At 43.7% G+C, this 143,606-nt stretch overlaps 4 protein-coding genes and 1 long non-coding RNA gene across 10 annotated transcripts; 2 read left to right on the top strand and 3 right to left on the bottom strand.

Annotated features, from left to right (window-relative positions):
• Positions 1–60,360: 60,360 nt before the first annotated feature.
• CHMP4B (charged multivesicular body protein 4B) lies at positions 60,361–70,877 on the bottom strand. Its single transcript, XM_053393940.1, has 5 exons — positions 70,286–70,877; positions 63,548–63,725; positions 62,806–62,920; positions 62,335–62,461; positions 60,361–61,166 (listed from the first exon to the last, which is right to left on the bottom strand). Exons 1-5 carry the CDS (start codon positions 70,473–70,475, stop codon positions 61,099–61,101), a joined length of 678 nt encoding a protein of 225 aa, XP_053249915.1. The 5' UTR covers positions 70,476–70,877; the 3' UTR covers positions 60,361–61,098.
• Positions 70,878–72,396: 1,519 nt separating this feature from the next.
• Positions 72,397–96,028, bottom strand: ZNF341 (zinc finger protein 341). Of its 4 annotated transcripts, XM_053393935.1 has the most exons (16): positions 95,883–96,028; positions 90,286–90,396; positions 87,101–87,288; positions 85,658–85,807; positions 84,719–84,952; positions 82,824–83,019; positions 81,667–81,751; positions 80,606–80,796; positions 79,001–79,194; positions 77,774–77,982; positions 76,528–76,624; positions 75,879–76,011; positions 74,882–74,993; positions 73,864–73,934; positions 73,681–73,746; positions 72,997–73,101 (listed from the first exon to the last, which is right to left on the bottom strand). In XM_053393935.1, the coding sequence occupies exons 1-15, from the start codon at positions 95,911–95,913 to the stop codon at positions 73,703–73,705; spliced, it is 2,046 nt and encodes a 681-aa protein (XP_053249910.1). In that variant the 5' UTR covers positions 95,914–96,028; the 3' UTR covers positions 72,997–73,101; positions 73,681–73,702. The 4 variants fall into 4 exon arrangements, with proteins under 4 accessions (XP_053249909.1, XP_053249913.1, XP_053249910.1 ...); XM_053393934.1 differs by lacking the exon at positions 73,681–73,746 and having other exon boundaries at positions 72,397–73,101; positions 95,883–96,027; XM_053393937.1 differs by lacking the exons at positions 72,997–73,101; positions 73,681–73,746 and adding an exon at positions 73,216–73,266.
• Positions 96,029–99,144: 3,116 nt separating this feature from the next.
• PXMP4 (peroxisomal membrane protein 4) lies at positions 99,145–110,482 on the top strand. 3 transcript variants are annotated; one of them, XR_008331182.1, is made up of 6 exons: positions 99,145–99,305; positions 101,127–101,189; positions 101,914–102,112; positions 102,908–103,098; positions 108,100–108,218; positions 109,929–110,482. XR_008331182.1 is itself a non-coding variant. In XM_053393942.1 (5 exons), the coding sequence occupies exons 1-5, from the start codon at positions 99,193–99,195 to the stop codon at positions 108,119–108,121; spliced, it is 588 nt and encodes a 195-aa protein (XP_053249917.1). In that variant the 5' UTR covers positions 99,145–99,192; the 3' UTR covers positions 108,122–108,413. The 3 variants fall into 3 exon arrangements, 2 of the variants coding, with proteins under 2 accessions (XP_053249917.1, XP_053249916.1); XM_053393942.1 differs by lacking the exon at positions 109,929–110,482 and having other exon boundaries at positions 108,100–108,413; XM_053393941.1 differs by lacking the exons at positions 108,100–108,218; positions 109,929–110,482 and having other exon boundaries at positions 102,908–105,884.
• Positions 103,212–117,279, bottom strand: LOC128416322 (uncharacterized). The gene is made up of 3 exons (XR_008331183.1): positions 117,047–117,279; positions 116,473–116,575; positions 103,212–103,413 (listed from the first exon to the last, which is right to left on the bottom strand). It is a non-coding gene; the product is annotated as an uncharacterized LOC128416322 (long non-coding RNA).
• Positions 117,280–117,551: 272 nt separating this feature from the next.
• On the top strand, positions 117,552–138,274 carry E2F1 (E2F transcription factor 1). The gene is made up of 7 exons (XM_053393939.1): positions 117,552–118,503; positions 127,208–127,298; positions 129,152–129,371; positions 130,879–131,031; positions 132,186–132,300; positions 133,378–133,585; positions 136,708–138,274. The coding sequence occupies exons 1-7, from the start codon at positions 118,276–118,278 to the stop codon at positions 136,950–136,952; spliced, it is 1,260 nt and encodes a 419-aa protein (XP_053249914.1). The 5' UTR covers positions 117,552–118,275; the 3' UTR covers positions 136,953–138,274.
• The last annotated feature ends 5,332 nt before the right edge of the window (positions 138,275–143,606 follow it).

Genomic DNA, 143,606 nt, shown 5'->3' with positions numbered 1-143,606 from the left:
ACTCGGTGCTCCTGAACCTTATTATTATTATTATATACAAGCATGGAAGAACCACCTGGGTAGTGTCAGTATGCAGGTTTACAGTACAATTTACCTATGCTTCCACAGCCAAAAGAGAATTAGAGCCATCCCCAGAATTGCCAGATTCCAAACAAAACAATGCAGGAAGAAAAGGGAAATTGACCTAACAGCACTTGCCACCAGGCCTGCCATTTTCCACTCAGTAGATACTAATTTTATGATCCCTGGATGCTTCTTGAATAGCAGGTGACACCCTGCTCCCACCGCCACCATGAAACCTATTATTTACAAGTGTTCAGGTTGAGAGGATATTACCATGGCAGAAAAGCAAAACCACACAGCCATTCTGTTGGCCATTCTGTCCCAATATGAAGGATGGATCCTATTTAAGCTTTGGTATTCCATCATTGTGTCATTTTTCATGGGACATAGTGGACACTAATGGCCAGTTGGCTGCAGCAAAAAACCAAAACCCTTTGCTCTAAGCAAGTGGATGAATGTACCTTGAAGGCCAAACAGCACATTAAGCAAGAGATCTCTAATGATTGATATCTTGCCTTTTCTCTCCCCCCCCCTTCTTACTCCAGACAAATTTTCTAACAGCTTGGTAGCTCCCTATATCTACATGACAGGAAGGAAGTGAAACCACTATTACCTGCTTGGTGGGGTGGGTGCAGGAACAATGTTTGGGTTCCACAACTGTTTCTTTGGGGCTAAAACGACCAAAAGAAGCTGCCTTATACTGAGTCAGAGTCGACATTAGTATTGTCAACACTGGCTGGTAGCAGCCCTCCAGGGATTCAGACAGGAGTCTTTTTCTAGGCTGCAGATGCTGGTCTGGGATTTGAACCTGAGATCACCTGCATGCAATGTAGTCAGAGCCGTCTTTCCCAATGGTGTTAGTGGTTCATTGTGCTAGGGCGCCCGACTCTCAGGGGCGCCCTAGTGAGTGGGGGAGCTGCACGGCTTAGCTGGCAGCCTCCCCTTTCCCTGCACGCCCACCAGCGGCACCCCACCAACTATATGGCTGGTGGGCGTGCAGCTTCCTTTCCAAGCCTTCGCAGGAGGAGAGCGATCCCCACAGAGGCTTAGGTTGGAAGCTGCACACAGCTTTCCTCCCAAGCCTCTGCATCTGCTAAAGATGGCCCTGCTTCTGGTCGTTGTCCTCCTCCTGCTTCCTGGTGAAAGGCGGTGCACAGCCTTCCCGGGCTGCCTTCTTGGGCGCCCTGACACCAGAAAGCATGTCCGCCAGCACGTTTTCCTGCTTGATCGCCGCCACCACCACGCCGGGGATCAGGGTGGTGGGGAAGGCAGAGGACATTTTCTACCACCCCTCCCTTGTTTTGGAGTTGCCAGGAGGGGGCGCCAGAGAGATCTTTGCACCACGGTGCTGGATATGCTTAAGACGGCCCTGGATGTAGTTGCTCTACTACTGCAAATTCTCTGAAATCTTTGAGGGTGAGGATCAGGGCTGCATTAACCATTAAGCAAAATACGCATGTGCTTAGGGTAGTGGTTTTCAACCAGTGTGCCATGACACCCTGGGGTGCCTTGAATGGTGGCCTGGGGTGCTGCAGGCAACACTGGCATCTGTCTCTCTTTCTTCCCTCTCTCCTCTGATGCCCTCTTGCGTCTCTGCCTCCCCAAGGCTTGTGTGGCTGTTTGTTGCAGCAGCCCTGGCTACAAGCTTCGCAGGTGAATGGTGCCTCTGAGGCGGGCCAGGGGGTGCTGGGTGCCAAGAGCTGAGGCGGCATCATAACAAGCAAGCAAGCAAGTGGGCGGGTGGGCAAGCAGGCGGTTGAGGGAGCCCAGCCAGTCAGTCCACCAGTCCTTGCTGTTGGGAATGGACAGACAAGTGAGAGGCCAGGGAGGCAGGTGCTGTGCTGGCCTTTCTTGTGCTTGCTGTGTGCATTGTCTGCCTGGGAACTGAGTGTCTGGTGCTGAAGGGGAGGCTCTCCAGCATGCAGCAGCACCCGCTGCTGCCACTGCTGCCTCCCAAGGTCATGTTCACCTTTGGCCAGTCTCCATTGTGCCACTAAGGCTGGGGTATCCTCTTCCAAGGCCCCTGTGGGGCAGTGTGAGGAGGCACCTCTCATTGGAGTGGGTGGGGACCGCTCAGAGACCAGGGGTGGCAGCAGCGGCTCCCAAAGGAGAGGGGAACGGAGGCTGAGGGAACACTCCACAAGGGAGGGTGTTCAAAAAAGGGTTAGAGGCTGCCAGCTCTGCAGGCAAGGGGTGACATAATTGGGCTCCTGAGTCCCACAGGGGTGCCACAGAAAGAATGTAGTTGGTCAAGGGAGCCATGGACTCAAAAAAGGTTGAAAACCTATGGCTCAGGGAATCAAGGGAAGCAGGGCACTACAGAAATTTTGCATTGCTGGATTTTTAACATTAACGGTCGCACAACTTGCTCAGCTGAGCATTCATTTCTCTCAGTTGAAGTATATTAAAATCCCAGCAAAACAACTCTGCCACTACTACGTATAGAAGCAGATGTGTTATGTAAGATCCATTTTGAGGATCTGATCAAAGACTTTGCCATTAGAAAAAGTAGGTGAAAATTGTTCAAATATAAATTAAGTGGATGTATACAAAAATAAACATTATTTTCCATCTTACTATAGGTTTTGTTTCATTTAAAAAACTTTTTTTTACAATTTATTGTTGTTTATATTTTGAATCAGATATATATGAGGGCACCAAAATCTTTTTAGTCACTAGGGCCTCTAACGGTCTTAATCTGGCCCTGGTGAGAGTGAAACAAGATGGTCATAGAATGTCAGTCCTTTGGTAATCAAAAGCAACCCACAACCTGATGTCAATTTTATAGAGAATGAAATTAAATCTCAGAGCAGCAAAAGGTAAAAAAAGGTAAAGGACCCCTGGACAGTTAAGTCCAGTCAAAGGTGACTATGGTGTTGCAGCGCTCATATTGCTTTCAGGCCAAGGGAGCCAGCGCTTGTCCACAGACGGCTTTCTGGGTCATGTGGCCAGCATAACTAAACCGCTTCTGGTACAATGGAACACCATGACTGAAGCCAGAGCGCATGGAAACACCTATTTATCTACTTGCACTGGTGTGCTTTTGAACTGCTAGGTTGGCAGAAGCTGGGACAGAGCAACAGGAGCTCACTCCATCGCAGGGATTTGAACCACCAACCTTCCAATCGGCAAGCCCAAGAGGCTCAGTGGTTTAGACCATAGCACCACCTGCATCCCCTCACAGCAGCAAAACCTCTAAATAGATACATGGACATCAATGTCAGAAAGGAATGACTGGCAAACAGTGATTGGGAACCAGATGTTGTTGGGCTTCAACTCCCATCCTCCCTGACCACTGGCCCTGCTGGGTCTGATGGAAGCCAGAGTTCAACAATTCCTGGAGAGCCATTCATTCTCCATTCTTGGTTTGGAGACACGAAACAGCAGATTTAACAAAGGCAACTCAGCCTTGACTGTTATATGATGTATACATTTCTCTGCATAAATGACCCTCTTATGAAACTGAATATGGAGTCGAGGCACAGCTAAATTGTTTTTCCAGTGATCACAATTAAGTTGTTTGAAATAAAAAGTGGCTGAAAAGCCAATCCATAATATTGCTGGCACTGCAAGGCAACTGCTATTAACAGGAAGAAAATGTATCAGGGAAATTTGTTGTTGTTTTCTTCATTGAAACTGTAATTAATGTGCATCCTATGTACTAAGCAAAAGGGGAAATACAGTCCTTGCAGCAGTTAGCATGCATCTCATTAGCACTGAAACTCCTGTGTCGTCAAAATACATTATGTTCTGCTTTTTTTAAAAAAATTGTAATTGAATTCCCATCAAAGCATAGTTCATCTAAATCAAATCAGACTACACTCAGGCTGCAGCTCATTTGAGCTATGGATGGAAATTAGGATTCATTAAGATACCTTCTAGTAATTTGAACAAATACAAAGGCAGGTTTGAAGCTGAAGGGGGGGAAGAGGAGTAGAAGGAGGGGTTGGAGACCCTACCACTGGATCCTATGCATATGGTTGCAACTACAGCTGTGGTAATGAACAGTACTTGGGAGAGAAAGTAAGATGGGAACCACTGGGGAGACAGTAAGTTCTGTAGGAGGGCTCCAGTATGAAAACTTACTGACAGCAAGTGGCAGGTATGTGCACAGCACAGCCCATGAGTGAAGGTTTCAAATGGGGCCTGTGGGAGCATTTCTCATTTTCTCGACTCCGGTTTGTCCAAATCTATCAATCTGTCTCCTTAATTCACTGCACATCTATTGTGCACAGTATTGTGTCGTGAGAACAGCAGGAAGCAATTGAAGACTCGTCAGTGTTTAACTGGGAATGATCTGACACAATCTAAAACAACCATACACTTAGTTTGGCTTTCCTGAGTTCATCAGATGATGATGATATATACAGCCCAAAAGAAGTGTGTGCATGTTATGGAATCAAAGTATGGCAAAACTACAGCAGAATTGTTTGAACACAGCAGTTCTGCCCTAACACATTCTCCCATAAAGTACCACAACTGAAGAATGCTGTAAAATATAATTCATACTGCACTTCATTATGGAATGAGCTTTTTGCTTTGTGTCAATCATTTAGCAAAGCATCTCAGATCCATAGGGCTGTGTTCAACTAAGTTCTTCTCAGACCATTCCCACTGAAATGAATGGACTTAAAACATGTCAATTCATTTAAATGGGTCTACTTTGATTAGGACTAACACTGGATACAACCCCTAATGTGGTGTAGCAGATAGAATATTGGGTTTCAGTTGGTGAGACTGTGGTTTAAATCAGATCATTGTTATTTTTTTTTATGCAGGAGAAGTAGAGCTGTGTGTCATCAGCATATTGCTGACAAAGTACTCCAAAACTCTGAACAACCCCACTTAGTGATTTCATGTCAATGTTAAACAGCATAAGGGATAAAATTGAACCCTTAGGAACACCACATTGAAGGCTCCATGGGGCTGAAGACCACTTCCCAAGCATCACCCTCTAGAAACAACCATCCAAGAAGCATCAGAACTACTTCAAAGCAATGTTTACCACCACACCCGCTCCAGAAGGATACCATGGTCAATGGTATCGAAAGCCACTGAGAGGTCAAGAAAATTTTCAGGGACACATTTTCCCCATCTCTCTCCAGACAAAAGTCATCATGAGGGGCAAACAAAGCAGTTTCCGTGCCAAAACCAGGCCTAAACCCTGAATGAAATGGATATAAAACAATAAGTTTCCCCCTAGAACGAACTAGGAATCTGTTTTCATTATTTTCATTATTTTGTTATAAGTTTTGTGGGAGCAAGACTCCCCTAAATTCCTGAAACCAGGAAAGGGGTAGAGGGTTGCCATATGTCCTCATTTTCCAGAACACATCCTCTGTTTCATGGGTAGAGTGGTCATAGCGATCCATAGTTAAAAGTTGGTCAGCAAATTTGTCCTCTATTTTGCTCTTCAAAATATGGCAACCCTACCATGAATCCTCAGTGATTAAATTGCTAAGAGTGGCCGAGTTGCTAAGCAAACAAAGGCAGGGATACACGCCATTAGCAGAGACTCTGTCCCAGGCAGCAGAGGGGTGGAGCCTCTCCTCCAGCTCTGTGTTAGTTTGCAGAGTTGTGTTTAGGATTTCAGTTTGTCTGATGCAAACTGGGGAGGGGGGGAGGTCTCAGTATGCAAATTGCAGTAGGCTGGGATGGGTCAGAGCACCATGTTTGAATCCAGGACTGTGGCGATGGAGAAGAAGGGCTCTCTTGGGAGTGTAATGCTGGAAGCCCCTCCATTGTAGGCTCAGGTTGTATAAATGTGCAAGTAAACCATATATCATAAAGACACTACAGCCTCCACTGTGCCTCATTTCCAAAGTAAATTTGAACCCTTGCCTGGAACCCTGGAATCTCGCATTGCTGTGGAGACTGGGGTGGCATGTAACAGTATCGTTAAAACTATAATACATATCCAGTGAAAAACAGCATTAACGAAGTTAAAGCTACATAAAAACAGTGCTAAAATGTCTCAACTAATTCCAAAAAATGCTCGAAAATATATATTCACCTGCTTCTAAAAAGAGCCCAGGTGTTTCCCGGGGAAGCATGTTCCATAGGTTCAAAAGCAACACAGAAATAGACATACAGAAAGCTGGCTTCTACCACCTAGCCCACGGGTGTCAAACACAAGGCCCACGGGCCGATTCCGGCCCGCCAGACCTCGTCATGTGGCCCGTGTAGCATTTCCAGGATCGTGGGACGAAACTGGCCAGGCAGCCGCGGCCCCGCTCCCCCGGGGAACGTGCCCCGTCATCCTCCGCTTCTGCCTTGCTCCCTGTGACAGGAATTCCCCAAAGTGCATCAGCATCTGCCGCTTGCCCAGCAGCCCCGGCGCCGCCTTGCGCCCGGCGCCCCCGCCATCCTCGGTGCAGGGAGCGAGGGGCGCGCAGGCAGGCGCTGCCCGGCGGAGCGACGGCTCCTTCCGAGCGGCTGGCAGCGTCTGGGCATGACTGGCCTCCCGCCTGGTCCCGCGGTGGCTGCAGACGCGGCCGAAGCAGCGCAGGGAAGGAGACGCCCGGCCGCCCGGCCGCCATGTTTCTGCTTTCAGAGCTAGTTATTACTTACATTATTACAAAAAACAGTAATAATTAAATGCAGTGACAATAATTTATGATAATAAAGAGCGGACACATAGTCCTACAGATACAACCGGCCCTTTGAGGGTGACCAAACTGCTGATGCGGCCCCCGATGATTTTGAGTTTGACACCCCTGACCTAGCCCAATGCTGGTCCTTATAGCTCAATACAAGCAGCAGCTGTCTAGGTTTTCAGGCAAGAGTCTTTGCCAGCCTTGACTGGAGACTGCAGAGACTAAAGCTGGAACCTTTGCAATGCAGAGCATGTCCGCCATCGCTGAGCTATCGCTCGTAATGAACGACAGACTTACTCACTTGAGGATGGAACCTTGAGTGGATATTAAAAACTTGTTATTGTACTTAGCACGCTACATTATCTACGCTGACCTTACGAGGGGGGTAATAATTTTCGTGGGATCAGTTTCTTTTAGAAAAGAAAGCCCCGGAGACTTTGTAACAACCTCCTTACAAGTGTACAGGTTAAGTATATATTTTAGAAATGCAGCGCAACCATTAAGTGATGGCCTTTCCTTGCAGTTGCAGTGCAATGTCACTTTGGAGATCTGGCTACATAGCCACAGTTGCCATGCAAAAAAGTTAGTGGCGAGGGGCAGTGGCACATACACAGCCTCCCAGCTGTGGTGTCACTACCAGGGGTATCAACTTGAATAAAATATGGGGGAGTCGAGGCAGGTAAACCCTGACCCACATAATCGATCACATGCTGCAGCAAATGTGCACTACTTGAATGGCAATGTCCATCAACGGTGGGGGGGGGAGTCCCTTCAAATATTTTAGGGGGGGACAAAAGGACCTTGGCTCCTTTGTTCACTACTACTTACAAAGAGTGAGCAGTGGAGGCCAGACACATCAGCAGAACCACTCCAGCCCTCCCACTGTTAGGGCCACCCTGTACCACCCTGTCTCCCCAGCATCTTGCCAGTCCCCCTTTCCTTCTCAGAAAGTGGCAGCAATGTCACTGCCACAGGAACAGGTGTGTGCTGCCACATCACCCCACTCCACCCCTGTGCCATGCTTACAAAAATATATGTGAGATGGCAATCTCTCCTTACAGGCAAGGTGTCTTTCTAATTTGGCCGGGGACTTGCAGTACAGAATCCTTAGCATAACGTCATGCATAATAACCCTGGGTGGACAAACAAAGGCTGGAGTAGCCAAGTGACAGGAACCTGCTGCAGAAGACCAGCAAACGAAGGAGGAGGAGCACATGAATGGATGGGAAACCTTCAAGAAGGAGTGAGACAGGGCCCATTTACCCATAGATTTATGACATCTGTGGGAGTTAAGTTCTCTACCGTGTGGCAATAATTTGGAATGCTTGACCTTTCCAAGGAGTGATGCGTTCATTGAAGCCCCTTCGTGAGCAATTTTGCATTCAGCCGGCATATCCGTCATCTGCCTGGAGGCGCTGGCCTGTTCCCTCAACAACTGGCGGGGAGACAACAATATCACCTTATTAAATGGTGATTAGACAAGGAGCGTCCATCACCCTCTGATATGCGCGAGAGAGGATTTCATTACACTGACAGGAAGCCTTCAGCAAGCCCTGAAACATGATCTTAATTGGCAGTGCATCGGAATGGCAGAGTAGGGACACTGTGTCAAAGGAGGCCTTAACCAGGGGTTTGGAAGGGGAGGAGATTTCTCATAACAGTTACTGACTGAATAAATCAAAGAAGTAAGAGGTAGATTGGGTAGGACAGAGATTGGCAAACACTATTTCCATGACAGCTTCTGGTCTTTAACAATAGGGTTATTATTTGTCTCACCGATGTGCAAAACGCCTGGGGAATTTCACTAATTTTATTGAGAATCTTTCTTCCCTACATCCCTCCTGCTCTTGTCTATCTCTGTTGTATTTACCTGTCCCCATCCTAACTTATCTACCTATCCCCTCTTTGATTTATTCAGCATTGTTGTTGTTGTTTAGTCGTGTCCGACTCTTCGTGACCCCATGGACCAGAGCACGCCAGGCACTCCTGTCTTCCACTGCCTCCCGCAATTGGTCAAACTCATGCTGGTAGCTTCGAGAACACTGTCCAACCATCTCGTCCTCTGTCGTCCCCTTCTCCTTGTGCCCTCCATCTTTCCCAACATCAGCGTCTTTTCCAGGGAGTCTTCTCTCCTCATGAGGTGGCCAAAGTATTAGAGACTCAGCTTCAGGATCTGTCCTTCCAGTGAGCACTCAGGGCTGATTTCCTTAAGAATGGATACGTTTGATCTTCTTGCAGTCCATGGGACTCTCAAGAGTCTCCTCCAGCACCATAATTCAAAAGCATCAATTCTTCGGCGATCAGCCTTCTTTATGGTCCAGCTCTCACTTCCATACATCACAAATTCAGCATTATAGAATCATAGAATTGTAGAGTTGGAAGGGTCATCGAATCCAACCCCTTGCAATGCAAGAATCTTTCACCCAATGTGGGGTTCGAACCAACAACCCTGAGATTTAGATTACCAACTGAGCTATCAAAAGGTGTTATGAGTCCTCCCCACCCACCCCACACTAGTTTCCTTCTAATTCAGCTTCTGTCCTTTGTATTCCATTGAAATGTCTCTCTTTAAGTTGATCCTCTCACTGCCAAATCTCAAGAACATTACTTGGTCCTTATCATCCTCAATGCAAAGGATACAGCTGGACATCCACCTCTCCCTGGTTCCCTCCAAGTCTTTGTGCAACTCTGTTCGTAGCTCGTTCTCCAGCCGTTGGCCAGAGTTTAATCTTTTCACTGTGGAAAGCTATGCCGTGACTCTCTATTTGGGGTGTTCAAGGTTCTGTTCTTTGATCCCTTTCTTCCCCTCTCCCTCCCTCCCTTTCTGCAGCTCTCCCTCTCTCCTCTTCTTGGGTGTCTCCAAATATCACCAGCATGCTAATGACACAGGCTTTCCATGTCCCACTGTAGTCAATGCTAACTCAGTGTCCTTGCTTTGAAAGCTCTCTACAGCCTTGCTGCATCCCAACTCCACCCATTCCCTCTTTCCACTACCTGTTCATGGAACTCCCTCCTTGAAGAGATACAGTGTTCCTCCTACTCTCTCTTCCTTCAAGTCTCACCTTGAACGCCCCACTTTTCCCTGTGGCTGTATCACCTTAATCCCAACTGTTGCCAAGTTCCAGGTATCTGTAACTGCAGCTGCCCACATTCATTGCTCCCTCTCTTCCCCTCTCCCTCTGTGGATGGTTCCTTGATAATGTAACAGTAGTAGAGATGCATGATTTCCCTAGGGATGATTATGGGCAGCTACTTGTGCTCATTCATGTTTGCTGTAAGACATTTGCCACCAGTGCTTCAGTCATAAGCATGGCTGCTTTACCAGCTGGAGCTCCCCAGAAATCCAGGGAGCCTCCAGGCTCCATAATCCCAGAGAAGGTGCTTAGGAGCAATTGTTTCATCTCACCATTCCACAGCAAGACCAAGGTCTTGACAGAAACAACCATCGTATGAGAGAAGAACATACACGTCATGTTTTTTGCCTTTGACTCATGAGAGCTTGTTGAATTCATTCATCATGTGTGGAATGATAATGGAAGTTCAGATGTTCCGGTTGCACATGCACCAAACAACTGAGGTTCTTTTCCACTACATTATTGAAGGCCGTTTCTCCCAAGTCCTTAGTAAATTTGCAACCTGATCCTGTGCATACACACTCAGAAATGAGCCCATTGATTTCAGCAAGGCCTATGTCTAGCTAAGTGTCTTTAGACATGCAGCCTTGAACTGGAAAATGAGCTTCTCTGCGGTTGAACTCTTCTTTTGCTGACACAGCTTTGGGAAGATTTTTGAAATAGTAACCAACACCTTTCAGATGTTCTTTCAATAATACAGCTTTATAAATAAAAAAAATACAATATCCTGTACTAAATCTTGGGGGGGGGGAGAGAAAAACAAGTCAATAAGGAAACAAAAAATAATTGGTGGGGGGAGAGAGACTTGCAAGGTGAACAAGTAACCCACAGCTGTTCAAGCAGCTCCAGTTAAGTCCAGGATGAAGAATGACTTTCTCAGCATGTGAAATTCACAGTAGCAGCAAGGGCTGGTCATCAAAGAGTTAATTAAGCTCTCGGCAGAATGCCATGACATGGCAACTGAGCTTGATGGAAATGTGGGATAAAAGAATCACCATTTAGCAAGAAGCATAGAAACCTAGAAGCTAGTCAAATAATGGCTTCTGCTTTATTTTACTTGCAATAGTAGCAGCAGTGTATTCATTTATACCATCTTATCTGGGGTTGTTGTTTTTTGAAAAGGTAAGTCATAAGACAAACCCTGCCTTCAGGTTTACCATCTACAAGACACAGTGCCAAGGGAAAGGGTAGTGGGAGTGAAGAAGAAAAAAGCAAACTCAACGACTATAATAATATAATAATAGTAACAGTAATAATACCCCGCCCATCTGGCATGGTTTCCCCAGCCACTCTGGGTGGCTTCCAACAGAATATATTAAAAACACCAAACATTAAAACCTTCCCTAAACAGGGCTGCCTTCAGGTGTCTTCTAAGAGTCAGATAGTTGTTTATTTCCTTGACATCTGATGGGAGGGCATTCCACAGGATGGGCGCCATTACCGAGAAGCTTCCCTGTAGTTTCACTTCTCACAGTGAGAGAACCGCCAGAAGGCCATTGGAGCTGGACCTCAGTGTCCAGGCTGAACGATGGGGGTAGAAATGCTCCTTCAGGTATACTGGGCTGAGGCTGTATACCTAGTTCTTAGGGGCATTCTAAATCCAAATCAGAACTTCACCCTTCTGCTGAAGGCAAGTGGGGTGAGCCAACAGTCTTCTCAAAAAAGTGCAATGGGTCATGGCAAACACATAGCATTGGCCTGATCCACCAGTCTCTTATGTTCTCATGTTCTTATCTGATGATGCTAGGATGATACTTACCAGCTCTTAAATGATGTGACCATTTAAGGACACGAATACTTCGGTAATAATTGATGAATGAATAATTGTCGTGGTTGTGCAATTATTTTAAGCTATGTGGCAACATGTTGATAAGACCTACATTAACTCAATTGATGTTCTGCGCTGAACAAGTGCTCTGTAATATACACAAATCTACCAGCTAATAAATATTAGAAAAATAACATGCACAGGGGTTTCTGCAGCACATTCAGTAATAATTAATGGAATCCAGGACACTCCTCTGAGGAACATAACTTTCCTGCACCATTTACAGCATTAGCAAAAGTTTTGGGTCAGATCAAGAAGTAGATACATCCAGCGCCTATCAAAGACACTTTGGTGTCTGTGAAGGAGCAGTAAATGGTGCCTCCCATCTCCAAGTCGAAGTGTATCATAGTCAAGACTGACCAACTTATTTTAGCACTTGAGACAAAAAAAGGTCCTCCTATCAGGCAGGAAAAAATACAACAGTAATAAACTAATAATTTGCTGACCTGTCATGACACTCTCCTGGAGGTGACCACTTCCATTTGCCTAATAGTAGAGGCAGCCTAGCCCAGACTAATGCAAGGACTTTCATGTTCTCCCTTCCCTTACTGCTGTTAGGAAAGAGTGCCTTTACCTGATGTTTTGAGCACTAGTAGATGTCATGGTGGGACCTTCAGTCGGTCACATTGCTGCTGCTTCTTGGGAGGTAGAGGCGGAGGGCCAAAGCAGTGGGGAGGTCAGTGCAGTGCAAACACACAAGTGGGAACACTGGGTTGAAGTGCAGCCCTGTAGCAAGACGTTTTCCGTGGTTGATGTTTTTATATGTGTTGGAAGCTGCCTAGAGTGGCTGGGGTATCCCAGCCAGATGGGCAGAGTATAAATGATAACATTGTTATTGTTATGTGTATCTGAAGAAGTGTGCATGCACAGGAAAGCTCATACCAAGAACTAACTTAGTTGGTCTTTAAGGTGCTACTGGAAGGGGGGGGGGGATTTTGTTTTGACTGTGGCAGACCAACACGGCTACCTATCTGTAATTGTTATTACTATTTTTACTGGGTTGACATTTGCACTGCGGCTATCACTGCTATGCCTCTGGAAATCTCCCACTGAGTACATGCAATCCTCCCCACATCTGAAGCCAGCTTTAAGCCCCAGAACCTCTCATTTGAGATAATGAATTTTAGCCATTGGTGTCTTTCCCAAGTAGGAAGTTTCTAGAAATGTGCTCTGTTATGGAAGAGGTGAAATAATGGCAATAGGGAGCCTCTAGTCAATGGGCCTAGTTAAGTCCATCAGGTTTCCCCATTTGACCTGCCAGGCCATTTGGGCCAAGTCATGCCCACCTGCCCTATACCTAATGTCAGGTGTGGGGTGGCTGGTCAGTGGTGCCTGCCAAGCCCCAAGGAGGCAAAGGATCGGCCCTTTGAAAGCACCAAAAATCAGCTAAAGGACCTAAAGTATATCAAAAGTTATGGGGAATCTCACTGAGCAGCATAGGCCCAACACATTCCGCCAGTTTTCATCTTCTAGCGTTGGACATGTTTACTTATTTATTCCTCTCCTCTGGTATGACGTCAGTGCTCCCCACACACCCAACCACCATCCATCATTGCTAGAACTCAAATCCCATTATTCGGTTCTGGTGAGAAAACAATTTTAATTAACTCAATTAAAAATTTATTGGAATCAGAATTTTAAATACAGATTAATTTGAAGTCACTGGAAGGAGCCCTCTGGCTCTATCAAGATTCATTTGTCTCTGCAAGGCAAGAGAAGGATGAGAAAGCAAACTACCTGGGAAACACACGCCCGGGGGTGAAATGGAAGCCAGCCTCGGTCGGCATTAATGGACATGCCATGGACATCAGTGTGTCAGGCAGAACCACAGGAGGCTTCTTCTTGAATGAAGAGGTAGACACTTTCATTATTGGGGTCAGCAAAGCATCGCTCCATCCATTCTTTCTGCCATAGCAGCAGCGCATGACTGATCCTCATGGCATTGTGAGAAAACTATGCCATCTACTTATATCCCAAAGTCACAATAAATCTATTCATTCATTCATTCATTCATTTGTATTGCACCTATCTTCCAAGTACCTTAAGCTAGCATATTTTATCCACACATCAACCTTGTGAGGTAGGTTTGGTTGAGAGACATTGACTTGTCCAAGGTCACACAGTGAGTTTCATAGTCCTAGTCCAACGCTCTTAACATTTATACAGTGGTACCTTGGGTTAAGTACTTAATTCGTTCCGGAGGTCTGTTCTTAACCTGAAACTGTTCTTAACCTGAAGCACCACTTTAGCTAATGGGGCCTCCTGCTGCTGCCGCTGTGCCGCAGGAGCACGATTTCTGTTCTCATCCTGAAGCAAAGTTCTTAACCCGAGGTACTATTTCTGGGTTAGTGGAGTCTGTAACCTGAAGCGTATGTAACCTGAAGCGTATGTAACCCGAGGTACCACTGTACCACACTGGCTCTAATACAATTTCTTTTTCTTCTTCCCCCATTCCCCCTGCCACCTCAAATCATAAAACTCATCAATGAGTTGCCCCTTTCAGAGATAGAGATGAATTCTCCAAGCTGCTTTTCTGGTTTTTAAAATCTCTAAGCATTTGGTGAGATGGATTATTTCATTCTAGAGTAGGTGGAACCAGAGGTGAATTTGGCCGGTAGCACCTTCTAAGTATTTCATTTAGGACTGCAATAGGTTCTAAAGACATAGATATTCACATCCTGAAGGTAAGAATGCAACATTGAGTGGTGACTTGCTTGTGTGAATGTGCCATCCCAGTCCAGGAGAACTTTGATACCATTTGATGTCACCTGAAAACATAATCAGTTGTCTCCAACTATGTTCTACTCAGAGTAGATCCATTGAAATTAATGGGACCAAGCCTGTCACATCCATTAATTTCAATGGGTCTGCTCTGAGTAGGATTCACAATGGTTACAGCCCAATGCTTTTCAGTGCAGTTCATATACTCAGCCACCATGCTGGTCAGCAACGTCCTTTTTTAAGACATCAATCAATATACAGAGAATAAATGTTCATGAAGGGACAGACTCAAGCCCCCCCCCCCTTTTTAATCTATGTGCATTCTTTCAAACATTTGAATAGAACCTCATATAGACAACTGTCTGGCCAAGGGGTCAGGTCAGGCATTCTAGTAATAAAAATGCTTCAATCCAAAGATGAACCCTGAAACCATGATGCCACAAGCTTCATCCATGTTCTTCCTAGGTATGGTTTGCATTTGCCTTAGAATCAAAGGATTGTAGTGTAGGAAGGGACCACAAAGGGTCTCTGGTCCAACCACTTGCAATGCAGGAATCTTTTTTGCCCAACATGGGGCTCAAACCTTGAGATTAAGAGTCCAATTCTCTACCGACTGAGCTATCCTTGTCTCATATTTTGAGTGATAAGAAATCAGGCCACAGGTAGTGTTTTGTGGGGTTCTTTGGTTAAAAAAAATGAGTTGCCGGTATTTGTTACGTTGTTAAAAATGCTGTGGGTGCCAGCACACAATGGCTGCTATAAGCAACAACAAAAAAGAGGTGACAGGTGTCTGGAGATCACCGTAACGAAAAAGCATATGCCAACCAGTCTGTAACCTGCCATCAGACAAGTTGCCAGGAATGGATAAGACAAGGAAAAGTCCTTACCATCTGCTTTTTATTCAATATTTACAGAAAGAAGCTTGAGAAGGCCACCTCTTGGAATAATGGCATTGTCCCGAGTAAATCTCCACCCCTCCCCCCTTTTCTCCCACTTCCTCATTTGTCAACAGCACCACCCCTTCTAAGTTTGCCGCTTAGAGTCATCTGTCTCCAAACTCTTTGCTCTCCTGCTTTTAAGGCTTGCCAGGTTCTGGGAGATGGCAAGTCTGGAATGCTTTCTAGTGATAACGTGTCAACCAGCTGCTCTGGCTCTGCCTCCTCCTCTCCCATTATTTCCCAACTTTCCCCCTCATCTTCCTCTGAGCTGCGACCCCCCGCAAACTCCTGTGGTATTTCTGAACTGTCTTCTTCTTCTCTTGGAGGGTCAGGCTGGGGAGGCCATTATGCCGTTAACATATGAGAGTGCTGGAGGTGAAATAGTTAAACAGGTAACCCAATCAGGACCCAGGGGGTGGAGTCAGAGGGACTATAAAACCAGCTCTGGGAGGGGCAAAGGGAGGAGTTTGTTGGGAATTGGATGGTTAGTTGGAGTGGGAGTGAATTGGGATAGAGTTTGTGGGTAGGTTGAATTAGTGTAGCAAAATAAGCTGAGTCAGGAATAGTTAGGGGCTAGGAAGACAAGTAAATATCTGAGAGGTGGTTTAGTGAGTGAGAGCAGGTAGCGGAGGTTATAGGTCTGGATAGGCACCCCATGTTTGTAACTGACCGATACTGTTGATGAAACCACACGCTTGTTAAACTGCAATAAACAAACGTTTATGTTCCAATTTAACCCTGACTGGACTCAGTATTGTACCAGGTAGGGCCTGGGTGGTGGCAGCGAAAAATAAAGTGGTGGCGCAGGGATCTAACATCCAGGGACCCTGTGTGATCGCCACAGCAGTCTCCACCATTCCTCCTCTGCCCAGTCCCTGACACCTGCCATTCAAACATCTCCTGCACTGATCAATGTACTAGTTTATATAACATTTATTCAACAATCAGTTTCATTGTGCATGGGTTTTCCTCACCATTGCTGGGTACCATTCCCTAGTGACAGAAGGCTCATGCAATCAGCTTCCCATTTGCAGTAGTGGCTTTTCCATGGCACTCATGTTAAGCTGATGGCAAACCCAAGTTATTAGCCTCTGGATAATTTCCACTGCCTTCCTGCTTTCGAATGCAGGACTGCCGTCCAATGCACCCTTGTTTGACACAGGCTTCTTCAAAATGTGCCGCATTATTAGATTCTCGTTATTCAGTAATCTTTCTAGGCGGCCAGCAAACATGATTCTGGATCACATAAACCCCAAAGTAAACACATCGTTTAATGAAGCCTCTCTATAAAATCCCAGTCCGTGTTGGCGTCCTTGCAGATGGGTATTGAAAAGTCCACCCTGATATCTGGGAAGATTTATTTTGTAAAACTCAATGAGGCAGGGTGAAAAGGTTCCATTATAAATCTTGGGATTCAATCCTATAATTAAGCAGTGTGTATGGTAGACCAGCAGGGGGCAAAGCAAGGACGGAGTTCTCCTCAAATTACTGTTACAAATAGCTACAGAACAGTTTGATCAGCTAACCGCAGGCAGCAATGCTGAAAAACAGAACTGTTGAGTGCAAGCTAAAAGCAAAAATTAGGAATCATAAAGGTTCAAACTGAGACAGATGCAGCTGCGAAGTCAATGTGCCCAATGGAAAACGGAGAGAAGGACGTATTTCATAATCTAATATCTGAACTACAAAGAAAGGAAAGGAAAAAATAAATCTCCTTTTAGACTACCTGGAAACATGAAAGGCATATAACAAAGAAATTGACGAGGCAAAACGTTGCTTGTCCTAGGGGGAGAGGCAGGTGGTGGTGGTGGTAGGGAAAACTGAAGAGACTGTCTCCTTTGCAGTAAATATTTGAGTTGGCACAAGCCTTGCCGGTGTGGTGTGGTGGTGTTTATTTTTATTTATTATTATTATTATTTTATACCCCAGCTTTTCCCTTGATTGGACTCTAGGTGGTTTACAGATAAAAACCAGAATCGCTAGAAACATAGAAAAAACAGCCATTACAAAAATGGATACAATTAAAACTATATAAATATATAAGATCTGTTTAAAACATACAAATAATTACAATAAAAACAGCATTTCATTAAAAGCAGCCATTTCTCAAAAGCCTGTTTGAACAAGGTCTTCACATGCTGACAGAAGGACAAGGAGGGAGCCAGGCTAGCTTCTCCAGGGAAGAAGTTCCAGAGTCTGGGAGCAGCCACCAAGGAGGCCCTTTCCTGCATGCCTGTGAGGGTGGCATGACCAACTTCTGCTGCCAGGTAAGCCAACCAGGGCTCAGATATCAGAGGAAGAGAGGGCCCCACCAGAGACTCTTTTATCAGGGTCCCTAAAACCTGAAGCTCCCCTTGACATGGAGTTTGGGGCAGAGACAGTGGTGTCCCCCTCCCCACCTCCACAGAGTCATCTGTGCAAAAAATCCTGAACAGAGCTATACTGTTAACGCTGGCAAAGAAAACCTTGTGGCGCCAGTATTATTATACCTCCTACCAAGGTTGAAGATCAGGCTAGCCGAAATGCATTTTGGGCAAAGAATTTCATCTCCCTTTATCCTTTCTAGTGGAAGGTCAGGAAAGAGGAGACGAAATGGGGTAAAGTTAATTGTACACGCTGCAGTTGAATCACGGCCTCCTTTAAAACTGTAGCTAATTAGTTGAGTAATATCCAAATGTTATTAATTCTGCAGTTCCTTAAGTAGCAATCGCCCATTTATTTATAATAGCATTTCCACTGTAATTACAAGCATCATAATGAATTTATGGGGGGATTAATGGGGATGGGATATTTATATCCCTTAGGAATTCCATTTGACAACCACCCTACTTAATGTGAAGATTTTATTGTTTAAATTTGTAATGTCTCGTTCATTAATCTGGCTTTCTACCATTCCATGCGGCATATCTTTTGGCAACTGAAAACCACAAAAATTGTAATTACATTTCCTCTATCGGCAAGTGTCTCAAGAACAAGCATTTAGCAGGAACCACAGAAGTCCCTTCAGGAGATGGCTCATTTGGGGCCAAGCACTTCTCCTCTCTGGAGCAGTTGTTTCAAACCAAATCACTGTTGCATATGAGTTTTATTATGAGTTTCCGTGCGCTCTGATTTCCGTCACAGTGTTCTGTTGCGCCAGAAGCGGTTTAGTCATGCAGGTCACATGACCTGGAAAGCAGTCTGTGGACAAACACCGGCTCCCTCAGCGAGATGAGTGCCACAACCCCATAGTCGCCTTTGACTGGGCTTAACCGTCCAGGGGTCCTTTACCTTTACCTTTTTATTATAATATTATTCTCATAATATTATTGTACATGATGTCTCACAGCACATCTTCTCTTGATTTAAAAGGAATTTTCACTTCAGCTTAAAAACAAAAAAGCTGAGTTTTTGTGACTGTGTGGAACCCAGTTCAGCTACTGATTCATTGATTGATTGTGTGACTGCAGTACATTGTTTATTGCTTTCATTTTCAATGGTCTTGATAGATAGTAAAATTCACATTAAATTGCTGTTTTAGGGGTTGTTTTTAAAAGTCTGGAACAGATTAATCCATTTTGCAATACTTTCTATGGGAAAGTGTACCTTGGTTTTGGAACGCTTTGGTTTCAGAACGGACCTCCGGAACAGATTAAGTTTGAGAACTTTACTATACTTTACTCACATCACCTGCGAGGATAATGAAACCTCAACAACTGCTTGTATTAGTGCAAAGCAATGTCAGAAAGAGGTCATTTGAAGTAGAGGCCTGGCAAGAGGAAACAGATACTTACCCTCCCACCACCACCATCACTTTCCCCATCACTGGTTTCCAGATGCAACTTGCTGAAGGGGTGAGTTTTTCTCCCATTGCAAATACAAAGCTTGTTGTGCATGGGGCGCATGACACTTCTGATCAGGATCATAGCCGTCGCAAACCCTCTTCCCCCCGTGTCATAGGCATGCAGTAGGATGGGAAACAAAATTAAATAACTTTGGTTGTAGGCCCAGTGTCATAACAAAGGATTTGTCTCCTCTTTATTCCATTTCTGGAATGTGGAAAAAAGGTATCACCTCCATAACACTGGAAATAGCCTTGATATCCCAGGGTATAGTTTTGGCAAGGGCATGGAGACCAGCAGATCTTTGCTGTTTTGAAGTTTCTGGAATGAACCAAGGTTCTTGTAAGAATATGCAAAGCCCTGGACAACTTCAGTCCAGCGTACCTTGAATACCACCTGAGCCCTTATATCCTAGCTTGGTCACTGGGATAATCTGAGCATTGTTCATTGTTCCGTGTTCCTGACTGGCTTCAACTAGATGTTGGGCATTGAGTGTCACCAGTCCCATCCTGTGGAATACCCTTCCAGCAGAGATTCGGAAGGCATCCTCCCCACTAATTTTCAGTTGTCTCTAGAAGAAGCAGCTTGTGATAGACATTTGACTCCCCTTGGTCAGTACAGCAGAACTTTGGATTCTTATTTAATTCTCAGAAGATTTCAATTATTTAGAAGCTAGCAGCTTCTATATGTGAACATTCTGTTTGTAGACATATTTTTTAAAGAATCACACTGATTTTCACGACGATGTACATTTTTATTACAGTACTTGCATTTAACTTTAATTTTATATTTTTAAATGGGCAAAATAGGTATAGTAATATATCTGAAGGAAGATTTTGTGTAGTTTTATGCTGCAGTTCCAATTATTTTATGTCCGTACCATCTATGAATACACAATAAATTAAATTTATCTACTAATACTACATGAACTGAGACCTATTTCCTTATTTGGCTGTACGAGACATGGGCTTTGGTGAATGAGTTTTAGGGAAGGATTAATTCCCTTGTACAGATAATTTCCTTCACAATTGATGTTGTGCATTAATGTTTTATTAGGGGCTTCCTTTCTGAAGCCAATTTTATAAAACTGATTTATTGCCAGTTCCAGTGATATTCAAGTCAAGGCTTTATGGAGAGGTCAGCATTATCTGATTTAGTTTATGGAAGTTCATAAAAACAATGAGAATCCTTAATGTGGTCTGTGTTAAAACCAAGATGTACTTTATCAAGAGTACAATAATGCTGCGCGCTTATCCTGGGGGCCTGTGTTAGCCCCTGGCATCCTTGGGCAACTGCCAGGTCCTCATCATCTGGAATGGTTCACTGCTAACACCTGGCCTGGACCCTTTTATTTTAAAAGATGAATATGCCCTGGTCCTATGAGACCACCTGGTGGCTGGGTCTCACTTCGTTCTAATTTCCCAATATGCATTCAATATTAGGACATTAGGGATGCGGGTGGCCCTGTGGGTTAAACCACAGAGCCTAGGACTTGCCTATCAGAAGGTTGGCGGTTCGAATCCCCGCAACGGGGTGAGCTCCCATAGCTCGGTCCCTGTTCCTGCCAACCTAGTAGTTCGAAAGCACGTCAAAGTGCAAGTAGATAAATAGGTACCACTCCGGTGGGAAAGTAAACAGCGTTTCCGTGCGCTGCTCTGGTTCGCCAGAAGTGGCTTAGTCATGCTGGCCACATGACCCAGAAGCTGTACGCCGGCTCCCTCAGCCAATAAAGCGAGATGAGCACTGCAACCCCAGAGTCGGTCACGACTGGACCTAATGGTCAGGTTTCCCTTTACCTTTACTTATTAGGGCATTGTGGATAATTTAAATAGTGGTACTCAGCAATGCTTGGAGTTCTGCTGCCACCAGGGTTCATGAAATAGATGCAGGAGGTCACCATGTGGCATTTTGTCCTGGTCCAAGAGCAAGAGAAATGTTAGTGGTCTAAGAAAGCCATTCATTAATTTATTTAGAGGCTAGGCCCACCTCCTTAATTACTCTGCAATTATACAAGGAATGGCCCGTTTTCATCAGCTGAAGTATTGTGGATGAGGCATTTACCTAAAAATGCGTAGTTAAAAACAAAACACAGGATATCTGACAGTAGAGGACACCCAAAGGAGTATTCTGATCATAGATGATTGAGGGGGTTGCTCTGTTCAGAATACAGAATTCATCACCGGGAGCTAGACCAAATATATATATATATATATATATTGCTTCTCTCCAATCAGGATAGTACCAGGAAAAGCCTCACTCCATCTAAATACAGCTAAGTCTGGTGCCACCTAATGTGTAGCCATGTAATGACACTATCCACAAACCACAGAAGGCACTGATAACCACTCCACTACTTATCTGATTGCATAAAACCCTCTATAATAGCCCTTTAAGATTTTAGGCTATCCATTTATTTTTTTTGTGCAGTTTTAAGGATTGGGGGTTTAGGAGATATCTCCAATCAGGCCCAACTTCAACACTTGGCTAATGAACTAATCCAAGAGCATGGAGTCGTTTTGTTGTCGCATATCCCTGACTTCACTCCTACAGTCCATGTTCCGTTGGTGCTCTGCTTCCCTCTCCCCCTCTCTGTCTCACAGCACAGTGTGTCTTTACTTCTAATTTGCAAAGCAGGAGTCATAGCCTGGATAATTAAATCTGTCTTAATTAGTATGTGCTGCCACACGCCATTGTATTGCCAGAGACGGTTTTCTACACTGCCACAGAATGCTTGCCACGTACCTAATGCCTCATTTCCATCACTGCAAGCACAATCTGTTGAAAGAAACATTGTAACCCATCTCAATTGGGCTCCTTTCAGTGAGCCGATTAAATACAGGGGATTTTTATGCAAACATGCATCAATAAATTATCAAGGTAATGTAGCACAACGCATGGTGGAGCTGAGCATGAAATTAACTGTGGGATCGATTTACACTGTAGCCTTAGAGTTATTGGTGAGTCTGGGAGGTGGTGTGGAAAAGAAAGAGAAAGAGAGAGCAGGGGCCAGTGAAAAAAATAATCCAGAGGGTTAAGCATGCATAAATAAATAAATAAATAAATAAATAAATAAATAAATTAATGCTTTTTTAAAAAAACAACACCTAACATGCACATACTTTGGGCCACACTCTTCTTCAGCAATAGTTAGGTCAACGAACCTCAAAGAAACGGAATTATTTATATACTTCTTGATATGTAAGCAATATATATATATATAATATTTGTCTCCTTCAGGCTGCAAAAACCACACTTTATCAACCTTGGGTTCCCAAATGCTCTTGAACAACAGCTTCCATCATAACTGACCACTGTCCATGCCAGCTAGGAATGATGGGATTTGGGAGCTGTGGTACAAGAACATCTGCGGACCCAAGGTTGAGAAAGACTGGGCTACATATTTACCTAGAAGGATGTGCCATTGTCAAGAGCTGCTGGTTCTGTATGCAGATGCCCCATGTGGTGAATCACAGAACTGCAGGTGGCATCTTTTCTGTGGAGAAACTTCTGGACATGGGCTGCCCATCCAGACTGGCCATGGGACCTTTCTGGACAGGAAGGGCTACTGAGTTTTGCTTGGACAATATAGTATTCCTGTGCTCTGATGTGTTCCTGGATTTTTGGATAATCTTTAGTCCTGACATGCTCTTCAGACCTGCCTCCTGGTTTGACTGTTGGCTCCCAGGGCACTTGTCGCTCATTCCAAAGTCCGCCACCAGGAACTTTGGGAGAAAAATATTTTTTTCAAAATTCAAATATATACATGATCCAAGCAAAATACATTAAAATCACGCACAAGGTTGCCCTTCTGAGTTGTGTATCAAATAACACAACCAATTGCTAGTTAGTATATCAAATACAATTTTTAAAGCAAAGTCCAATGCAAACACAGCTGACTTAAGCTATTGTGATTTTTATTTTTTTTGTACTTTGCTTTTTGGATAATACTTTTAACAACCGAATGCTTCACTGCCTCTTTGGTCTCTTCTTTCAGAAAATTAGGGTGCTTCAATAATCTGCAAAGAAAACCATGCCTTCTCTCATTACACCATTAAAAGGACTGCTTAGGACTACTTAGAAAGTAATTTCTGTTGTAGTTTTGGGTCAGGGGACACGATTCAACAACATTTTTGTATTTCTGGCAATGCATCAATATACTTTCTTCTCAGTTTTTCAGTAGCCTTATCAAATATACCCATGGTTGAAAATGGCAGCTCCTACTTCAACGATCATCTTCACCAAAACCCCAGATTGTCATGGAATAATGCAATGGTTGGGGCATTCTGTGACAATAAAATGATGGCCTCCAGAAATGGCCACAGAAGTTAGCTCCATTGACCAGTGCTTGAATAGACATGAATAGACATGAAAAAGAAGAAGAAGAGTTTGGATTTGATATCCCGCTTTATCACTACCCTTGGGAGTCTCAAAGCAGCTAACATTCTCCTTTCCCTTCCTCCCCCACAACAAATACTCTGTGAGGTGAGTGGGGCTGAGAGACTTCAGAGAAGTGTGACTAGCCCAAGGTCACCCAGCAGCTGCATGTGGAGGAGCAGGGAAGCGAACCCTGTTCACCAGATTACAAGTCCACCGCTCTTAACCACTGCACCACACTGGCTCAGACCATTTGTTTCTCTGGATGTTAATTGTGGGCTACACGGCAATTAAGCTGAACGGGCTAATTCAATTTAGTGTTTTCATTCATTACAAAACAAATGAATACAAAACTAGGAATGACTACAACAGGGTAAGGAAATATTATTTCTTTTTCTTCTGCTCTCATTATGAAGAGCTGTTGGCACATCCACGTGTCTATTCCTTGTGGCATCTTGGAGATAGTTTATGTTTTAGAAAAGAAAATTTAACATTCAGACTCCAGGTCAGCAGCCAATCCCAAACTTAATATGCTGCTAAGAGGCAAGGAATGGATTTCAGCTGCTCTCTAAATATTTGAGACCTGACAGCCTGGAATCCTAATGACAGGATAAGCCTTCTTGGAGGGAAATAATAATGAGATAAAATCTAAATGAAGCCCATAGTGTTTCATTACAGTAAAAAAAAGCCTGCCTGCCTGCCTGTAGCACACAGAGCTATGACTTGAGCTATACACAGTGTTAATTCCACATCCATCCATTAGGGCCAAAACACACCTGATGCAGAAGATCCATGATCAGATCTGACTTTTTTTAACCAAGGAGCCACAGACATCTCCAAATTTGATAGGAGCAGTAACATTGGTAGTTAGTGTTCAAATCTTTCATCCAAGGCTGTGTTCCTAATTATATCCCCGTTCTCAGAAGCTGCTATTATTCACAGAGGGTAAAAAATGCAAAGAAACAGTTTTGAGCCTGTATTTTACCTCCTGGTCACAGCTCCAATCATGCACTCTTGTAGCTATTTTAAAGGCTTGTTGTTGTTGCTGTGTGAGAGGGGGTCAATGGGCTGAGTCAAACGTAACCCTAAACCATGGCTTAGTGTTATGTGAACAAGACTCAGGCTTATGCAGCCCCCCCCCCGCCCCTGTCTCTCTGTCTCTCTCTCTCTCTCGGTCAAAAGGCCACATTCACCCTTGGCCAGCCTTCAATAGGTTGCACACCAGAGGTAGAAGCACGGGTGGCAGAGCATCTACTTTGCATACAGAAGGTCCCAGATCCAATCTCTATCATCTCCAGGTGGGCCAAGGAGAGACTCCTGTCTGAAACAATACTGAACTAGATGGGACCAATGGTCTGACTTGGTAGAAGGAAGCATTGTTAGAATTCCTGATCTATGATTGCAGTCATAGGATTGTTGTCTTCTTTCACATGACGGTATATGTTTTGACTCCACAGAGTGGGAAGTGATGGAAACAGGATGTTTGTGTTATGTGTTCCATGAACTCCCATTGGGGCTAACTTCTAATTAGACAGGTTTAGGGTTGTACTGCTAGTTGGTTTCTGCATTTTTTATTTTTTATTTTGCAGCTGGAAGTTTGATATGATTGATGTGGTTTTGTCCTTGCCTTTGTTTTTCTTGTTTTGGTTTCGATACTGTTTTTAAACTGTACGCTCTGCTAGCTGCTTTGAGTTATTTTACAAAGAAAAGTGGGAAAGGATCTTGTCAAATATTTATTATTATAAGAATGTTCCGAGAGCCACTCATTATTCTACCTTATGATGAACTAAAGTGGAGCCAACCTCAAATAAACAATTTGGTGTTAGGGAGCTCTAGGCTGTAAGGACCCGTCACACCTTTTTGTAGGACAAGTGTACACAGGAAGGCAATGCCAATTCAGCAGCCACTAAGGCTATTTTACCTGCTATTTACACCTCAGGCTCCCAAAGCCATTAACACATTACCCAGCAGATGCCAGCTTCATTCTTAGTGCATTCAAGTTAATGGAACTGTGCACTGAAGTGCCATTGTGGTTATTTGTTTAACTGACAGGAGATGGGGATATTGCTTGAGACAACCTTATAAGAAGCACTCTAATTAAATTAGTGGCAAGGGAGCAGCAGCACAGGTAGAGAGTCCTCAAAGCAGGGTGGGAGAAGACTGTCCCCTTTCACAGGTTCACATGAAAATGTTGCATCACATGGTCCTTTGAGCTGATCCGGCGGGGCTACTTTCATGTTCTTATCTTCCATTTATGTAAGAGCAGCATATCCTAATTGTCCTTGCTCCCACCCAAGACTGAATCTCAAAGCAAAGAAGTAAACTCTAATGGTACAAACTCGGTGCCTAGGAAAGTGCAGAATGTAGTTCAGGTACTCTTACAAGGCAGCAATAAATCTGGTCTGAGAACAAGGCCAAGGTGCCTGAGTTCAATATTAGTAGCAAGAGTTCCAGGACTGTATGGAAGCTGCAAAGCTGTCTCAACAATTGCCCCACCCAGTGGCGTAGCATGGGGGGTGCAGGGGGGGCCGGCCGCACCGGGCGCAACATCTGGGGTTAGGGCAAATCCACGGGTTAGGGGGCGCAAATCCACGGGTTAGGGGGCTCAAATTACTTGCCTTGCCCCGGGTGCTGACAACCCACGCTACGCCACTGGCCCCACCTACCAGCCAAGCTTTTAAGCAGAGAGTCTTTTCCCTGCGGGAATTCCTGCTCTGAAGATGGGTACTCTTCCTGATGATGGGAGTCTCTTTGCTTGGCGACACCTTTCCCTGGGAGACACCAGCAGGAGTGCTTCTGTCAGGTGTACATGCAGGAGCCAGGCCCTGTGACCAATAGGACTTTGCAGAACTGGGGCCTTCCTAAGTTTGTTCTGAAGAGGCAAGGCGTGGTTTCACAGGTGAGGCGATTGGTAACTCACAGCACCTGGTGGCAAGAGCTGGGAAGGGATATAAGGTCAGCATTTCCTGTCGGCTCTTTGCCATAGCAACACGTTCCCTGCCCTGCTTTATTTGGCTCCTTGACTCCTTGCTTCTTGATCCTCGGACCCCTGACTTCCTGACTCCTGGCTCTCTGACCCTCATACTCTTGGCTTCCTGACTCCTGGCTTTTGGACTCCGTTCCTGCTCCCACCCCGCCATCTTGCCCCCGGTCCCAACGTCCCCAGCTGGGACTTCGATCACCCGTGAACGGGACCATGACAGCTTCCTCTTCTGAACTCTCCTACTCTTCCCCAGCTAGCTGGGCCCATGAGTGCCCCTCATTCTCCACAGGCTGGGAAGGGGCACCCCCTGGGACTCCCATCTCATGTCTGGAGGCAGAAGGGGGCCTTAGCAAGAGGGCTCTGCAGCATAGTCTTCCCTCCCCTTCCTACTACTAATTGCCCTCATCCTTAGGTGCCTCCCACACTGGGTCTGAATCAGAAAGACCAGGGGGAAAGGGAACCATGACGCTATTACAGGGTTACAGGACTGGGGGGAAATTGCACCTGTGCAATGTTGCCCCTCTTCAGAGAAGAAGTCCTGTTGTAAAAGAAATGCGATGCTCTTACTATCAACCACAAAAATCTGCAAATTCTGTACAGTGCACAACTTCTTCCCCACTCTAAAAACAATTACGCACAGATCAGTGTATTCATAGTCCTTCCATATATATATATATATATATATATATATATATATATATATATATATATTTCTCCCTCTCAGTTGTGGGAAACATTCTTGGTTGCTACCCATGTCAGAGCCTTGCAGGCTGTAAAATCCAATGAGGGTGCTTTTTAAAAAGAGTGTGAGAGACAATCATTGTTAATGTCTCAAGGAGCAGACTAAGGCACTGCCATTTTATTCACAAGCCAGTTAGAGGCAGAGGCAGTGAAACTGATGGAGCTTGTTCAAGCTTTATGGGTTTGACAGGCACTGCAGTCGTGGCTTTAGACTCAGCGGGAGTCCAGAGTGAGAATACCTGCCAAAACAAACTTTTGTGGCTGTTTAAAGCCATTTCAAATAGCAGTACCAACCAGCCTATTAAACCTTCAACTTAAAGCAGACTGTTACTTTCATCTTCAAGGCTGTTTGTTACTCGAAGCAACCCAAAAATATGCTCTTCACTCAAGAAATCATTTTTCTCACAAGAGAACTCCACACATTCAAAAAACCCCAGATACTACTGTGATACATCCGAAACTGCCCCTAGACCTAGCTACAAGCTGCTTGTGTAGCAAAAATGTCTTCCATAACAGCCACTGATTGTTCACTTTGACATGAATGAGGATCTGAGCTTTATCTGAACCCAGCAACTTTCCACTTGATTCCTCTACTCTCTTACCTGACAAAGTGGCCAAGTCAGTCATTCCATGCTATGCTATGCATAAGCGTGTGGTTGTGACCTCGTAATGACCTCTGGGAATGAACCTGACGGAGTGTCTGAAAAAGACTTGCCTCACCGACTCACATGTTGTTTCCACAGAAGGCAAAGGGATGAGCACATGTTTTGAATAAAGAATGTTCCAGTTCAGTTCTTAGACTCTCCGTGTAAAGGGTCTCAGGTAGCAAGGCCTTGGTGAGTCGTGTTCAAAGTCAAAGATGGCTCAATCATCTTACTCACTATAAAGACAACTTTCCAGGGGGTGAGAGGTCATTGCAATGTGTGGTTGGGAGAATATCCCTTCTGTGGAGCCTGTTTCAGACAGCTGAGCAGCCACACTTGAACTACTTCCACATCCATACTTCCTCAGAGCAAATCTAAAGCTATACAGAGGATGTTAACACATACCATTTTATTGTGCAGAATATGATTTGATGTGTCACGCTTTTATGGAAGCTTTCCATACAGCATGGCCATCACTTTGAACTGCTTTGTATACCTTAAAACATGTGGTGTGTGTTTTATTACTCATATGAGGTTTACCTAAATAATCTAAAAAATGCAGAACTCTCCTGTTCCACAAAAAGATCTGTTTTTCAAACCAAGCTTCACATTTCAAGGCCCTTGAGAAATCATACAATAATGGGCAAACATAAAAAAATACACTCAGCTTATGATCTCTTTAGAAAAGGAAGAACCTTCCAATACATTCTTCCCAGAGTTTTTTCCGGGATAGATAGGTAGCAAAAGTACCATACTGCCATTATAGTAGAATTGCCACACACAAAAAGATGGCATTACTGGAACGATTGTCCTATTTCCTTCCTGTTCCCATGTTTTATTTCTTCTTGGTAAGTTGTCTGTGGGCTGGTGAGGTGAAAACAATCTGTAGAAATCTAATCAATCAAGGATTTTTTTTAAAAAAACAACAACAACCTAGAGGTACTTTAAAACTATCATACCCGGCAAGCACAATATTCAAAAACGGAGCTAGCAGAATGATACGCACATCTTCTGCTATCTAACATCTTGGATTCCAGGTTTAGCTGGCCATGTTTTCTTCACCCTTGTCCTTATTTCTGCAGAAAGCTTCACTTGCCTTGATCTTTCTGTTGCTCTGCAGGATCCACAGATAAAGGGGATGACATTCCAATAATCACTGAAAAGGTGCAGTCCATGGATGCACAACTCTCCTTTTACCTTGAGTGGCAGGCAGCTCAGTCTTGAGTGAGGGTTCAGCCATCTACTGTTCCATCAGAAAGATGCATATAAGATATACCAGATCTGACTTTTATGCTCTGAAAATACAGAATGGTCTCCACTACCACCACCACCCCAGAAAAGAGAGCCCTGCATAAGACACCCATCATTTGAGCCCCTTATCACTGGTCACTGTACAAAACCTTAGCCTCCGGATGTTTGGAGGTTCCTGTCATTATCTTTCTATTAAGCATCTTTTTTATAAAAAAACAACAACACACAAAACACTTTTGTTATTGCGTTTTACTCAAATGTCATTTCTTGGAAATGTCAAACATCTTGTTTATTGGTGACATTTCAGAGGTGTCTGTCACAGCTGCTTCAGTGGGTGTCCTGAGGCAATATTTATTACTCTCATATCTATGTAGTTAGGGAATTTCATCCGTAATGCCAGGATTCTCACACCTGCTGCTCCTTTTCATAGTACATCCTTGCAAATGCTATGCATTCTCCTGGGCCTCAGCCTCTCTGTTCTGGGTGAAGGAGACATTTGCCCGTCAGATTATTGAAGGGGTTCTTCATTCTGTTTTGCTTTGATGTGGCTGTTTCTACTCATAGTTCCTCTGGATTTCTCAGGCTGAATGAAGCTCCATCTCTGGGCTCTGGGTGGCGCTGTGGTCTAAACCACTGAGCCTCTTGGACTTACCAAACAGAAGGCTGGCAGTTAAAATCCTCACCATGGGGCTCCCGTTGCTCTGTCCCAGCTCCTGCCAACCTAGCAGTTCAAAAGCATGCCAGTGCAAGTAGATAAAGAGGTACTACTGCAGCAGGAACTTAAACGGCATTTCCGTGCACTCTGGTTTCTGTCATGGTGTCCCATTGTGCCAAAAGCGGTTTAGTCATGTTGGCCACATGACCCAGAAAGCTGTCTGTGGACAAACGCCAGCTCCCTTAGCCTAAAAGCAAGATGAGTGCCACACAGGGCCAGATTTAGGTTTGATGAGGCCATAAGCTACCGAAGGTAATGAGGCCCTTTATAGCTCCAGCTGCCCTTTGTCAACAACAAATTGTCACTGTTTTTTGTGTTGAATATATGCTATATGGTAATTTATGGACCTAATAGGTATCTATTACTTACATCATAGGAGCCTACACAACACAAAACACTGTTGCTGTATGTAGGTTTTATTTTATTTGTTTTTTATCTTATATTTTAGAAATGTACATCCAGGTTTTTTTCCCTTTAATTTTTTTGTGCCCCACCAAGAGAGTGGGCCCCTAAACTATAGCTTGTTTAGCTTATACATAAATCTGGCACTGGTGCCACACCCCATAGTCGCCTTTGACAGGACTTAACCGTCCAGGGGTCCTTTACCTTTTTACCTTTACCTCTAAATTTTTCCATTTCCACCCATAAACTTAAGCTATGAAATATATATATATATATATATTGAGGAGGTGTTGATGTTGTGCAGGTCAATCAAGTCCTTCAGAATAGTGCTTGATGGTGGCTCTTTGATATCATTTCTGGAATGACTTCATACCTCTTTTACAGTATTTTATCAATCCAAGTGCATTGCAAACCACCCAGGAGCCGCATGCCCAAAGTGGGTGGGACCCAAGTTAAAAGTGGGTGGAGTTATACACACAATATGTGCGTGCATGCACACACACACACACACACACACACACACACACTTATATAGACAAACCACGCATATTGCACAAATGCAGTTACCATAAATATGGTGTGTCCACACATCATAGTTCTTTTTAAAGAATGTGAAAGAAGAACTCATGAGAAATATCTCCTAATTATGAATTTTGTGTCAAATAGAACAATATCGCTCTTACTGAGATTTGAACAATTCCTGGTCAACAGTATCTGTTTGCATAAGAAGTGAAGTTTTCACAGTTAAGCACAGAGCAGTGGCTTCTCCGCTTTTATGGAACTGCCTCCCAATGAAGATTTATCAGGCCTAAACTGTCATTTTTTAGGTGCTCAGTGAAAACACCAAGCCTTTTATGGTCCTTGAACTTGCCGTTTTATCTCTTTGTTGCTACTAGCAGCTTTAAATTTTGTAGTTTCCAATTGTGCTTGATTAATTGGCTTGTTTTATTTCTTTATATTTATTGATGCCCTGTTTCTCAAGGAAGGCAGCCTTCCCAAAGCAACTTGCAATATAGCCTAATCTAGTATAAAAGCTAGTATAAATAAATTGTAAAGCAATTTTTAAATCATTTTAAAAACAATTCCTTGGTACTTCCAGATTTCACGGCTGAGAGAGACTGGCCATGGCAACCTTGAAATTAGTAAGTGTGCGGGTATGTGATTGCTTTTGAAAGTTTAAAATGTGTTTTGTTTTTATGTTAAACTAGCAGGGAGTGCCCAGTGCTTCCTGGTAATTTGTAGACATGCACAGTTTGCAAAGCTCCCAGAGCAGTCAGTGAGGATTTGTTAAGGAAGTGGGATGAGCTGTCTAGCCTTGGGAAATACAGCCCTTTCCAATGATCTAGGACTTGGAAAATGCCAGCAGGAATCATGCACAGCCTAGTCCCTGACTGGTCTATGCACTAATCCTGGGTAGTTCAACATGCAGCTCTCAAGGACTTTTTGGTGGCCCTCTGCAACATTTGACACCACCCCCGCCTTCACACTGCCTTCCAAAGCTGTGTAAGCAAAGCGCTGGGCTTTGGGAAGGAGTCGTGAGGGCTCTGATAGGGTCCTAGAGGCATCCCGCCTCCTTCCCAAATTCTAGTTAGTGCTTTCCCAGCTTTCAGAAAGAGGTAGGAAGGCTCTAGGACACTGCCAGAGCCTCACACCTATTTCCTAGCTTAGCTGGCTTTGGAAAGACAGTGTAAAGGCTGGTGTGTGGGTGGGTGTGGGTGTGGGTGGGTGGGTGTCTGTCTGTCAGATTTTGGCCACAGGTTCCATGTCAAAGTACTCTTGCACTAATACTGCACTAATCCAAGCACTTTGGCAGGATGAGGTCCATGTACCGTTCCTCAGGGAAAGGTAACCCCATGTTCAACACAATGCTCTTTAGTTTCCCCCTGATCATGGCCACCTATTACATCTTAACTGTATTGGTACTTTACGGCATTTTTTGTTGTTGTTGTAATCTGCTTTGAGGGCCATTTGAGGTGGAAAGACGGCGTATTGATCTATCTAGCATCACATTTGTGGCATTCCACAAGTTTGGTATGCTGATATCAACACTGCTCAGTCCCTTCTTGCATAAATGGTAGCCAGCAAGCAAATCTAAGTAACAGAAATGGTAGACAAAAATCTTGGCTTTACACATTGACCGCATGCATAACTACACACCGACTGCTTTTAACTCTACAATTCTATGATTCTATGTACTTGAACAATGAAGATTGCCCTCATGTGTAGTTTTCTCAGGTCCATGACCATTACTTGTGCAACTGAGTACTGGGTACATTTTGCTACAACCTTCCCCATAATCACTTGTCAGGATTAGACCAATGAAGAAACAGCTATATCATATGAAAAAGCAAATAAGTATAGGACTAGCCTAACTGCTTGCCTTCAGACAGGTGCCTAAAGCGTCTCATAACAAGAGAGATAGCACACAAAAACAGGAAGTGACAGGAAGTGAAACAGGAAGTAGATACATTGGAAATCTTCTACTCAGTCCTACAGAGTTGTGGTGTGGAATAGGATGTCAAATTGTAATATGCAATCAGCGTTCGTTATGAGCCAACAAACCTCCTATGAGAATAATTAGCTGGTAGACAATTTACTCCCTGCCAAAGTCTTCCTGTGGGCTAACAGCTCTGATTAGCTCCTCATCACACGATGGATTTGCACCTGGCAGATGGCTAATATCTCATTGGTGCAAGATTATGAAAATTATTGCAAACATTTTTTGTAAATAATTTGCAAATTTTAAATGAAAATCACATCTAGTTAGCATATCAAAGTTCATTTTAATTAAGAAGATTTGAACGGCAGCTAAAACAAATAAGCAAATGAGCAAATCCTTTCTCCCCCTCCCCCGGCAAAGAAAATGGCACCAAGTTAAAATGCTCCTTGAGAAAAAGATGCCCGTATTTGAATTCTCTGTTTGTAAGCAAACACATTGATTAGACAAAATGAACATTGTCCCTTAAGGCATTTTCCTTATGCATGTTAACAATGTAAAAGTTTAAAGGGCAGAAAACTTGGCAAATAGAGGAGGCGAAGGAGGAAAAGGAGAAAAAGAAACACTGATGTTAACTCTGCTGAGGTGTAAACCTATTAATGGATAAAAAAACAAGTGTTCAGTCACCCTAAGGGCCATCCTTTCAGGTGCTCCCTGGGGCTTTCTTGTTCTGACACTCTTGCTGTTCAACGTGTCTCTCCCCGGAGAGATAATGAAACACACCAGATTAACATATCATCAGTGTGGTTTCAGCAAGGTAAAGCTGTGCCACAGTCCCACACAGTTCATTTGGGGCAGTGATGAACATGATGCATACCTGCTCGCACCATTGGCCTTTCTAGCCCCGAACTGAAAGTTAGGAGGGATCTCAAAGGTCTTCTAATCCAACCCCCTGACCCTGCCAATGCAGGAAATCCTGAGCTGTGGCGACTCTGTTTCATCTATCTTCCTCTCTGTACGTGCTCTGAAAGGTAGGTGGCTAATCTGTTGTCTACTCTTACTGGCAGCAGTTGTCAGATTTTATAGCATTTGATGACTGGGAGTCACTGTTCTTGCCAGCTCTTTAGATCTTGGTTGACACATCAGGTCACCCTGCCCTGAGTTGACCTGGGGACTACCACCCTGCCCTAGATCCCACCCCCTGAATAAATTTGGGGGCAGGAATAATGTTTAATTGGGGTTTTAAAATGTTAATCAAAGATATAGCTGGGAACTGAGATCAGAGATCCATTCCCTATCCTAGCCAAAACCAAGGGTGCTGAGATGCCTCCTCCTTCTCCCTCATATCAGCAGAGGGGTCAATCCTGCAGGATATGGAACCCTCCATGAGCAGAGGGTTCTATCCTGTGTGGGTGATGGGGGTTAATCCTATGTAGGTGATGCTCCTAAAGCAAAATCATCTGTGGGCCATCACCAGCATGCCTGTAGGATCAATTCCTCCAATGAACAGCTCTTGAGTGGAGAGGATCAACGCTGGAGAAGGAGGCTTCAGGCAGGCTGGGAGTTGGCCCTTGCACTTCCTGGAAGATGCATGAAACAATCAGAGAAAGGTCTTGGGCTTTTTTGAAGGATTTTCTGCCCTTCCTATCTCTCACCCTTCTTTATGCCCTTACCCCTGACAGCTACGGATCAATGTGAACCACCCAACTCATAGCGATCCATGGCTATCTGAACCCAACTCATTGAACATCCTAGTCACTCTGAATAGGCCTGATTTGGGTTGACACTCAGCCAGATCTGGTGCACAGCCCTAATAATGACAGGTGAGTTTGTTACCCTGGGCACCTTTGGAAGGAAGAGAGGAATATGAATTGAAAAAAAGAAGCAAAACAGCCAATTCTCCTCTGCCAATACCCACCTTTCCTGTTTTCATCATTCTCCCAGTTTGGGGGAGGGGTAGAGCCTCAGATGCAATGGGTTACTTGGCAGGCACAGCAGGACCAAAGCATCCCTTCCTACTGCCAATTCTTTCTTCCCCACACATTTGGGTTGGTTTGTGACCAGGCATTTGATGAGTTAAAAAACAAAGGAAGAATGCTAGAAAGGAAAGGAAAGGATGCATTAACTTGACCTGCTGCATGGGATCCATGTTAGCTCTGAAACCTCAGGTGAGGGATGACATTGTCTTAGCTCAGATAATGAAAATGACAAATAGACTCAGTTCTCTTGACAGAGCTTCCCACTATTTATTTATGAGGCAGATTTTGGGCTTGCGAAGCAAGGCGACATTTTAAGCCTTTGAGCACACATTGCTTGTTCCATTTCCTCTCTTAATAGCAGCAAGTCTTGGCGCTGAGTTTAAAACTAAGTTACACTGTGGTGGGATGTTCTCCAGATCTAAATCAACATGCCAAGGAGATGTGTGTGAGCTTCTGTATGTCTAGTTTGTTTAAACCAGTGCTGTGCCAAAACAAGGTATCCTGTGCTTTGTTTCTTTTTTAACCATTCTCCACCAACTAAGAGGAAAAGAAATGACATTCAAAAATTATCAAGGGGGAGAGAAAATTTCAGTGAAATATTCAGGAATGAGATGCAGGGGTTTTGTCATGCTTACTTTAGTCTTGTGATGGCCAAGGGGTATTTCTGGGCGCTCTTGCTTTTATTCTAAAAGTATCTCTGCAGCCTTCCTGGCTTCCCACACTTCAATTAAATCCCAGGGGAAGACATCATGAAGTCACTCTGCCCATGGCACTCTCCCCTGACAGAGGCCTTCCCAAGTTTCTCCCACCCTCTGGAGAAGCTGAGTTTTTTCTGTCCTCTCCTTGCTTCCTAGCCACCCTGCTTCAGATTAGCCTGGTTCTTCTAAATGTGTCTACTCTGCACAAATCCTAGGAGACCATGCGTGGCCTTGCTTCCTATTTTCCAGGGAGTAATCCAGAGCCGCACTTTAATTGCAAATGTATATCACCTCTTCCTAAGAGCAGCACTTTCTCAGCCCGCTGCAGATTTATTTGCGTTGTTCTTCTGTTTAATAGAGACAAAAGAGGGGTTGCAGTCTGCTTGTTAAAAGAAAGAACCGTACAAGGAAATACAAGGACACAGAGAGCAGCCAGTGTCAGTCCATCAGGAGGACTGTTCAGATTAAATAGCTGTATCTTCAAGTACCAATGCTGGCTCTGAGCAGAGTTTTTAGCTGAAAGAAAAGCAAATTGATGCCTGGCTTGCAGTGGCCTAAAAATAAAATACTTTTATACAGGTCTTCCTTCTTTCCTTTTCTTTGAAAGGGGGACACCGGTGCTCCTGTAACACTTTAGCTATAATGGATGCAGACATCTTCTTTCCAGATCATGCCAACTTTGCTGTGGACCCAGCACTCCGCCATGATTAAATGTTGGTCAGTAATGGCAGCAATCCATTCCCCCCCACCCATCCAGCCCTACTTGCCATTAAGCTGTTCTATACACCATGCAGCCTGGCTGGCCCTGAGCTTCGTGCAGGCTAGGAAGGTGACTTACATTAAATCAAACTATTGGCCCATCTGGTTCGGGATGATCAACACCAGAAGTGCAGAGCCTTTTCCAGCCCACTTTCATGTCTCCCAGTTTCTCATTTTTCCAATCTGAAATCTAGTTCTTGTTACAGCAGTTTGCAATTATTATTATTTAATAATAATAAATAAAAATCCTCATGAAGCTTCTTCACCATTTTAGTTGCATTTTTCCTAATAAATACCTTTTCTGTGTGTGCATATGTTTTTTTTTTGCAAGCGATGCCTCCTAATATAATACATGTTTGTATGTTGTTTTCACTCATGCGTTCATTTGTATACACTTTTTTAAAATTACCTAATATATGCATTTTTGTAAACACTGGAGAACCATCACAAAATCCTAACAGCTCTGAATTTCAAAGGGCGGCTGCATATTTGTTCTCATATTGTTTCGGAAGGGGCAAATGATCAATTCACCTTTAAACACCAACTGGTTTGAATTTCTCCCCCATCCCTGGTACAAGGCTGTGTTCTGTCCGGGGCGTTTTTCCAGGGCCTAAAAGCCAGAGGTGGAGGGAGGAGGGAGATGTAATAGCTGCTTTCTATACAAACTCGCACATTCCTCTCTTTCCTCCAATGAAACAAGCAAGAGGCATCATGTGAGCTCAAGGTCATATCCCAACCAGGCAAAAACCCTCAAGGAGGGTGAAGGGTGTGGCCTGGGAGTCCCACAAGGGCCAAATAAAGAGGTCTGGAGGGCTGCATTCAGCTACCAGGCCTGGGGTGCCCCATCCCTAGTCTACACTGACAGACAGCAGCTCTCCAAGGTTTTAAGCAGCAGCCTTTCCCAGCCTTCCTTGGAGATGCCAAAAACTGATCCTGGGACCTTCTGCATGTTCTGTGACCCAGAGCTATGGCCCTCAGGGATGTGACCAGCTGGTGCAACACTGCTGCTCCCACTGCAGTCAGTAAACAAATGGGGACTCCTGTAAAATGGGGATGCGGCTCTGTGCCATCTCTTACAGGGCTGTTGCGAGGTCTAATAAGATAACGCATTATGATATGGTGGCCTTGGGGAAAGAGCAGTAGAAATCCTAAGTAATAATATAAGTGGAGGCAGGATTAGCATTAGTCAGGAAAAAGCCAAAGGGAAAGTATCAGGGTTGCTCTTTAGAGCTGAATAGACCAGGAGGCACACAATGCGTTTGCATTTGCGAGTCTATGAGCTTCCTAATTGGGTTTGTGCCCCTGTATTGTCGCCAGAGACAACAGCATCATCTTAGCAGGCAGTGATGAATGGGAATGATCTGTGCTGCCAGCCAGCGCTTTCATTTGCTTCAGCAAAGTGCCGAATGGAGGATGGCAAAGAAGTTAATGCTGATGGAGAGGCAGGGTGTGGGAACAAACATATTGTTTGCTGGCGCCATGGGAGGGGAGGCGGTCTCTCCCCTGCTTGCTTATTAAGTAAAAGCTTCACCTCCAATTTGAATAGCATTAAATTCCGAGCCACATAAAGGGGCAATCTGTACATTTGAATCAGGAGGACCCCTGTCCATGCTCTAATCAAATGCATTTTTCTTTCTTTTGCAAGCAGGTGTAGAAATCAAGTTATGGCAAGTGGTAAAGAACAATCAGGTTAACACACATAATAAACTTGATACCAAGATGAAGGGCAAAATTAAAGCCCATTAAATGTGACATAGAATATAGAGGTATATTATATATAAAACCAAAGGGAGCATAGATTTATAGGCTGCCTAACACAAGGGAGCACAGTGAGTTACATATACATCCATATATTAAATGCTGTGCTTTAAGTATCCTCAGAAGGAAAACCAGTATTGGTTCATCTAGTTCAGTATTGTCTGCTCTGTCAGGCAGTCACTCTCCAGGGTTTGGGGCAAGTGACATTCGCAGCCCTACATGGAGACACCAAGAATTGAACATGGGACCTTCTGAGTGGAAGACAGATGCTCTACCACTGCACTACGGGTCCTTCACATACCACAATATCTCTGCCACTCACTTCCATCCTGCTTTCCTTTATGCTCAGTCCACTCCATCTCCAGTGACAAACAGAGCCAATTAATTTTACCATTGTCCTCATGCTCCTTTCTGCGGTGTTCAACAATGGCAGTGCTGAGATTGAGGAGGAGGAGGAAGCAGATGGGTGGTGCTGCCCTCTGGGCTGTGTGTGAAAATGAAGGCTGGTAGAAGGCTGGCTAAAGGCAAAACTGTGGGGCAATGCCCTATGATCCCTAATGGATCAGCCTGTGTGATTTGTTTTGGGGTTGGAAGGCTTTTTGTATGAAACGGCACTACTCTCTCTTTATGTATGAAGGACAAGCCTGCTCATCACCACCCCTGCCATCCCACCATGCATTCATATAACATATGAAAAGGGCTTTTTAAAGAACTGTTCCTGGGGCCCCATGTCCAAGTGAAACTATCTTCTCAGCTTCTCTAGCAGTTGTGATTAGTTTCCAGAAAGAGGTTTAATCTGGCAGTTCTCTGGTTTGGTGTCCCATGCAAACTGCTGCTATCTCATTATTGCAATGTAATGAGATGGTTCTGGGCTGCTTTCCCCAATAAGGTCATCCCTCAACTGGACTGATTTCCACAGCCTTGGCTGACCTGGCTCAGCTCTTGCTGCCTTGTGATCATCTCACATGGGTAACTTGCATGCTGCATTTCTACAGCTTCAGGTTTATCAGTGTTGTGGGGAAGGAGGGAATGGGAAGAGAAAACCCCGCCATCTTCTTCAACTCCAGGCCATACCTGATATCATTGCTCTGCTCAGCCAAAAGGATGAAGCAGCTTCTGGAATGGGTTACAGGGAGGCTGTGCTTGGACAGAGGGCTGGTAGGCAAGGCATCTTCTGCCTCTGGGTTAATGTCAAAAGTCACTATTTTAAAAAAAAATTTAATCAATTTTTCGATACAAGCATCAACCGCAAAAGACACATACAACAAAAACCATAATAACAGTAATAACACAATTTGACAATTCAGATTTGGATACACTGATATACCTATGGCTACACCTTTTTAAACAATATTTTCCCATCTCTCTCTCCTCCTTCTACTTCCCACCACTATCCACCTTATAACTTAAATGTTTATTCCAGATTTCTTCATATTTATCCACTCTTATTTTGCATCGACATGCAATTTGCTCTTATGTAGCTAATCTGTCCATATTATCAATCCATGTGCTCAATGGAATCTATGTCAAAAGTCACTATTGTCTGTTCACCAGTCTGGTGCCCTCCTACAATTGGGGAGCGGGGCTGGTGAGAGTTGTGGTTCAAAAGAGCAGGGTAGCAACAGGTTGGGGAAGCTGCTCAGCTGTGAAGTCAACCCACCAAGGTCTAAAACAGAGATCACCTTCTGCAGCTCTGCTACATAAGATAATTTAACTAAATAGAACCCCCTCTTCAAATGAACCTGGAACCTCCTGCCTACAGAGCATGTTTTCTACCACGGAGCTAAGTTCTCTCCCCTGTGTATGTGTACAAAGCTGAGGAAAGAAGATGCATTTCAATTTTCTTACAGTGATCTTGCTAATTAGCCCCATGCAATTTAGCTCAGGCTTGCTTTTATCTTTTGCAGGCTTTCTGAAGTGAGAGTTTGATCCAACACCCATTTCTTCCATGGCATAGAATTTTACTGCCCAAAAAACTGACGGAAAAACAAAACAAAACCTCCAACCCAACACTAGCAGCAAGGGAAGTTGCATTTTTCATCACATCAATTCCATTTCAAAGCATTTTCCAGTACTAGCTAATCCCCATAGTGATGCCTTGGTTGTCAATGACTTCTCAGCAGGAACCTGGCTGTGTAATTCAGGAACAAATTCCTTGGGCTATCTATCTTCCTGGGGCATAAGAGAAGCAGTGTGAGCTTGAATTACAGAGTCTCTGGTTCTCCCCTTCACAGAACAGGAGGGGGGAAACTTCCAGAAGGAAGCAAATGGCACAGCTGTAAAGTGGGCATAACATAACAGGTTCTGGCAATGGTTCCAGGTCAGGACTGTTAAGCACAATCAGAAGGGCAGAGAGTTTCCTTTTCCCTCAGGGATGGGGTGGTAAACACATGGCTGTCCAGTCTCAGTCAGTATGGCCAGTGGTGAGGGATGATGGGAGTTGTAGTCTTACAACATCAACAGACCTACAGGTTAAGTCACACTTGCTCTAGGGCAGGGATGAGGAACCTCTGCTTCTCCAACCAGTAGATAAATGACAAGGAATTATGGGAGTTGTAGGCCAACAATGTCCAGAAGGCCAGAGGTTCCCCATGACACCTCTACCCTGAAATTCAGAAGCTCCAGTTCATTACAGCACAATAATTAACAGCCTATAGACATTAAGTCCTGGACTGCTAACAACTGATGCCTTGATTTGGTACAAATGAGAAATACAGAAGCAGCTGTATTTCAACGGAACTCTACAAAAACTCAGTGGAGAACTTTAAATCTGGATGATGACAGATTTAAGATTTTAAATGAGGAGGCAGTTTGAAAGCACCATTCCTGCTCTGAAAACATGTATACATTTTTCTGTCTGCAAGTTTCCAGTATGCTGGGGGAAGTGTTGGGAAGCTTATGAAAGGTCCCAGGTTCAAATTGCAGCATCTCTGGGTAGCACCTGTCTGAAACACTTCAGAGTCTCTGTCAGTCAATGTAAACAATACTGAAAGAGATGGACATAAGGCAGCATCCTATGTGGAAAATCTTTTCCAGGAATGTGTAGGGGAGTGCATTTTGAACTCTGTCCCTTGGCTTTCTAAGTGCAGAGACTGCTTTTAAAAAGAGGGGGGAGGGAGCATTCAAACACACAACACATATCAATTGGCTGGAGTTGTACACTTTTAGGGGTCAGGTATTTGGAACACATAATAGCTATTCTGTACCAGGAGAAGAGATGTAGCTCAGTGGTAGGTAAAGGACTCCTGGACGGTAAAGTCCAGTCAAAGGCGACTATGGGGTTGCAGCGCTCATCTTGCTTTCAGGCCAAGGGAGCCAGCGTTTGTCCACAGACAGCTTTCCGGGTCATGTGGCCAACATACTAAACCACTTCTGGCACAACAGAACACCGTGTCGGAAACCAGAGCGCATGGAAACGATGTTTACCTTCCCGACACAGCAGTACCTATTTATCTATTGCACTGGTGTGCTTTTGAACTGCTAGGTTGGCAGGAGCTGAGACAGAGCAACGGGAGCTCACCCTGTCACAGGGATTCAAACCGCCGACCTTCTGTTTGGCAAGCCCAAGAGGCTCAGTGGTTTAGACTCCAGTGCCTCTCGTGTCTTTAGCTCAGTGGTAGAACAGTTTCATTGCACACAGAAAGTCCCAGATTCTGTCCTTGGAATCTCCAGGTAGAGCTGGGAGGGATTCCCTGCCTGAAACCCTATGGATCCACTGCCAGTCAGTGTAGACAAAAAAACATATTTTGCCTGACCTTTCCTTTATTTTGCCTGACCAAAGGTGGCAACACTATGTCTTGGTCTTATTTTTAACTGCTATTATCTCATTCACCATTTTTGTTCCACTGCTTGCTCTCTTTCTTGTACTTCTACAGCAGCTCCAATGAGATGCAGCAGACACAAAACTAACTCTTCATCAGGGCCTGAATTAAATCTGCTGCAGTGTTCTTGTTTGCTTTCATTTATTAAATGTTTTTATATCCTGCCCTTCCTCCATTCTGAAGCACAGGGTAATTTCAGATAACTAATCATTTAAACACCTGTTTCTAACGAGGCAGGCAGTTGACAACTTTTCCTCTTATCTTCTGGAGCAGTTCTCCAGCCCTCTCCCTCCATGGTGTTCTTCCTCCAGCAGACTTTATAATAATTTAGGAAGCTGACACACAATCCAAACTTTTCTTCTGGATAATTAGCGAATCAAATGGCCGAAAGACGAAGGTAATTTTCATCCTCCTTGGAGACTTCTTTGCAACAGACATTTTATTGCATGCACAGCTCCAGTCATTACCCAGATGAGCTCTAAAATACCTGAGACAATAACAGACTCGTTGACTTGTAACAGTCTGTCAGTTACCTATAATAAGCCCCTCTGAAGTCGAGTTAAATCCCTGTGCATGAAAATGTTTGCTGATTGTGTTTGTGAATTACAGACTTCTTCCCTGAGTCTGGTCACATGTTCTACAAAGCTAAGCAGATAAGAAGAGCTCAGGTGGATGAGGCCAATGGCCCATCTAGTCCAGCATCCTGTTATCACACTGGCCAAGCAGATGCCATTATTATTATTATTATTATTATTATTATTATTATTATTATTATTACTACTATTACTATTACTATTACCATTTATATACTGCCCTATATCAAAAGATCCCAGGGTGGTGTACAACATTAGAATAATAAAAACTTAATAAAAAAGCATCATAATATACAGTATAATAATAAATTAATCATAACAACAGTCTCCCCACCCACCCACCCACCCACCCACCGCTTTAACAGGCCATAGATTATTTCATGGCCAAAGGTCTGAGTAAAGAGGAATGTTTTTGCCTGTTGCTTAAAGACCTCTAATGATGGTGCCAGGCAAGCCACTCTGGGGAGAGCGTTCCACAGATGGGGAGCCATCACAGAAATGGTTCATTCTCATCTTGTCACCCTCTGAACCTCTCAGGGATGGGGAACATAGAGAAGGGCCTCAGATGAAAAGCTCAGGGTACATGCGCTCTGGCTTCCATCACGGTATCCTGTTGCACCAGAAGTGGTTTAGTCATGCTGGCCACATGACCCGGAAAGCTGTCTGTGGACAAACACCAGCTCCCTCGGCCTGAAGTGGGATGAGCGCTGCAACCCCATAGTCATTTTTGACTGGACTTAACCATCCAGGGGCCCTTTACCTTTTTTTTTACCTAAGGTATTGAGGAAAACCAAAAGCAGACGCACCATGGCATTTCTTCATTCCACTTTATGGATACACAACCTGTCTGTCTGCATGCACTGCAGTCATCTGCAAGGGATTCCACAATGAGGGCAATTAAATTTATCTCATTGCCCTCAGGGGGCAGGTAAAATTTAAACACACGCCTGTCCTTGTGTGACTGCAAACACCTTTCAGTTCAGCAGGTTTATGGGCAGGGAAAAGGCGTACCAGTGTGAAGAAGGAGGAGCCAGAAAGTAAAACTGATCCTGTTCATTTCTGCCCAGGCTGCCCAAAGCATCCCAGTCTGAGATCCCTCTGGAAATGACAACCATCCTTCCATCTTCCCAGCCAATGTAGCAGCTTACAGAGAATAACAAAAATGCTAGCAGTCTTGCCACAGCCGAGAAAGGAGGGAAGTAGAAGCCTGCATACAGAAGCAAGTGCATGGAAGGAGGGTTGCTTCTTCCGATCATTCGCTTGCTGCTTCCCTATTCCACAGCCAACATTCTATTGGCAACACTATGCTGTTTCTTCTTATTGATTGACAGGGTTTCTCTGCTGCCTTTTGATACAATTGAGCTCAAGGTAATTGAGCTCAATGGCTTGTTTGGGGTTTTTTTGTTTTTTAGAAAATCAAAGCATGCAATATAATATAGCATGGATAAGAACGTGACAATTACAAAGGTTATATTGGGGAGGGGGGATTAAAAATCTACATAAGGAGCATTAAAAACAGCAGCAGCAGCAAGGCTCCAGCCATCAAAGAGGTGACCAATCATGTTTTATAACTATGGCTGGGGGGAGGGAATATATCCTGAACAGAGCATCATTTAACTCAATGAAAAGATGACACATGGAGCAGGGCCTCTAAGGATGCTCTTGTAGCATAGGAAATCTAATGGGAAAGTAAACAAACACCTGGTGTTTGGATGAATCTCCAACTAGACTTGACAGGCTCATAGGAGCCACAACAATTTTCATCCCTGTAATAAAAATGTCACTTGGCCTTTTAGAAAATGTGTGATCTCATGGTCCCTAGGAGGACATCCCAGGGGCCATAGGATATAAAGGAGCAAGCGCTCGCTTTCTCTTTCGTTCTCTTTCTCATCAAAGGGGAGATCTGCTCCTGGATGCCTCCCCAGAGCAATGGGGGAAACGTCTCCTTTGCCATCAGTGATCCAACACAGAGAGGGGAAAGGGGGTCATTCCACAGGCAGGTTGGGGCAGATCAGGCAAGGCTCTGGATCCACTAGCTGCAAACCTCTTCCTTTGCTGGAACACCCCACCACCACCACTCACACAAAAAAGGGGGAGGGAATTTGCCAGGTCTGAGACTGGCATATGTTACCAATAGAAGGGCAAATACATCCCCCCCCCAAAAAAAAAACCCCACCCAAAGATAAGAATGGGCAGATCAATAAGAAACGGTGGTAGAAAAGTTACAAAGTATTCACACATAATAATAATAATTTATTATTTATACCCTGCCCATCTGGCTGGGCTTCCCCAGCCACTCTGGGCGGCTTACAAAAAAATATTAAAATACTGTAATACATCAAACATTAAAAGCTTCCCTAAACAGGGCTGCCTTCAGATGTCTTCTAAAAGTCTGGTAGTTTTTGTTCTCTTTGACATCTGATGGGAGGGCGTTCCACAGGGAGGGCGCCACTACCGAGAAGGCCTTCTGCCTGCTTCCCTGTTATTCCCACATAACATTTTTGCCCTGCTAAAGGGAGCCCAGAGACACTTTGCATTTAGCAGTTCTTCTGCTATGGATTTTCCCTCCCCATAGGATTGTTCTGTAAATATGAAGAACTTCCAGAACACCTGGTAGACTCTAATCTGCTCCTTGTACTTGCCAGCAATTCCATGTAAAAGAACTTCAGTATCAGTAGGAACAATCAGAGTGACCACTCAGGTTTAAGATTCTCTTACCAGTATCTCCGTAGGCAGACATTTCTTAAAATGGTGAAAATTTAGCTTACAGCTAAGGAGGGGGGAAATGCCCAGTGAAATTAACACTGGAGCTGTCCCAACTCTGACTTACTCAATGGGTATAATTAAGTGGTCTGATGAAGACTTGAATTAGCTCATCAGTCTGCACGTCCGTGATGAAGTTCAGAAATCATCAGGAAAATCTCTCAGTGGAAAGTCTATCTGCCCTGAGATTTGAAAAAGGTAGAGTCAATAAGGCACCTGATCACCCAGTTTTCCAGGCGGTGGCCTAGGCTGATTAAACTGTCACCTCTCTAAAACTCAGTGATGAATTATTCCATCCACTCTCAGTATCAATAAAAGAAAGCACCGAAACAGGGAATCCCAAAACTCTGCACTGGGAATAGTTGTGTAGTGGCAAATCCAGAACTGCAGGGTCCCTTTATGACAGTCACAGCCACAATCCTCATAGCCATGCCCCCTTCTAAGATTACCCAACAATTGGATAATCATACAATGATAATAATTAGGGATGCATTGCAGCCATCACTGCAGATCGACTCTTTAGAGCTACACCAATGACTGGCAATACCCAGACAGCTTTAGCAATGGAGATGTGGGCATACCCTCATCAGTTAAAAGTCTAAAGGCAGGTCAGTTTAAAGCAGAAACTAAAGGGTTTGTCTTTGCTATCCAAAGCTCTGTACTTGCTGCCAGTGAACAATGACAATGGATACAGATACCTACAGAAAATGCAAATATAAATCAAGAACAATAGAACATGGAGGTGTCTTATCCTGTACATTATATCTTATCAGATATACTGAGGTTGCAAAGCTCATTCCCGATCAACTGGATAGGAAGTACCAATGAATCAGTTCCTTACTATAAATAAACTCTTCAGCCTGTTCTTGAGAAAAATGGTTTCATTGTGTATTTGTATAAACCTAGCATAACAGATAAAACTATATATTACAATGGACTAGGCATAATTCTAGTGCACACCCTACCCCCAAATACCCTACCATAATAGATATTGCAATATTTGTCATACATAACATGTGGAGCCAGGAGAACATAGAGATTTTTTTAAAAAATGAAAATATAACACTAAAGATAAAGCACACAGAGAAACTCAAGGTAATTCATATATACCTGGAATATTATATCCAGTTCTGGGTGCCACAACTTAATACCTGTGGGTAAAGGGTGGTATACAAATTTAAGAAGGATAGTGACATGCAGAGGAGGGCAACCAGGATGATCACGGATCTGGAAACCAAGCTTTATGAGGAACCATTGAGTGAGATGGAAAAGAGGTGGCTGAGAGGAGATATGATAGCCATTTTAAAATATCTAAAGGGCTGTCACATGGAGACGGGGTCAAGTGTGTTTCCTTCTGCTCCGGAGGGCAGGACTTGAACCAATGGATTCAAGATACAAGAAAGGAGATTCTGACTAAACATCAGGAAGAACTTTCTGACAATAAGAGCTGTTTGACAGTCGAATTGAATCCCTTGGGAGGTTGTGGGTTCTCCTTCCTTGGAGGTTTTTAAGCAGAGGTTGGATGGTCATCTGTCATGGATGCTTTAGTTGAGATTCCTGCATTGCAGGGGGTTGGGCTAAAAGACCCTCAGGGTCCCTTCCAACCCTACAATTCTATGATTCTTAGGGTCCACTCTTGTCACGATGTCCTAAACTGCCACCAGGAGTTAGGCACAGAAGGAAAGGATCCAGCTGAGTTCTTCTCTTCCACATTCCCAGCAGAGAAGCAGCATCTCTAGAACGCAGAACTCTTGAACAAGGACAACCAAAGAGAGTTCCTCCCAAGCCAGACTCCCCTCCAAGGAACCATGTCTCAGTATCCAAGATGTGCCTATAAGGCTCCAGACCAAGGATCTCAACTCTGCCACAAGAGACTAGGGCCCTGCGGGACTTGACATCTTTCCGCAGGGCCTGCAAGAAGAAGAGTTTGGATTTGATATCCCACTTAACACTACCTGAAGGAGTCTCAAAGCGGCTAACATTCTTCTTTCCCTTCCTCCCCCACAACAAACACTCTGTGAGGTGAGTGGGGCTGAGAGAATTCAAAGAAGTGTGACTGGCCCAAGGTCACCCAGCAGCTGCATGTGGAGGAGCGGAGACACAAACCCGGTACACCAGATGACGAGTCTATCGCTCTTAACCAGTCTGACCCTTATGTTTCCCTCCCCTTATGGTTTTGATCTATGGGCTACTTTTAAAATGAGGCTGCATTTTAAATTGCATTTTAACCTGTATTTTAAATTGGTTCCCCCCCCCCCATTATGCTTTTGCTGTAATTTTACTGGTGTTAGCCGCCCTGAGCCCGGCTCTGGCCGGGGAGGGTGGGGTATAAATAAAATTTATTATTATTATTTTATTGAGCCATGGGGGTGGAAGAATACAAGGTGCCCTTTGAAGCTTGGGTTTCATTTCAGTGCATTCCTTGCACTTAGTGATCTGTCCATGGTCCTGCAAGCTTGATGACTGATCCACCACTTTAAGTTCTCTTACCTCTTTCCTCCTCCCAAACTACAGGGCAGATTCCCCTGCCAGCCAGGCTATCTGTTGGCCTCACCAACTCAATGCAAATCAATTATAAAGCAGTCATGGAAGCAGAGAATAAATACTTTCCCCGCCACCATTGCAGTGCTTTCCCGTGAAGCTATTCTGAGTGCTCCAGGCCTTTTTCAAGAGGGCATGCAGCTGATCTTAAGGAAATTTCAGTGAACCCATTGTGAATTGTTTGCTAAGCACTGTGACAACACAGTTGCTTGAATCTGTCTTGACTTGCATGCCATCATGTGGGCAGAACAATCACAGCTAAGTCATATTTCTTTGGATGAATTTCAGTTATTGCAGCCTGAGGATGCAGAAAAGGTGCTTGGAAAGGAATGGCTTATTATTTGCCTGATTGCCTACCTGACTGATAATATTGAGCAGGAAATGGATGACTAGATGGATCCAGGAAGAGATTAATACTGCATTATGAAACTGAGTAGTCCCAACTTGTGATGGCCTGGGATTCGGATACTGAACCTGATGAATCCCAGCCTGCACAGGATTCCCCACCTCCAGAATCAGCTGAGCCGGAGCTGGGGCATGAGCCTGAAGGGTCCTCACCTGTGCTGGCACCAGCTGAGTCTGCTCTGGCTCCTGAGGGGGGGAGGACCCATTGCCTGCAGGTGCTCCACTCTCATCCCCGTCAGAGGAAGCTGAGGTTGCCTTTGGGTCCAGTAAGCCTCCAGCCTCTCCTGAGCTGCAGAGGCTCAGGGCAGAGAGGTGGGGGGGGGGACTAAGTTCCCACAGGAGGAGCGCTCACCTCCAGGCCAGGAGAGGCGAGTCCCCTGAGGATTGGGGCCGCCCTGTGCCTCAGGGCAGATAAAAGCCAGCCAGCCTCAGTCCCAAGTTGCGGTAGCAACTTCGTTGGTTGTCAGGTCCTGCCTGAACCCTGTCCTGCTATCCTGCCGGAGCTCCTAACCTCACCCAACTACCTGCCCTACATCCAGCTTCAACTTTTATGGACTGCCTCCATACCGCACCTTTGACCTTGGACTGGTTAGCCCACGGTACCAGCACACAGCTATCTAGAAGGAGGTGATAATGATATTACTCCTGAAGAAACTCTTCTGGGACCCTAAAGATTTTTCTACTCGCTTATATCCTGTACTTATACAAGGTGTTCTAAAACTCTAGGCAATCTTGGGTGACCCTGATTATATACATCCATTTCTGCCTTTCTTCTCTTCTGGGTTTGGCAATGAACCTATCCTGGTTGCCAGTGTTGGATCACTTATATGGGGAGAGTATAATCCTTTTTGCTCACCCTCAACCGCTCAGGAGCTTTCAGTACCATTGACAGTTATTGTTCTGGACCATCTGTCTGGGATGGGAATTGGGAGGCATTCAAGTAAGCTTTTCTCAGAGCTGACCCACTGAAATGAATGAACCTACATTAAACAACCTAAATCAACAACTGCCTGACTTTTAGAAGACATCTGAAGGCAGCCCTCTATTGGGAAATTTTCAATGTCTGATGTTTTACAATTTTTTATATGTGCTGTAAGCTGCCTCGAGCGGCTGGGGAAACCCAGCCAGATGGGCGGGGTACAAATATCATCATCATCATCATCAATAGGTTTGCTTTGAGTAAAAATTGGCTGAATAACTTCCACTGTGTTCCATGTGAGTTTGGGTATACTGTGTAATGTGTAACAACCAACCATCTTGCTATCCTTCTTTGTTGGTGCTTCAAGCCACAAGGCCATTTACTCCCCATTCGCCATTTTGTGTAAATAAACATTGTAGAATTGTTAAGATTGGTATTTGTTGGTTCTTGCCAATTTCCCCCAAATAAGCAAGGCAACGCTGGTGTTTCTAAACTTGTGATATCACCTGAGGCACACAATCACTTCCAGCAGTTTCCCCAAATTAGTTCTATGAGCATACAGGCAAAACACAAGCTCATATGTTTATAGACACACATGCAGATCGGAATACAGTTGATGCTTTGTTTTATGGCATTGTTTTTGCTGCGGTTTCACTCAGTTTTGATTTGCATCTTGAAAGCTTTTTAAAAAAAATAATTGTAAGCCACCTAGGAAGGGGAAAGGAGACAGTGTGGAGCCTATGTTTGTAAAATACATATAATTATAAGGGGTTCTGACTCTCGCAAAACAAAATGGCTGGGTTCAATCCTTTGCATTTGTTAATTCAGTTTAATTCATATGCAGATCTGAAAGGAGTCCCATTGAAGTTAAGTGGGAGGTCAAACAAAACAAATCTCAACTTCACCCAATGCAGCAAGATTCTCTCTGCTGCCCTGGTGATTAGTCAAAAGGCAAGATGGATAAACTGGATAAACAAGCTTTGCAAAACCTTGGTCCCAGAAACTGGAAATAATTGCTACTGGCTGAAAATGTTTCCTAGTGGGGCAGGTTAGCACCCCTCTTTGCCTTTCCCATCATTGCTTTAAGCTTTTCTCTCTTTTCTGAATTTGAGAGAAGGGGAAAAATGGTTTTAATTAACAGAGATGACTGGCGAATTTCTCTCCTGTAATGAGACATGTTTAAAACATTAGCCTCCAATTTATGAAAATTTAATGTGCTTTAGAAGAGACATTGAAAATATTTTACAGTTGCAAACATTGCCAGGAGCTCTCCTCAGTGAGTGGGCTCTTGCCAAAAAAGATGCTGCAACGTTCCAAGTCGGTACCACTAATAGGATTCCACCCAGATGAAAGTGTAAGGGTGGCTGAGCTCACACACTGGGTATTTACTCTGGGATTATCACTCTTTGTTTACTCACTATCTGAGGGCATCTGTGTAACATCATCCTCAAATTATTGCTGGCCTATGTTTCCCCTGTGGTTCTTCCATATCCTTGAGACTTCTGAATGGGTTTGGGGTACAGAAAGGATTCTCCACAAGCAAAGATCGCCTGAGCACTACTGCCTTCTTGAAGAGGCATGGTTTCGACATGCACAGCGATGTTTCAGGCAGTTCAGCCTAATGCCTCTTCATTTCAGCACAATTTTAGAGGTGTGGGGTTCTGGAAACAATTTTTAAATTTGTGCTAAAATGCTTTTCCACCTTTTTTAAAAAAAAAAATGCCCTACACCACTTAAAAGAAGTATTTTAAATGCAAAATTTAAAATGGCTGCGCTGCTAAAATGACACACTTAGGTGCAGTGACACATGTAGAAATGTGCAAAGAAAATAGCAGGGTGGATGCTCACAATTGTACCTGGAGTCACCGGGAATTGAACCTGTGGCCTTTTGCATGCAAAGGATATGTCTTACCACTAAGCTATACCCCTTCTCTGCCTTAAAGTGAGGTGTACCTGCAGAAATGCCCTCTTCTGCACAACTCCTAAAGGTGCAGCAGCCCTGCTTTCTTTTGCTTCTGCACTGCCGCCACCTGTTGAGCTGTAATGTCCTATGGGTGGCATATATAGTGGCTTCTGTATGGATGTTATATGGCAAAATGGGATTTAAGATGCTACAATCACTTGTACTTATAGAATCATAGAAATGAACAGTTGAGAGGGACCCCAACGGTCAGTTAGTCCACAGCTTCCGAATCCCTGCTTAATTGTGATCTAACATCTTACTAAACCCTTCCAAAATAAGTGCTCTTTCTTTCCTCCCACAGATTGTGGAAAGTCAGGTGCGCAGCCTGGGAGTCATTTTGGACTCACAGCTGTCCATGGAGGCACAGGTCAATTCTGTGTCCAGGGCGGCTGTCTACCAGCTCCACCTGGTACGCAGGCTGAGACCCTACCTGCCTGCAGACTGTCTCGCCAGAGTGGTGCACGCTCTAGTTATCTCCCACTTGGATTACTGCAATGTGCTCTATGTGGGGCTACCTTTGAAGGTGACCAGGTAACTACAACTAATCCAGAATGCAGCAGCTAGACTGGTGACTGGGGGCGGCCGCCGAGACCACATAACACCAGTCTTGAAAGATCTACATTGGCTCCCAGTACGTTTCCGAGCACAATTCAACGTGTTGGTGCTGACCTTTCAAGCCCTAAATGACCTCAGCCCAGTATACCTGAAGGAGTGTCTCCACCCCCTCTTCTACCCGGACACTGAGATCCAGCGCCGAGGGCCTTCTGGCGGTTCCCTCACTGCGAGAAGCCAAGTTACAGGGAACCAGGCAGAGGGCCTTCTTGGTAGTGGCACCCGCCCTGTGGAACGCCCTCCCACCAGATGTCAAAGAGAACAACTACTACCAGATTTCTAGAAGACATCTGAAGGCAGCCCTGTTTAGGGAAGTTTTTAATGTTTGATGCATTACTGTATTTTAATATTTTGTTGAAAGCCGCCCAAAGTGGCTGGGGAAGCCCAGCCAGATGGGCAGGATATAAATAAATTGTTGTTGTTGTTGTTGTTGTTGTTGTTGTTGTTGTTGTTGTTGTTATTCCACATGCAGCACAAAAGCACCAAAGGTTGGCCACCGGAAAGCAGCCTGCAAAAGGAGGTGCTATTCAGCATCTCCAGACATTGCCTGCAAAGTAAGCGACACAACCCCATGCCCAGGACTTATCATCTATAAATAACCATTGGGCAAAAACAAGCTGAATGAGGGGAAGGAATGCTAATCGCCAAATCTGAAATCTGAATGAGCCAAAGGGAAATGGGAATTACTGTCGGAGCTGACGTTCATTTGTCTTTATCTGCTTCACTCATGGCTCTCCCTTCTCCATTTCCACTCATTGCCAGATATGGACATTGATTATGTCCTCCTTTTGTCCTCCTTTTATCACCCTGTTGTCCAAGAGAGATTATTCTGAATTGTTCACCGTGAGCATATTAATTCAGCCTAACAGACCACTACAACTCTTCCTCATGTAACTTGCACAGCTGCATGGCAAATCCTTATTTGTGCATGCAGTTCATTTAACAAGTGTACAATCTGTGCACACAGATAGTGGAGCTGTACAGTCCTAGTTATTCACAAGTAAATAATAATAATAATAATAATAATAATAATAATAATAATAATAATAATAATAATTTATTATTTGTACCCCGCCCATCTGGCTGGGTTTCCCCAGCCACTCTGGGCGGCTTCCAACAAAGATGAAAAATACACTAAAATGTCACATATTAAAAACTTCCCTGAACAGGGCTGCCTTCAGATGTCTTCTGAATGTCAGGTAGTTGTTTATCACTTTGACATCTGATGGGAGGGCGTTCCACAGGGCGGGCGCCACTACCGAGAAGGCCCTCTGCCTGGTTCCCTGTAGCTTTGCTTCTCGCAATGAGGGAACCGCCAGAAGGCCCTCGGAGCTGGACCTCAGTGTCCGGGCAGAACGATGGGGGAGGAGATGCTCCTTCAGATATACTGGACCGAGGCCGTTTAGGGCTTTAAAGGTCAGCACCAACACTTTGAATTGTGCTCGGAAACGTACTGGGGGCCAATGTAGGTCTTTCAAGACCAGTGTTATATGGTCTCGGCAGCCACTCCCAGTCACCAGTCTAGCTGCCGCATTCTGGATTAGTTGTAGTTTCCGGGTCACCTTCAAAGGTAGCCCCACGTAGAGCGCATTGCAGTTGTCCAAGCGGGTGATAACCAGAGCATGCATCACTCTGGCGACACAGTCTGCAGGCAGATAGGGTCTCAGCCTACGTACCAGATGGAGCTGGTAAACAGCTGCCCTGGATACAGATTTGACCTGTGCCTCCATGGACAGCTGTGAGTCCAAAATGACTCCCAGGCTGCGCACCTGGTCCTTCAGGGGCACAGTTACCCCATTCAGGACCAGGGAATCCTCCACACCTGCCCGCCTCCTGTCCCTCCTGTTCAACAAGTGCATAATCAGTGTACACAGTTGTACAAATCAACGTCTACACTCTTTCCCACAGACACTTGCACATGCAAGGTTGTCCATGTGTTCAACGTAATGTGTGAGAAAGCCTCCTGCTTGCCGCCATGTGCTATGCACAATCCAGGCTGGTGGTTTTTTGTTTTTTATTTTATTTATTTAAGATTTCACATGGAGAGGTTGCGTGAATGAACCTGAAACCCCTTCTGCACCTGTCTTGTCTGTCAAAATGCTTATGAGGACCAAATTCCACTGCAGTCAATGTGAATTTTGTGCCATTAAAGTCTAAGTTAATTGCTTTTCAACAGCGCTCTACTTACTGTTAAAAGAGGAAACATACCCCCCAAAGGCTACAATATTGTAGGGATGAACTTTCTGCTGACAGAAGCCTTGCTTTCACATCACTGTTCCTATAATTACCTGACTCTTGCAATAACACAACGCTACCCTGTACTGCTGGGAATGTACAGCAGTGTACACAAGACAGAATCCCACTGCTAAAGTGAAGGATGCTGATATACAGCCAGGACACGAGTGGCATCTACAGGTGGTTTATCAATACTGCACATGTGCTTGTCATTACAGTAAGCCCACAACCTACACACATTTAACTTGTGCACATTCTGCTTTACACACCAGGCAAAAAAAATTAAAGAAGGGGGGCAGAAAGGGAAAAAAAGACCTGCCCAACATTGCACCCAATGTGTTTTGACTATACACAATTTTGGCTTTAGGCGTGGTCTTAACGTATTCTCATTTTGGTACTGCAGCAAGGATGCAAGTTACTACATTCAGATTCCATTTGTATCATGCCAACCAGACCCTATTTTAGTAGGCTGTACCAACATCCATTAAATAAGCCAGCTTCAGTGGGAGTTGATGAGCAAGAAATCTAACATGGAGAAGTAGAACAGTCTGTTAGATACAGCTGTCTGAGCCAAAAATGGAGGGGTGGCTCACCCATGCATGTTTATGATTTCAGGAGCAGAGCACCAACTTGCATGTGTGAATGATGAAGGTCATACGTATAACACTAACGTAGTAGTTTGAAAATATTTCACTATTAAGCCAGATCTTCTCAGATCCTTCTAAACATAATGCTTTTCATCGGAGTTGGTTCACACAAACAGCTTCAAGTAATCAAGCAAGGTGTATGACTTTGAGGAGTAGCCTCAGTGCTCATTGATAGACCAAATGTTTTGCTATCAGACAGTCCTGGGTTCAATCCTCAGCATATCCAGGTATGGCTGAAGCAACTGAAACTCTGGAAAGCCATCACCAGGGACAACAGTAAGCTAGATGGACCTGTAGTCTAACTCAGTAAAGGGCAGGATTTGTGAAGCTGCTATTTGCAGAGGAAAGCAAGGAGTTTTACAGCCTAAACATGACAGTTCATAGTACCATAGCTAAGCTATCCCAGTCATAGAAGGAGAATAGCTTATGAATCAGCTGTATGAATAGCTTATGAATCAGCTGTAGCTGGGCACAGACAAGGAGTGTCACTGAAGCTTCAAGAGCATTCCCAAGCTATGACCTTCAAGGGAAGGGTAACTCCATCCAGAATAGAACAGTACGGTCAAACCTTGGTTGTCGAATGTAATCCGTTAAGGAAGACCGTTTGACTTCCAAAATGTTCGACAACCAAAAACTGAAAGCAGAAGCCTCAGTACAATAGGGAAACTCAAAATGGAAGCCATGTAGCATGTTTGGCTTCTGAAAATCATTCAAAAACCGGAGCAGTTACTTCCGGGTTTTCAGCATTCAGGAACCGAAATGTTTCAAAACGGAGGCATTCAGGAACCGATGTTTGACTGTAACTCAACCCCATGGACCAAGGAAATGCTCCCCAAGAGTACCTTCGTCTTATCAGTTACTGCCTTTCATCTGGCCCATTATTGCCTCTAGACACTGGTTGAGCTCCTAAACAGCCTCTTCTGATTCAGATGGAAGAGAGAAGTTTGGTGTCGTGCTGACGACACTGCATTCCAAAACCCCAATTACTCCCAGTGGCTTAATATAGATATCGAACAGCATTGACAATAATATGGTATCCTGCAGGACAAGTGGCAGTGGCCTGAGGAGCTTCCCAATTCTCTCTGGTATTGATGTTGTAAATAAGAGCAGAACCACCATAGTGCAGTGCCTCCAATGCCCGGTCCACAGAGCCTACTGGTACAGAAAGTTCAAGAACCAGCAAGGTTGCACTCCAGCCCACCTTCCAGCAAAGGTCATTTGATCAGGGCAACCAAGGGGAAGGGATGCAGCTCAGTGGTAGATGCAACCGCTTTGCATGCAGAAGGTCCGAGGTTTGACTCCTGGCATCTCTATATAGGGCTGAGAGAGACTCCCTGTCAAACCATGGAGAGCCATTGTCAGTCACTGTAGACTATACTGTGCCAGCTGAACTAACAGTCTGACTTGGCAGAACAGATTGAAAATGTGCAATCGGGAGCATTTTAAGACTCCACTGTCAACACTATTTCTTGCATAGGACACAAGCACATATCAATAGCACAGATCATGTGAGTCGGTTGCCCATTGGTACTAGCTCACAGTGCAGTGCAGATCACGGCAGGCAGTTGTACAAGTGCGGCAGAGGATTCAACAGATCTATAAATTACACATGCCACTAGTCACACATTATATTCCAGAGCGTTTCCGTGTGCTCTGGTTTCCGTCGTGGTTTTTCGTTGCGCCAGAAGCGGTTTAGTCATGCTGGCCACATGACCCGGAAAGCTATCTGTGGACAAACACCGGCTCCCTCGGCCCGAAAGCGAGATGAGCGCTGAAACCCCATAGCTGCCTTTGACTGGAGGCAGGGGTCTGTCCAGGGGTCCTTTACCTATATTCCTTGATAAAAAATACTCCACTTAAGCTAGATTAATATACAACAGCAAATAACCTGACTGGCCCTGTATAACTAGTTCCCCTAAACTACCTATACTGAGGAACTACAGGAACATAAAAAGAAAATAATAATATATAAGCTTTCAAAATTTATCGATTTCCTAAGGAAGTACACATTTTACATGGAATGGTGTAAGGTTGCCACCCAGTGTTCAAGTACAGGAATTTCATTTCTGTGGCTCAGTTAAGTATTCCATTGATTTGTGAATGGCCAAGGCTGAAATGCAGATATGTACATGGATCATCCCACTGCATATCTCATGTGAAATCTTAAAGCTTAAGCATTACACAAACCATCAACAAATAAACATCAGTGATTACTCTGAAGGCTAAAATTCCCGATTACCAACCAGGTCTGGTAAGTAAGATAAATCAAACTCTGAAAAGTGGAGAGGCAGAGAAATAAAATGCTTGGAAGAGCATATACAGTGCCACAACTATATGATCTATTCTGAACAGCCATCAAATTTCAGAGTAAGGAAGGAGACTCTCAAATATGAGCATCAAACCAAGAATAATACTTTCCTGACAAAGGCATTGTAAACAGAGAGCATGTTTGGGAGAATGATTTTGTGAGTATCTAATTATTATTATTACTTAAATTTCTATACTGCCTTCATTCAAGGATCACAGGGCGGTTTACAATATAAAACACAAAAATACATAGCAAAGTAACAAACAAAAACCATAACCACCCCATTTTAAAAGGCCATAGATTGTTTAAATAGCCAAAGGCCTGGGAGAAGAGGAATGTTTTTGTCTGGCGCCTAAAGATATGTAACAAATGCGTCAGGCAAGCTTTCCTGGGGAGAGCATTCTACAAACAGGGAGCGACCGCAGAAAAGGCCCCTTCTCGCGTTGTCATCCTCTGGACCTCTCATGGAGGAGACATGTGAAGAAGGGCCTCAGAGGATGGTCAGAGGGTCCGCATCAGTTCATATGCGGAGAGGCAGCCCTTGAGTTATTATAAAATATTGCAGGAAATATTAAGAATCAGCATGTTCTTCTCTCTCTCTGTGCTGATTCTGCTTCTATACCCTTCTGTGTGAGACTCACATCTACACAGACTACACTGGTAGGTTGTGGTAGTCTTCCATTTTTATTTTACTGTTTTAAGCATTGTATTGTATTAATATTGCGCCCCTGTATACCATATGATTCATCTGTTGCTTTGCTGAGGATGTAAGAGACCGGGGGCGGGGAGAGACTACAAATGCAAGTAACTGAGCAATAGGTAAAGGTAAAGGGACCCCTGACCATTAGGTCCAGTCGTGACCGACTCTGGGGTTGTGGCGCCCATCTCGCTTTATTGGCCGAGGGAGCCAGCGTACATGTGGCCAGCATGACAAAGCTGCTTCTGCTGAACCAGAGCAGCGCATGGGAACGCCATTTACCTTCCCACTGGAGCGGTACCTATTTATCTACTTGCACTTTGATGTGCTTTTGAACTGCTAGGTTGGCAGGAGCAGGGACTGAGCAACGGGAGCTCACCCCGTCGCGGGGATTCGAACCGCGGACCTTGTGATCGGCAAGTCCTAGGCTCTGTGGTTTAACCCACAGCACCACCCGCGTCCCCAATAGGACCAGCAGATTGATCACCACACCCAAAGGCCTGCTAGGGCATAGCACATGTATTGCCGGGGTGTGTGCTCTCTATATTTTGCTGTGCCAATTCCATGCTTGCAGAGCTGAGGCACCCAAATTAGGCCCATCTCAGGGGAATGGAGTAGCTTAGGACACAGTATATTCCTTGTCAGCTGTAATTTGCCCATTCCCCCATAAAGCCTTGCTATGGAGCTGTAGGTTGGCTACCACAGGTGGAAACTCTGCAGCAGAAGTGCTCCATGCATCATGCTTTCCACAGCTGCAAAAACAGAGCTTCTCTAACAGCAGGCAAGTATGCCTGCCACAACCTAACACCTTCCAGCAACAAAGATTAAAGGGTTGGAATTGCATTTGGATAGTCTATGTTCACAGTATCTAAAGATATATAGCACATTCCTTAAGACTAGACTACATGCACCTAAACTATATGATTTGTTTCATACAGCTCTTGATGAAGCTGTTAACAGGATGGATCTATATTTGAGAAGTACAAAGTCACTGATGTTATAGAGATGTACATTCTAGAAATGCGAAGTTGATTTTATTAAACTGTCTTACATTTGTAATCCAGAGGGAAGAGGACATGGGATAATTTAATACATTGTGCCATTTCTGTTTTTACTGGTGTTTCTCAGGAAAATCAATAAAGTTATAAATTCTAAAAAAAATGTTCATATAATGTACTAGGATGAAGAATATAATCATAATGGTTGCCCTTCTATAGTCAAACCTCGGTTGTCGAACATAATGTGTTCCAGAAGCCCGCTCGGCTTCCGAAACACTTGACAACCAGGGCACAGCTTCCGATTGGCTGCAAGAGCTTCCTGCACTCAAGCGGAAGCTGCGTTGGACATTCAGCTTCCAAAAAACGTTTGAAAACCAGAACATTTACTTCTGGATTTTTGGCATTCAGGAGCCAAAACGTTCCAAAACGGAGCTGTTTGGGAACCGAGGTTTGACTGTAATAAGTTGTCTGCAAGAGAACATATGAAGGGAGCTTGTAAACAAGACTTAATTTGAGAAGCCCTCCCAGCCTTTGATTGTACTTTTCCTCATAATTTTTATAATGAATTTTGTATTATTTGTAATTAAAGAGAGAATTCCAGGCGAATACAATAGTTTAGGCAGGAAAAAGGGGAAAGGAAAAGGTAGAAGAACTGTGAAAGCCATATACAGATGTGACTCTGGGACTTAGTCCACGGAAGCAGAAATAAGGGGTTTAACATATTCATTATATTGATTAGACTTATTACAGCTCTCTGGTTCAGAAGAATCTCATTTAGGCACTCTGGCTAATTTTCTAAACCCTTGCAATCACGGTCCTCAATAGGATGATCAGCTTTAATAACAGAGTGGGGATTACTGCAAGTACAAATCTACAAAAGGGACCGGCAATGTAGCGTGTATCACTGTATTCCAGCCATCTTTGAAAGAGACAAAATTAGGCAATTTCCACTGGAAGCCATGTGACAGGGGTTCGAGATGACCAGACAAAATTGTAGCTACTTCAGAACTACATGGAAGGAATATATTTCACATTAAATCATACTGAGATAGATTAATTAAAATCATGGACTTTAAAGTCCATTCATTTTAATGGGGCTACTCTGATCATAACTAGCATTGGAGATCAGCCCTTGACTTTTGGGTGTGTTTTTTTTGCACATCCCCTATGGTGCATGGGGGCAGGGGGATGCATGAGAACATTAATTACAATTGCGTAATTTACCATTCTTGAGAAAATGAGCACACAATCCTGAGGAGCAGAACATCCACGGACATAAGAAACACAAGGACACCATTAATAGGAAACAAGGGTATGCTGAAAACAGCAGCAACCATAATGCATATCAGACTATAATCTTCAGCTATACCCCAGGGAAATTTTCAAATGAGATTTCTACCATATTATGGAGCAGAGAAACTGCCAAGACAGCTGCCTCAGCCAGCATTTGGACTAAGCCTTTCCAAAACCAATACTAAGATAGTTACTGTGGGATGTTGTGTATTTTCAGTAGCGGTTGTCTGTTTTCTTCCTTTTCTACAAATACTTGGCGGCAGAGTTCCATATAGAATGCTGAAAGGTTGAATGCTGAAAAATGTATGATGTACTTATGCAGAATGAAGAGCAAAGGCCCTTCTATTATTAACCAAGGCAATGCTTCTGGCTCTGGCACAGAGTTGTTGTTTGTAGCAAATTAATGAACACCATGTGGCAAATGGATTCAACATCAGATGGGCTGACACAGCAGTAAGCTTTCAAAAACAGGCACTGCTTAGCACTATTCAAATTCTGTTCATTTGGGGGGAGGGGATAATGTATTAGTATTTCTAGCATATACTATTCTGAATATTCAACTTAAGAACCAAAGTGGCACATACTTGGATATCTACACTTCTGCCTCGAAGGAAGACCAAAGTACCAGAGAATACCGATGTACAAAATGGGGTGGGGAAAATCCCAACAAGGTTCTCCAAGTTTCTGTTACATACATGCATAGTGAAGACATCAGGCAGGTACGAAAATCAATCAAGGTATTTAATACAGTGCAAACCATAGATCCTTATTTAAAATAAATGTATGTTTGTGTCTGAATGGGAATTGGATATCACAGATAGCAATCAACATTCCAGGTGCTATGTAGAAAAATGTACAGCTAGTGTCAATTTCACCTACGTCCATCATAGAATTACTTCAACATTCCAAATCCACCTCACCAAATCCAACTGGGAACAGCGACCAAGTGAGTGTAATGCGGAGAGAGGAGTGTCAATGCCACCAATGGATATAAATAGAGACTTTAAAGAACTAAAAGCCTAAGTGATGCATTTGTACATCTAAGCATAATAAGCCAATAACGGCTTATGATTTTTCCTTTTGAAATACTTTACAAGACTTCTAAAAGCGTTTCCATCAAATTAAGTTACAGGCTTCGTATCCCGAGTCAGATTCAGCATGGTCAGAACTCTGAAAGATGGTGATCCAGCAGTGGCATTAGCGTAGTCCAGAAGCTGAATGTTGGAATTTTGCCAATAAGGTTTATTATTTAAAGTAAGTCAACACCCTAAACTGCAGGCAACTTTCTTTGGAAACTTTGTTTCCCTTGCTCAGACCATGCTATGCAGAATGCAATTCCCACAGCTATGGAATTAAAGAAATAAAGGCGTTGCGCTTAATGATGTCTCCCACCCATACATGCACCTGTAGCAACAGGTGAGCAGAGTCTCAATTGTTTCTCCAGCTGGGCAGCTGGTGTAGTTATATGTTTTCAGCCCAGGCTTCTAGCTCTTTCATGTCATCATCCTCTTCTTCTTCTTTCTTCTTAGCTAGAAAAAGACACAACACCACAAGATTAAGCACAGCGTTGTGATTGTATGCAGTTGCTCAATGTATTTATTTTATTTTAGGTATCTATACACCCACTCTTCATCTGGCCAATACAAGAGCAGTTCCTGGAATGTAAACATAATAAAAAAAAATAATAAAATAAAATAAAAACTAACATCATCAAATATTTAAAATCACAACAAAATTATGTCACATAAATACACACCCCCCCAAGAAATTATTTTAGCAACCAACAAATACCTGAGTGAACAAGTACTAAGCATGTTCTGAAAATTCAAGAGTTGCTTGCCTTATTTCAGAAAAGAGGAAGCTCTACAAGACAGGTGCCACCAAAGACCCTCTCCCAGATTGCTGCATAATGTACATCTGTGACAGTGGCACAACCAATGACAGCCTCTTCCAAGGATCTCAAGAAATGGAGAGGCCTAGATGGGAGCCTAAAAGGGATGCTTTCAGGTATCCAAGCCCGAGTTCTCTAGGGATTATGTCAATAGAAGCTCCTTAAATATGGCTTAGTAGCCAAATGGCAGGCAGTGTCTTAAAGTGGTGCTTGCTTCCCTGGGGTAGTACGCCAGGTTATATGGAAAAATGGAGGGCATGTTTAAAAAGCTCCTTGCTGTGTTGTCCACACATGGGCAATATCTGCATGCTGCCATCAGAACTGTGCAATGCTACAACACTATGGGCAAGGGATTTTAACCAGAACCACATCCATTTATTCTCATACCCAAGACAGTGATTCTCAAACTAAAGATATGGGGGAAGAATTTTGTCACCCAAGTTCCTTTTCTTCGAGAGACAATTGTTCTCATCCCTGGGGGAATAAAAGCAAATGAAATATTCCAACTTGGAAACCATTGATTAGTTGGAATAGGCGATCAGAGAACTGCTTAGGGGTTTAAGGTGTCAGAGATAGATCCTGAGGAAGCGCCCCCCCCCCCCAGATTTGAGAACCATGACTTTTGATCTGTAGATAAAGATAACTAGGGAACTTAACTGGCTTTCCTTCTGTGAAACAGATTAGTGTGTGTAAATTTTGCACAGTAGTTGAGAAATAAAATCACAAGAATGGCATATTACAATGCTTTTTTGACAAATTCACTTGTTATAAGATGCTCCTGTCTTTAGCATTTGCAAGGCACTCACCTGGTTTTGAAGGTATAGATATTGAGGGCACATTGGGAAGTGGAACTGTTTCAGGACCACTGATCTCCAGCAAGTTTTTATCCAATTCTTCCTGTTCGAGTTCCTCTAGTTCAGCCATCAGTTCATCCTATTATTGAAGGAGAGAGACAAACTGCGGTTACAGGTGCTAGCACCAGAAATCACTGTTGCCAATTTTGTAACATCATATAATTGTAAGAAACCTTCATGTCCAACTCAACACAACTGGGCATTCTAGGTGTCTCAAAACGTTTACATATCCAAATTATTCTGTTGTTCCTAAGAGCAAGCCAAAGTACTAAACTCACATTTCTGTTGTTATTTAAGATGGAAAATTCATGAGTTTGTTCTCATTACATAATATTTTGAGCCACAAGAAGTAAGTGTGTTTCAAAATCCTTACGTTTGTATGTGTACAAACGTCATACTTGTCTTAAACTGTTTGGTACTTACCTCATCAAATTCTTCACCGATTCCCACAGGCTTGGAGATAGCTGTTGAAATTTCTTCTGCTAACTCCTGCTGTTCTGCAATGTCTTGCATCAGTTCATCTACTTTGTCAATATCCCTGTAGGAAAAGGATTTAAGTTATTTGAACCATTCACCTGTTTAGTCTTGGAGATCATTACAAGTCTCAATAGCTTTAAGGAAATATTCAGCTAACCACCAGGGCAAACTGATTCAAATCATCAAGAAAACAATAATGCTGATTATTGCTGATTATTATTGAAGAGAGAATGCTACCACTTCTTCCTTTGAAATCATTATTTCCTGAGCAAGAATTCAGACTAATTTAAATAAAAATTGTAACAGTAATAACTGGTTGCTCTATTAATTATAACTTGTTTGCATCTATTCAGTTGCATAATCTGGAAGTAAAATCCAAAGACTTTAACCATGAAAGCCACATGCTTTTCAAATTATATGCTGCTTACAGATAAAGCATGTCTACATGTAAAGATACTTAGCATGATCAGTTACTTGAAAGCTTATACCAGGTCTGTGCATACTTTTATAGAAACAAGTCCCGCTGCACAATGTAGAATTTGAGTTACTGTGTGAAGACTGGTTTATAATAACTGTCCAGAACTATCCAAAAAAGAGGGAATATGGGCAAAGAGTGAATGTGTCCCTTTGTACTGCACTCAATGAAAAGTTGGCCCATTCAATGAACCAATGATGAAGAGCATCTTACATGTTGTCGTGAGCAGCTTTCATTGCTTTGGCAGCAAATCCCATATTCTTGAGCACTTCAGTGTTGGTGTTGGCATTTTCCAGGGCTTCCCTCTGGAATTCGATTGTTGATAATGTGCCATCGATTTGTGCAAGCTGCTTCTCATACCTCTTCTTTCGTTTTAGGGCTTGAAGTGCAGCTGGACAAAAACAAGACAAATGATGATTGATATACAACGTGCATCTAAAACTGTTTCTACAAGCATGATGTTCAGAACATAAAAACCACTTAAAATTTATGCTACCAATTATGCCTCTCGCATCTTTTGTGTTCCCAGTTTAATTAACTTTTGTTACCAATAGGTGTCTTTCTCTAAGCAAATCAATTTTGTTGCTGAGTTGTTCGTCTACTCAGTATCAAACTGCAGGATCTACAGCCAACAGCCAAATACTAGAAGCTTAGATGCTTAGCACACAAGGCATGACAGGCTTGTTGACAAATAAACCTTCATTCAATCTTTCTAATATGGTAGACTAGCAGATAATGAGAGAGAAGGCTCAAAGAATTATTCAAACTACACAAGAATGTCAAGTAAAATGAACACAAGAAATGCAAAAAATCTGGATGTTTTGTCTTAGTCACTATGTAAGAAATGGAAACACTTTATATGACCACCATCTAAGATACTTTGGGGGCAGGAAAGAGAAGAGAACACTCTGAGTAAGCAAGGACATTTGGTACAGGGCAGGCATAAGTAGCTGCAAGAGAACCACCCCTAGGGCACCTTCTCTTCAAGGAAAAAGTGAGGCAATAAGGATCTCCCATTTCTTGGTGTCAATTAAAACTCAGCTTGGCGGGGGCACTTCAATTTTTTTTTGTCAGCATTGGAAATTTCACACACACACCCCTACATTCCTGCACTACTTCAGAGGATGCTATGAAAGGAGATAAGCATGTTCAAGTACTGTATTTTTCTGGCATATAAGACTACTTTTTAACCCAGGAAAATCTTCTCAAAAGTCGGGGGTCTCCTTCTACGCCGGCTACAGCAGCAGCTCCTGCAGCAACTCCCCACCAAAGAACAAAACGACAGCAAATTAAATCGGAGGACACCAAGCTCTCTAGATGAAGCAGAAATACACTTGGAAATTGGCCCCAGAAGCCTCTCCAATCACCAGCAACAGAACGACCCTAACTGCTCCCGGTAGTAGACCATGTGGTCCAAAATGGCGGCCTCGCATTGCCCCAGCAACTAGACACGTGGCCGCTGCCTCAGCCCAAGCAGCCCCCACAGTAAAAGAAATGGAAAGGCTCATAACAAAGGCAGGGAACCAACAACAGCATTAAGCGCAGCAGAGCGTGGCACAGCCAAAGGGGCAAGCAAAGGTAGAAAATGGCTGGGGGAGGGGAGGGAAGCCGATTATCAAGCCGCGAGGGCAACGGCAAAGGGAGCACTGGAAAATGCAAGCAGGAATACTGAACAAGATACAAGATACAAGAAACTAGGCTGCTTGGTACACATGGAAGTGGATCAGCTTGGGGCAGTTAGAACTGATGTAGTAATTGGTACTCAAACAGAATTATAACCAGTTACAAAACTAAAATGGCTAAACAAGACTATTCACATTAAATAGTATGCAATCAGGTGTCCGTTTTTAATTTTAAGAGCTAAACATCTATAGCAAAGGAAATTTCATTGTACCATTAAAATTAAGATGCAACAGTTACCATTTTCCAATGCCCACTGAAAGTTCCTAATTAAATGAATTTATCGTTTAAAACCTTAAACAGGAATTATACTGAGCAGGAATCCAGCTCCAGCCATCTGCAGTTTGTAAAACCTTTTCAAGAAGTAAACAAAGCATACATTTATAAGTTTCCCTCATCTGGCTGCCCTCTGTGAATGCTGGAATTTGAGCTGCTTTCCACTGTAAAACATTCAAACTGTAGGTCAAGTGTTATGGTAGAGCCACTGCACTGTTTCTGCCAGGATGAGTTACATTATCTTCTAAAAACCATCTTTTCAAAGAATCCTATGGTGCTATTCTACAAATAGCAGTCCAGTTTGTTGCCTAACCCTATGCAACTTTACCTATTTTCAGCAACAACACAAGTTAAATTAACATATGATGCAGGCCAGCACTGAAATAGATCTGTTCATATACCGCCTGGGCAGAGTGTTGTTTCTGGGCATTTAAGTGTCAGGTGGCAGTAAGTCATTTTGACCATCTGAATCAGGTAATTGTGAGAATAACTATAGTGTTCTGTTACAATGAAGTTTTCAGGCACTGAATTTTTTTTACAAGTTATTTCCAAAGCATGTACAGCAAAATTGTTCTTGTTATAAATTCCCACTGAGCTAAAAATTAATTGTATTTATTACCAGAGCATTATCTATCCACAGCTAAAAAGATAACTTCTTAAGAGATGATAATAAAATTTAGCATCTTCTTTGCAATATTATGAATCTGAACATTTCAGTAAGCAGGGAAAACAGAAGCCTCAACATCCCAGTCATATGAAGTTATGCTCCATTATTTACACTGTATGTTACACCAGAGATGACCCTAATCTATTATGCCTCTTAAAAGAGACTTGCCAATTAAGGAACAGCAATTCTCCTTTATAGCAAAAAATTCCTTTTAGCACTCAATAAACTTGAATCACTAACTCGCATCATCAGAAGCACTAAACTTCACTCATTAAGAACTGCATGCAGATTCTTGTGGAACTCTTAAGATTAAACTCAACGTAAACAGCAATCTGCAGTGGAAATTGGGATACTGACAACTTTAGTGCAATTCCATTCATTTTGATGGGACGTAGACAGGTTTCAAATGTGCTACGTTGCTGCTCAACAGATTCTTTCTTGCTATTGTCATTTCTGTGCAAAGGACTGAAATGCAGTTTTAAATGCACTTGTACCAAGATTTATAATCAACTGGTGACCATAACGGAAGATCAGCTTACAGTTTCAACCTATGTTTTTTGTATCATCCTCTCTAAAAATGCATCTTTATAGTATTTGAAGAATCTTCGGAATAGAGTTGTTGCTGGCATCCATCTCAAGAACATCCGTCTCAAGAAACAATGGACTGCACCTCTGGGGGTGAAGTCAAACTGAGCACCAAAGTAACCTCCCCAGGGAACAAGCCTGGGCCGTATGTATGGAGGTCCTGGGCTGCCCAGATGACAAGATCCTCCTCTCTGCCTTGCTGATGTGGTCCAAAGAAAAGCAGAGCAATATGTTTGGCATCAGCTTGGCTGCAGGAGTAGCTGACCAGAAGGAGGCGTACAAGGTGCCATCCCACCACCTTAGGGACTCCACTCTGGATTTGTGTAGGGTTTGCTCCTTAGCCTTTTCTTCTCCGAAGTTGTCCCACAAGGCAGTGGAGATTTAGGACCAGAGTTTTCCTTCTCTTAGATGGACTACCTTCCCAGGTTGATGAGCCCCATCTGCCCCTCACTTTCCTCTACAGCACGTGCAGTAACTGCCATCTTGACTGTGGGACACACTATTGGCTCAATCTGCTGCAGCTTTCTTCACATGAAGGGAAAGTCCTTACTCATCGAGAGTTTGAGAGTTGTATACATCAGGGAATAGGTTTTTCAAATTTTAACCTCCTTGACCTCCCCACAAATGTATTTTTGACTATTAGCAGATACAGTATGGTGGAGCTCTACTGCTCAACTTTCATAATGGTAGGCACTTGCAACACACAATGTAGCACTGTACATACACACACCATGATTTCTGCTGAAACTGGCGAGTTTGGGGGGACAACCATAGGAATTTTTCTCTAATTCTATGCATGCTAATCAGCATGAAGGGATGCAGTAACACTTTAATTTTAAGAAGAATGACAAGACATTGCTGAAATGTACATCTGTACCTGACATTTTCCTCCTGGAGCTTAGGGAATGATTTAGATCAGGGAAATAGCATGAGATTTTTGTTTGTTTGTTTGTTTGTTTGCTTGCTTGCTTGCTTGCTTGCTCGCTCATTTTAAACACCTTTCCTAGTGTTCCTTCCCCATAGCTGTTTTGAGGTTTACAAGCATACAGGAGATTCTGATCTCAGACCTTCAACATGCCCAAGCTGGCCCTCAGTCCAGTCTCAAGGCAGTATGAACTACTGTCAGAGGTAAGCAAGGAGCAAGTATCTTCTCCCACACTGACTAGTGTGGTACTTTAATGAAATATTACTATTCAGAAATTATTTTGTTGTGATCTTTACAACCATCCTGCAAAGGAGACCAGCATCTTTCTACGGCTACCTAATGAACAGTAAGAATCAAACAGGGGACATCTTGATTTGTAGCTCAATCTCTTTACCACAACAACACATCAGCTGTCAATAAATTGCATTACAACATAAAGTGCAGCATTCTTTTGTAACTATACAACCAATCTAATTTACCATTGATAGAATGTAGCATTTGCCAGATCAGCAAACTAAGCTTTTTCAACTAGCCAGATGATGAATTAAAGAAGCCTATTGCTTTCTCCCTTTATTTTGGCTTTTTTTACAAGTCATGATTATAAAAGCTGACAACAGAAATGGTAAAGAATGTACATAAATTGTATACACAGAAACATATTCTGCTGTGGAGATAAAAAGTTCCAGTATTACTGTAAGGAGACCCTGTTGCTTCTAAATACCATAAGCATGCACAGCACACTAAATAGCAAAACCATGATAAGAATGAGACAGTGTCAATTAAAGGAAAATAGTCCTGAGCAACATAACATGGAACATATACTGCAGCTTCATAAATGAGATAAGATAAACAGCCTCTTGTTTAATATCTTTTCAATGTGCCTCAGGTTCAACTAAGAAATAAGGAATACTGACCGACAAGAGATTAGCTTAGAACTTAGCCTCGGCGAGGAAGCCTCAATGAGGCAATACAATGTTGGTGCTAGTTTAAAGATTACAGATCACTCTGCACAAAGTGCAGGTTCCTACCTAGGTCTAGGCTTCAAATGGATGCAGCCAGGCCTATGGAGAGCTTGTCTGAGGCCTGAAGGAGAAGTCCTGTTCTTGACATGACAGCATAAGTCTGGCAGGCCCCTAGCACCCCCCCTCCCCCAGCCAGCTTAGTCCTCTGAGGCCTGGGGCAAGTGTACCCTGCTACCTCCCTGCCCTGCACAGGTCTGGATGCAGCCCCAAGGAAGCAACCCAAAACTGAGCAGGGACATAGAAAAGATGCTGCATCTAGAGGCTAACCCTAACGTACTCCCTCTCAGAATCCCACTCAAACTAACCCAAGATCTGAGTGCTACAGCAGAACTTGAAGAGCAAAACTCAAAGAGGGATGGGAAAAGAGTAAGACCAGGATAGATGTACAGCAAATTGCTGGTGTCAAGAATTAAGTCCAAACTATAGAAACAAGGCATCTGCTACCTTACCCTTTTATGTGTATATAGGCCCCAAACCAGGAGAGTTCAAGATGCAAATGCTACTAAGGGCCTGAGAAAAATGAAAGAGACTTTTACTGTAGAAAAGGCACACCGAACTCGCAAGACACTGATCTACTCACAGTATAAAAAACTGGCAGTGATCTACATTGTCATTCGAGGGTGGATCAAAGTTGTCCCAAGATCGACAAGGATTAACCAGGGCCACCCCGCAATTGACCAGTAGATCACGATCAACCTGTTGGACATGCCTGCTATAGGAGATGGGCACATGGAAACATAAAGCACACCATATTTTTCAGATATACTACAATAATGTTCCCATTCTGAAAACCAGCTGCCATTTATTTGACTATATTGAATAAACTTGTATGCCTCCAGTGTAGTTCACACAACAGCCCCCTTTACTTCCCCCCTCAACATCTGAAGTCTCTTTTGTGCTTAAATCAGTGTAGAGAAAAGCCTGCAAAACTTATCTGCATGCCAAACTCACAAGAGGCCCACAAAAATAGGAATGGAGGAAGAGCTCTGGGCTGGGTACTTTTAATTACGGAACTGTAGCCTTATAACAATGATCTGGTGAGACCAAGCAGGCCACCCCAACAATGGAAATGTGTTTTGCTCCTGTCTTGCGTGCCATTTCATTGACAGTTGCTGCACGTTTAGTTTATCTATTTTGTGTTCTTAGTAGGCTGAACATTACCCTGGAGGCTTTTAAGGCAAAAATGCCACTAATACCGCAATCTTAGGCACATTTAAGTGAAAGTAAAAATCTACAGATTGCAAGGTGTCTTATCTCTGAGTAAACATACACAACATTGTGAAGCAAGCTCTCTTCCTACCTATTAGGCTGTGTTTTTACTTTGCTCAAACCGACCTCAGCACCATCCTTTCCTTTAGAAAGGTCCAAGCACCTTTCTGTCTCTACACCCCTCTTGCCACAAGTAGATTTTAGGCTGCTGTGGCCCCTTGGAGTATGTTCAGCACTGGTCCCGTTGGTCAGCTTTATTTATTTAGGTCTGCAAGCTTTTATTTTGTGCTCTGCTTGTTAAGTATCAAACGGAGTAACTATAATACTGAAAGTCTTTATTTACGGATTTACATCTACCTATCTTATTTTGCCTTACTTGAATGCAATTGATGTGTTCTGTAAAGTTGCTTCCCCTTCCCCCGAAGATGTTACGTATTTTGACAGCGACTCCGCTAGTGGTTATTACGAGGCGCTTTGGGCGCAGTTCACTGTGTGGGTGGGAAACCAGCATATAAATAAAGGGAACTTTGAAAAGAAGTCCCACCCGAGGAAAGAAGCCACCTCTTCCTCCCCCCGCCCCCGCTCACCGCGCTTGTTCTTGGTGCCGTGTTTGCGGGCCGCCCCCAGCTCCTGCTCGATCTTCTTCTCCAGGAACTCCTGCTTCTTGCTCAGCATCTCCTCCGTGTCGCGAAGCCGCTGGATGGCCTCCTGGGGGGAAGGCCCCTTGCCGCCGCCCTTCCCCCCCGTCCCGAACAGCTTGCCCAGCAGCCCCGACATGGCTGGGCCGCAGGCGGAGAAAGCGGCAGCGGAGAAACGGCGGCACCCCGCGACCTCCCGGTTACGATAGGAGCAACCGTGAGGGAGTGAAGCGGGGCCGGCCGAAGACCGCCGGTGCTGAGGTGCTGAGGCAAAACGCCAGGAAAGAGAAACCACCTCCGCCTTCCTCCCGACCGGAGAGGCCCCTCCACCAGCGGCAGCGGCGGCGGCGGCTGTAGGGCCTCTCACAGGCCCGAGCCCTCACGGTGACCACTCCCTGACTGACACACAGATGCCACACACGCAAAGCCCCCGCCGGCACGTCAGCCTCGGCTGCCCCTTGACTGACTCACGGCCTCCCGGTAGGACCGCCCGAGATCTCTCTCACGTCACTCCGGGCGCCACGGCAACGGCGGCTCCGCCCACAGCCTTCTTCCCCAGCCCTCGCTACTCAAGAGGCCGCGAGTATGTAAATAACACGCAAGGGCTGCCGGTTGCCGTAGTTTTTTCACTCAGAGGATTTCCTCTCGTTCTCTGAGGGGGGTGACGTCACTTGGCGACGCGCGCTCGCAGGAGCCTGGGTTTTTTTTGTTTTTGTTTTTAACTCTCTCTCTCTCTCTCTCTCTCTCTCTCTCTGCTCAGCTGAATGCTGGGAGATGTAGTCCTGTCCTCCGCCAAAGCATTAGGAGATGCCCCATACAGGGCCGGCCCTACCATGAGGGAGAGAGAGGCAGGTGCAGGGAGGGGAGAGCCATAGTTATGAGAGCCATGTGCTGGGGAAGACACTGTCCAGTTCACCAGTATTGTAGTAAGATTCAACCACCAGTTTGTGGCCTTGGGGAAAGGTGCCATCTCGTCCTTCGCCTCAGGCAGCTGATATCTTGAGCCACCCCTGAGCCCACATGTTGAACCTTTTCGGAGCCTCTAATAGTGACTTGCTTGAATGGTGGGTTTGGATGTGGGCCGATATTAAGTGACCTTGAGCAAGTCAGTTTCTCTTGCCTAACCTACTTCATGGGGTTGTTGTGGGACTAAAATGCAACTCTCAGCACTTTGGAGGATACACTGTAATAAATGATACAAAGTAATAAATGATAACAGCAGCAGAAATAAAACATCATTGTTAAAGATTGTATTTGAAATGCCAGGTGACTCGGGCTCAGGCATGAAGCTTTTCCAAATACAGTACATTTGTTTTTCTGAGGTTCGTGGTCTGAATTTAGATAGCCTGGCTATGGCAAAACTTGAAAAATGTAACATCAGTTCTATGGGTGGGTGAGGATGTTGTTTTAGTGAGGATGTTGTTAATTGATAAAACTGTTTAGTTAAACTTTCCCTGCTCTCGCCTCTGTCTCTCGCTTTCCTTCTCCAATTCTTCATTAGGCATTGTTGATTACACAGAATTGAGCAAGAATTGCTCGTTATTTTTCTCTGCCCTTCTTCACAATGCAGTCACTAGCTGCCTATACACTTGCATTTCGGTATGTATCCTTTTATATGAGGTTGCTGCTCATCATATGCTAATTCTAGTAAGTGTATGAGGGAAAGCTCAAATTTTAACTGAACCATGGTATTTGTGCAGAACTGCGTCCCTTTTCTACATACATCAGAGTCATAGGATGTTTCCGTTGAGAGCATTTATGAATGACATTTCCAAATGGAGAACATAATGGACTTACTCCCAGTACGAAGGATTGTTTGCTTACAGCTGGAAAGACAAATTGTCCAGATACAGGGTATTGCAAATTTCAGAAAATAATTACAAATGGGATGCACTACAATTAAAAATAAATAATCAGGTCTTGTATGTTATTTCAATGTTCTGTATTGTGTTTCTCACTGGATTCAGGAATCATCATAAATTAGGTTAACCAATAAGCATCTTTCAAAGAAAAGCATGCAACCATACCTTTCAGTGCTCCGCATGATTAATTCATCTGGATAAGGGAAGGTACTCTCAGTTTTATCAACAAAATTCTTTATGAATGCTGATCACTGCATCATGGCAGCTGAAACATACACGCACACATACACATTCCATTCATTTCCAATCTCCTGCAGCAGCATATCTCCATCAAACAGCAGAGGAATTATTTCCCCCATTAAGTCACAGTATTACTTAGTTATTCAGTAGCCTGAATGTAAACAGGGACTGCTAGCATGGCGCATGGGCTCTCCGATCCAGGCTGCAACTCGGCCAGAGCAAGGTTGGATGGAATGCCACTGCATTGGGTAGGGTTGCCAAGATCAGAGTCTGTTGCTGACACGGCCGTTGATCTGCCAACCACAATGGACAGGACTGTGTCAGACACAGGAAACTGTTCTTTATTGGGACCACCTTTCTGAGGGTTTCCTCCATCTGTACTGTCTTTCAGTTCTGTCAAGGTCAACTGAGCTGAAACGGGGAGCCCCACTTTCCGCCCACGAGTCCCCCACTTCTTCTGGGATTTTCTGACTGGCAGCTCTTTGTCCTTGGCTGAACTCAGTCTACACTTGTGGTCCTTCATGTACTTTTGGCGTGTAAAGCCTTTGCTACATGTAGGGCAGCGGTATTTATAGTTTCCAGTGTGAGAGCGCTGGTGTTCCACCATGTGAGCTCGCCGGCTGAAGGCCTTGCTGCAGTATTGGCACTTGTGGATCTTCATCCCTAAATCAAGAAGAACACAACTTAGTTGCAAAAGGGCTCATGGACTAGGAACATAAAGAGAGCCCTGCCAGGTCAGAACAAAGGCCTAGCTAGTCCAGGATCCTGTTTCCCATAAAGAGCCTCAGACATATTCTTGAGCTACACTGTCCCCGCCCTTACCTGCAGCTGAGAAACAAAAAAACAAAAAAGAACAAAGAACAAAGGCCTAGCTAGTCCAGGATCCTGTTTCCCATAATGGATAATCAGATTCCAATAACCAGGACAAGAGGATGATGGCACCCTTCCACTGTAGATTCCTAGTAACTGCTATATGGCAGAATGGTACCTCTTATCTTGAAAGTTGTACATAGCCATCATGATTAGTAGGCATTGATAGCCTTATCCTCCATGAAGTTACCTAATCCCTTTCTAAAGCTATACAAGTTAGTGGCTATCACCAAATTCTGTGGAAGCCACTATGCGTTCTGGGAAGTAGTTCTTTATGTCTGTCCTGAATATCCCACCATTCAACTTTATCTATCTACTTTTTATACACCAAGCATAATTTTATACACCCTTTATTTCCGCTGCCTTATTCACCTCTTTTCTAAACTGAAGAGCCTCAGACATATTCTTGAGCTACACTGTTCCCGCCCTTAGCTGCAGCTGAGAAACAAAAAAACAAAAAGATCACTGTGGTTCAATAATTAGGTGAGTGAAGAAAATTAAATGAACCTGTTTATCTGCAGCAGAGGGCAGAGCATGAGCCAGAATTTCATTTACCTGAATGGGAGAGAATATGAGCTTTCAATTTGTCCGGTCTGTTGAACTCTTTATTGCAGCCTGTATGATTTCTGTGAAAAAAAATTAAAACAAATATTTAATCAGATGTTGAATGATACAGATAGGAGTCTCAGATGTAGTTCTGTTTCAGCAGTGTGCAAGTAATGCTGGGTGTTTCTTATGATTTAAAATAGCAGAACAATCATCAGAGCTTTCTGATCTCCTTGTCATGGTACCAAAAGAAGAAGAAGAAAGCCTGCATAACATTGCAGATCAAATTGGCCCGACAACTGAAAAATGCTTTTTGCTGTTTTTGCCTTTTGCATAGCTTTTGGAAAACTGGACTACTGGGGAAAAAAAGCAAGTATTGTGCCAATAAAGAGCTGCAAGTTTATCCTTAATTGAAGAGTTGGAAGGAACCAAAATGACCCATCAGATCTAACCCTCCATCATCCTGCCAATTCATACCAAATATAAAGCAAATACATTAAAGCTGCATTCTGTTAAGATGCCTGTGCAGCCAATGACTCAAGCAAATAAGCCAAACGAGCCACAAAAGGGAGAGGCAAAACCAAGTAAAACCCTTCTTGCTGTAAGCAGAAGTATGGCTTGCATGATAACAAAGTTCATTGAACTGAGTATGGGCCAGGGGGGAGGTTTAACCAAACGTCTGTGTCTAAGCACCTTATGTAAGGTGTGATGATGCCATCCAGAAGTGCCTTTAGAATTGCAAGGGACCACCACTGTCTGCCTAGCTCTTTCATTTCTAAACTGCCTTCCAATGAACAATGAAAAGAGAGAATGTGGTTAATCAGAAGAGGTAACTACTGCACAGAGACAAGATCCCAGAGCCAGTAAAATCAGAAGGCTTTTTTCCCTCCAAAAAGGCTATTCCCTTACTTCAAAAGGCCCTATGTTAGCCTATAAACAGAAACTAGTCAAAGATGAATTACACTTTACATCTATTCGCTGCAAAGCCAATGCCATTATTGGCTGCTGTTGAAAACGTGATACTTACGAGAAGGGGCATTTATATTTCTTGAAAGGCTCATGGATCAGCATATGCCGTTTGAGCTTATCTTTCCTGTTGAAGGCTGAGTCACACACAGAGCATTTAAAAGGCTTTTCACCTGTGTAGGACAGAGACATAAACTCAGCAAGAGAGTTGCAGGCTAAGCTTGGCTTACAGATATTCTAATATCCCTTGCTTTGGCTGAGCTACAGAAAACAGATGCAGCAGAACCAGGATCTTAAGTTCCCAAAGATCTCTCATCTATTTCTCCCCGTTGGCCACAATCCTTGAGAGTCATATGCCTGGATGTTAACTACTAAGAACTGTGTAGGCAGTTGGATGCATTTTAAACAGTTTCAATACTACATCTGGTGTTAACAGAGAAGTCACATTTCTACATAAAACTTGCCTGTTTGTTCATCCAGGTGATCAGTTGCATATACAGTGACCTCCTAACCCATGGGTAGGCAAACTAAGGCCCGGGGGCCAGATCTGGCCCAAACGCCTTCTAAATTCGGCCTGTGGATGGTCTGGGAATCAGCATGTTTTTACATGAGTAGAATGTGCTCTTTTATTTAAAATGCATCTCTGGGTTATTTGTGGGTCCTGCCTGGTGTTTTTACATGAGCAGAATGTGTCCTTTTATTTAAAATGCATCTCTGGGTTATTTGTGGGGCATAGGAATTCGTTGTTCTTTCCCCCCCAAATATAGTCCGGCCCCCCATAAGGTCTGAGGGACAGTGGACCAGCCCCCTGCTGAAAAAGTTTGCTGACCCCAGTCCTAACCAATAGTTGCTGGCTGCAGCTATTCAAACAGCTAAGTGAAATGCAAACAATAAAATAATGACTATAAGGGGAGGGGGCAAGCCTGATCTGAATGACTTTAAAACAATGGGCTTACATTAGGAAGCAGGTTGCTGATCATCACTAGAAATGGTAGCAGCAGACCCCAAAGAATAAATGGGTTCAACATGCAGGAAAGAAGTACTGTGCTATTGCCTACCCGAGTGAATGTGAGCGTGTAGTTTGAGGTAGTGTTCTCGGCGGAAGAATTTTTTGCAGATCTGACATTTGAATTTCCCTCCACCCCCATGTGTAGGTAGATGACGTCGTAAGTACCTCTCACAAGGGAACACCTGGAAAAAGAAGACAACACATGACTAAGAGCACAGCCATCTGGAAGGGCAGCAGCCCTTACTCCTGGGCTAAGGGCACACGTTTTTCTAAATGACGCTCACCATAAAAACGTGCAGTGCAACTCTCATCCGGAGAGAACGATGACTTAACAGATCTCGGAGATGCTCTTTTACTTATAATTGCATGGTCAATTCCTGCAGGTCCAAATATGGGAGGAAGAGTCATAGGACAGAACACACCTTGTTAACCAGGGGCAATGTGGCCCATGCTTAGCTCCTGTGACAGTGCAAATATTGCACAGGTCAACTGGACATTAGCATGCATCCAATATGCAACCTCAACCTTTCAGTAGGCAGTCTTGGATAAATCTATTTTCTCAGCCTAGCAGATCTCACAAAGATAGGGTAGAAAAGAAGTCTGCACAAATAAATAAGAGGTCATAGGGAAAATAGCTAATAAAACCACCAATGGCCCAAAAGAGTAAATTGACTTCGTCGAGGCCATCATCTACCTACCTTCTGACAGTGAGGACAGGGAAAGTTGTGTGTTGCTGTCTGTAAGTGATGTTCCAGGGCTTCTGGAGTAGAATATTTATTTACACACTTGACACACCTGAAGCAGGAGGAAGAAGAAAGAATGCATTGAGTTAGAGGACTAGGGTCCAATTTTAGTATGCATTGATATTTATTATGAATATTATTAAAGAAGAAAATGAGACAATTTATAACCTTGAGTCCCCAGTGTGGTGTAGTGACTAAGAGTGCTTGGCTTAGGCACAGGAGATCTGGGTTAAAATCTCTGCTCAGCCAGACATCAGTCAGTAACTAACTAACTCTCTGCCTAACCTAGTTTACAGAACTGGGAGGTTGATTGCAAGGCTAAAGGAATGGGGAAGGACCATGTGCTTTGTTTTGAAAAGTGCTGGGATTAAAACTGTAATAAACAGATAAATCACTTCCTCCTAATTTTCAGTTCAAAGCTGTCCCCCGCTCCCGCATTGCTTAACTGAGTTAATTTAATCTTTAAAACAATGGAGGCAGGTGGAGTGGATTGGGGGATGGAGAGCTTAAAGAAAACTTGTTCTTGTACCCCCAAGTTGACCATTGACACCAGAGCTCCCAAAAATATCTGAGTAAAGCCTAGTCACCTTTTATAATTATCTGAGAACTTTCAAGACCTGAGGGCCATATTTTATTCTCAAAATGTTCTCTAATCTGTGACTAGTGACAATGACTTAATTCAATGGCCTAAAAATCCTTTATTTCATATGGACAGTGTGCAATTTCTGTTTCTGTAAGTGGTTTTGCTTTGAGAATCTTTTCTAAATCACTTTGAGAGCCTCTTGGGGCAACAAAGTGAGGTGTAAGAATTTTAAATAAACAAAGATGCAACAGTTTGTCAGTACAGAATTAGTACAAGCTTCAAACAACAGAGATTAATAGCTTCTGCTTCTAGTTTTTAGAAAACCAGAGTTTTGCCATTTCGTCTGAATTGCAACAAACTATAGTTTACTTACTCTCAAACCAGAATCCCAAACCACAGTTTCATCTGATATGTTTCATCTACCTACCTAAACACTGCACCAGTGAGATCTACCTACCTAAACTATTCAATCAAAAATAGTCTCTAAGTCATCACTTGACTGCTACATACATGTTAACTGTTTGCCCTGACAATAACAAAATTAAGCTTGAAGTCAAAAGCTATAATTGCTCCCTCCAAACATAGACAGAAAAAGCACTTTCCCAACAACTACCGTACTTGTAAATGGCAATGTCCTTCTTGGGACTGTGTTGAGGGAGCAAGCTGTGGGAATACTGATGGACACCCAGTTCATAGAGGGAGGGGAAGTCCTTGCTGCAAAGGTGGCAACGGTAGCTCAGCTCCTCCTGATGGTTCTTGATGTGCTCCAAGAAGGAATCCAGCTTCTGGAATGTTTGAGCACAACTTTTCACAACACACTTGTAAACCTGCACATTAATGGTGATAGGAGAATGATTAGACCAGTAACCCTGACCGCTTATCCTCATGAAAACAAGCAAACCCTAGTGTACTGTGAGAAATAAAATAATAAATGTAATTAAAGATTATTGTATGCTCCTATAAAGGAGGTTGCCTGCTCCATCTCTGAATGATTTATTATTCTAACCTCTCTTTCCAAGCATGCTATACTGATGGTGGTCAGTGGCTCGTTCAGTTAGAGAGAGCACAGAATGACCTACCCTTAGAGGGAGGCTACAGGCTGTATCTCTGTATGAGTTACTAGTCTCGATTTGCCTCCTTCAAGTCAGGGGACATAGAAAGATGCCTTCTTCCCAGTCAAACCAGACTGATCTAGATTAGCATTGTCTATACTGACTGAGAGTAGTTCTTTGGGGGTTCAGACACGGGTCTTTCCCAGCAATACCTAGAGATGCCAGGGATTGAACCTGAGATCATCTGCATGCAAAGTATGCATGAGGACACATCCAAGACAGTGGCTCAGGCAGACATAAATGAGGTGGACTTTTTTACAGGCAGGTAATTCTTACACTAAAACAAACCTTTTTTGGGGGGGTATCAAAAGGTACCTAAGCTATAAGAAATTTAGTGAGCAATCATTTAGCTTTACTGTGCTTTTCCTACCCAGAAGCTTGGATAGGAATAGAGTGTAATGTCTGCAGGAGGGGTGCAGATCAGTTGTACAAAAAAACATTTCTGTGTGCATAGTGTCTCAGGTTCCATCTCTAGCATCTTTGGCTGAAGCATTTCTGAGCCTTTGCCAGCCAGGCAAGATTTTACTAGACTAGTCTGATCATTGGTCTGACTCAATAAAGAAATCAACATTCTGTGCCAAATTAGCCTGCATTTTGCACAAAGGAAAACTAGGTCCTATCACCTTTGTCCTTTAGGCAAATTTTGTGCATCCATTTCTTACTTCTGTAAGTCAGAGATCGGTAAAGAGTTTAGCAGGGCAGGAGGAAGTCATCCTTTGACTTTGGCACCCACCTGTTCATGTTTGTGTTGGGTCATGTGGGATTTCAACTGGAAATATGTGCAGAATTTGTTGGGGCAGAACTGGCACTGGTAAGAACTGTCTATCAAGACCACTTGCTTAGCTTCCAGTTTGCAAGCCTCATGCTCTTCTGCAGGAGGCATGACCTGTGGCTGTGGGGGGCTGCTTCTGGGAACCGCGTTCAAACCTGGAGAAAATAGCCAAGACAAATATATATTAGAGGTTCAGCTTAGGGAGTTACTAGAGTTGTTGTTGTTATTCTAATTATAAGAACATACAACCAAGGTCAGCCGTGCATTTTCATACAATACCCTATCACTCATCTCAAATCACAGCCAGCCAGCTCTCTCTTCCAAAATGCAAAGCTGGGGGTGAGGGGCAGGTCAGCTTCCCTTCGTTTTCCCTTCCCTGTGCTTTTCACTTAATATGCATTATCATTAAGGAGTGAGATCTCCGCTCTGGGTATTTTAGAGTTTAAATGACAGAGGAACTTGCTGATCAAAGCTCTAGTTCTTGGCAAGGTTAATGTGGGCCTGGACTGTACCGCTTCAAACTGCAGGTGAGAGCTCACATGATTGAATGACCCTCAATACAACAAACCTGATGCCAGGAAGGATTATTAGCTCTGAAATACCCGTTTTCTATGTGACATATAGAAACTGTAGTTTGAAGTGGGTATAGCCTAGATACACATTTATTGCCTCAGTTATAACTAGGTCAAGATCTACCCTTGGTTGGCGAGAGGCCTTAGGCACTGTGGAGAGGAGATAGTACTGTGGGAAGCACCAAATGTCATTCTCTGCCAGCTAGTCAGATTAGGTTCACTGTAATTTGCAGCCAGTATTCATTCTGCACTTTCAGACTTGTTATACCTGTAGCTGATCCCTTCTGTTTTGGTAAACCCATCTATAGCTGGGATGGGAATGCACTTCCCACCCAACTAATTAGCTGACAAGGTGGGAAAGAGATTGGCTAGACAGGCTGACAAATTGCCATCCGATGTCTGGCTCAGGGCAAAGTAACTGGACCATCATGTACAAATGATTTGGAGTTCAAGGCTCAACTAATTCCTTAAGATCAACTATGGCTAGTAGCAGGGATATTTAGGATGTCAGCTATGCAATACATGAAGTCACTGGCTAAACAGGCTCTGTTCCATGGATAGCTCTTACATGAAGCTACTAAATCTTAGGAATAAACCATGTGCTTCGCAAGTACAATATACTGACTAGCATCCCTTCGCTTGCCCCATGTCTGGGGATTCATGATCACTATCTAAACACATCCAAACAAGCTCAGAGACAAAGAACTATGGCTTTGTCTCCTACTGCCAGATCCCACTACTGTACTGGGCAGGGGAGAGATAACATGGATGGAGAATACAAAATAATGGATTGTGACCCAGTTGTAGCTTGCAAACCTGGCCCCTACATTCATGATCCAACAAATTTTGAAGTCGGTAGTACACATAAATCTACTCTCCAATCCTTCCTAGTCCTAGGGACCAAGACAGGTAGAAGCAAGTGGAAGCACAATTATTCAGAGGTTTGGGGAGCAGGTCACCAGTCAACTGGCCATCCCACCAGTAAGTAATGCACCTGCATTCTCCTCATCCTCCTGCTGGTTGGGGTTGAGTGCCATGACTTGCACAGTGACAGAGCTCCGAGAGATGGTACACCCAATTCCTGGTGGCCACACCTTATGCGTCTGCATATGCTTTTTCACGTTGGACTTTTGGGCGAAGGCACGACCACATACGATGCACTGGAATGGCTTCTCCCCTGTGTGACTGAAGGAAAAAAGGAGATTGCATAAGGGAGGGTAAGGCAGAATCTCTCCACACTGCCACACTTTGAGCCACACTGCTCCAGCTCCTTTTCAGCAAAGGTAACAGGTTTGATTTCCAAAATACAGTAAAGAGCTTTTTAAAAACAGTGTCAAAATGAAGTGGAATTCCTGCCACTAAGAAGTCTATCCAGGGAAGCAGGAAGTGGTACTGGGACGCAGGAACTACTAAATGGCTACTGGCAAGAGGAGCAGAAACTTTGGCTTGGAAGCACAAAGCAAAAACTGGAAAATTCTTATTATTGTTTAGTCGCTTTGTTCATAAAAATGACTCAACGCACTTACAGACGCAATAAAAAATAAAGGACAGTCCAGCAGATCCTGCTCTGCCAAATACGTAAAAACCCTTCAAACCAAGGATGAAAAGCCCAAGTAAAATGGAGCATGTGGACAGACTGTTTCTAAATGTTGGGATGCAAAACGGGAGGTGAATGTGACAGCCTAGAAGCTATTGTTCCCAGCAGGATCACTTACGACCAGTCAGGAGAGTGACTGGCAGGCCCAATTTGGCAGGATGGCAACAGGCTGTGGTATAGCCCTGCAAGACCTGGTGGCTTTATCAGCTGAGAGCTGTGGCTGAATTTAGGTTTCACAAACTACACACATTTACCCACTCAGGCCATTCTGAGGCCAATGTTGAACTTTTTGGGGACCACACTGACCTAGCAGCAAGATAGTATTGATTTTCAAAGTCTTATCCAGCATGGAAGAATGGCTCAAATGGAAGTGACCTGTTGCTCAGAGTGTCCAGCCAATCCCTCATCCTATCCAATTAGCCATAATCTGTATGCCTCCTTTGGAATGCCAACGTTACCTCCTGATATGCTGCTGCAGGTCAAAGTTCTTGGTGAACGCCTTATCGCAGTATGTGCACTTCAGTTTTGGTGACTTGGGTTTCCCTGAAATAAAACGGTAGGAAATAATCATGAGCTCAAATTGGGGATGCCACTGTCATGGATTCTTACTCCCTCGCTCTCCATTGTGCTAGAACTGTATTTGGGGGCAATGTCTAACATTGGGATGAAAGCGAAGCATGAATCTTAGGTTCAAGTGATGGAAGCATGGAAACGATTATGGTGGCCAATAATCTCAGCTAAGAAGTAGGCTCCTTAGTGGGCAAAATAAGCTACTTAGGCCCAGTAATCACGTTGCCCCTTGTGCTTATGGAGCAGCTTCAACACTTCAAACTCTGCATTACTAGGGTGAGAAACCTCAAACCAGGCATAAGTACTTTGGATTTTCCCCATATCAGTGCTAATAATCTGGAAGCTGGGATAACACTGGCATGGGCTCCTCCTGTGTAGTCGGGGCTTCTCACATCATCTGGTGGCACAGGAAGGAACAGCACCGCAGCAACTCCTCTACCACCAGAGTAACAAAAATGACAAGCTTTAATGGACTATAAGAAACATCATAATTTCCTGAAAATACTGATGAGAAAAACAGACATTCTGATTTTCTGTAGTGGGACATACCAGCACTTGCTTAGGCAACGGCTCTGAGTTCCCACTGTGTAAATCTGCAAAATCCCACCCACCACCTACCCCCGCAGGATATGGAATAGTGACAGCAGTCAATCCACAAGCAGACTGCAAGCTAATTCCAGTGAGGAAGGGCTTTCTGTGTAGGAATTCCGCAATGTGTGAAGCACACCTGAAAAAACACTTAGCTGCAAAAACACTCATAACAGTCCATTAAGCCCACACAAGTATTTTAATTCATTTGTCTGCATCATCTAAAATATTGATTTGTATCTTCTATCCCCCTGCACTGTGGAGATATGAACAAGTTCCCAACATGGGAAAACCTTAGAGGTAAAAACATGAAAATTCTATTTCAAATGTTATGTAGAGAAGTGTGGAAAGGGAAGCGTGAGGCATTTAATATCCATTTACAAATAGACAGATGCTCAGATTCTGATGCCCACCAGTGGAAAAGGTTACAGCAAGCACTGGTGGCAAGAAGCCTTACCTTCTAGCAGGCTGCTGTCTGTCTTAAGACGACGGTTCTTGGCAGCTGAAGCTGGATCAAAATTGGTTACATTTCCTCCGCAGGCATTGTTCAAGGGGGCAACGGTGTTGGGGCTTTTAGACTTAAAACCTTGCTTCCCTGGACTGTATACTGGAGGGGAGGGGTACACTGGGGTTTCCACACATTGATTGGGCACCTAAAATGGAAATTATTGAGGAAAACATGCTGAAAATGTAGTGACAACATTGACAACTCTGCAAAGATGTTTCCACTTCTAAACATTTAATATTCTGCTGAACACGCTAGATCCAGCCTGGTGTAGTGGTTGGGTGTTAGACTAGGATCTGGGAAACCAGGGTTCAAATCCTCACTCAACAATGAAACTTATAGGTGACCTTGGTTCCGTCACCATCTCTCAGAGTGACCTACCTCACAGGGCTAAAATGGGGTAAAATGAGAAAGGGAAGAACTGTGTATGCTACTTTCAGCTTCTTGGGGGAAAGGTGGGATATAAATGTAACAATAAATAAAAATAAATGAAGTGTGGTCTAATTTCAAACATGTGGTTATCATCCTAAATGCAGTGTGGAAAGAAGTGAGTTGTCTTAGCTTCTGCTCACGGTCCTCTCAAAGGGCTGAGAAGTCAAAAGCAAGGCACAAGTGGAATTATTTAGTGAAGGTCTTATGAATTATGACTTAACATTTAGGTGTATCAAATTACCATACTCCACCCTGCTTTACAGCTCTGTAGTGCAATAGATATTTACGTTTTCTCATGTGAAATGAAACTGAACAGATTCCAGAGAAATGCCAAGTATCCAGAGCAACTTCAGACACTCTTGAACCAGAGCTGAGTCAAAACATTTAACCATTTTGACTTCATGATTGCCTTATAGAACTTGAAGTCACTTTTTAGACCTTGAATGCAGAAGACAGTGGGACTTTCTTTCTCAGACAAACTGAGAGCTCTTTGAATCAAAAGGTGGGATATAAATCATATAAAGATCTATGATTAAGATTAGAGAATACATCAAATTTATTTTACATATGCAAAGTAAAACCAGGGTTATGGTATCAGATGCATAAGTAATTTAGTGCAATGGGGTGACAGTGCTTTCTAAAGAGCCAGTCCTCTTCACTGTGGCCCCTGCTTTATCTGAGGGTATGAACTCACCAAAAACAAAATTAGGCAAAGAGTCTTGCCACTTTCTTTTTTTCTGTGTAGCATCTGATTATGGTTTCTATGTAGCATCTGATTATGCTTTTTCTATCTGCAAGATTTTCATTTTACTCCCAAATCAACAGTTACGTCAAAAATAAATGTTTTGAAAAGAGCTTCAGCAGTGTGTGCTCTTCAAAGATGCAATTCCGTCTTGGACTATTGTCTTAATACTCAGGCTAGGTTACTTACTAGGCTTTCCTGGCTTTGTCCTGTTACTTCATGAACTCCTAGTAGCTTTCTAAACAAACCCTCTGCCTCCTGGTTTAGCGTTGACATTCTTCTACTTGTTGACAACTATATGATGTTCCCTTTTAATCACACTGGGCCAGCGACACATGTTTCATTCTAGCGACCTCTCCACATCCATCGATTTCTGTTGCCCGTAAATCGTTTTCCTTGCTCCCTCAACTCCCTGCAGCTGGCTGACATCTTTCTGATCACTATTTTGCTCACAGAGAAAATAATCACTGATTAGAAGACAAGCTTGTTCATCTTGCTGCACCTCTAATTTCTTTGATAAATAGTATTTTGAGGCTAAGTGAATCAGAGTCTTTTTATCACAGTCTTCTTGTAGCCAGAGGCCATGCGCCCTTCAGGGGGGAAAGGCAGTAAGCAACACTTGGAACCATACTGCACTATGTGGGTCAAAAAAAAAAAAAAAAAAAAGCTTTACCTCCATAGGTGGGTAGGGTTGCATTCCCAGATTCTGTATCTCTACTGTGCTATTCCCAGCCATGGGGGTTGATGCACTGTACACTTCCACCACTCCATTGCTGCCTGAGTTGGCCTGACCTGGTGCTCCAAGAGACTGAGGTGCGGGAGGAGGAGGCTGAGGTGGCGGTGGGGGTGGAGGAGGAGGCGGTGGTTGAGAAAGGTAGCCAGCTCCAGTATGCATATTCAGGCTGCTCTAAAAAGATAGGATGAGAAATTAGCAAGCTTTGGAAGAGAGCATCAGATTTCCCAGACTCAATGACTCCCATTCATAAACGAAGATCACTTTTGTGGGTAAAACTACCTATAGCACTCTTTCCACATTGAGTATGGTTGACATGTGATGGAAAAAAATGTTATCTGTGTTGGTATCTGCAAAGAGCCTGTTGCAATTGTAACATCAGAGTTAAAATGTTGTAATAAATTTGGATTTCCTTCTTCGTGCCTTAAATGTTGTGCTTGGTAATGTGGGCTCTGACACACAAAAGCTTGTACTGTCTCTATTCTCCAGCTTTATTTTATTTTATTTCTTAAACGGAATCACTAGAATCACACATACTTGTGCTATTTGCACACCATGGATTTCTACAATCATTATTTCCCATGCTTTTTACAATGCTTCATCATATTCTACTTGCCTTTTTTACCACTGACATACACGAAGTTTACTATGCAATGGCAATAACATATCTTACCTGCTTCAACAGTTACCACTAATTTAGTACTCCACGCTATGTAGATTTTGCCGTCGGTGCAGAGATGTTCTGATAAGGATGAGTCTGAAGCCAAAATCTTACTTTTTGTGTGTCATTATCCCCACAAAATTATCTCTAACCTCTTAGATACTTTAATTTGCTAGAGCATGTATGCATCTTAAAGGACATAAAAACATTCTGCTTACCTGCACAGAGGGTTGTACTGTGGACATTGGTTGGTCCAGGGTTGTAAAAGCAGACATAGCTGACATCAAGACCTCATCACTCACTAAGATATTCCCCTGGACTAATGTCTGGATCAATGGAGAGGGTGGGACGGTAATATAGGTAGAGATCTGTTAGGAGGAAGAGATTCTTTAAAATCCTTTATGTTGGATCTCAGCTCAAAAAGAATAGCTTAGTTCTTGTGAACTGCATTAAAACAGGCTAGGAAAAAATCCATTAATCAATGCAATCTTTCTCTCTCTGCTAGAAAGAGTGTAAGAAGAATGGTCTAAAAACCTTGTCATGGAAAGCAACACTTGACATTTATACTACAATATGAGCATGCAAAGCACTTCACAAACATTGTATCATTAAACTCTTGCGACACCTCTGTCTCATAATGTGGATATTTTACTGTATTCAGATTATATGGCTCTACTGTGACATTCATACTCTGACTTGAAATGTCTCCAGGAGAAATTTAACAGAGAACAGACAAATTTAATTAATCCAAGCCCAAAGCCGTGATATTTGTAGTCAAACCAAAGTGATATGTCTGGATCCTCAATAGGCAACAGCTCATCTAGAACCCAAGTTTCCCTTCTCTGGGGTTGTTTTTGTTTGTCTGTTGGCTTTTTTTTCTTTTTTCGAGAGAGAAAGAAATGGAATAATCATCTGCTTGCAGTTAAATTAAAAGGCTTAATATATATATATATATATATTTAATTTTGCAAGAACTTAAGTTGTGCATTCTATCAAGTCCACATTTCAAGGAATATACAGAGAAGGTGCTGCCACAAAACACAAACAGGGAAGATATCTGGGGCTTACTCAAGTAGAGACAATTGGATAAAATACTGGAAGAAAGAGAGTTAAAACTAACTACAATGAATTCATAAATTCATTTTAAAACTTTCATGTAGGGATAGAATGCAGGTGTTTGATATTAATGCATTTCTATTGAGATCTGGAAGCTTGTCTCAAATTCACAAGATCACAGAAGCAGATGGAAAATTCTTCAAAGGTCATCTAGTCCAAGTCCACTGCTGATGCAGTTATTATCTGCCTCTACTACAACATCCAAGGTGTGTTTCACCGTTTGAGGTGCAATAGGAAGTGCCACCCTGCCCTGCTGCCTCTGCCATAAGTGATTTCAGCTGAGATCTCAAGCCATTTTGGGGACGCTCCATCTGAGGCAGTGGCCTCACCTTCCCTAATGGCTGGGCCAGCCTTGATCCAAGGTAGGATACAAAAGTTTATGCCATTGCTACATAACTGGAAGTCAGAAATCCTTGCAAATCTCCCAGCTGTTCCAAATATACTTTGTACCCTCATCTCTTCTGGACTGCTAGTGCTGGTTTAGGGTTTTATCATGCAGTTCACTGTTAATGGCACAGAGATCTCAGAGAGTTCAACATCTATACCTGACGATTTGTGGTCTGAGCCTGCTGCACTGAGGTAATGGATGGTGTGTAGACGCTGTTAGTAGCCAGTGAAACTGTAGCCAACGAGGGTGTACTGCCTTGACACTGCTCCCTTTTGTGGGTCATGAATGCAGGCAGTGAGTTGAATTGCTTCTTACATTTCCCACAAAGAAACACATCTTCATCATCTGCAGTCAAAAAGAGAGAGAAGTTATTGATCCAACTCCAGAGTCCTTTTCAATTGCTGCACTCAAATAATAAAACAGAGTTTCAACAAGAGGAAGTAAATTTGCCTTTTAGGCCAGAACAGAAGCTCTTAGTCAGAGGCAAGTGAATTGTCAAAGAGTGGGATTTCTCTTCATGGTTAGCTTTCTAAAAGCAGTTTCTACCTCAAGAAAAGTCACCTGTTTATACAGCAAATCACATTTTTCTGCCTATACAAATGAAAGAGCTGCATATCGTCAAATACTAGGAAATATTGAGTGGACAAGCACTTGGAAAGCAGGGTTGGCATGCCCACTGCACGTTTGGAAACAACCATTCCCATTTACACTTTGTGCACAGGAAGCAAAACACAAATGCTACATAATACACATTTGATTGCACCCCACTGTATAAGTCCAACACAATCATCAAATTTGCGGATGATACAACGGTGGTGGGGCTCATTAGTGAGAACAATGAGACTGCTTATAGGAAAGAAGTACAGGGGTTAATTCAATGGTGTAAAGAAAACAATCTTATGCTTAACACCAAAAAAACCAAAGAACTCATAATTGACTTTAGGAGAAAGAAAAGTGTATTTTTACCATTGCACATAAATGGCGAGGAGGTGGAGAGGGTTGGTAGTTTTAAATACCTGGGCATTTATATCTCTGAGGACCTCTCATGGACTGCAAATATTAATATGGTTGTGAGGAAGGTGCAGGGGAGGTTGTATTTCCTGAGAATGCTCAGGGGACTGAATCTATCTCAGCACCTACTTCTGTCCTATTATCACAGTACCATTGAGAGTGTCTTAACCTATAGTGTATTATCGTGGTATGGGAGCAGCTCTGAAACGGATAAAAAAGCTTTACAGAGAATAATTAAAATTGCCCAGAATGTTATTGGGCTCCAACTACCAACCCTGGATGAGATCTTCACGTCTCGCACTTTGAAGAAGTCACACAATATCCTGAGAGATCCCACCCATCCTGCTCACAACTTCTTTGAACTGTTGCCTTCGGGCAGAAGATATAGGACAATGAAAACACGAACCACACGCCTTCTGAATAGTTTCTATCCAAGAGCTCTGATTGCACTAAATAATGATCTTAGGGCCAGTTGCAAGAAATAGCAAGCAGGAAGTAGGAAGGAATGAGATAGGTTTTAGGTTATGTTATGCCTTTAAATAGGTTATGTTATATTCTGGATTATGTTATGTTTTATAGATTATGTCTGAATAGGATGAGAATGTTGGAGATACGTGCAAATGTGTATGTGAACCCGGTCTTTGGGTGGGTGTTTGATTTTCGTTGTTGTGTATACTGTGTATATATGGACAATGACAATAAATTTATCTTTATCTTTATAAAGTGCCACCTGAGGCAGGTGAGCTTCCCAATTGTGCTATTACTCTGATGTAAGAGATGAAACGACGAAAGCACAGGAAAATGCTCAAAATGGCACTGTAAAGTTTATTCATATATAAATTGTTAATCAAATATTGCTGATTGCTTGCTGTGTAGCACTTGCTGATGTAAGTTTACTTGTTTTGTTACTGTTTCAATTTTTTTAAAAAGCCTCTAAGCCTTGATGCAATATCATACAAGAGCAGTAGGAAAGCCAGATCTCACGTTTCTAAATCTAATCTAATCTATTTTAATACTATTCTAATTCTAAATTCCACCTTTATAAATTATGATGGAGCTGCAATGCAGATTTACTTGGAAGCAAGAGCCAATGATGTTTAGGACCAAATTGTACATCACCAATCTAGAGTGAGAGGAAGAAAGCAAATCAAATTCTATCACCATTTGTAGGAGAAATTTAAAACAAACAAACAAACCCTAATATATTCCAAGGGCATCTAGCACCACAGCCAACCCAATAAACAGCAATATGCAAATCCAGACTTCATATCACACCCTGCAGGTAAATCTCTGTAGTCCTGGCAATTGCAGGATTCGGTCAATGGGAGGAAACCACAGAGGGAGAGAAGGGAAACAGGGCTAGTCCATCAGCTCTGCTGATAGACCTTAGTTTATCTTCTCCCTCAACAATCACCTAGCAATGGCTGCATCATGCTGAACTGTTTCCATCCCAGCTGGTCATCTTAACATCAGTAACTTTAAAAATTGGTGCCTAAGTTTGCTTTTCCCCTCCTCCTCCTTTTCCATCTCCCTTTCCTTTGGTGGTATGTCTTTTTCATTAAGGCACTATAAGAGCCCTTTTCATTGAAGTGAGGAGTAAAAATGCTTTAAATAAACAAACAAACAAAAAATGCACGCCAGTCTAAACAACAACCCTGCATCCCATATGCAAAAATGGCCAGATAAAATTAATATCCTGGAAATGCCTGCTGAAATAAAAATGCCTTCACAGCACCACAAAATCCATGCAAATGTTGGCATTGAGCTATCCAGAACAATTTAAAACTAACAACTTAAAACCAGCAGCTTTGTGTAGAGACAATGCACATACTTTTGTAAACCAAAAACATGTTTAATACTTTTTTTAGAAAAACAACAACAGCTATATAAAACATTAAAAAGTACAGCATCTTAATTAAATGCAGCACAGAATTAATGGGTTTACAAAATCCATTTAAAAGTCAGCACGGAATGGAACAAGCATATGTACCCTAGGAGGGAGTTCCACAGATATGGGGCTCCCACCCAAAAGTGCCAGACTAGCACATAGGGTGGCCAATCAAAACTGGGAGCATTACAGGCGCTCCCCACCCCCATGCCAGGGTTCATAGTAACAAAATCAAGCCCCAAGAGCCTGCAGTTTGCAATTTTCCATGCTGGCTAGGGAGCAAGGGAAGTCAGCAAAGAAGCTGGGGCTGAGGAGGAGATGCCCTTCTGCATGGGCACTGTCCAAGGCCAGAGATTCTTCATCCTTGCAATAAACCAAAAGTGGGGGATGGGACCTCTGATTCTTTTCTTTCCATCTCATTTGGTATGCAGAGAAGGGCTCACCCATGGACTGGATGGTGGTGGATGTGTTGACGGTTTGTCCTGATGGATCTGTTACTGCTCCCTGGCCATCTAGCAAAGACTGAACAGCCAGAACCGTCTGATTATCCATACCTGGAGAAACAGAAATGGTGGTTAGAGGGACTTCAGAAACACTGGATTTGAATTATTTTAACTATCAAGCATATCATGCATTCTGCTGCAGGACCCCCATGTCCCAACCAGATTATAATATAACCTATTTCCTTCTCCTCTACTTTTTTTTAACCTTTTGATTTACAGCCACCTATGATATCAATAAGGACATGGGTAGCGCAGTGGTCTAAACCACTGAGCCTCATGGGCTTGCCGATCAGGTGGTCAGCGGTTCGAATCCCCGCCACAGGGTGAGCTCCTGTTGCTCGGTCCCAGCTCCTGCCAACCTAACAGTTCAAAAGCATGCCAAAAAGTGCAAGTAGATAAATAGGTACCGCTCCAGTGGGAGGGTAAACGATGTTTCTGTGCGCTGCTCTGGTTTCGGTGTTCCGTTGCACCAGAAGTGACTTAGTCATGCTGGCCACATGACCCGGAAAAATTGTCTGCGGACAAATGCCGGCTCCCTCAGCCTGTAAAGCGAGATGAGCGCCACAACCCCAGAGTCGTCTGTGACTGGACTTAACTGTCAGGGGTCCTTTACCTTTACCTTTTATGATATCAATACCCCACAATTTTTAAAACCTAACATGTTTTATTACTCTATTAAAGCAACAAGATTGACAATATTGCTAAGGCTTTCTTTCTAAGATTCTACCAGTAAAAGCAGAATGATTATTTCTAGTACACAAGTGTAGGAATAAGTGGGTTAAAAGGCTCATCACTAAAAAGTACTAAAACAGGTGGGGAACTGGAGCAAGCCTGCTCACTTGACAATCATCTGAAAACACCATACACAGTGCTTTGAAGCCTCAACAATCCGCTGATCGTCAGTGCATGAAAAAAAGCCTGGTGTGGCACTTGACATCCCAACAATGTTGATTATCAGGGCTACAAAATACCACAATCTGCTCTATGTAGCCACTAATCAGCTGCTTGTCACGGCTTCAACAACCTGTGCATGGCTATATACAAGACCCAGTGATTGGCTGATTGTTGGGACTTCAAAGCACTGTATATGGGTATTTGCAAGTGCCATTGATCAGCTGTGTTTGCATCCCCCTTTTTAGCCCAGCTGCATCTTTATGACATCAGGTGTCAATCTCACGGGGGGTGGGGGTGGGGGAGGGGTGTTACCAAAAAGAAATGTTAGAAATGCATCATCTATACCCTTGCACACATTTAGATTGCAAAGCTAAACACACTTACTACCATAGGTAGTGAGCCACACTTCTAAAGAAATACACATATCAATCAAGGCCAGCTAAGTTTTCTGCAGGTTCATGGGAAGTATTTTACTGAATCTGAAACACGGATTAAATCTAGCAAATAAACTGTACTGGAGAAACTTCCAAAAAATCACCATAACATATATGTTATGGTCAACAACTACACTATTATATTTGAAAGGGAAGGATGAATTTTAGGGCTAACTAAACCAATGCAGATTCTGTGTCCAGACAGGATAGGACACTGCACAGAGAAGGAAGTGATCACTGTTTTTAAATGGTTACCTTGGCCCTCTTCCATGCTTATGAAGCTATGCAGTCACAATGCAAGATTAAAAGGGGTTCTGATATAATTGGGAGTTTCCTGTGAAGAGGGCTTGTTAAACCACTTTGAGAGTTGCAGTTTGTGATAGGAACAGGCTCCCAGGATTGGGAAGCCAGGACTGTTTAAAATGGTATCATAGTGCTTTAAATGTTTTGTGTGGCCTTAGAATTAAATTCAATGTCATACTCATAGTAGGCCCACTCAAATCAACAGAGTAAGGCAAGTCCAGTCACTTCAGTGGGTCTACTCTGAGTATGCCTAAGTTCACCCTTACCCCTGGTAGTTTCAGTGAGTTTCAAGCATCCTTATTTCCCATTTCTATACAAGCCGTTGAGTTCCATGATATCTTTCTTCCTGATAAATATATTTGTGATTGCAGCTTTCATATTCTCCAAAACAGGAACCCTCTGGATTTAATTTTTGTGTTGTAAATATTACCACAGTTTTTCTTGCTGTCTTGTCTCTCTGGCTTGCTTAAAAATGGCATTCACAAAATAAAGAGACAGAACCAGCAGAATGCATTAAAAGGTATACATCATCTAGATTCTGGACAAAGAACTACTTATTTTATTTGATGTCCACTTAAGACCTTACAGTTCTTTTTTCCATCAATAGAGGAAGTAATTCTATGATCCTGACTTGTATATTCCTCTGTATCTAGTCACAACACCCCTGTGAGGTTGCTGAAATGAAGGAAGCTAATCAGGAATGAACTTTTGTGTGAGAAGATGGAGTTCTGGTACTGAAATTAGATTCCTAAGATCAAAACATTTTCAGAGGCAACCTGTCTTTTCATTCTAACTGTATGTCCTTCACATATGATTCCAGTTCACAGATTTGGGGTTCTAGTTGAACACTAAGTAGACCCAACATGCCTGAAATCTGCCCAACCTGCTCTAAAACATCAGTACCACATAACAGCATCGCATGATCACTTAAGACAATCTGTGATAGCTTTTTAGCCCTTGTTGCTCTATTTATGAACATGTGTGATGGCAAATTGAGAACGTAATTATGCCACAGCACAGAAAAATTGAATGTTTTCACCTCTCATTATACTTGAACTCAGGGTCATCCAATTAAATTGATCAGGAAGAGATTTTGGGCAGAAAAGCACTGATTTGCACAGTGCACAATTAATTTATAGAAATCAATGCCACAAGATGTGATGGCTACTTGTTCAGGAGGCTTAGAATTAGACAAATCCATTGAGAATAATGGCTACAAATCATGATCCTATATGCACTCTTCAGGTTCAGTGGCAGTTGCTGGGGGGCGGGGGGAGAGTAGTTAGAATTATTCCTTCAGGTCTTGGATAGCCAACTGTCAAACCCCTAGGTGGCTGTCACCAATGGAGGCAAAGGAAGTCAAAAAACTTAATATGGAATCTAAATGGCCAAAATATTGGGAAATTATAGAACAAGAAGGAGGAAAGGTAAAATTACAGAGCTATGAGAAACTGAAGTCTAAAGTAAGAGATTGGCTTCATTATTATCAGATAAATGAAGTATTTAAACAGGACAGGAAAATTGGCTTTCAGGTGGAAAAGTCAAAGTTAGAAACAGAATTGTTAGAACCCAATACCAAGAATTTGTCTAGAATGTACAACTTGCTGCTGAAATGGAATACACAGGATGAAACGGTTAAATCAGCTATGATTAAATGGGCACAGGACATTGGTAATGACATTATGTTTGCTGACTGGGAACAGTTATGGACCACCGGTATAAAATTTACGGCATGTAATGCCTTAAGAGAGAATATTATGAAAATGATTTATAGGTGGTACATGACCCCAGTCAAGCTTGCAAAAATTTACCATCTGCCCAATAATAAATGTTGGAAATGTAATGAAACTGAAGGTACTTTCTATCACCTTTGGTGGACGTGCCCAAGGATTAAGGCCTTCTGGGAAACGATATATAATGAAATTAAGAAGGTGCTTAAGTGTACCTTTCATAAAAAACCAGAGGCTTTTCTCCTGGGCATAGTGGGCCAATTGGTGTCAAAGAAAGATAGGACGTTCTTTACGTATGCTACAACAGCAGCAAGAGTGTTACTAGCAAAGTATTGGAAGACACAAGAACTACCCACACTGGAAGAGTGGCAGACGAAGGTGATTGACTACATGGGACTAGCAGAGATGACGAGCAGAATCCGCGACCAAGGGAAAGAGACGGTGGAGGAAGATTGGAAGAAATTTAAACTTTATCTTAAAAATTCTTGTAAAATCATTGAGTGTTAAAATGTCATGGGTAAAGCATAGCAGATTTGCAGCGATAAAGGATTGGATATGAGGAAAGAAAAGGGTTAAAGAAAGGAATTAATAAGTAACTAAGACCAGGGGTTGCTGAAAAAATTTAAAATAAGGATGCAGAAAAGGGAGGCATGGGGAAGTCGTTGAAATTGGGTATATGAAAAATTTTATGAAATTATACATGTTTATATGTTTGTTTGTTAGTGTTTGTTGTTTGTATTGTCTTATATTATATGTTAAAAAACCAATAAAAATTTTATTAAAAAAAATGGATAGCCAGCTGTCATGGACACTTTGCAGAGGGTTGGGCTAGATGTCCTCAGGGTCCCTTCCAACTCTACAATTCTATGCAGTGTTTGAAACTCCCATTGTTCTAGGCATATTTTGCGACGGGGAATTTCATTAGCATGGGAGCAGTACTGCACCTAAGATTTCAGATGAAAACTGCAGAGTGGAAGGAAAGGTAGACCCTTTTTCTGCCTCCCCACTTCCAGCTACTATCTGAAAACTGGAGAAGAGACCCTCTTAATAATATTAGGGGTGTGGGCAAGGGAAGCACTAGACCATGTGAAAAATGAACATAATATTTTAGCTGCAGTTCATTCATTTTCAGCTTTGTATTCTTGTTATAAAAAAGTGAAGCTAGACATTCCGTTGTTGCGCTTAAATGGCTTAAGGTGCCATTTAGCCCCTTGCTTTCATATCTCTGTTTCCAACACTAATTCTATGATTCTCTGTGAGATTTCCTGAAACATCTGACCATGGTAGAAAACCAGGGTGCTGGGCGAGTCGGATGGTGTATCTGATCCAGCATGTTCTTAAAGAAGACATTTTGGCCAAGATGAAGGTATGTGAATTAAGACACTGGGAACATAAAAAACTAATTTTAAGCACTATTTGTGTAAGAACAAGCCCTAATTTACAACTGATTAACAAGCAGCCATCCACTCTGCGGGGCAACCTATCCAAAAGCGCAATACGCTCAACCAAGTTTTAAAGTCGCAGATGTTGAAGGAATTCAACGTCTCTGGGAATGGTGGCTGTCATGTCCCCCAAATCACAATAAGCTCTGCATCCTGGAAGCAAGGGAGAAACCCTTAAAACGGGGTTTCCCAAACTTGGGTCTCCAGCTGTTTTTGGACTACAATCCCCATAATTTGTGACCACTAGTCCTGCCAGCTAGGGATGATGGAAGTTGTAGTCCAGCTTGGAAAAGCCTCCTTTGGAAGGAAGGGGAAACTGAGGTATCGTTAAGGGGTGTAGGAAAGTCTTTTTCCTTAGATCCTGCAGTACAAAATCCCACCCAGAAGGACACCCGTCGCCTCCCTGCGCCCCCCGAGCCCGGCAGCAGCGGGCAGAGCCGCGCCCGCAGGCTGGCAGCGTTTGCTGCAACTGCTGCTCCTCCGCGGGAAAGAGGCGCAGCGGGGCCGCCTGAGCGGCTGTTCCGTGAACCCTCCCTCGGCCCCCGCGCTGCCCGGGGGCGGCCCCGCGTCGCCGTCCTCTCAGCCCCTGCCCCGTCCGCAGCGGCGGGAGGGGAGGCGCCCGGCGTGGAACAGCCGCGTCTGTCCTTGCGGCGCCTCCCCAACCAGCGCTAGGCCTCAGCCCGCCCGACTACACGCACACGCACACACACACCCCGATATCGAGATGTAGATACCTTCCAGCGCCTCGAATATCGCCTGCGCCATCTTGGAGCCGAGGCAGAGCAGCCTAAACGGGCATTATGGGAAGGAAAAGGGAGGCTCGCTTTGCCGCCAGGGGGAGCAAGAGGGGGCGGGGAGGGGAGGCCGGCTGAGGGAAGAGCCGCTCCGCCAGTGCTGAGGGCGCTGCTTTAGGGAAGCGGGTGGGGGGCAACGTCCAAGCGCGGGGGGGGGGGGGCAGGGAGCTGCGCCTCCGTGATGTAAATAAATGGAAATACTTAACTCAAAGTAGCTTATTTGCTCCTTTTACTACAGCAATAACTAAAAGTAGAAGGATTTCGATAGATTTTTCTGAGTCAACAGAAAGTAATTCGAAACAACTCTGTTTTTTAATTGTTTTCTTGGGCTACAGAAGTACACGCATTGCCTCTATTTTCAGGTCCTTTCAGTCCTTTCTACAGATCGGTTGTATCCGATGGGAGACTTTAATAATGTTGAGACGTGTCATTCCAAATCTGCTAGACAGAGCCAGACATAGGATGATGGCAGGTGGGTGTCCATACATAAATCCTGGCTACTATGCCCATGGTCAGAAGTGGCACCTGCTGCTTAAGAAAAATTCTGCACGACACACGGCAGGACAGAGTCTCAGACAAAGATGTGCTCTTCCAAGCCCACATTCCCAAGCATGTTCACACTCCTGTCTTATCGATGTCTAGGCTGGCTTAGTCATTTTCACAGAATGGAAGATGCGGGATCCTTAAGGATGTGCTCTATATGGGAACCTGATTTCAGCCACTAGGCCTGTTGGCAGACCAACTCTGTATTACAAAGATGTCTGGAAATGTGACATGAAGGCTGGCAACATCCACCCTGCTATGTGGGAATCCCTTGCAGACAACCACGGTGCCTGGAGAAACAAAGTCAGGTCATGCATCCATAGCAGGACCAGAGGAGGAATGACTGCTGGGAGGGGCGCAGAGAGAAGAAATGCCATGGTTTAAGTGCAGCAGCATAACCAGACACCTTCATTTGCCTCAGCTGCAAGAAAACATGTCTCTCTCCCATATTGGTCTCTACAGCCACCGAAGGCTCTGTAACCTTCCAACAGTTTGATTTCACCCCCAAAGGCGCACTCCTCCATTGTCTCCTGAGACAGACGGATACCAACGGGGGAGATTCATGAGGTTGGTCCTCCTGATGGCTGTGCTGGTGCAGGTCGATGCTTTTGTGTGCATGCACACTTCTTCAGATATGCACACGAAAGTTTATACCACGGGTGTCAAACACAAGGCCCGCGGGCCAAATCCGGCCCGCCAGACCTCATCATGTGGCCCGTGTAGCCACCGCCGGCCGACAGCCTTCACCTTTTATTCTTGCTTTTTTTCCCCTGCAGTGTGTCGCTCTCTTTCCCCCCTTCTCCTCATTCCTATTGGCTCAGCTCCTGGAAGCCAGACGACCAATGGCTGCGCTCAGAGGAGTCTCGCAGGGAAGCGGAGGTGTGGGGGCCCACGTGACTCGCATGCCGGCAGCCGGCTGAGCGAGCACGTTAGGTACGGAAGCTGGGAGCCAAGATGGAGGAGTACGTGCGCGAGGATGGAGGAGCATTTCCGCCTCCCACTTCTCCCGGAAGAGACCAAAAGCGGAATGGAGGGGCAGCGGGTTTGGTTCTTAGCAGGCAGGGCTGGCAGACCCGCTTAGCCTTCCTTTTTTCGGGACCGGCGGCGGGCAAGTGACCTTGGGGAGCCGCGAGTGGGTCAGCCGCCGCAGCCGCCCGACCGGTTGCAAGGGCTGGGGAAGCCTCTCTTGGCCGGGGCGGCGGGGAGCGCCTTGCTTCTGCCTTGGCCAGCTCCCTTGCGGGTGGATGAAGTACCCGATCCCAATGGATCCGAGAGACGCGGGGTGGGCTGAAGTTCCCTGTGCCCGGCAAAATGGGCAGGTTCATTTTGTCCTTTGGCGGAACGCAATTGCAGAAAGGAGGGTGTCTTTTTGCTAAATTGGAAGCTCCTCGGAGTGCCCTTTTAATCTCCCATTTAGCAACTCGGATTTACATGGCCATAACTGGCTATAAGTGAAGGTGCTCTGCAGGTCCATGGGGGCAATACTGGCCAGTTTCTCGTTTGTCCTTCACCTATGTTTCCAATTTGCTGAGGCTTTGTAGGAAATTGCTGGACTGATACCACCTGTGCATTATGTGTATTCTTCAGCAACATGGTGCATGCTCAGGTTACAATTAAAAGCGGGTTGGTTAAGAGATGCTGAGTGTACACTTTTGCTTTATAAGATTAAAAACACATTGTAGGACTATGCAAACAAAAAATATAATACTGCAGAACAGTGGTATCACCTTGCCAGCACTTTATGGATGAGGTTGCTAGATCCACTGTACATGGGTTGGGGTGGGGAGATAATAAAGAGTGGACACATAGTCCTACAGATACAACCGGCCCTTTGAGGGTGACCAAACTGCTGATGCGGCCCCCGATGAATTTGAGTTTGACACCCCTGGTTTATACCAAGAACAAACTTAGTTGGTCTCTAAGGTGCTACTGGACAATTATTTCATTTTTATTTTATATATTTTGACTGCATCAGACCAACACGGCTACCTACCTGAATCTAGATGCATTGTAATGTGATTTGACTCCACACCCTCTACATCTTTTTTTTTTTTAACGCAGGAGCAAAATCAAGTGTTTATGCTCTTTCAAAAGCAGTAGTCTTACGGTATGTGTAAGACGGTAGTTCTCGAAGTTTTTGAAAATGTGCTGCAAGTGAAAATATAGTTCAGAGTTATTCTGTCACCAGATGTGAGGCAGAGTAGGCTGGGAGTCACTTACGACAACCTTGTACACAAAATCGTTTCCCACTAGCGCTGTGTAAAATAGACCAAAAAAGAAACACAGTGGGGGCTGATGCCCATTTGGGATTGGTAAGGGAGAAGGCAGAGAAGACCCAACAGTAGGTGGAGCCAGAGGCGACGAGAAGCAAAGCCGTTCCCTGACAGGTTGTAAGCAAAAAGGCAAACGAAGGTTGTCTGAGGGCAAAGTGAGGCTGGTGCGGCACCGCCCCGTTCGCCTTAATCGGACCAGTGACTGAACGGAGAGAAGCCCATAAAACTTTTTCCCCCTAGCTGCTTGCGCCTGCTATCGTTTCTCGTTGCCCTTCCCTTGGTTGGGCGGAACTGTAGTGCGTGGGTTGAGTTTTCCACACCGACGCTCTTTGCTCAAGCTCCATTTCCATGCATTCGGTGCTCTAGGCAAATCGTCCCCTCGGGATCGCTGTGCGAGCGCGAGAGAGAAGGAGAGCGCGAGAAATTCTTCGGCCATGGGGGGCGAGACGATGTTGCGGACCCTGCTCTACACCGTCAACTCCCTGCTGCAGCAGCGCAGATACCAGGCGGCCTTGGCCGTCGTCAAGGGCTTCCGTAACGGAGCAGTGTAAGCCCTAGTCCGGGAATGGAGGCTGAGGGGCTCCCGTGTCGGCCGGGGGCGGAGCCTTTGGGCGGGCGCCGCTTCAACGGGGAGCATTGAGGGAGGACTCGAGAACCGGCCGGGCGGGAAAGCCTCCCGGGTAGTTTGCAAACCACCAGCTGGGGGCAAAGGACTCTCTCCAAAAAGCCCTTTCCACGGGGAATGCCGTCTCCGTCAGTGTTAGAAACAAACACGATTCGTGTGTGTGTGGTGGTGGGAATGAAGCCCCCCTCAAATATTTCAAGGGGGGGAGGCAATGGAACCTCTCGGTCCCTAGGAGTTGGCTCCTATGGCAGTAGATATGACTGCCAGCTATTTGTTTACAGTATTTTATTACGGTTTCTATAAAATGTATACACCGCTTGATTGTAGGGGGGAACCTCGAAGTGGTTTATAAAAAAGTTAAAACAATAATAGGAAAAGTCCACAACAGTAGTAAATAAATAAGTTTTTTTTAAAAAAAGATATTTATTAGAATTTTCAATTTTTATACAAACAAACAAAAAAATTTAAAAACACATATTTTACTTAATTTTCACTGACATATTTCCCTGACCTCCTCATACCTCCCCTTCTTGTAGTCCAATTCAAATTATTTGTTCAGCAAATCCTTATCTCAAAGCATTACAGCTTATAAAAACACCTTATTTTCTATCCAACATCTTAGGTTATTATAACCTTAAATTTTTACTTATAAAAAACCATTTTTTCATATTCCTTTATACCATTACAGCTAAAAACCACTTAATTTCAATCCAACATCATTCAACATTCCTTAATTTTACAATATTTCTGTAAATAGTCCTTAATTTTTTTCCAATCTTCTTCTGCCGACTCTTCTCCCTGGTCACGGATTCTGCCAGTCATTTCTGCCAATCCCATACAGTCAGTAAATAAATAAGTTTACCATGTCTCTTTAATTTTCTGCATGCACTTCACTTCAGTTGAAGTGGTTGTTTTTCCAGTGACCTGAAATCAAGGTTGAGTTATGAAATATTAAATCCAGCCTCCTGTTGTAGAAATCGTATGGATTAGTATGTGTAAACCACACCCTTGCTATGTTCTTTTTCTTAAATGTCAGGGTGTGGCTTAAACATGCTAATCCAAAACTATTTCTACAAGAGGCAAACCCTATCAACATAAGCCATAGCCAATAAACTAATACTGTTGAAATATATTTAATACCTCAAAAGTGATTTGTTGCCGAATCATGTTGCTTTCTACTTTACACACGTTTCTAATATCAGGTTTACATGCAAAGTGGAGTTACGTGTAAAGCGAGGGAGGGGGACTGGGGTCTTTGAGGTATTGTTGAACTCCAACTGCCGTCAGCCTCAGCCTGCATGGATGGCCAGGAATTACAAGATGACAAGAGAGTTTTAGGCCAGCAACTTCTGGAAGGCTAAAGGTTACCTATCCCCACTGTAAAGTGAATTGAGCTGCCGTTAGTGTAATCTGCATACCTGCGCATATCATACAGGCGTAAATAAACGGTTCTCTGAAAAATTGATTACTTTATGGCTAATGAGACAAATGCAGTGCTTTTTTCTGGGGGGGAGCAGGGGTACGCATACCCCTAAACATTTTGTGAATCTTTGTACTTTTGGCCATTTACTGTATTTATTTTTCCTGATTTGAACTATAAAATGATGGTTTTCTTGAGTCTAAATGAGAGTACCCCTAAACATTTTTAAAGGAAAAAAGCACTGGACAAATGAATCAATAACTTGATTCAAAACAACATTTGTACATGTGTGCAGAGTTTATTATCTTCTTTCCTTTTGCCAGGTATGGAGCAAAAATACGTGCCCCCCATGCTTTAGTGATGACATTTCTCTTCAGGAGTGGAAGGTATATTTATCAGTCCCTTTCTTTTTCATATATATGTGTGTGTGATTATTTCTTTATAAGACTATGTGATTTGATAAGGTTCAGTACTGTACAGCTATTGTCCTCTGTGCATATTGAACCCAGTGAAACAGGATCCTCCTTATTTATTTATAAGATTTATTCACCGTAAGGTCCCAGAATCAATTATAACTGTACAATCTTACAATTATAAAAAACAACTAAAAACCATTCCAACAAAAAACAGAACATGCTTTCTCTCTCTGCATTTCTTTGGAATAGAGCAACTAGATTAGAATACAAGGAGACTTGTATTGTATGTCTTCTTGGTGTTAATGAATAGTCATTTTCTTTATTTATAATTAAAGGCTACAAATGACATGTTCAGTGTTGTCCTATGAATATGCACTCAGAAGGCAGGTTTAGAATGGCAGCCCAACAGCACAGCATGTTTACTGGGAAGAAAGTCCTTGTTGTGTCCATTGGGGCTTAGGCTGCCATTATGTCACATTTACTATGGGACCTATTCATGCCCATACTAATTTAATTATTAATAGATTGGCTAATCTGTCTTTAGATTTTATTGCTTTCTGAAACTGGGATAAATGATCACTGTGACTTTCTGAAGTAGATCATAGGTTACAACTTAGTAGTTAATTTTTATTCACTTCTCTTTTAGTTGAAGAGTGTACTATCTGTAATAACAGGTTTTCATTTTTTCTCTTAGTTTAAGGGAGAAATTGAAAGCAATTGTTCGTGCCACTTACACTCATTCCAGAAACCTGGCATACTTTGTATTCACATACAAGGGCCTGTTGGCCCTACAGTCGCGAATGCAGGGAAAGAAGATCCCATTTCACTCTTTCCTCGCAGCCTGCATTGGAGGCTGGTTGGTGTTTGGAGAAAATAACAATATTAACAGCCAGGTAAATGATGGTGTTGTGTGCTTCTGGGTTTATACTGCTGCCAATTTGATGCAAAGTGAAAATCAAGTGATGTTAGTGATCCAGGTTGCTTCATATTTAACTGCCCTTCAAGTTAAAACTTGAGGACAATAAAATAACAGTGCCCCAACACTTCTGCATCTTTCACTCTCCAAGGTGCTCTATAGAATGGGGGAAAGGGTTATTTTAGCTCAGAATTCTATTAATTCGGTCCCATCACCAGTTTCTGCTTCTCTCAGCTGCCTGTTTTGATCAGGTTTTTAATTAAATATAAGCATTGCTTTAACTGGTGCACCAGTGACCCATCTAGCTCAACATATTGCTTCTTCCTGGAGAAATGGTTTGCCTTTGAAAGCTGCAGTTAGTGATATTTTTTAATGTTTCACAGAGTTAGAAGGCTGCAGTGGGAAGAGGTTCTACAGAAAGCTGCAGTGGGAAGAGGACTCTCCCCCCCCCCCAATTTGAAAAGACTAGGGTCTCTAGGTATATTTTTGTTTCTCCCTAGGTTTACTCTGCTTCAGCTTTGAAAATAGTAATCTTTCTACTGAGCACACAAATTACTTTTTCAAGCGACTAAATTTTGCAATGCTCGATCATACGCTGTTGCTAAAAACGGCAAACAACGCAGCTGAGAGACTACAAAAGCGTTATAATGTTTTTTTAAAAATGATTTGACATAAAACCAACTTGGTGATTGCCTAAATTGAGGACTGTTTGAAATAATCACTTTCTAGATATGTTCCTTGCCTAATATTTGTTTACAATTTCCCCCTACAGATAAACATGTACCTATTGTCTCGTATCCTGTTTGGCTTGTCCCGACTGGCAGTGGAGAAAGGTTACATCCCAGAGCCAAAACAAGATCCCTTTCCACTCTTTGCTGCTCTGGTTTGGGGGATTGTTCTCTGGCTCTTTGAGTACCACCGACACACTCTACAGCCATCATTGCAATCATCCATGACCTACCTGTATGATGACAGTAATGTCTGGCATGATGTTTCTGACTTTCTTGTATATAACAAAAGACCTGCTACCAATCAGTCTTGAAAGATCTTTTAGTAATGGCACATTCCAACAGCAGGGCTTTTATGCTTTTATTTGAACACACTTCACTGAAAATCGTTAACATTGGATGTTGATCTCTACATGGGTCTGGCCACGTTGTTCTGTGTAGGCTTCTGGTTTCTCTGGTTAGAGCTTGAAAAGGCCATATTTCAAGCAAACCATTTTGTAATCTTTTGTAAGGTGGTCCTCTTGTCTGTAAGAGGCTGTTTCCTTTTCAGCTGTGGGTGGAAAAAATGCACTATAAATGCACTGATCTTAAAACTTGAGAAAATAGGGTGAAAATATTTTCTTTAATACTGAAATACCAGGTGCCATAGGTAACTTTCTGCCTACATATATGCAATACAACCTTCGCTGCTTCCTCAATTAGCCATAGAAGAAATAGGTTCATTCTCATCATAGTAAATACTACATAAACCTCAAGTTAGGATCTTCGTGTGCAGATATGGTACTGGGAAACTTTACTTCCTATATGCATGTTTGCTAATTCATCTTTCTTACATTAACCACCTATAACAACATAAAACCAGTAAAAGTGCATTTAAAAAAAGATGACTAAAAAGGGGGGGAGAGTTAAGCAACTAAGAGAGGCTTTACTGCAAGCACGGTACGTAATCTGCAGTGCAAAGGGCCTGTTTTAAAATTTCATCATCAACAACTTAGATAAATGCCAAGATTTATTCAAAGAGTTGAGGTTCATTCCTCTAGACTTACAGCCTAGAGAAAGCTATGAAACAAAAGAAAAAATGGAGTAGATGGATTGGTGAAAGGGTAGATACAGTGGCAAATGAGTGATTTGCTTCTATTTTGACGTCTTCACTGTTAGGCGTATAAATGCCTGAATAGTTTTCTTTGGCCCTAGCCTCTTCTAGTTGGAACAGAGGATGCAACTATACATTCTTACAACTGTTGTTGCAGTTGGCAAAATATGATAGCGCTATGTAAATAGGCCTTTGAAAAAATGTATCTGATCAAGCATCTGCTGTCATAGAAGCAAAGATGCCAATTGTTGAGGGTGTTGCTTTTATGACACTGCCTTATCAGAGAATGTTAAATATAAGGTAAGCCACTGATTATAGCACAATTATAGGAAAGTGACATAAAGTCTTGCAGCCTAATCCTCTGGGCTTGCAATGGCAGCTCTTTTTGTGCTAGTTTTGCACAGGATGGGGGGGAAAAGCACTTGAGTTACGAATTAAATATACATAGGCAATGGGAAAATTCTGGGTAAAGAACATGGTTTTGTTTTTTCACTTCTTGGGGTATTGTCATTGATTTTTTATTTTATCATTGTTTGGTAACTTGTGATGGTTTATTATTTAGTCCTGTCAGTTGGAGAAGTTTTTTTTAAAGAAAAACTTATAGGGCCACAAGACTGGTGTATGCTTCTTGTTCTTTTGTCACATCTTTCAGTGGTTTGCTTGTTTGGTACCAATGTATCAGCTGTGTCTGTGAGCATCTGTCTTGATCTGGCACGTGAGCTGCCACCTTCTTTCTCCTGAATCTTTACTACCATATGTGAAATATCCTGCAACCCCCCCCCCCAAATTCCCTGTCCCATCAAATCAGATATATGAAAGAACAAACCCACCAAACACCTTCAGAACATTGATATTTTAAGCAGTAACTATGTTTTGAGCTTTTCTGGTCTCTCCCCAACATTTGGTTGCTTCCATGCAAAGGCACTATCTTCTACCCCCCACCCCAAACAACAGACAGTACAGTAGCTGTTGCTTACTACAGTGTCAGCATAATCGTAACAGTGCCTGCAATATATTTCCTTAATTTACATATAACTTCTGCTGCCCTCCTGTCCCCAGAACGCTAATTCTAAGCTCTTCTAGCAAACTGTCTGAGTCTCTTATCTGTCTGCAGTTCAGAGCACAAAACTGCCATAAAACACATCAAACTCTGGTCCCACCACAGCAGCACTCTTTACATATCTGTCCGTGGCAATTAACTGTGCTTTTTAAAGACTGCTGTCCTGCTGTGTAAGGATAGAATGCTATGCTACAAAGTCAGTCAATTTCCCAGGGAGGTAGCTGGAATAATTTTAAACAGCATTTAACATCCACCACTGTTCCTATAGCTCGATTGGTGAGGTCGAATCCCTTCTGCCACTAATGTGATTGAACAATGCCAGTGTGTGCTGGGGAAGTGAACTAGAAGTAATGGGTCTGTCTGAAGACTCTTGGATACATAGGTTCCATTCCTCACCCTTCCAGATCGTATTGTTCGGCAAGCTAAGTGTTCTGTTTGGTTTTCATGCTAATAAGAAAGAAACACAAACAGGAATAAGGAGACGGTTTGAAAATCCACCTCCCAAGCAGCCCGTCACATCAAAATTAAGCAAGTCCCAACCATCCCCACTCTGAAGATCAAAACAGACATGCATATGTGTTTACAACAGCTCAATTGTGGCTTCTCATTGAAGGCTCAGCTCTTTTGTGTTTTGTTCAAGAGGAGATCTTGGTTCCCAATGCTGGGGAAATGTCTATCCCGATCTGATTTGCCATAACTGTTGTGCTTGAATAACACTGCTTCCACAGCCTAATGAAATAGTGCAAGGAACATCTACAAATGCCATGCAGACTACTTAATTATTTCAAGTAGTGGGGGAAAATTGAAATAAGTAAATAGCTGCACCATTCTAAAAGTTTAGGAAATATAATGTTGAGCTCAAGTTACACACACAAAAAATTAAAAACCCCATGTATTTATGGTCCTGTATTTATTCTTAATCCAAGTCCTCTAAAAACCTGGATCTACAATAAGGTATTGTTTCTCCTCCATTAATATCACCATTGGCTTGTTTTATAAAAGTTATTTACAATAGGCTTCCTAACATATATTTGGAGGTCTTGATTTGTAGACATCTGCAACAGATATTTACAAGAACAACAAATAGAACCAGTGACCCCTTGACAATGTCAAGAGCCTGTTTTGTTGTTTACTTTGTTTGCTATTTTTAGTGCATACTGCTCTGATTTCCTTAGGCAGGATTAGTGGGAAATAAGTGCCTTTTTGTGAAATACATATACACACCTTCATGTGGGTGAATGTGCTTCCCCGCACCTTACTGCTGTTTTCCGAATCATTTAGATTTGTTGTTGCTTAGTCATTTAGTCGTGTCCGACTCTTCGTGACCCCATGGACCAGAGCATGCCAGGCACGTCTGCCTCCCGCAGTTTGGTCAAACTCATGCGTAAACAGCAAAAAGCCACTTCACACCTGCAACTTTGTCTTTGTCAGAGGGAAATGTGTGCCAACATTTACTGTTGCATTTAGTTTGCCAGCTCGAATGACCCCTCTCTCTTCCCACACACTCTGTTCTGTGGTTTCTCCTGACACCCCCAGAACCAATTTCAGTGGGCATGTCAGGGGTGGGGAAACCGCATTGCACAAGCGAAATCATTGTGCAGGTTTCTTATTGACAGGGCTCCTTAGGTGAATCCTGCCCTATGCTCTCTTCCTCTACACTCATGTAGGTGTTGTGTTTGACAGGAAAGCTTGTGGTGCTGTGGTCTAAACCACCAAGCGTCTTGGGCTTGCCAATCGTAAGGTCAGCAGTTCAAATCTGTGCGACAGAGTGAGCTCCCGTTGCTCTGTCCCAGCTCCTGCCAACCTAGCAGTTTGAAAGCATACCAGTGCGAGTAGATAAATTGGTACCATTGTGACGGGAAGGTAAATAGCGTTTCTGTGCACTCTGGCTTTTATCACAGTGTTTTGTTGCTCTAGAAGTGATTTAGTCATGCTGGCCACATGACCCACAAAGCTGTCTGTGGACAAATGCCAGCTCCCTCAGCCTGAAAGCAGAGATAAGCGCCACACCCCATAGTCAAATTTGACTGGACTTAACCATCCAGGGGTCCTTTTACCTGTGTTTGATATGCTTTGTAAAAACTAGATCTTTTGGCTACATAACTGCAGGCTTTGCTTTTCAAGAATGTGGTGGTGACTAATTGCACATTTCTACTTTTGCCTTGTAAAAATATTAATTGCTGTAACTACCTTTACCTGGCACAGACTATCTTCCTATTCGTGGTGCTACATATTTCAATAATTCTCTTCCTGCCTTCTGGTAAAGCAGCCTGATGCTGTTCTCTGTGTTAAGTTTTTAACAGCAAACGTAAGATCAGAAGACATCCAGAGATGATATATTCCAACTACACTTCATTCTATGAAGCCAAAACTGCTGAAAACCTTAGGAATCATTCCACATATAAGTGATTCTTCCTGGCGAGTTATGCCAGTAGTTCTCATACAAGCAACATATAAAAATGGGCATGGAATTCAGTTTGGCTTGCTGAGTTCATAAATTAATGAAGAAAGTCTTAAATCCTATTATTTGAAAATGTGTGGGTTCATACCAGAGCTTTTTTTACAGCTGGAACTCACCAGAACTCAGTTCAGGCACCTCTCAGGTGGGTGCCACTGCCATTATAAGAGAACAAAGGAGGTGAGTTCATGGTGAGTTCCAGCAGCTCTTTTTCTAGAAAAATAGCACTGACTCTGATTACACAAAGAGATCTGTTGAGTGTTTGGAGACTTAGGTGTGCAATACAGTATTTGGCAGCGACAATGCAGAATTTCCTAAGAGATAACAGAATGTACATTTGTAACAGACTGAAACGTTGACTTGAGTTTTTTCAGGCAATAGTGGATGCATTGAAACATACAGTAAAGTAGCAGATTGGCCAGACTGTTTCAAATAAACTGCTATGTACTTTAACAAAATGTAGTAGAAAATTAACTTGTTAATTAGTAAGGTCTAGCTGCCAACACAGCTTTGCCACCCCTTTGGTTTGATACTGAAGTATATGGAAACAAATTAAATGCAAAATATCTGCTTTAAGATGCACTTCTGTATAATGTGTTTTTTCTCATTTTAACCTTTTTTTTAGGGATCCGACACGCAGCTTGTGAGAACACCTTACATTCTGACTAGATGTTTCTGTTCCTTAAGAATGTAAAGCTAAGTTTGCAATTGTGATGGAGATCACTAAGATACAGGGCAGAAAAGGTGATTTTAAAAATAAGCCTACATGCATATATTTCTAGAATCCTTAGTCTGTAATATTAAAATATTACGAAGTTTACTTAAGCTTTTCACGCTAAAAGAAATAATAATTTCAGTATAAGGATCTTGTACAAGTGTAACATGCCTGTCAACTGTAATTTGGCATCTGCCAGCTTCATTAAAATGATATGCAAATTATGGGGAGCAATTAAATATGCATATTAGCTGCAGCTGTCCAAGTCATGGCTACGTTGGCAGTGTGGCCTTCACACTGACCAAGTTGTCTACCTCTGCTCTAAATGATTTATACTGTTAATTAAACTACAGCTTAATTAAATTCATCTTCCTAACAACATGGAAATGATTAATTATAAACAAGTAATGTTGCTATTATCCAGTATCTCATATTATCACAGAAAATAGAGTCATGGGTTAAACCATATAGATGTTGAAAGTATACTGGTGTCTACCCTGGTATTTTTGACTACCTTGGTTCTAGGGGCAAGGGTGGCACTTAAAAGTATTGTGAATAGATTATTATTATTATTTTATTTTATTTTAAAGACCATTAAATAATTCAAAATTTTGTCGTTCACAAAGCTGACCAGCTAATCCTAGCCAAACCAGTTGCTGAAACATATTGTCACAGCTATCACAAAAAGGCCACAATGGAATAAGATCTTGAGGGCTAATGACATGTTACACGTTGCCATTTTAAGGAGCTGTGCCACACTATGGAACCATGTTGGGTATTAATTAATACAGCATATTCTTTCATCTTGTCTATATGTCAGAAACACATTAGGGGAATGCCTGACTTGCCCCAGCTCCCCAGCACATGTTTTTTGCATTGTAGAAAAGACGAGAGAGAAGTCAAATATGTACTTCAAACATTAACCTGTGGAGAGATCTCTTTGATCTCCAAAGAATTCTTTTAAGAGCTGTACTAAGCATTATATACAGATGTATGTAACATTCCCCTGTGTGCGTTTTCTTCCTACTGAAGTAAGAAGCAGCTTCAGGAGGCTGCAAACTTGAGTGTGCATCTTTCCCATACTTGCTGTATTTCTCCTCTGCACACACACCGCAACCATGACAGAAAAGATTTTGACATCCATGTGGGGAAGGAGGGGAGGTGCCAGAAAAAGCAGCCAGCACGCAGAAGGGTTAAACAGCCTCCCTACTCAACATTACATCATTCCTATACTATCTATCTCTCTATATGATGGGAAGTTACCTGTATCTGTGTACATAACATCCAGTTTGTCTCTAATGGTTTCTAACCAGTTTGTTTCACTTCTGCTTGCAAAGAGACTGAGAAATAAAAATGAGATGGTGACAATTATTAGGTCATGCTGCTCTTGAATTGTTGATTTGGTAAAGAAAACAGAGAGGCCTTTCCCAATATCCATTTAGGAGAAACAGAGTAATGCCCAGCCTGAACACCCAGCACTAAGTTGAAATTAGTTAACTGGTCATGACTCTGTAGCTGCAGATAGGAGCCCTCCATGCCTTGTGTAGGCTATTCAGAGTCATGACGACTGGTTCGATTTTGTACAAGAAGTGCCAATAAGCATTGGGAACCCTGGCTTTGTGCAAGCTACTTCTCAAATGAGATGTCTTGGGGAAAGAAGTGTATATATGAACTGGGGGAGTATCTCTGGTGGGTTGCTGTATTGAAGCCGAGTCTTGTCTTCTTCTTCTCTTTTTTAGAAGTACATTCTTGAACAGCACAAAAGTAAAGGCAGTTAGTTCTGAAGAACCCCCCTCCCCAGAAGTACCTAGCAAGGATTGGCTTTGTTCATGTAAATGTCACCTCTGTCGTTGTCCCGACCCCCAGCCTTTAACAGAAGGTACATCATCTTGTTATGTTAGATTCAAATACAGATTAATATTGAAAGTTGCAATCCAGGCCTGAATGTTTTGGGTGTGCGGATATCCTTTCCAGGGTCTGCATAATTTGCACTGCACTCTTAAACTAAGGTTACCAGATTTTTTTCAATGAATCCGGGGACACTTTTCAACTTCCTACTAAATAGATGGATTTTGTCAGGGGACTGATTTGTAAATCCGGGGACGTCTGGTAACCTTATCTTAAACACCATTTTTAACCACCTTTGAGGCAACAGAACTGTGCGATGTTAAAGAGGAACAACCTCCTTTCCCCTGAAGTGGACAGGCTGGTGGGAGGTCTGACTACCCTTTGGGATGGAGGTGTGGGGGGGGTTAAGCGGATCTGTTCACCCTGAATAAACTTACTCCACGGATTTGAAATTAAACTTTTTAATTCCATTTGGCATTTCTGAGCTCCCTGCCAATGGGGATCATCACCTTGCTAAAAAAAATAAAAAATCTTTTGTGACAGGAGGAGGAACAGCTGGTGCAGCAGCTGTGTCCAAAAACTGCACACTAAGAGAGCTGCAGAGTCTCCATGGGGGAGGGGGGGAGCAGAACTACCGCAAAACTCTGCCCTACTTTCTCACAGATTGGGGGTGGGGTGGGGTGGCGCGTGAATCAAACCACAGACTGCTTCCATCTGGTCTAACTGTTGCTCAGTTTGCAATGTTACAGTAACGTTAGGATTCGATTTGGCATTTGTAAAGTATAGCAACCGTCCACTAAAGGAAGGTAAATATCCATCTCAAACTATAGTTCCCCAGAACCATGAAACCCACCAAGCTTTTACCTCTCTGCAATGTTAACATAGTATATATATTTTAGCACCAACAGTACGGGGATAGAATACAGAAACAAAAGGATCTGCCACGTATTGGTAAGACTGAGCCTTTGACATCAGGACACAGTGGCACAGGAGTTTTTTTCCTGGCTGCATACATATTGTGCATGTAAAGCACACAGCTTCCCCTCAAAGAATCCTGGGAGCTGTAGTTTACCTCTCACAGAGCCAATTCCCAGCACATTAACAAACTACAGTTCCCAGGATTCAATGGAGGAAGTCATGCTTTAAGTGTATGGGGTGTACACAGTCTTTGTGATGTGACTCCATAGTGTTGTAGGCTATGTGAGAGTAACAGAACCCTGTAAATTTGGGGGGTGGGGGGATTACACAGCCCCATCCATGCGCTGTCTCATTTGTACGCACCTGAAAGCCATGCGGGATCGCACTACAATGATGCATCTCCTATGCTGCTGCAGCTAAGTGTGGATGAGGGTCTGGCACAGCAAATGCAAAGAGGGAGCAGATGATGCAACAGAGGAGTGAAAAGAACATGGTTGGGGGATGTAAATGTTTCCTTTACTAATACAGACAAGCAGCATTATCTGAAAGCAGTTGCTTCTTGTTAAAAATGGATTGTTTACTCAATAGACCCCACGCAGTCACTACAGGGGAAAGAAATGCACAGTAGTTGCCCCAGAAGCTAACAGGGATGGTGCTTCATCTTCATGGAGATGCCAGCACTTTCTGACTTCATGAAATTGCCCAAAGCTCACTCTGCGAATTGAAAGAGGGTTGTCAATGCAGACACAGGGAAGTAGTTTTCGACATCGTTTTGAGATAAGCTGCTTTGCCCATATGACAATGCAAAAACATCTGCCATGGTAAAGGTGGGAATCCTAAGTGGTATCCCCAAGACTGCAAAAAGAGGGTGGAATAACCAGGGTTAGCACTCATGACTGCGCCATGATTAACCCACTCTACCACCAGCACTACCTTTCAAATACTGTCCTCCTTACCGATCACAAAGCTTTAAGTGAGGATGGGGAAGACATTCAATTCAGTTCACACTTAAAGGGAAACCTACCTAATTAAAACTTTCCAAAACAAAACACAACCATCCTTAGAAATTGGCACTTCTCCCAATTTTGCAGGGCAGTTCTCCAGGCAAGTAATTATACAAAAATGCACATACAAGGGTAAAGTGCATAGTAATGCATATATTCGTGAAAATCATATATAAAAATGCATTGTATTAGGAGAAATCGCTTTATAAAAATGTGTATTAGACAAAATCACGTACTAAAATGTGTATATTGGGAGAAATTTGTACTAAAATGCTAATTAATTTTCTTGAGGATATTGGGGGTTTTTTAAACAAAAACAGGTAGAAATTCCAACTGAAAATTGGAAGAATGAGAAACTGAAACTGACATATTAACTCATCCCTAGCTTTAAAGCATTATATTTATCATAAAGCAAAAGTGCCCCGTGAAGTGCATTCGCAAGCAAAGAGTTACTCAATACTTAGCATATTCTCTAACTATCTTTTCAAATGTATGAAAATATTGATGTTGAACTCTTGCCTAGGGTTCCTCCTTTGGCTAAGGACTGAGAGTAATTATTCTCTTGCTATTCCCAGTCTGCAGGAGTAAAGGAATGGTTCTAACTTAGCTTCTTCTGGCTGGCAGAGTGACCCCAAGCAGTCTAGGCTTCCAACCACAGTTCCAACCTTTATGTGGCAACCATGAGGCTGTACTAGAGAAGCCGAAATACAGGTTTCATTTTAAACCTAATTAGTGTGTGCAAAACCTGTTTTATGAATGCAACCATTTCACCTATTAGGCTCTCTTATCGAGATCTGACTAACATATACATAGATCCTCATCCATTCTTAATGCAAACAAAATTGCCCCGCATAATATATAAACACACCACACAAACACACATATACAGAGAGAGACACTCATATATTTGACTGAATCTCATGAAGCCTCTTGTTTAATCTGATTGGCTTTCTGTTTGTAGGCTTGTGTGTTTGAACAATTCTAGTGACTACTCTTCTGTTATAACCTATGGTTAAAACATTAAAGACTGACTGACTCATTTGGCAGCTACTTTTATATTAATGAAGTCATAAATCACATTGGCTTTTTTTGCAGTCACAATACACTGCTAACTTATGTTTAGCCTGGGTCATAGAGTTGTAGAGTCTGAAGGGTCTGAGGGTCATCTAATGCAGTCCCCTGCAATGCAGGAATCTCAATTAGAGCATCCTTGACAGGCAGCCATCTAACCTAACTTCTTCTTCTTCTTCTTCTTCTTCTTCTTCTTCTTCTTCTTCCTCCTCCTCCCTCTGCTTGCACCTTCCAGGGGAGTCCAGTCCAACATCAAACAGTTCTTAGCATCAGAAAAATCTTCCTTGGATTCTCTTTTCTTGGAACTTGAAGCCATTGGTTTGGTTCCTACCCTCCAGAGAGGAGAAAACAAGCTTGCTCCATCTTCCATGTGACAGCCCTTTAGATATTTGAAGGTGGCTATCATATCTTCTTTTGGAAGAAGAGAAATGATGGCCTGTAAAATCTCCCCTGCAGTTTCATAAGGAAATTCCTAACAAGTGCTAACAAAGGGGATAGTTAATAAAGCTGCTTCCCGAGCCCCTCCAAGCAGGGCTTTTGTGCCTATAACACGCAGAAATCCATCAGGTGAAACTTTTCCTTTCCTGTCTCCATCGTGGGAAAAGCTCTTTGGTTGGCACTTGTGTTCACCATAAAGCTGTAAAAAGCACAAGAGCCCTACCTCTAAAAACCTACCATGTACCACATTTCAGAATAAGCCAAACCATTTCAGGCATGAGTTGTATGGCAAGTTGTATTTGATGTTGAAAGCCTTGGTTTGGTGGGAAGGAAAACTGTCCCATGACATTTAGGGCTTACATAACACAAAAGTGATCCAGACTGATTCCCTTCAGCAATGCAGGATGCCACCATGTCTAACACATTTGCATTTTATTTTATCTAGTACACTAGTTTATCACGTGCAAGAAAAAAGACGAAACAAAGCATGCAACACTATGTAACTTTTGCTGCCTGAATTAAAAGCAAGATGGCACCTACGGAAACCAATCAAAGTGGCAGTTGAACTTTAGTTTAGCACTGGCAATGGAACAGCGCCCTCCTCACAGCATGTGAAGGTAACAGGCAGGTATAGGGCAGGCAGCTCTTTTCTTGGAACAGTTTGCTTCCACCCCCCCTCCTCTCTGTTACCCGAAACAGCTGCCTCACTCTGCCTAATGGCAGGATGGGCCCCAGCACTACAGGGCAATCAGGCCTTATGCATGAAAGTAGAACCAGTTCACCATCAGACATACTCTCTACCATTTATTATACCAGAGTCTATATTTCAATTTTTGCGAGAATCTTGTGTGGCATATCATCACAATGCACATGGAAGGGACTCCACAATCTAGACCATATTTTGCGGGTGTTCCACTGTTATCTTCTACTGTTCTATCTTTTAAATGCTGGCTTGCTTCTTTTTCTTTTTGTCATGTGTAGCAGGAGCCTAGCATGTTTACTCAGGGCCACCCTTTTCAACAAGGTTTAACCCAAAGTGAGCGTGCACAAGGGTTCTAAGTGTGGTGACTATTTCATGGAAATAAAAGCATAGTACATGCAGTACAGTGGTGATCCCAGAAATAACATTCAAAGGGGACAATAATAGAAACAGACACAGGTATTAATATAATACATCAATGAGGCCCATTATTTTCACTGTTGCAATGGTAATACTGTACAATGCAATTACAAAGAAAATATTACAGTCTTATATTTAACAACTACTTGTGTTGCATAAGCCACCTTATCTTACAGTCCTACCTAGGTGGCCAACACTTACACCATTGCTTGTGCTACTCATGAATTTGTAGTTGTTTAATTACTCATTCCCATCCACCCAGAATTATGGTTTAATGAATGTGTATCTAAACATGTATTTTAAAAACTTGAATCTGGTGCACTCAAACATGCTTTACTTGATTTTTCTACACAGTGTCTATTGTTTCCCTCCTATTTTTGTATGTTCCATGTTGTTTTCTCTCTACCCCATGCTAAGCAAATAATGGTTTCAATGGCCATTCCACTGGCAGTGGCAGCATATATCTGGATTTGACAAAATATAAATATAGAATCACTCATCCCTGAATGTTTTCAGGTTTCCCATTTAATGTGCTTCACTTGAGCAGGATCATGTCCTAAATAAAAACTGAATGTATGCATGTGGTGAACACACTTATTATGCAGATTCACTTGCCAGGGCTACAAGATTGACTTCAGTTTCTTTCTGCATGTAGATGTAGGGGCAAACATACATCTCACGCTGCTTAATAAATGAATAAAACTTTACAGCACCTGTACTTTTATCTGTAAGTTGGCTTGAGTTCCATCAGGGAAAAAGGCGGGGTATAAATTTTATTATTATTATTATTATCATTATTATTTCAAAGACTATGGGAAATATCCAGTGGAAGTTCTACAAACATGGAGCAAATACCCCAAGTACTCCTCTCAGGGTGCTTTAAACAGTATTTTCACATTTAGTAGAAGGCAACACCTGCAGGGTATACTAACTTTTGGAGGGTCCAGAAAACCAAGCTCTGGTGCAAACCTTAATCCATCCTCTAAGCCACTGTTCCAGTGTTCGTGAAATCATTGGGTTGTGTGGATTGAAGATAACAGAATCACCCAAGTCATCATGTTTTGTTGGGGAAAGGACAATTGTCTAGGTCCAATGCTCTATTGCAAAGGAAGGGAACGTGTGGATCTCCAGTTGTTGTCGGACACCAACCTACTCCATCAGCCTCAGTCAACATGAGCAATAATCAGAGATGGTGGAATTTAAAGTCCAGCAAGATCTGGAGGACAACAGGTTCTTCACTGCTGCCTAACTGCATCCAGACGATGGTTCCAATGCAAGCATGCCACTCATAACAGAAGCGGTTCTTGAGGGCACAAGAAAGTGGTAGGGAAAACGGATTGTGAAAGTTAGCAAGAAATGGCGGGATGAGGGAAAGAGGCATATTTCCTGAAGGCCAACAAACATCACTATTAATCTTATTATTAATGTAACTATTCTTCAGTATCATTAATGCAGACTTCTTTACAAAGTTACAGTACAAAGACAGAAAAGAAATTATCCTGTAGTACCTTACCAACTCGAGGGACGCGGGTGGCGCTGTGGGTAAAACCTCAGTGCCTAGGACTTGCCAATCGTATGGTCGGCGGTTCAAATCCCCGCGGTGGGGTGAGCTCCCGTCTTTCGGTCCCAGCTCCTGCCCACCTAGCAGTTCGAAAGCACCCCTAAGTGCAAGTAGATAAATAGGTACCACTTTATAGCGGGAAGGTAAATGGCGTTTCCGTGTGCTGCGCTGGTGCTGGCTCGCCAGAGCAGCTTCGTCACGCTGGCCACGTGACCTGGAAGTGTCTGCAGACAGCGCTGGCCCCCGGCCTCTTAAGTGAGATGAGCGCACAACCCTAGAGTCGGACACGACTGGCCCGTACGGGCAGGGTACCTTTACCTTACTAACTAACACATCACAGTATACACTACCGAGCACCAAAGCTTCAGATTTGTTGGATATGGCTACCCTTCTGGAATATGATCCCTTCCCCAAGGAGTTTGCAAACTAATATTTGGAACAGAAGAGACAAAAGTGGAAGAGGAGGGAATGGGGGTTAGAATATGTGTTTGGCCTCAGTGGGGGATGAGTACTAAGATCCTTTCAGTAGAGCTTGAAGCTGCTTTCAGCAGCAGGACTAACTCGGTTCGTGTGAATTAGTCCTAGCAGGAACAAAGTTCCTTTTCATCTTTGCCAAGGCTCAGCAATCACAACCAGCCCCCACAAGCCTGGGATTCCGAGATAAAAGGCTTGTAGGCCAGAGGGCCTGACTGCATGCATCCTTGAAGCTCTGCCCCAGCTCCCGCCAACGGAGAAATTAATGGTGCAGACCACAGCTTGGGAATCTCGCTGCACGCAGGAAAGGCAGCGCAGCCACGCCATGCATCCTTAGATTAAGTGAGAGTAAAATCCCATTTACCGTGTGTGTGTGTGTGTGTGTGCATGCCTTACTTCCGAGTAAATGTGCCTGGAACCGACCTGAGCGTTCAGAGAAAAGTCGGAGGAGCTACGCTGCGAAATGAGAAGAAAGTCGGAACAACGCAGGGCACTTGGGGGGCAGGAAAGCGGGAGAAACTAGCGAAGGATGCGCCTTCAGAAAACAAGCACTTATGCTGCAGCAGCAGCGAGCGCCACTGATGCGCCTTGCATGGTCGCCGAGGTTCCCCTCACAACTCGCTGGGCAACACCGCCTCCTCTCCCACGTGCCCCGCCGCAGCGTCTCCCATCCCTTCCCCCGCTCTGATTGGCTGAGCCCCGTTCCCCCTTCCGCAACCCGGGCCCTCGCCATTGGGCGGCTGTCAGAACGTTCGGGCCGTCACGACGGCGCTCCGGCGTCCTCCCTCTCGCAGCCAACGAGGCGGCGGCGTGACGTATCAATCACGGCCCGGCGTCCAATGGGGAGACGGCGTCGGCTCTTTCCCCCGCCCCCTCGCCCACCCGGAGCCGAATGTTGATGCGGGCAGGCCGACCAATGGGAGCGACGGCGCCCTGCTCGTGCTGCTTTCGCGGCAAAAAGGATTTGGCGCGCAAACGTGTGCGGGGCCGGGACCAGCTGGGAACAATAACAGTGCCTGGAGCGGAGCGCGAGCGGAGCGGACGGGTCCGGCCGAGCGCGGGAGAGAAGGGCGAGAGGAGCCCGGCTCCGCGCGGGGCAACCACACAGCCGAGCGGGGCAGGGCAGGGCGGCTGGGAAGTCGGCGCTGACCGGCCGAGCGTAGGCGGAAGGGAGCCCTGCTGTGCGCCGTAGCGCCCTGCCCTTCCCCGCGGAGACCCGCGCCTTCGTGGGGGCCTCGCAGATGACCCGGGAAGCAGCCTCGGCGCCCTCCGCTCTCGGCCTGGCCGCCGCCGCCGCCTCCTCTCCGCTCGCGGCCCTGGCCGGCTGCACCTCCGCGGGACACCATTTCCCGGGCCTCTGCCCTTAAAGGAGGATGGGGCGTGTTCCTGGCTCCCGGCCCCTGCCATCCGGCGTCTCCCTGCACCCCCGCGGCCAGGACGGTGGCACCGGCCCGCTGACACGGCTCTGATTCCCGGGAAGGGGGAATCAAGACGGCGGGGTGGGGTGGGGGTGGGGGAAGAGGGATCCTCCGGATTTCCTGCGGTGCGTGGGGGAAGGGAGGCAGAGGAGCGGGCAGGATTAGGCCTTTCCCTCACCCCTACCCACCCCACCCAGGCTCCTCCGAGGCATGTGAGTGCCAGCGTTTTGTACCATGTCTCTGGAGGGCCTGGGGGTGACCCAGAATGTGGCGGACCTGGAAGCCCTCTTGAGGGGCGCGGAAGCCATCCATGTGATGGAGCAGCAGATCGTGATCATTTCCACCCCAGACCAGCTCTCCGCGCCCGGAGGAGAGAGCGACGCCGAGCTGCTGCTGTTCGCCACTCCGCAGCCCGCCAGATTGGAAACGGCGACGCAGAGGCCTGCTCTGGAGCGCCCGCCGGTAATGCCACCCGCTTCCCCGCTGCAGCTGCTGCTGCTGGCTCCTAGGAGAGCAGCAAGCTTTGCCATCAACGAATGTTTTGAAGCGTAACTTGTGTATAACGTTTATATATATATATATATTGCACCCAATGTTCTAGGACGCTACGGTGATGGGCATATAATATAGATGCCCTTTGTTTACCACTGAATCGTGCTCCATCCTCCACCGGGGGCATGGTGCAAAAATGTAAAAACTCTTGTGACCAACAGCAATGTGGCAATCTTTAGACTTTACACTCAGGGTAATGGAACAAGTTGCAATCTCCATAAGACCTTGTAGTTGGTTTAGACCATATGTTGGGGAATAAGTGGTTAACTTCTCAGATTGCCTCCCGGCCACCAAATATATATATCTGGAATATATATATATATATATATATATATATATATATACACTTTCAACTTGTTGCTTCTGTCCAGGATCAGCTACCTAGTAAATTCCAGCACTGCTAAATAATATGGGAGCCATTGTATTAGAGGCCTTTTCAATCCTTTTCTAGGTTGCTTATTTCAGTAGGACACAGTTATATCTGTGAGTTGATACAGTTTTCTTTTAATCCCATGTGGCTTTGTAAAGGATTTCCCTGTGCCTGTAATTACAGGAGAGATGTGGGGAGAGTTTCAAGACTGTGACTGAAATAGTGCCTCTTAAACGTGGCATATGTAGCAATCTCTTAGGAAGGGCAGAGTGCTCATGAAGGCATGCAGAGAAATCATTAACTAGAAGGTCTAGGCTTCAAAATGTTACATTGTCGAACTTAAGGCAGCAAGGTTGTCCTGTCTGACCTAGATAGATAGACACCCGGTTGTTGTCTTTTTCTGAGCCTGGCTGCAGAACTTGCTGGATTGTGTCGAGTCTCTTCTTTCAGTGCAAGCAGCCTGCAAATGTTGTTAGTGAAGCAGCTTAACTTCCTGTTACAGGATGTCAAGGCCCAGAGTTCTGTTCTTGTTCTTAACAAAGACAAATGTTTGGCTTCGGCTTTGTTGTGCAGTTGCTTTCTTTAGAGCTACATACTCTGAGGTATGCAGTGCCCAGCCTGATGTTAAACAAAATGAAGACCTACCAAAGGGAAATCGATTGGTAATAGATTTGCCACCGCATTTCAAAGGAAGGAAGTGGCAGGAACTGTGCAACTTTGGTTTCTGTTCTATCAGGCTAGTGTCTTTAAATGTGTGTGAGAGAAGGCGACGTATGTTGTGCCCCTAAGGATGGGCAGACCAGTCTATTTCCAGTCCATGTCAATTGGGCATGAATTAACATGTAAGTCTGTCTCTGCATTCATCATTGCATTTCTTTTTCTTAAAAAATCGAGCACGAGTTTTTAAATGCATATTTTATCACAAAATAAGCTACTTAAATAATGTTTCTATTTCAATGTAGGCATTTGCAAACCTATTTTGTAATAAAATACAGTTCTAATGCATTTCTGTACATTGAGCCAATAAGTATTGCAGAAGTGTGCAATCTGAAGGATAATTATTCTCTGATCCACACATTAATCCAAGAGGTTTGGATCAAATTAGTTTGCACAGGAATTCACAGAATATCTCAAGCATTTCTATATGTCCCTTTATTTATGTTAGGGAGCATATGCATTTACATATATACATGAACTAATCTTAAATTAGTTTGTGGCTAACAGTTTTAGCACTGACTGACTGTTCTATGTTTTCTTACTATTGTGTATACTGGAAAAAGAGGCACGAACGCTGCAATAAAATGACACAGTTTAGGAATATTGGGACATAGTGTGTACAGAGAAATAGGCAGATCTTCAAATGGTACTGGAGATGCTGTTGTGTGAATCAGTGTATACACTCTATAGTAAGGAGCTTCTATGTGCTGCTTTGTTTATAGTATGACTATTGACTATAGGACTTAGAGGGTTAGTGATGAAGCATGTCTAACTAGTTGGAAGTGACAAGTACAGTAGATTATTTTGTCTCTGTGTTTCTAATATATAGCATAATCAGTAGTTGTAGCATGCACTAAGATGTTGATAAGTAGCTAGAGGTCCTGTTGGTTAACTGAAGGCAAAAAAAAAAAAACCTTCAAGAATGCTGAATTTGTCAGTATTTTATATAAACATATTTGGTTTAGAAGAAATTGCTGGATCCTTAGATCCAAAACACAGGGCAAACACATTCTCTAGTAGAGAGAGTGTCAACAGAAGTTTTAAAAAGGAAAAAAAACATTCAGCAAAGTGAAGCATGGGAATTTAAGCTGCTAGACCCTTTTAAGATCATGTTTAGTCTACTTACAGCACTCTTCCCTCCCTCTCGCAGTGAACAGACCACACCATTAGTAAGTTTAAATGCTTTATCTACAAACTCCAAAGGTTAGATTATTCCATGTAGCAGCACAAAGAACAGAGGTAGAAAATTATTTGGTTTAAAAAATACTTCTGAGCACACAGCCTGGGCTTGAAGCGAGCAAGCTCAGATGCTCTGCCTGGTCTGCTTCAGATGATGAAAGAGAATGAACAAAGACAATTCACTTCACCAGACTCAGGCCTAACTGAGTCTAGGCATACAATTCTGTGGTCTTAACTCCTTCATGTGTTAACTACCCCAAGCTTGCTAGTTACATTTGATTGCAGTTTCCCACAGGATTCACTCTTCCAGTTTGGTTCGCTTACATTCTAGGTGTAGGAGCAGCATTTGGCAAAGAGAGGAATCTTCTTCAGGCCTTCTCCTCTGCACCTATACTTCCACATCGAAGAGAGGATGGGCAGAGCTTGCTGGCCCTGTCCCAACATCCACATGTTCAGTGTGACATATGAAAAGGGTAGCCTACACACCTGCGTTTGTTATCAACTGCATGGAAGTGCAACTGTATACATAGGCTCCCCTTTGCAGACATTGCTTTGAACCCATATGTGTTTGGGGGTGGGGTACCAAATGTTGTGGGCAAAACCAGCAGTCACTGTCCCACTTCTTCATGTGTTAGTATACATTTAGAGCATAAAGTGCTTAACGTAACCCTGCTTAATAATAAAAGTAGCTTACTAATGTATATCTGTCAGCCCAAACGCTTTCAGTGCATGTTTGTTACTTATTTTCTCTCTCTTCTTGGAGCTTCTGGTGAACCAGCATAGTAGCAATTCAACAAGGAGAGTTTCTCCATCAACGCATCTCCATGTTGCGGGAAAATGGCTGATCAAGGAACCGCATCTGTAAGGGCAAGGAGAAGGCGACAGTGTAGAAAGTAGGAGAAGCCTGCACAAGGAGTTTGACTAGGACAATAGTGCTTTCCCCCATGTCCCCCGTGGTAAGGTAAAGGGACCCCTGACCATTAGGTCCAGTCGTGACCGACTCTGGGGTTGCGGCGCTCATCTCGCTTTATTGGCCGAGAGAGCCAGCGTACAGCTTCCGGGTCATGTGGCCAGCATGACTAAGCCGCTTCTGGCGAACCAGAGCAGCGCACGGAAACGCCGTTTACCTTCCCACCGGAGCGGTACCTATTTATCTACTTGCACTTTGACGTGCTTTCGAAATGCTAGGTTGGCAGGAGCAGGGACCAAGCAACAGGAGCTCACCCCGTTGCGGGGATTCGAACTGTCGACCTTCTGACTGGCAAGTCCTAGGCTCTGTGGTTTAACCCACAGCGCCACCCGTCTCCCCTGTGGTAGTTGGGATCAAAAGAACCCCCAGAACAACATACAGGGAGGAGAACAGGGGTGTTGGTTCTTTCTGGCCAGCTGAAATGCTTGTGCTGAGGCAACGATTGCCATAGCACTGTGTTGAATACCTACCATATACTGGTGCTTATACAAATAAACACACAGGGGAGCAGGGACTACCTGCCCCTCCAACCCCAGTTGAAAGACATGAGCTTGCAAACCTGGTCTCTTTCCCTGCCTTCTCAGTTGGGTTGGCTTGTCAGAGATTAAGTGAATGGAGCCAGATGCTTAAGGGACTTACTGTCCTCTGTAATGAGACAGCTGGCAACAAAACATGGAGCCATGGTTGCCCTTGGCTATATTGTGTGGGATCCTCCTCCTACAACTGCCTGCTCCTGGAGAACTGAAGCTGTTGCTGGAGTTGGCCAGTGCAAGGGAGTTGATGGTTGCAGTTCCCGTTGCTCTTTCCCAGCAGGCAGAGCAAGGGAGGTGATGCTCACAAAAGCTGCCTGCATCCTCCTCCCACAGAGGCCCTTTTCTGTTGAGAGGGGCCTGCAGTGGGCGGCCGCTTTACAGTCGGTTCTTTGTTTTAAATGTTTGGGTCGGGAATCTGTAATGAGCCTTCACTTTGTGTTGTCTCATTGGGGTGCCTGTTGTTCAGGGCAGGACTGAAGATGTCTGGTTTCCCCGCCCTGTTGGTGCTGCTGTATTCAAGCCATGTAGTAGGTTTGAGGGCATGACCTTTGTGGGGGCATGGAGGACGCCAGCACCCCCAGAACCTGGATTTGCTCAATTTGCAGGGATCTGTCATTTTGGAATGGAAGCAAGAAAGGAAAGGCTATTTTTTAAGGGCTATTCCAAGTCAAATCTTGAAAAATATTTCAAATCACAAGGTGTCCAGCTTTTCAGTTTTGGAGAACCAACATTAGGCTTTCTAGGCCCTTAGATTTGTTCAGGGTTTTTAGATGCCACACCTTCTAAGTTTGCAGAAACTCAGATATAATAGGCGCCAGAGGCTTTTCAGCTTTGCTAGGCTGGAATCTCATGGACACTTTGACTTTAGTGCCTCTCTTTACAGTGGCCAGAGACAAATGGGTTGTATACAACACTAGACCTACTCAGAGTGGACCTGTTGAGGTTAATGAAGCTAAATTAGCGGTGTCCTTTAATGTCAGCTGGTCTACTCTAAGTCAGACTAGAATTGGCTACAACCCATGGCCTTGTAATTGATTTGTGTCACCTTGAGGTTATTTTTCTGGGTTGCCTACTATATGTCATAGCTGATGTCATTGTTTGATTTGAACCCTAAATTTGTGTCTCTTAAAAAAAAGCCCAACATCATAAAAAATTATTTATTTCTTATTAATAGTCTCTTGCTACAAAAAAGTGTCAAAGTAACATACTAACCCCCCCCCCAAAGCACACAATATCAAATTTAAAATAAACTGGGAAATAAAAAGATCATTAGTAACTAAAAGTGTAAATCCTGGAACAAATGCCTTGGCAAAAAAGCCAGCGCTATAAAACATTTTCTAGCAATGCAGTTAATCATCAATACAAAATCTTTAAAGTAATATATTGGTAGGCAACCAGGGGATAATAAACCCACATTTTAGCACAAAATGCACACTTATGCCCACCCTCCAGCAACTGATATACAAAACCATGTTTATGTGACATAAAGGATGGCAAATCCACCACAGAGTCAGCATAAGCCAAGAGAAGAACTAACCATTTCCATTTCATACGGTGATAGCAAAGGATATGTTACAAAAAAAGGCCACGGTGCACCAAGACCTGCTTATGGCCACACTGTTGATGTTAATGCAGTAGCAAAAAAGGGGGAGACAGCCTACACTGCTCTCTCATCAAACTGCCAGTGGTTGTGGCTTTGTAATGCATCCTGAAGCACACTCACCTGGCAACAATGACGCAACGCACTAAATCCTCTGGGTTGTGCAGCACCACAGTCTCAGCCACTCACTAGGCTTGATGTTTCAGGCATCTTCTCCAAGTGGTTGGAGAAGATGCTCCTCTATTGCCCTTTATCTCCAGCTGTTCTCCCATCTCTGCCCTGCGCACTGGTGATGCACCAACCTGGGCTGTATGTGTTAGTAGTAGTAATAATAATGATAGCCACAACAAGTTTAGTAATATGTTTCCTGTTAACATAAAAATACTATGGACACGGTAATCTAGAAAGGGGAATGCCTGGGTGCAAGATTTCATTGTGACATAAATGTGCCTCAGGTTGACAGGAACAGGAAAGCACATTCCCAAGACCAACCAGGTCATGCACATTAAACAGAGTATTCTTTGGGACAGAATTAAAAATTAAGCTCCCTTGCTGAAAGCACAAGTTCCAACTCTCACCCCATTTAAAAGGCATTCTTGGCATCACATGTGAAGGCATCCACAGGGCATGTCTACTCTGCAGACCTAAACTGGTTTAATTGCTATAGCTTCCCACCCAGGGCCCCTATAAATTCTGGTTTAGCAACGAGACAAAGAATTTCTCATTCATGCCGGATTCATGCTTCCATTTAAAGTGCCTGTACCTGAGGGATTCATTCAGGTATGGCCAACATTTACTCCTTAAAGCCTTTTTAGCATGCTGCGAGTACTTCTGCAGTTAACTGTAAATGACTCTATAGAAAGTATTTTCTTGCAGGATGCATGAAAATATACTTCCTTTAGTAAGTAACACCTTCACCCCCACCTTCGTCTCGTCATTTTGTCTTAGCTGCTGGGAAAGAAGCAGTCTCTTTCTTTTATCAATAGTTGGACAAGTGGAAGCAGTGGAATTTGACCTGATGATTGCTTCAGATCCTGGAATTGCCAGGTGAGATCTCTCAGCGTTGCTGCTCCCCGTAGCCAATAAGCAAGCTGCTCACAAGTGTTTCAGGCCTTCATCAGAGACAGAATAGTGCTGGGGTGAGCCTTGATCCCGTTACTAGCCTCCCATGTTAAAGGGAAGAAAGCATAGACACCATTCCTGGACAGTAAAATGGAACAATTAATAAACTGAAGCCTTCAGCTGGAGTTCAGTTTGGAAAAGAATTATATCTCTCTTCCCATAGGGTGGTTCTCAGCAAACACCAGTACTGGAAAACAAAAGAAAAAACTAGATGGTAGGGTTATGTTTGCGGCTATGCCTAGTGTATTTCAGTCATTGGCAAAAAAAATGCAGATGGTATTTTATATTTAAAACTTCGTCTATCAAGCCTGTCTTGTTAACTGTCCACAGGCATTGCGGATTTCCTAATGCTTCCTTTCAGAAGAAGCAAATAGGCTTCCAGAAAGCGGAATGTCCAGGCTTGCATTTGCTTTGCTCTCCAGCTGTTGTAATCTCTGGGAATGGATAGACCTGAGGATGCAGTCTTGTTGTGTGGGGACCTATGAGCTTTGCGGAAATTGTACCCACAGAATAAACTAAAAGATGGGCTGAAAGGAATGGAGAAACCATTCTGTCCTTATGGTTGCAGACTGGCAACCCATTTCAATCTAATGTACCAATTTATCATCTTCTTGATAGTTACTCTTCTTAATCTTTTATCTACCTATACTTGCTGTAGTCAAGCTTTTCTTTGTAGTGGTCATCCTTTGTAGTTTCTCCGCTACCTCCTAACTAATTTCCATCTACCTCCTTAATAATTTCCATCTATGTCAGCAATCATTTAATAAGGTTGAGTTGGAAAAACAGGATTATGTTGTGGGATGTTCTCTTAACTTAATGATAACTTAATTTGTTGAAGCTTTGTGTCTGAATCACCGATTAAAGAGAATATGACTTTTTGCTTCTGCCACTTTTGGGGTTATCTGTGGAATTGTCTGCTACTTCTACTACAGGACTGAGGAGCTTTTGGCCCTCCAGATGGACTGTAACTCCCAATAGTCTCATCCAGTATGTACAATGGAGTGTCAAAAGGTTTCCAGCCCTGCTCTACTAGTATGACTTCTGGTCTTCTTCAACACATCAGGTTGGAGCAACTTCTCTCTCCCTCATTGAAACATCCCAACCAAGTTGGTTGCTCTGTAAATAGTAACTAAAGTGAGATTCTCAAACCAACATATTGCAATTGTGCTGTCCTTATTGGATTTTTGTTTGTATAAAAAGCCCTGCATCTTTTGCTCATTGCTAGGCAACTTCATGGAGATTTGTTGTTTGTGGAACTCTAGTGGATTATGTGATCGACTTCTATTAGGTCAACACTTCAGGTCTCTGTGGCCGAAGATCTTGCCATCTCTTACTCTTCTGTTTCAGGCAAGAGGTATGGAGTTACGAGAGCGTAAAGGTTTATCAGTTGTTGGTGTTGATGACTGGTATATCATTGATGCTTAGGTTCATTGAAATAATACCTGGAACTTGCAGGATATAAGCTCTCCTTACTCCACACTTTGAAAAGAAGCTGCACAGAAGAAAAATACGCCATCACGATCATGTTGATCATGAGCAGTGAATAGTTTGGACAGCTTCCTAAGCTTTTCCTTATTCTGGGCAATAGTAGCTAGAGTTCTTGTGGATGGTTCTTGGTAAGCAAGCTTCTTGTCTATGAAAAAAATAGCAATTCCAATGGCACAATTTCTTCACACATTACTTTCTGCTATGGTTTTAGACAGTTTTGGTGATGTCTTAGGGCTCTGTCTACAGTTGCAGAGAAACTATATGATATAGCCTTTGCTGTACCACTTCTGTTTGGAAGTGGGAGACTCTCATAATAAGAGCCCAGCTGGATCAGGCCAAAGGACTAAGTAGCCCAGCATCCTTTTTCCCACAGTGGTCAGCCAGATGTCCCTGGGAAGCTCACAGGGAGGACAGGAAGTCAGTCACTCTCCACAAAACAACTGATAATTCAGATTGGTAATTCATCGTGCCTTTGAACATGGAGATAGCACATAGCCATATAGATTTAGTCCTGTTTTTCAAAGTACTCTTGGGCTCTTTCTGCTTCACAAACTCTTCCTTGTTTCACTGCATGGCTGAAATGAAATTATAGCTGTCCACCAACCTATTGCAAATCTCTCTCTCTTCTGTTCCAGGTAAAACGGAAGCTGAACTTGGAGACTGACCACCAGTACATTGCAGAGAGTGTTCATGCAGCCCGAGGAAAAGCGAAAAACCCTGTCAAAGGTGCTAGTGGCCAGAAGAGAACCCTGTTGCTTTTAATCAATACACAGATTTTTCAAGATTCCTTGTCCCAGTAGCTAAACAGGGCAGGACTTCCTGTTAACAGAGCAGCCTGAGCCTAGAAGGCGGCTGTGGTGCTTTTGGGTGGAAAAACAAGCAGTTACAAGCCTTGTACATCATTGGGGGGGGAGAGTTGGGGGGGTAGCCATTGGAAACAAAAATGAAGTGATTCCCCCCCCCTTTAAAAAATAGTTATTTTTATTTTGGCAACTTACATACCCCTTAATTATAATCTTCTCTAAGCAATGTACAGGTAACCCAGCCATACATTAACGATAGAGACATCAATTACAACTATACAATCAGATTTCGGTTAAAATGGTACAGAAATAAGTGCAAGGAGGCAAATGGCTGAAAGACAGAAGTGAAAGAACCACTACAAAAGAGACAAATGGAGTCAGGGGAAAATAGGAAACCAACTATGTCGCTGTAAAAATCTTAAAATACTAATAATAGTAAGTGCTAAAGCTGATGTTTGGCACTAGATTTAGAATCCTAGAAATCTGAGCATTCTTGGTTTTTTAAAAAAAAAGTGAAAAAAGAGCAAGTTTCTCACAGAACTGCAATTCTGGAAGGGACCCTAGTCCAACCCCCTGCAATGCAGAAATCTTAACTAGATCTTATATGGCAGGTGGCCATCCAACCTCTGCTTCAAAACCTACAAGGAAGGAGATTCCACCACTTTCCCAGAGAGTCTGTTCCACTGTTGAACAGTTCTTACTGTCAGAAAATTCTTCCTGATGTTTAGTCAAAATCTCATTTCTTGTAACTTGAAGCCATTGGTTTGGTTCCTAGCCTCCAGAGCAGGAGAAAACAAGCTTGCTCCATCTTCCATGTGGCAGCCCTTGAGATATTTGAAGATGGCTATCATAGCTCCTCTTTTCCAGGCTAAACATATCCAATTCCCTCAACTGTTCCTCATTAGGCTTGCTTTCCAGACCTTTGATCATCTTGGTCTTCCTCCTCTGCACACACTACAGCTTGTCAACATCCTGATTAGACTGTGGTGCCCCAAACTGGACACAGTATTCCGGGTGTGTTCTGACCAAGGCAGAATAGAGTGGTACTATTACATCCCTTGACCTGGACACTGTGCTTCTGTTGATGCAGCCTAGAAGATCATTCACTCTTTTTTTGCATCACCCTGTTGACTCATGTTAAGCTTGTGGTCCACCAAGACCCTTAGATCCTTTTCTTGTACTGTACCTAAAAAGCTGTGAAGATAGACATGAAACTATGTTGGCCCTGGCATCTGACGTCGCTGAAGCTGAAGGGGAACTGGGTAGGATGCTACAGGGGACTGCAAAACTCTTTGCTTGCCTTACCTAGGAAAGTTTTCTGCTCCTGCTAGCAAGAGACAAATACTTGTGCAAATCAACCGGAAGACATGGCCAGTTCCTCTTTTGGTTGCAATGTAATTGGTGGATGGATATCTTTCAGACTGTAGACTGATTTTTATAATGCACCTTAATGGGTCTGCAAATCTTTGCTTTTCACCATGAGCCCCTGCTGCCTCCTCTGCAAAACCCATCCTACTTGCTTGGGTAAGTGGGGAGGTCTTGCTGGAGTCCTCTTTGAGAAGCCACGATCTTTATATTTTATTTGGTGCCTCGGATAGCAGAATTCAAGGCATTGGGGGTTTAAATTCTGAGCCAAGCAGCAGTAACTTGGGGAAATGCTGCTTGATTTGCGATGCAGCCAAGCATCATGAGCTGGACAAGTTCACATTCCAAGCCATGCAGTGGCAAACCTTCAACAACGTTGCTAGTTGTAATGAAGTCATCATTGATCCTCAGGGGTGAAGTCTCCTGGAGAGAAATCCCGCTATGAAACCTCCCTGAATCTGACCACCAAACGTTTCCTGGAGCTGCTGAGCCAATCGCCTGATGGTGTTGTGGATCTCAACTGGGCTGCAGAGGTGTTGAAGGTGCAGAAGAGGCGGATCTATGACATCACAAATGTCCTGGAAGGTATCCAGCTGATCACCAAGAAGTCAAAGAACCATATCCAGTGGTTGTAAGTAGAATGTCACCTGTTCTTTTGGGTTGCCCTATTCTGATTGTATTGGTCTTCCGAATTTCTCCTGGCCTTAGGAAGTAACCAACCTCTTGCATTTGCTGTAGGAGACTTGCCTGGTTGTCCTTTTGGAATGTGTCTCTTAGGAGAAAAGCCTTTGTCTTCATTTCTTTTCTATGAAATGAAGTTTGGCATGGATAAGGCTTTCTGTATTGCACAAAGTTAATAGGGTAACACTTGAAGATGAGAGTGATAACTATACTGGACTTAATACAGTTCCTTTTGTTAATAGTTCTTATTTACAAGCATTCTTCTGTGAGTGAATGTCATCACAAGGACTATATATGGAGTCAAAGGCTTAAAGAAACTAAAGACTACATCAAGAAAACTTGAACATGGTGCCAGAAAAACTGAATTTGGCTATCTATGTAAACTACAAAATGAAATGTACATACTTTATGGAATGTGCATAAAATGTGCTGTTTGTCAAGCACATGGGCAAGCAGCTTTGCAGGGCAGTGAAATCCCATCTCCTGAACCACTGGGAGTCCTGCTGTGAAGTGTACTTGCACCTCTGCTCCATCCATGCTTTTGAAGCTGCATCAGTATTTATTATTATTATGATTTGAATAAATTGTGCTTTCCTAGGTATGTTTATTGAGAACCTAGCCTCTCACTACAGAAAGGTCCTAGCTCAATAGTGGACCACCTGCTTTGCATGCAGAAAACACCAGGTTGAATCTGTGACATCTCCAGGTAGCACTGGAAGAGGTGTCTGTCTGAAACCCTGGAGAGCCACTGCCAGACATTGTAGACAAAACTGAGCAAGATGGACTAATGGTCTGATGATTTAAGGCAGCTTCATATGATCTTATGACAAAATTAAATGAGGCTTAACTCCCAAGTAAGTGTGCATAGATAGGATTGCAGCAAACCCCATGGAACGAAATGGGACTATCTTATGAGTAAATGTGGCTAAGATGATGCTGTTAAGCCTGACTTAAGCTAAAAAAAAACTGCTCTTCTGTCCTTTTGAATATGTTTTATTCCCCTCCTGCACGGAAGAGATGATCTTACAAAAAAGCCTGCACATATAATGTAATGCATGAAGTGTGGCATGAATGTATTCATCTGCAATGTATGCTTGATCCATGCCATGCTGTAGAAAAATGTGCACTACATCCCACCCTGATGTGGGGATTATTTGAATGTGTAGAGATGGTTGTATATAAACATTCACCAACATCAAATGAATAGCAGATGAAAAGTTGTATCGGATAGAGTTGACCAACTTTCAGTGTTGGCCCAATGTGACTTCCATGTTGCTGCACCATAAAACTTCTAATATAAGTACCTGGGCATTCACTAACCTTGCGCTGGATCAGTTTTGACCACGTGGGACCATAGAACATGCTGTCTGTTCCTCTTTTTAATATGCCCCCTGATGTTAGGAGACAGCAGGTCGCTGATGAGACTGTTCCATCTTGACGTGCCCTGTTTTCTTTAGGGGAAGCCGGACTGCTGTGGGGAGCGCCAGCAAGAGCCAGGGGTTGGTGAAGGAACTCCAGGATCTTCAGGCAGCAGAACAGCAACTGGACAGCCTCATCCAGATGTGTACTACTCAGTTCAAGCACCTCACGGAGGACCCAGAAAACAAGCAATATCCTTGTGTGGAAGGGGGGGGGGTTGGGTGCTTTTGGCAGACCGGAAGATGCAGAGTTGGGCTCCTAGCAAGCAGGTCCTAAGCATTAGCCAGGTGCAGCAAGAGTGCCTTCTTCCAAAGAGGTAGTTGCACCCCTGACATTCCAGGACTGGGTGTTGGTGTTTTAATTTGTACTTCCCCACCCTGTGAGCTAATGGAAAAATCCCTACCTGGCTGCTGGTTAAGACTGTGCATTGTCAGTGGAACGGAGAGCTGTGTGAGAGCGAGAGAAGGGTGGCGTTGAGTCAGTCAGATGTTGCTAGTTGATTTTTGCCTGGCAGCTCTGTAGCCGAGCCTGTTCCTGATAATGCGACTTGGATCCCACCCTCTGTGACGGGTGCAGTGCCGTAAATGTGTCACAACTGTCACATTTAACTCAGTTTCAACCTATTCCTTTGCAATCCATTAAAGTTTGACCGGGAGGCACACAGCTCATCACCAACACAGCCCAAAGTTTATATATAAGCAAGTGGCTTTTCTTCAGGGTGTCTGGTGGAAGTAGCTGAAATGATTATCTTCATGGTCCTAAGGATTAGGCTGATGGGCTTGCTGTCCATTTTGAATCATCCAGGTGATATCAGAGAACAATGTGGAGCAGAAAATTGCCCCTCACTGTCTCCCAAAGTGTTAACATTCTTCTCCAAGAATGTATACAGTTAACAAGGAATTGATTGTAATGGAAGCTGACACCTGTGCGAAGCCATTATAGTGCAGAATCCACTGGGAAATTGCACAGGCGGACTCTGTGATGCTGATCCATGGATGTACAATGTCCGTGTTTGGGAGGAAGAAGAAAATGTGCCCAAATGTTAATGATGCTTTTTAAAAATAATAATAATGCAGCGTTACTGGGGGGGGGGCGTTCCTATTGGAATAACAAATGATTTCTTGCTGTGTGGAAAAGCTATACGTGCCATCCTACACTAAAGCAATTCTTTCATTTCGTTTCTTCCCTACAATGTTTGGTAGCTGAAGAATACAAGCATATTATGCTGCGTTCAGAAGAACAGTGGTAGTCTTTGTTTCCCAAAAGCTAGTGATTTGGGCTTGGTAACTTAGTGCTTAGCATGTAGTCTGTCATCCTTCTCCTGGCAAAACTTAACTGGGCACACCTCAGCTTACGTGACATGCCAAGATCTGCGCAGCATTGCAGACCCTTCTGAGCAACTGGTGATGGTGATCAAAGCACCCCAGGAGACGCAGATGCAAGTCTCTGATCCGGCAGAGGTAACTCTTCCTGGTCACTACAGAGCCATTGTGCACAGAATGTTTTCTGCACCAGCTCCTTCCAGCTGAACCGGTCACTCCCTTTGCAGGAGTCTGTGGTGACTGATCCAGCTGTAGCCAACCCTGAACCAATGGTATGGCTAAGAAATCCAGACTTCAAGAATCATAGGCCAATAAGGATCCTTTCTCGCTTGCCTATCCAAGGCAGGATTCTCCATGCATCATACTGATCCAAATCATGTCATCTCCAGTAGACAGATCTGGAGACAAGAATTAGAAATACATTAGACAGTTCATGCAGCTACAAACTGTATGGAAGGGTGGAGAGGGGGTAGCCAGTAGCTTCTCTTTAACTGGATTAGCTGATAATGGTGAGTAAGAATCAACATTCATTCACTCACGGAGCCTTGCTAATACAGTGGTACCTTGGGTTACGAACTTAATTTGTTCCAGAGGTCCATTCTTAACCCAAAACCTTCTTAACCTGAGGCGCTCTTTCATTACTGGGGCCTCCCACACCACCAGTGCATGATTTCCCTTCTCATCCTGGGGCAAAGTTCGCAACCCGAGGTACTACTTCCGGGTTAGCGGAGTTTGTAACCCGAAGTGTTTGTAACCCAAAGCGTTTGTAACCCAAGGTACCACTGTAATAAATAGTTGACCTCCAAAAAAAGTCAGCTCAGGCAGTGTTGTCTCTGTCCTTCCAAATACAATTGGTGAGCTAGGGGGAAATTCCCATGGACGTAGTAGACAATGTGAAGCTAATGCTGCACATTTGGGGGGTAGTCCTTCTTGGAAAAAGTTACTGCTCTGTTATTTAGCCCCTATTAGTTAGAGCCAAGAGTGGTAAGACTGTGCATAGCCCCCCCCCATCCAATCCAGGTTTTGTAAAACCCTAATTAAGCCTAATGTCCACCTGTTAATCCCCACGTCACTGGAATATAGGTTAAGTTCCCACCATGTTTTGACCATAATCTCTTCTCCAGGGGAACAAGCTGGTAGGGAGATTTTCCACTACAGAAAACTATTCAGTTGTGTAAATGTCTCCTCAGATGTCCACCTCTTCTTCTTTTCCAGGCTTTCCAAATTGCTGTGAAGAGCACCCAGGGCCCAATAGATGTGTTCCTGTGCCCAGAAGAGAGCTCTGGAGTCTGCAGCCCCACCAAGAGTCCATTGAAGGTGGCTTCCGAGGAACCTTCCCCAGGGTCTTCGCAAGCAGCAGCAGCTCCTGCACTTCTGCGTCCCTCCCAGGAAATGAACTCGCCATTGCTGAGTGCAGACCAAGGTATGTGGATGGGGGAACAGGGCACCCGAAGGTCCCTTTGGAGCATGTTGTGATTGGAGGCTGTATCAAAGCAGGTCAGGATCTGAGCCTATAACGTCTCCTATAAGAGCGTGAGAATTGCCTTGTTAGGTCTGACCATGGCCCATCTAGTCTGGGTTTCTGTGTACAGCTGGGCCCAACCAGGTACATTGAGAAGCTTGCAAGAAATACATAGTTGTGCTGGCTGTCCCTTTATTTTGTCTGCAGCAGCTGATACGCCAGCCCCATCACACCATAGGTCATAGAACAGGATGCAGAGTGGAGCGTGGGAGCCGTTTGGGGGCTTGCAAGGGCAGGCTTGGTTTGTGGACTGGGGACAGATTGTTGGTACACAAACACAGAGGATATTGTATTTTCTCCATATGAACTGACCTAGACCCTGTGACCATCATCTTCTTCATGTGCTTCCTCCACAAGACGTCCAGAGGGTGGCAACTTGTGAATGGGACTTTTCTGCAATGGCTCTCTGCTTGTGGAATGCTCTCCCCAGGGAGGCTTGCCTATCACCTTTGTTACATATCTTTAGGTGCCAGGCAAAAACATTCCTCCCCTCTCAGGCCTTTGGCTAATTAAACAAGACCATAAACTGGTGTGGGTGGGTGTGTAATTGTTTTTGTTTGTTACTGTTATGTATTTTTGTGTTTTTATGTTGTAAACCACCCTGTGATCCTTGGATGAAGGGTAGTATAGAAGCTTATTATTATTATTATTATTATTATTATTATTATTATTATTAGTCTCCCTCCCCCCATGATTAGATACATCTTCATATTGAAAGCTGTAATAGGACGTAAGATTTAATTAAAAGGAATGTATTTCCAGACCTCCAGTAAAAGCTCTCCACCAGGGATAGGAAACCAGTAGCTCTCCAGATGTTGCTAGACTCACAACTCACACCAGCTCCATCTAGCAATGATCAAAGGTCAGGGATGATGGGATTTGTAGTCTAGAAACATCAGGAGGGCGACAGGTTCCCCTTCCCTTATCTAGACTGAAAGCCATCCGCTTGAGAACGATATGCTAGGATCAGAAGCATCATTTTTGTGTGGACTTTCATCCTTCTGTGCTGTGTGTTGTAAGCCAGTGTGGAGGAATTGATTCCTTTGCTCTCCATCTTAGCATTCCCTTCTCATAACTCAATAGATTTCAGCCACTCTGGTTTTCTGATGAAAAAACCCAGAAGGGTCTGTGTAGTGTAAACTCTGTTAGCAGCAAGAGATCCAAGAATTCCTCTCTGTCCAGTTGTTTAATCTAAAACCTGCTCACCCCAACTTAATGGGTGGAGTTGCGTGGAAAATATGTATTTTGTGCCTACTGAAGTCTCCATATAATCAGATCAGGAATGTTAGGTAGGGCTTCAAGTGGTCAAAGGGGAAACATTCTGTTCTTCCTCTTTCCCTCCTGGCCCTACCCAAGCATTACTGCACACACTCCTAATGCTGGGCTTTCCTTTCCATCACCCAGATATAGGAAGCTGCCTTATACCAATCTAACTCTGTACTGTCTACACCGACTGGAAGCATATCCCCAGGGTTTCAGGCAGGGGTTTCTTCCTAGCACACCTGGAGAAGCTGGGCATTGAGCTCTGGCCGTTCCCTGTGAGAGGCTAATCTCAGCAGGTACCTTGTGCTTTAAGCCTGATGGTTCGCTGTGGCTCCTAGTGATGGTTGACAGGCACTACTAGGGCAGTTGTGCTTAAAGGAGGAAGTATCCACCCTAACTTTTCTTCTAAAACTGGCTTTTGCCCACACTTTTCCTTGCCTGAACTGACCTGTGGCATTTTGGAAGGGATTTCTGCCTGGAAAGAGCAGAACACAGTCTTAAACATGCCCTTTTCTGTCACGGTGGCCTCTCTTAAGAAGCTACCATAATCTCATCGGCTTTGTTGCTGGGCTCCAGGTTTCCTTTTTCCTTTTCTTTTTTTTTTGCTGAGCCACCTGCCTTCCCCATGGCGGTGACAAAGCACAATACTTAGCCTTGCTTGGGATGCTGCATGCAGCAGCCTGGGCTGAGGTTCCCTGCTTATGGGCTGAGTAGAAGAAAAGACCGCAGGCTGAATTTCTGGAAAGGCACATGGACAGACAGTGTGGCAAGGAGGTCAGTGTCATGACTCAGCAGTTGTGCCTGGTGCCTTTGTTTCATGCATTGCCTCTTCTCAGGAGGACTAGATAAGGCGTCCATAGGCATGTTAGGCGTATCAGAAAGGTACTGACAAGATTGGGAGTCAAGGTTGTTCATCTTTTGCAAGTCTCTGACAGGGGAGACTGCAAGTTAATGTCGCTGCACACACACACACACACACACACACACACACAAACACACGGAAAGGGGTGGAAGATGCACTGCCAAACTTGAGTACCAGATGATCAATGGCCACAATGGTTGTGTTCTGTCTCCACTGAATACCAGTGACTGGGGCGAATGTTATGGCACTCAGGTTTTGCTTACAGGCTTCCCATAGGCATTTCCATGGGAAATGAGCATCATTGGCAAGAGTAAAAGCTTTTAATTTACTCAGGCCTTTGGGATATAGGGAGCATTATCACTGACTCTGCTGCTGTCAGGTGTTCAAACTGCTGCTGGTGGTGTTCAATTCAGTTCTTGTTTTATTATTGCATTTATGTTGTTAGCCGCCTTGTGCTCCTTCAGGAGGAAGGGAAAGATATAAAACTGATGAGTGGGAGTCCAGTAAGTTGCTGCATGCATGGAACAAGTTCTGTTCATGCAGTGACACTCTCCATGCCCCTAAATGTTCTCTGGAGGGTTGGAGGAACCCTAGAACAGGTTTAGGGTGAATGCAAGAAGTGCACGGCGAGGGAGGAAAAGAGTGGGGTAGGAAACATCCCACTGCATGAGCAAACTTTGTTCCTCACACACATACCCCACTTAGCGCTATGTTGAATTTCGTTCAGTGTAATGAAATGAAATAAACGGTGGGCAGGCACCATGTGTTGCCTGAACTGACCTGTGGCATTTTAAATGCACGCTTTAAAAGTTCATTGTTCATTACCCAGAGAAGTTGACTGTGGCGTGATTAAAAAATAGAAGTAATGAATGAAACCCATGTGTTTTGTCTTTTGCAGAGCCCCTGTTGTCTAGGGAGAGCGCGTTGCCACTGAAGTGCCCTGCGGATGACGTGAACCTCTCGCCACTGGCGTCCGTGGATGCTTTGCTCCAGCAGGGCAAGGAGGACTTCTCAAGCTTCCTACCTGCCGAATTCATTGCGCTTTCGCCGACCCAGGACTATCACTTTGGGCTCGAGGAGGGCGAGGGCATCAGCGAGCTCTTTGACTGTGATTTCGGAGACTTGACTTCCTTGGATTTCTGAGCATCCTCGGGTGGGGTGGGGTGGGGAGCGCCACTCAGCTGGCCCTGCCCCACCACGGGGCATCCTCTCAGAGCTGACGTCTGAATGTAATCGCAAGGCCAGCTGCAGCCTCCTTGGCCGGTGTGCTGCAGAGAGGACTCCAGGGGAGGAAACAGAAGGCAGCAGTGGCCGGGGTGTGATTCAGCTCTTGGTTTCCTGTCACCAGCTGCCTCGCTGCAGCTGAAGGTGGCTGTGAAGCTAATGGCTGCTGTGAATGTTGCAGGCCCCTTTCTGTGGCCTTCCAGTGGGCCTGCTGCGTCCAGGCCCATAGTAGTAGTGTCCAGGGCCATCTTGATTCTCTGGTGCCATGTTTTGACTCTATAGGGGCAGTCCTAGTAGTTAATGCTGTTGCCCTAGCAACAGCTAACTTAACTCTCGCTCAACCACTCATTTCCCCAAGTCCTCTAAACTGAATTTTGCTGTGGGCAAACCACCCCACCCCGTGTCAGCTGTTTATCGCTCCTTACTGTGAGCAATTTCTTCTCTTGCCTTGGAAACCGTGACTGTCAGAAGAGTTTCTGAGAACACGCACTCCTCCCTCCCTTCTGTTGGCAAAGTCTCTGGGGTGTAGGGCAGTAATGGCCTGGATATTCATTGCGAGAGGGGCACCTCTCTCTGCCAGTCAGCTGTGGAAGAAAAAAAGGCAAGAACAGTACTTCTAAGTAATAATTGGTGATAACCTGACACCCCATTGTCCCACAGACCAGGTCATTCTGGTTGGCTGGCATTGAGACACCAACAGTTTGCAGTTTGAGGATCAGAGGTGATGGGGGGGTAGGGGGAGTTCTTTTTGCCGGCAAGGTGTAAACCTGAGATTTGTAATCCTGTAGTGAAATAATGGCCATTTTGAGGAAAGGAAGCCAAGTGTGTAGAATTGTGCAGGATGGCGCTGAGGGAACCTTTCAGTAATTCTTTTTTGGGTGGGGATGGGGGGAGCTACTCAAAGCTAGTGAAACAAAATAGATAATCAGATGTGCCTGAAGAGTTGCTTCTCCCCCATAGTTGTTTTATATATATATATATATACTGGTTGTAAAAGAGAAGTGAATATAAGGAAGCCAGGAATGATGGGCTGAGTTGTTTCTGGATATTAGCCTGGGGCATGAGGTCCTACTCATGATAAAGCTTTAAGGAGGATTCTATATAGATTATTTATTTATTTTGGGCTCCCCTCACCTCACCTTTTTTTTTTTTTGGAGGGCCTCTGAGTCTCCCCACCTTTGTGTGTAGAAGAAGTTCATTTCTGGGGATGGGTTCGGTGCGACCTTTTTTTAAAAAAAGAAGTAGGCTAGATGGCCATTGAATTTAGCTGTCGCTTCTCTTTTGATGAGCAGAAGGCAGGAGGGGATGGTGATTAAGGTGAGGTCAGCCAAGAACGTTTTGCTTCATCAGGAGAGAAGCAAAATGTGGCTCGCTAGTCTCCAGAAAGGCAAGGAATTCTGTTTTCTGGCTGTGGTGCAGATAATAATGTAAAGCCGTATATGACAAATGCCTTTTTCCCCCCTTGGAGACCTGTTTGACCCTCCCCTGCGAAGCAAAAGGTGTGAATACTGACTGCCTTCAGTCTGTGCACTGCCCGTACACCCCCCCTCCCCCTGTGCTAAGCACTATGGGGTTTTCTCGAGAAATCATGAATTCATGCTATTTATTTATTATTTATGTGGGCTCCATCCAGTGTTTCTGGAAGGTTAAAGGGCAAGTAAAGAGGAGACTGCATGAAGTGGAACTCTGCATGTCCAGGCATGCAGGGAAAGAGGCCATATTGTATCCTGGTAGAATAGCTAGCCTAGCGAAATGAGGAATGGAGGAAGAGAGTTTGAGAAATGAGTAGCCGGCGTGTTGTAGATGAGCTGTTGGGGTCTGGTAGGACGAGGTTGCTCTTGTGTCCCATCCGTGTGGTGGGAGGTGTGGCTGGTCAATACTGTTGTGCTGAAATGCTATTTATTGGTAGAAAAATGAACGGCAGGTTCATCTTGTACAGGAATATTCCGTGTTGAGGGTGTTGAGAAGGGAGAGAGACACATATAGTGTTAGTTACAGGAGTCTGAGGAAGGAAGAGCGTCATCCTGGGCTTGTCCATTTGGTAAGTACCTTCAGTTGTTGGGAAGCAAGGATAAATTGAGTGAAACCTTTAAAAGGGTGTGAATGTTGCCGGCTGGATAGCATATGACAAGGCAGCTCTCGGTGCTGTCCCCTAGGTGCCTTCCTTTTTCATTAGCCTAGCAAATTTCAATTACTAGGACTCACCAAAGTGTCCCCTTGCTTTGTAAGAGTCCCTTGCTTCACAAAAAAGGCAGCTGGGTGGGTGAGTGTGTTTGTGTGCAAAGCTTTATTACTCAGCAACGTGGTGCCTGTAGGCAGCCTTTGTGGTGTCAGTACATTTTTGGAACAGCCCTATACATTTGGGCTAGTTTTATAAGAAAAAGAAACTGTGTATGCCTGTTAGAATGAGAGGGCTACGGACCCTGTAATGCATCGTGGCACTGGGTTGCACATAGCCTAAAACCATGCTGGAAGTTCTTCTTCTGTCCGAGGGGGAAAGTAAGAACAATGCCTTTTTGAATTAGGCTTTTCCTGGCTGTCATATACAGAAAGGTTCTTTAGCCCTCCTTAGGTGTTTGGATGGGAGGATTTAGGTCACATTCACGCCATGTATTTAAAGTACCACAGTACTACTTTGCATAGTCATGGCTTCCCGCAAAGAATTCTGGGAGCTGTTTAAAGTTACTGAGGAGTTAGGAGACCCTCCTTATTCCCCTCCCACGACTACAATTCACGGAGTCCCCTGCGAAGAGGGATTGAGTGTTAAACCCCACTCTGAGAACTGTAGCTGTGTGAGGGGAATAGTCTAGCAACTCTCAGCACCCTTAACAAACTGCAGCTCCCAGAATTCCTTGGGGGAAGCCATGACGGTTTAAAGTGGTATCATACTGCATGAAATGTATGGTGTGAATCTGGCATTAAGCTCTGTAGGGGCTGTGAGAGTTGCCCTCTCCTCTTCCAGCCATTGTGCATTCAGAGTGAAGGTGTGCAGGGATTCTAGCACTGGGGTGCAGTTCAAATACCTTCCATTGGTATCTCTGATTGCCCAGGGTTCCCAGTTGCCTGGAGGGTTGTAGCTGTGTCATACTGAACATGATTAGAATCCCCTCTCAGGCCCTCTGTGCAAAAATGCACAAAGAATAGATGAGGAAGGGGCAGAGGCAACATGCACACACCTCTGCAGAGTATGAGCTCTTGGACATTCATCCACGTGCCTGAAGATCCCTTTGCTGGAATTGGACAGCCCATGATTTTATAAAGGTGGAGACACATACTGCCAGTCAGGCAAATATTATGCCTGCAACACGTGTTCTTCCCTCCTACTGCGTAGATCACAGTAAAGCTGAAACAGCTAATACTTCAGAGTAACCATCCTGTGCCTAGGCTCTGTAGTCATTGCAAAAGGAGAAGCAGCTAACTCTCCTAGCCGTCTGGTCACCTGCAAGTAGTCCGTCTTGAAGCAAATGTTAGGAGTTATATTTTCCATGGAAAATACACACGCACACAAACACACAGATGCGGGTGCCATGGTGTTTTATTTTAAATATCTACCCTAGGCTGGCCTTATTTTCTAGTTCAGATCAGAACTAGCATTGTAGGACTTGGATCGCTTTCGCTTGAGCTACTTTCCTGTGCTACAGCTGTCCACAACCTTCTAGACACTTTTGGACTACAACTCCCACCATCCATGGCTATGAGGATGGTGGGAGTTGTAGTCCAAAATGTCCCCAAAGCAACAGGTTGTGGGAAGGCTGCTCTATTAGGTTAGGTGCAGAAGACTCAGGTCTGATTATCTCTCTTCATTAAGATGTGGGTACCTTCTAGGGAATTCTGTTCCTCCTCAGCAAAGGCCAGTGCTTAGAGCAACAAGCTGTTGCCATAATGTGCCACTGCTTCCAAATGGCTTGTTGAGATGAGCTGTTCTTCTTGATGTGCCTGTTCCATGTGCTGCTTTGCAGTTCTTGGTGGGGAAAGTCATTTTCCAAGGGTTTGCCCTGTTCCTGACTCAGAGCATGTTCCCTGATTCCTACAAAGTGCCTAATGTTTCCATACCATAGCACGTTTCAGAGGCTTTTTGAGGTTTTGATACACTTAATAAACTTTTCCACGAACCGGTGATTGCAAAAGCCAGGAACAAATCAGTATCATAAAGCATCCTTCTGTTTTATTTATTAACCTTACATCTACTCTTCCGCCCAACATTTGCCTTGTTGACACTTCTTGGTTTTGCTGATGGAACCCATTTGTTGTCGCCTGGCAAAAAGTTACAATGAGTAGCACAAAGGAACAGCACCTCACAGCCTGTGAGATGTTGGTGTGTGCCGTGCAAGTTGATCTTGCATGGTGGAAGAGTCAGACTGTGTGTGTGTGTGTGTGTGTGTGTGTGTAATATTTGCATAAAGTTCAGCAGAGCCTCTTTGGTTGAAATGGTGGCCTATAGGCCTACAGAACTTTCAAGGAGTTGACAAGGGGGAAACCAGCCACTTAACTGTAGTGCTTAATATGTATTTTGGGGGATTCAGGTAAACTCACGAATAAAAGAGCTAATGAATCATGGGGCTGTTTTGAGAAAAGCCCTATATCTGATATTCCAGGTATCTTGAATTTAAGCATGGATGTCTAGCTACAGAAAGTTCTACTGGTATTGACCCGCGAACCTGTTGTGAGAAGTGGCAGCAGATTGGGGGGGGGGGAGAGGATGGGAGCAGGCTCTCTCCCTCCCTGTTTTTTTTCTAACCCAGATGAGAGCACTTATAGAACACATATACCAATAGCTTTGAAAAGCCTTTATTTACTGGAACAAAGAAGTAAAAGCCTAGATTGTGTATGATTCTTCTTCTCCTTCCAGTACGTCTCAGTTACTATTTCCGGTGAAAAGTATGGGCAAGTTCAAGTAGAGATTGGCTTTTGTCGTGTTGTTTTATTAAAATTGGAAGCACAGCAGGAGAGGGTGTCTTCTGCCTCGGCAAGGAGGTGCGTGTAGTCTGTCTTGGAGGTGGGTGCTTAATGCATGGGGCTACGGAATCCCAAGCAATTTCAGAAAGCAATGGCATTCAGTTTGGGCAGCTAAAGGTTGCTGGGATATTGTGGTGGTTCTTAAGGATTGCACCTTTTCCTGTAAGTGCCAAGCCAGGAACTCTGGGTCCTTCAGCAGCCAAGCACCTAAGTGCATTGCAAAAACTCCAGCAAATCCCAGTGCCTGAACACTGAGGGCAATGCACCTCTGTGTGCCTTGTTCATTATCTGTGCTTTTAGTTTTAATAAATACTTCTACTTCATTTTCTCTTTCTGCAGTGTCTCTTGTGATTTTTAGAACACTTGGTGACCTCTGTGGGGGTATTTTAAATAAAGCCTTTTGTCTCAAGAGAGGGCTCCACTGTTCTGAACACCTCTGGGTTCTCTGCTGCATTCAAAAGTTCATCTGTGGAGTGGGATGTTCAAACACAGATTCAAAAGATGCGCACCTGGAAAGCCCACAAGCAAGTTCTTTTAGGACTGTTTTCAGCAGGAGAAAGGTTTTGCAATTTCACATACGTTTATTTGCCCAATATTGTGATAGTCATGGAGTTGGGTAAAGAGCATTGCAGAATCCTGAAACTATATCACTAGCAATCATATTCTGGGCCCTTGCTTCTGTCTCCTGAACTTTTCACCAGTCATTCCCCTCATATTTTCAAGTTCTCCTCACAGACTTAACAGGTAGATGCTTGCTCCCCCCCTTTCTTTTTTTAAAGCCTGACATTTCGGGGATATTTCCTGTCTTCTGCTTTGTTCTGTAAAACTCAACATTTTAACTGCTGCCGTCTTCCACTCCAGGTCACCCCCTTTAATTGCTAATGTTCATGCTGACTTAATCAATGTTCCTAACTTAAATATCTCAGCTGGGAATGAACCACTAACGATGCTGGGGAGCTTCATAGCAGAGTGGATTATTTTCAGAATCTTGTATGTACAGTTTTGTTGGCTTAATTCCTCTTGGAAAGTAAGCATTCGGTTGATCATGTAGGTACTCAGAAACAGACTTGCCGCTGCTTCATAGCTTTCTGCTAAGTCTGTGACAATGCCAAAGCTACGAGGAATAATCTACATTTCACCTTTCAGTTCATGAGCATGTGATACTGCCTTATAATAATTCAGAGCTGTGCTTCATCTTTCCCAGGGGTACACACCTCAAACCACTCTGAAGGCCTGTCAGGGATGCCAGTTCCCTCAGCCTCCCATGGGCAACCACAAGTTTAGGTAACACTGCTTTAAATTTTTTGCTCCCACCAATTTACTCAGAATGTTTTAAAGGCCTCCTTGCAGCTGATACAGGAGACTCAGGTGTGAGATGAACACAAGCTGTGGAGACGGGATGAATTTTAAGATTGTTGATTTATTAAAGAGTTATACTGGACTTATACTGAGGTCTTAAAGGTGGTGGTTGACTGGTTCCGAAGGTTCAAGTGACATTGTCACTGGCCCTATCCTCGAAGTGGCTTTTACCTCAGGCCAAATCCCCCAAACTTCCATCCCAACCAGTTAGTTCCACAGCTCAGTCCATCTAGTGGGAACAATCTGCCACTTTACCTC

Source organism: Podarcis raffonei, chromosome 6 (assembly GCF_027172205.1).
Source record: "Podarcis raffonei isolate rPodRaf1 chromosome 6, rPodRaf1.pri, whole genome shotgun sequence".
NCBI lineage: Eukaryota > Metazoa > Chordata > Lepidosauria > Squamata > Lacertidae > Podarcis > Podarcis raffonei.
This window is presented reverse-complemented; position numbering and strand designations above follow the sequence as displayed.

Coding starts and splice junctions, on each gene's coding strand:
- CHMP4B (XM_053393940.1), bottom strand. CDS start 70,475: ATGTCGGGGCTGCTGGGCAAGCTGTTCGGGACGGGGGGGAAGGGCGGC. Junction 63,726..70,285: donor CGGCACCAAGAACAAGCGCG/GTGAGCGGGGGC, acceptor GTTTTTGTCCAG/CTGCACTTCAAGCCCTAAAA. Junction 61,167..62,334: donor ATCTATACCTTCAAAACCAG/GTGAGTGCCTTG, acceptor GTCTTTTTCTAG/CTAAGAAGAAAGAAGAAGAA.
- ZNF341 (XM_053393934.1), bottom strand. CDS start 95,913: ATGGCGCAGGCGATATTCGAGGCGCTGGAAG. Junction 80,797..81,666: donor CTGCAGCAGCATATCAGGAG/GTAACGTTGGCA, acceptor TTTTTCCTTCAG/TCACACAGGGGAGAAGCCAT. Junction 77,983..79,000: donor CCCAACACAAACATGAACAG/GTGGGTGCCAAA, acceptor ATTAATGTGCAG/GTTTACAAGTGTGTTGTGAA.
- PXMP4 (XM_053393941.1), top strand. CDS start 99,193: ATGGGGGGCGAGACGATGTTGCGGACCCTGCTCTACACCGTCAACTCC. Junction 99,306..101,126: donor GGCTTCCGTAACGGAGCAGT/GTAAGCCCTAGT, acceptor TCCTTTTGCCAG/GTATGGAGCAAAAATACGTG. Junction 101,190..101,913: donor TTTCTCTTCAGGAGTGGAAG/GTATATTTATCA, acceptor TTTTTCTCTTAG/TTTAAGGGAGAAATTGAAAG.
- E2F1 (XM_053393939.1), top strand. CDS start 118,276: ATGTCTCTGGAGGGCCTGGGGGTGACCCAGAATGTGGCGGACCTGGAA. Junction 127,299..129,151: donor AGCGAAAAACCCTGTCAAAG/GTGCTAGTGGCC, acceptor ATTGATCCTCAG/GGGTGAAGTCTCCTGGAGAG. Junction 131,032..132,185: donor GAGGACCCAGAAAACAAGCA/ATATCCTTGTGT, acceptor AACTGGGCACAC/CTCAGCTTACGTGACATGCC.